General features: G+C 44.2%; 4 protein-coding genes and 1 non-coding gene across 6 annotated transcripts in view; 3 read left to right on the forward strand and 2 right to left on the reverse strand.

Annotated features, from left to right (window-relative positions):
* Window positions 1-4,108, forward strand: part of Prp31 (pre-mRNA processing factor 31) — an 18,420-nt gene extending 14,312 nt beyond the window's left edge. The window contains exons 11-13 of the mRNA XM_075702020.1: window positions 250-378; window positions 1,301-1,396; window positions 3,934-4,108. Of these exons, the coding sequence (XP_075558135.1) occupies window positions 250-378; window positions 1,301-1,396; window positions 3,934-4,038 (330 nt within the window). The 3' untranslated portion in view covers window positions 4,039-4,108. The remainder of the gene's footprint in view (window positions 1-249; window positions 379-1,300; window positions 1,397-3,933) is intronic.
* Window positions 4,109-9,145: 5,037 nt separating this feature from the next.
* On the reverse strand, window positions 9,146-11,835 carry eIF2Bgamma (eukaryotic translation initiation factor 2B subunit gamma). Its single transcript, XM_075702021.1, has 3 exons — window positions 10,584-11,835; window positions 9,822-9,993; window positions 9,146-9,511 (listed from the first exon to the last, which is right to left on the reverse strand). The coding sequence occupies exons 1-3, from the start codon at window positions 11,390-11,392 to the stop codon at window positions 9,173-9,175; spliced, it is 1,320 nt and encodes a 439-aa protein (XP_075558136.1). The 5' UTR covers window positions 11,393-11,835; the 3' UTR covers window positions 9,146-9,172.
* Window positions 11,836-12,098: 263 nt separating this feature from the next.
* TRNAF-GAA (transfer RNA phenylalanine (anticodon GAA)) lies at window positions 12,099-12,171 on the forward strand. The gene has a single exon. It is a non-coding gene; the product is annotated as a tRNA-Phe (tRNA).
* A 7,561-nt stretch (window positions 12,172-19,732) lies between these two features.
* Window positions 19,733-77,359, reverse strand: LOC142590139 (serine/threonine-protein kinase/endoribonuclease IRE1-like). Of its 2 annotated transcripts, none has more exons than XM_075702023.1 (24): window positions 76,975-77,359; window positions 69,347-69,458; window positions 68,830-68,866; window positions 67,870-68,024; window positions 66,047-66,175; window positions 65,100-65,142; window positions 63,154-63,215; window positions 59,672-59,731; window positions 57,302-57,491; window positions 55,781-55,862; window positions 54,100-54,226; window positions 47,569-47,720; window positions 46,864-47,181; window positions 45,662-45,728; window positions 42,904-42,997; window positions 41,136-41,265; window positions 39,902-40,064; window positions 36,797-36,990; window positions 34,265-34,406; window positions 33,626-33,750; window positions 32,945-33,068; window positions 32,542-32,609; window positions 29,569-29,881; window positions 19,733-26,854 (listed from the first exon to the last, which is right to left on the reverse strand). In XM_075702023.1, the coding sequence occupies exons 1-24, from the start codon at window positions 77,143-77,145 to the stop codon at window positions 25,665-25,667; spliced, it is 4,248 nt and encodes a 1,415-aa protein (XP_075558138.1). In that variant the 5' UTR covers window positions 77,146-77,359; the 3' UTR covers window positions 19,733-25,664. The 2 variants fall into 2 exon arrangements, with proteins under 2 accessions (XP_075558138.1, XP_075558137.1); XM_075702022.1 differs by having other exon boundaries at window positions 67,870-68,027.
* A 365-nt stretch (window positions 77,360-77,724) lies between these two features.
* LOC142590140 (testis-expressed protein 2) lies at window positions 77,725-120,592 on the forward strand. The gene is made up of 15 exons (XM_075702024.1): window positions 77,725-78,390; window positions 88,316-88,532; window positions 91,019-91,295; window positions 94,883-95,307; window positions 98,355-98,805; window positions 99,763-100,007; window positions 100,662-100,888; window positions 102,888-103,091; window positions 103,641-103,831; window positions 104,744-104,869; window positions 106,040-106,248; window positions 110,367-110,474; window positions 112,366-112,575; window positions 114,537-114,657; window positions 115,924-120,592. The coding sequence occupies exons 2-15, from the start codon at window positions 88,348-88,350 to the stop codon at window positions 115,993-115,995; spliced, it is 3,051 nt and encodes a 1,016-aa protein (XP_075558139.1). The 5' UTR covers window positions 77,725-78,390; window positions 88,316-88,347; the 3' UTR covers window positions 115,996-120,592.
* The last annotated feature ends 1,434 nt before the right edge of the window (window positions 120,593-122,026 follow it).

A 122,026-nucleotide genomic window follows, 5' to 3' on the forward strand; every position in this document is an offset into this window, starting at 1 on the left:
CTGAGTGAGCATTTTTATTTTCTTTTATTACCTTTTAAACTGAGCAAGAACTAATGCATATCAATTAACAGTGCCGGTAAAGTGGTATTCAGGAAACTTCTGTTGACTCGTGTCACCAGCTTCCTTCAAATGTAAGCTCTATATGAACAGGATTGGTTTTGACTTGGAGGGCATAGTCGTGCTATGTTCCTTGTATGAGCTTTCCTGTGCCTTCTCTTGATTTTTTCCTTTTGTTCGTCTCCCTTGCAGATTGAAGAAGATGCCTACCAGGAAGACCTTGGCTTCAGCTCGGGGCAGATTGGCAAGTCTGGTGCCGGTCGGATCAGGTCAGCTCAGGTGGACGAGAAGACCAAAGTCCGCATCTCCAAAACACTACAGGTGATGATGCAGGCATTCTTGTTATGTGCAGCAGTGGCCTTTATGCCTGTAGTTCTCTGTGTGTTAGCAGAAGGCAGGAGTGCTTCTTGTTAGGCTAGTTGACGAGACATACCTTGCTGTCAGAAGAGGGGGTGCAAATTAACGCATTCACAGACAGTCTGTCTACTTTGTGTGTGTAGTATGTGCTAATTTGCACCTCCTCTTCTAACAGCTGGCAGACGGTTGATGCCAACATTCCTTTACTTTTTCCCCATTTACCCTTTTAGTGCTGTTTGCCCCATGTTGAGAAATGTGTAGTGTGTGTGCATTCTATTGGGGATTCACTAAGGTTACTTGGTAGATTGTGCGGGGGGAAGGGGGGGGGGTGCATTGGGGGCGATAGACAGACTTATGCAAATGCATGTCACTGTAGCAGGTTGTGCATCACGATGTCCGTTTGACATACTTCCAGCCCACCACTAATTTTTATAGGGCATTGTTAGCTGACATAACAATTGTTACCATTACTTTTCTTTCTTCCTTTCTTTTTTCTTCTTCTTCTAATATATATATATATATATATATATATATGAATCAACAACCCCAACCCTTCTGTTGCATTATTCGTGGTCTCCAAATATAAATATAACAAAGTAAATCTAAACTTTTCTAACTTCTTTTGGCAACGTCAGCATGTAGGTTCATAACAGATGTTATACAAGTCTAAATGTATTCATAGTCGGCCACCAGTGGTTGCTTTGTTTTGCATAGCAGTCTGCACATATTTCAAGGCTTGAGCAGCCATAAGCCTGCCTCTTATAAGACTCACAAGCAGTAAAAAAAATCAGAGAAAGTGTAGGCCTCACACGAGCAAGTACGGTATTTGTAGCAGCGGCAGACAACTGATTTGTTCCAACCTTGTTTTCTGCGTTTTGCTTCACAGAAAAACCTTCAGCGGCAACAAGTGTACGGAGGCAGCACAACAGTCCGGAGACACGTGTCCGGTACGGCTTCGAGCGTCGCATTTACACCGCTTCAGGTAAGCACGGTGTGGGTGTCTGTGATGTGACAGCACACCGCTCGTAATCTGCCAGCATATGTCATTTAATTTAAAACATAACAAGTGCAAGAGGCTGTTTGAGTGCAAAATGCGCACAGAAAGAACTCTGGGATTGGCCCCACAAGCCTTGAGCAGTATCCTTGACAGCTGATCCTGTGAATGAGTTTCATATCTGGCGCTCTTTGGCCATCATTGGCCCTTGCGCCACAAAACTACATACATCGTCATTGGTTTCGTGCCACCATCTCTATGAGGCATTAGGCGTATGCACTGCACTCTAGTTTTGCATGCGTGGAGGACGTAGAAGATGCAACAGAGAATAATAAAGGCGCGGTGCTTGCTCCATCGCCTCAACGCATTGCACCGTGAATTGTATTGTTGCATGTTGTTCTTTGTGTCACAGTGAATGTACATCATTGTATTTGCTCTCTAATCTTATGCATTCCTGAACGATCAATTCAAAAGGTACTTCCATTTTCAGGATATTTCGCGTTTCTGCACTGTGTTTCTGCACTGTGTCAAGAATGACGTCGCTCCTAGACATTGATGCATCTTGCGCTATAGTCACTTGAAATTAAACTTATGAAATTCTGGGGTTTCACTTGCCAAAACCATGATCTGATTATGAGGCACAGACACCGGATCAATGTTGACTATCTGGGGCACACCTAATGCATGGTACACAGGCGTTTTTGCATTTCGCCCCGATCGAAATGAGGCCGCTGCAGCCGGGATTTGATCCCACAACCTTGTGCTTAGCAGCACAACCACTAGGTAACCACAACGGGTACGCGAAATTGAAGGCATCTCCAAAAGTGACAATCCAAGAATACAGCACACCTTTTATGGCCACTTGTGCAACAAGGTCGCCTGTTTTGGGACGGATCCGGTATTTAGGACTCCCGACTATATTTAGAACAATTCGGCAGTCCCTGTTGAGTCTGAATTATCGGTCGGCGACTGCATAGCTGCATAGCATCCCTGACTCTGCCAACACAAGTCGTTTAGGAGTAGCGCGAGACGTTTTTGTTTCGTTGTCTTCACTTTCTGCTCAGAATTACGCTAAAGTCCTTGCTAACCGTTGGAGCAAGATGGGCAATTTCAAGGAAGTGACACAGGTTTTATTGTTTTCAAGCATCTTCTACATGGTGGTTCCATTTTCCCAAAGATAGGAGGCTGCCAGCATGTCATCCCAAGCTCAGTTTAATGCACGATTAACAGGCATGCAAATGTCATGGTTGTTCTAGTATTTATGCGGTCCTGCAAGTGATGTAAACAGCATTCTGCTTATTTTACGTAGCTTTCTTAGCCATAGGGAGAACTTTCATTTACTCTCTGTGCCACAGTAGACTTTTCTTTTTTTTTTTTTTTCTTTTAATAATCATGCAACCATGGGTATATTGAAATGGATAATTGGTTAGTAGTGAAAATGCTTAAAAACCGAAAACAATATAACGCAAGAAAGACTATGGAGCCACATTTATAGCAGCTGAACTTTAACAAACGCAGCCTCTGAGGAGTAAACGTCGAATGCTTTGAGCGGGAGATACGTTAATTAAGCTAGCAGATTCTAGGCACCCGAACCAAAAAGCTCGAGCGCTCACCACAAGAGCAGCAAAAAAGCACAATGTGTTTGGGTTAATTACGACAAGAGACTGTGTGTGCGCAGTCTGTTGTAAACCGGCAAGTTTTCAATATTTAGGGCAGCTGTCTTTGTGACATGTGCCATTACGTGGGGCACTGTTTTGTGCCATGCATATCATGCTTTACGCCCGACTGGATCAGGCCACCTTAGCAGGCTATAATTACATATGTTCCAACTCTCCCGAAAATTTTCCATAATCTATACGAATGTTGGATCAAGCATTAAAAATTTTATTAATTCTGTTCTGGAAAAAATATTGCACATCAGCCCCCGAATCTTCCGTTGCTTGTCGTGTGATGGTGAAAAGTATATTAGAAGGGTATTTGCTTCAAGGAAGTTTAATACAGACAGTTTCTCGAACCAGGCGAGATTGTCGACAGGAAAGTCACTGAAAAAGTCTCTGTGATGTAAAGAAAACAATACCTTGCTTACCAGTCTATACTGTTCAAAGTTTGCTGCTGCTAGTGTGCTAAGTCTAAAGCAGTATTGTGGTTAATAAAGTGCGTATGTGTTCCACAAAAGGCACATGCTCATGCAAGAAAAATGCAGAATATTTCCCCCCTTTCCCCTCTATGTCGTGTCTGCATGCTGTTATTTTAAGGTGCACGGGTTGGCGAGTGTATATAATTACAAATTTGTATTTTTGCTTTTTTTTTTCTCATGAAGCCAACAGACAGCAAACCCAAGCTCTCCTTGATTTCATCCCTCTGTTGGCTTCATCCATCTGTCGGCGCATCTTTATTACAGCTGTGTGCTGTAGTACAGATGCAGTGTGCAGATAGATTTGCTGTGACTGTGCGCATTCAGGAGTGTAGCGCACCAGATCAAACGTACCGCACGTGTCGCTCACTGCCAAAAAACGCTATTCCAGGGCCTGGAAATCGTCAACCCCCAGGCGGCTGAATCAAAGGCCGGCGACAGCGGCGCGAAGTACTTCTCCAACACGGCGGGCTTCCTCAAGGTTGCGAAACCGTGAACGACGGCGCTCTACCTGTCCTCCCCATTTGTACATACGAGCAGTGAATAAACTTCAATCATTTGGTGTACATGGAAGGCGTTAGCTCTACTTCATTGCTTTCTGTTGAAACCAGATGATGTAGGTAGTTGTAGCTCAAGAGGCAATGGGTGGAGCCCTGTTGCACATGAAGTGCAGAGAAAACAACGCCATTACCGCTCAGCGGAAACGACATACGACTAAGAGCGCGCAACTCCTCGGCATGAGCTCCGAGATTAGCCGCTGCCTGCGACATGCTGAAAAAATCGTGGAGGCATTGTGTTGAAACTTGCATCATATCCACCGACCACCAGGTGCACACATCATCTGGTTAGGTGCTATTTGAAGACTACAAATGAGAAAATTAGACTATTACCAACCCTACAGCTTCGCAAAGCTTGTTTTAGTAGTATTTATTACTCGTGTATTACCAATATAGCCAGAGTGAAATTTCATTATTGTTAACCCTTTAAAAGGGCCCCTCATCAGGTCTGGCCATTTCGAGCTGAGAAGCGCAGTGCATACAATATGCGCCAACAATTGTCTCTGCTAAGTACAGAACCTCATTTATACATTTTGAAAAAAGGCCCGAGAGAAAACGTACTAACTGGTAAAATGTACGATCTGAAGTAACAAAAAATATTTGACAGACTCCACTGTTGTTGACATCTACGTCATGCGAAGCGCAGCGCGTATCGTTGCAGCACAAGACGCCAACACGTGTCATGCTGGTGGTACTCCGGCAGTGCGAGACGCATTTTGTTGTTTTCCTCTTGTGTGGTGCTTTAAGAGGGCGACGGGAAAACGACATGTGATGCCCACATCGCACCACCGAATGGCGGTGGGTTAGGATAAATTGCCTCCTGAAAACATGCAGTACGCTGCTAATGGCATTACGCAGAAAGCACTATAAAACAGATAGGTGAAAATACTTATCGCAATAGGCGTGGCGGCGAAAGCTGTAAATGTGGCGTGCGACGACCCAGGTGGAGACTTGCTGGTACCAGAATAGGAAACTGTGCACGCTGTCGTTTTCACATGGAATGGGTGGGCGAGTATTGCGGTGAAGCCGTGGCGGGCAGCTCTATACTGTTCTCGATCGTGCATGCCTCGCCCATTTGCTTGTTTACGTGAGGTCTAGCAGCCGTAATACATATACGATCGCAGTTTGGCGACGTACTGAACGTTACTGCCGAAAAATCGTTTTCTGGGAAAGAATGAATCGGTAAAAATTTAGCGCAACTTTATTGGATCATTTTTTTGTGTTCTCAATTACGGAGGTTGGCGCCGGGAAAACGTACGTAATGGGAACGTATAATCAAGGTACTACGGTATTACGTCCCTACGCGCTGCGGAAAGAGCTTCAATTTCAAATGAAATGCTGTTTGTCCTCCTAGTGGGTGCCGTGCTCCCAGCAGAGGAGTCGACGTCAATTGCACAAGTGCGCCCACGTACATGGCATTGCTGTGATGTCACTGACAGTGACATGGCACTTTGAGAATTATTCAAAAAAATGTAAGTTATTTGTTGCTTCAATAGACCAATAAAAGTTTAGAGAAATAATAAAACATACCAACCGAATGTCTGCATGTTCTCGTTTTACTTCGTACCACGCGCGTAGCAAGAGAGATGTACAGTCGAGTGTAAAAGTATAGAGATCACGGCATATGCAAAAAAATATGAATTTCTTATAGCACAGCCGTGCAACGTGAAATGGCATTAGTCAAGCAGACGCACGTGGGCAGTACACTTGATTTCAGCCTTTTGCCTAGACTGAGAAAAGAAACGAAATTTAGCGACAATTCTGGTCCTTAAGATTTTGCACTCAACTATACTTCTGTTTGTCTGCTTGTATTTGTCACTTGTGTGCAGAGAATGAAACTGTCATTTTCTACCGTGTTACAGTGCTGCGATCATGCTCTTTGATCCTCTCGTGTCTGCCTCAGTGCTCGTAACTGTGGCACCAACTTGCACCACTAACGAGGCGTTCTCATGCATGGCGCGAAAAATCGTGTGCTGGGTGAAATGAGAGAAACGCAAGAGCTCGCACACGAAACCATCAGTGGAAGTACGCCACACAGCAAAAACACATGCGAGAGAAAAAGAATGAAGCGTGCTATAATTGTAAAGGAGTCTAATTAGCCACAAACACTCAACACTAATATAGCGTGTTCATGGATGGATGGATGGATGGATGGATGGATGGATGGATGGATGAGGCTTAACCCTTTAAATCGGGTGGTGGCTCATGCCACCTAGTCGTGAGTGGTAATATATGTTGTACTCGGTGGAGGTTGAAATTTCACTCTTACCTTGATTTTAGCCACCAATCAGATAACCTTCGTTTAGTTATTTTTACCCACTTAATGCCTATTTTGCCTCCATTGTCCCTAAACCCCAATGCTTTGAAAAAATCCATCCTGTTGCTTTGCACTGTAGGGTTAACCCCTTTACAAAAAAGTATCAGGTGTTCAACCTTTTCCTCTTCCTCTCCACATGCACCGCATAACGTGTCCATCTCTTGGTACTTTACTCGATACATCTTAGTCCGCAATATTCTCGTCCTGGCTTCAAACAAAAATGAGCTTCCCCTAGAATTAGGCTAGATATTTTCTTTGGCAATTTCCTGCTTGAAGGTTTTGTATTTTCCCAGTGCTGATTTCGTCTGCATCCCTGTTTTCCACAGGCCTCTCTCCGTTTCTTTAACCTTTTTCTTAAACAATGTTTCTTGCTTTGCATCCCTGCTGTTGTCCTTGCTGTTGTCCATATATTTGGTTGACTATTTTGCGGTTCACTTCCTCCATTTTGTGTCGAACATTCCTCGTGTATAAGTAACTGAAAACTTTCCTTGCCCACTGCTTTGCTGCCACTTCTCTCAATCGCTCTCCTCAAACTCTATCTTGCTGCTAGCTTCCCTGCCCTCGAATGATGTCCATACCATGTCACCCTGTACCTTCTGATTTGGTGCATTTTCATGTGCTCCTAAAAGCAAGCCTGCCTACCCCTCATTGCTTTATTTCCAACCTTGCTCGAACCCCTTATCACAGAACGCTCTTATCTCATGCACAGGGCTGCATTGCCGAAAGTCAGTTCTTTATTAAGTTGGTTCTTTATTCTATGGTCAGACTAGGGCGATCACTCCACTATTTTACTACTACCACCATCTGCCAAGTATGCACTAACTCGCACACACACAAGGTATCCCGGATGTTTCCGCGTGCCTTATGCTTTTGCTGCACACATGCAGCTAACAGCTAAGACAACGTCTTCTTTACTGACTTCACACAGGTTTGGTTTGGCATATCTGAGATCTGGCCATCTTGCAACCACTTCCAGAAAAAAACAAAAAAAAGGGTCAGTCAAATGTTGACACTGAAGAAGACAGTCAACGTAATTTAGTGTGAAATACGATACAAATAAGATAAAAAGCAAATGAGTAATGAAAATGAACAAGACACAGAATCGAGATACAGTCAACATTTAATCATCGAATCAGTTGAACCACTATGTGCATCGACTTTGTCTTTAGCATCAACATTTGCTTGACCTTAACTTTATTTTAATGTCAACATTGGCACAGCTTTCTTTGTTGGTTGCACAGAGAAATAAATTGGCTACTCCCTGCAAAACAAAGGAAAGCGTAAGCACGCTTCTTGCAAAGGCTTAATACAGCTTTAAGGTACCTCGTATGTGCAGACACCTTTGAAACCTTGTCAAGGTGCGACTAGACAAACTGCCACATGTATAGGAAGTCAACCTCTTGACGTGTTCCGTAGTGCATCTTTAATGAGGCTAGCAAAAATGACAAGTGAAAACAGCAATAGTATTGCTAGTCTCCGATTCCAACTTGTCATTGCTTCGCGGATGCCCAAGCATGGGGTTGAAGGGACTCTGAAGAGAAACAGTAGACCAGTCTACACTAATAAGATATTCTGTCAAAACTCAATTTTGTGAATTTCGTGGTAGCAGGTTGATTATTAGAAGAAAGAATAAAGGTAAAGGTTTCATTTCTTTTCATTTTACTCTGAAACTTCGAGTTCCATCAGTATAATGTCACAGACTTCAAGGTATTTTTACACCTTTCAGCTGTTGTGGCACAATAAAAGTTTTGAAACTTCCCCTTTTCACTCTTTGGCTCTTTTAGAACACGAAGTAGTCCATATTTACCAATGAAAAATTAACTAGGTCGAGCAAACGTCAAAATATGCATCACAGCAAGCTGGTGCAGGAACGTCAAGGTGGGGTCGCCACCTGCCTTTCGTTTTTGTGGATTTTCGACTTGCCAAGCATCCTCTCATGGCAAGAGTGGCCGTTTTGGTATAGGAAGAAGGTAATTTACTAAGGTCAACTTAGCTCTTCTCTTTAGTATGGCGATCAATCTTCAGGCAAGTATGTAGATTTAGGTGCACGTTAAATAACCCCAGGTGGTCGAAAATTTCCAACACTATGGCACGCCTTATAATCAGATCGTCGTTTTGGCACGTAAAACCCTATAATGCAATTTTGTTTTTCTGAGGGCAACATTGGCATTAAGCAAGCAAACAAGGCACATTGAAGGGAAGCAATTGTACCTACCAGTGCGGCCAGATGTAAACTCTTTCAGCAACTTGGAGCCCATTATGTGCCAACGTGTCAAGACCACTGGCCACATTACCCAACACATTCGCTTCGTGGCTATGGCGTTCTCCTGCTGAGCAGGGAGTCGCTGTTCTGATCCCCGGTTGCACTGGCCATTTTTTTATGGTGCCGAAATGCAAAAGCGCAGACTTACATATGCAAGAAACCCTGGTGGTCAAAATCAATCCGGAGCCCTCCACTATGATGTACGTGCCTCATAACCCAATGTGCAGTTGTGGAATATTGAACACCACGATTTGTTTATTACAACTGATAACATTGCTGCAAGTTTACAATCTGCGCTACCAGAGGACACCTGTTAATGCTCACCCTCTATGCCTTTCATAAAAATACTTTGTGCAACATTATCTGGCCTTGCAATGAGTATTTGCTTTTACTATAATGCTTCTTTGCAGCGCTAAGTTGTGAAGCCTACAGCACTTCTGCAAATAAAGACAGATCAGACTATTCAAATATTTTGTCCATTTTAATGTTACCGCTAAATCTCCACGAAGGTTCCAAGAACTTCGTTGGCATGCTTGGCTTCAGAAGCGACATTCTTCTTGTGGGCCACTATGCAGTTTTTGAGCACTGCGCCGGAGCCAACCTCTTGCGCCCCGCAGACGATGCAACCCTGTATGCTCACGCCATCACCAACTATTACACCATCCAGAAGCACAGAGTCTGACACCTTGGCCTGTGCTCCAATCCGACAGTTCTGTCCGAGAACACAGTGGCGGACGGACGATTTCTCACCAAACTCAACTTTGTCAGCAACAATGTTGTCGAAACGGCCGGAGGCAACATGTGGGAAGATTTCCTTGCTCAGCTGATGAGCCTGCAGTACGAAACAAAAACAGTATAAAGACAGTTTCTTTTTCCTGCCTTTAATCTTTTTTTTTTCCTGCCTTTAATCTAAGGCTTATATTTCATTGCGCTGAGTATAACTTGCCCAAACAGCAAATCAAACGCAAAGAGCTTGAGGGGTGATTTCCAAATAATCTTTGCAATACTCTAGCAAGTGCAGCTGTACCTGAACTACAAATCGAAGTTGGAATGGAACTTGTTGACAAAGTTCTGTTCAAGGAAGAGCTATGAGGCATCTTTTCGTTTCACAGCATGGACGCTAAAAGGACTAACACACTTACCTGTCGATTCGCCTCCATGTATCCAGCAACGGTGTTTGTTCTAACTAAGAATGCTCCTTCAGCGACGTAAGCATAACAATGTATCGGATTCTTCTGGGTGCCCGTGTCACCCAAGTTAAACTCGTCTCCGAGATCCACACCAAGAAGGTCACTTCCGCTGAGTGGAGCATACCTTTTGGAGAGGGGAAAAGAAAACAAAATCAGTTTTTTTTTTTTTTGTAACCTGAACTGAAAATGATTACAAAGATCAGAAATGCAGTGAAATTCAAACTGGGTGTGTCATTCATACACGCACTTGTGCGAGAACAACACGTAAATAAATATTTCCTTGCTAGCTTTTGTTCATGCGAGAGACATCAAGGCAGTGTCAATGGCTCCTTGGCAAATGATCCAGCCAACACGACGTTATGCAGCGCTAATCGTAACCTTCCTTGTATGCAACCGAAAATTGACAGTTTCAAATCCAACAGTCACGTCAACAAGTATTTACAAATTTTCTTGGTTCTTGTCACTACTGCCATGAAACTTCACATGAGCAAATACATCCTGCGTACGAATGAAATAACATGATGTAATGTCAAGTCCACCCATCGCATTAGTCACATACCCAAACTCGACGTGAACGCCCCGGAAACTGCCACTCAGTCGACTCGATCGGACTTCTGCACGCTCTAAAGCACTGGCATACTGGTCATCACGCAAAAAAATATGACTAACAGCAGGATTACAACGAGGTCGACTCGTACGTGGACTGGCCCCCACCTGAAAATGTCAGTTTCCGTTTGCTCCCCGTCCACGACGTCTTCCGACGACGGCTTCGGCGGCGCGTTCTTAAACTGATACCTCGTCAACAGCGGTACCAGCTCCCCTTTGATAGTCGTAATGCCGTCATCCTTGAGCAGGTAGGGGAGAAGCCACTTGTTCAAAAGGTAAACGTGGGCGTCGACCAGGTCCGACCGCACGTCCACGACCGGGTGTTCTTTGAGCACCTTCCGTCGTACGGTGACGGTCTCCTCAAAGTCGGCCTCCGCGTTGAACAGCACCAGTCTCTGGGTGCCGGGTTCGATGCCCACCAAGTCGCGCTCGAGTTTCGGTTTGCCGCGGGTTCCCGGCACCGGCGACTCCCGGAGCGACTGCGACATAGGCGCGAGCAGCGCGGTCATGGTCGCGTTCCGGATGCGGTGCAGGTTGGCGACGTGCGTGAAGTCGAAGTCGGTCACCAAATCGCAGCCGACGACGAACACGTCCTTCTTGATCTTGCCCTTGGCGACGATCTGGCGCAGGCTCTGCAAGGTGCCCAGGTCCTCTTCGCCCGCGGAAGCGGCGACGAACTCGTAGTCGATTCGAAGCCCGACGCGATCCGACAGCGAGTCGTCGATTCGAGCGCGTGCGGAAGACGGCAGGACGACGATGGCCTCGGAGAAACCGGCGTTCTTGAGCGCCCGCAGTGGGTAGTATATCATGGGCAAGTTTGCGACGGGCAGCTGGTATTTGAAGCAGTCCGCGGTCAAGAGCTCGGTGAGCCGAGAACCGCGACCGGCGGCCATAACTACGGCTTGGAAGTCGATCATGTTGTTTCTTCCGGAACGGTTAAGTACCAAGATTGGCGAACGCTCTAAAACCTCGACCTGCGCTGCGAAGAACGCATAACAGGCGCGACTCAAGATTCACAAGACTCACAAGACCGTACGCCCGCTGTCTCGGTGCCACATGCGCCAGATGTAAACAGATGGAGCGCGTTCGTATGCGTTGGACAAGGCGCTGGTTGAACACGTGGACGGTGGACTCATAGAATAAAGAACCAACTGGTGGACTCTCGTTAGGCCTACAGTGTGCACTTGGTGCGCTAGTGGTGTATAGTTTGAACACTACGGTGCAGGTAACATGACCTCGGGCTCTCGACAACGAACGCTTCGAATAATAAACGAACGCAACCTCGCATAATTAATAGAGAAAGTTACATTAGTCACACGGGACACTTTCGATCGCGATCGAGGCCAATTCGGATCGAATTTCCGGATCGCGATTGGGCTCCACTCGCAGTTTGCGCTGAGGAGCCAATCACGATCGCGAAATACGATCCGGATCAGGCTCGATAGCAATCGAAAGTGCCCCGTGTGACACCAGTAAACTAAAGCAACATTTTACATAGCTGTGAGAGTTTTAAATATTTTACTGTTATGCAAACTTCACTCAAATTCTAGAGAAAAAAAGTAAAAAGCCGGTTGCAATGCGCAAATAGAATATAAACAATTTTGAGACACGTGTTCTTCATCAGCCGAAATAGCTCAGTTGGGAGAGCGTTAGACTGAAGATCTAAAGGTCCCTGGTTCGATCCCGGGTTTCGGCAGTGAACCTTTTAATTTTTAGAATTTTACTATGTATCGTTCAACAGGTTATCAACTGTTTCCAATCAACAGTGGGGCTTGTTGAATTTTTTTCCTAGTATTTCCAGTAGTGTGCTCATCAACATTACTACTGTAGTAGTTTGTGCATACTGTGTCCAGCACATTCAGATCAACAGACAGCTACTTCTACCCCACCAAAGTTCCTCCTTTGTGCAAATTTTGCACTCTCATATAGGATATAAGCTTTATAATAGTTAACAAGACTTAATGATCAACAAACTAATTAACTCCACTACTGCAACACTGCCTATGTGTACACACATTAGGCAGTAGTCCAGTAGTGGAGTTAAAGGGACACTAAAGGTTACCAGAAACTCAAGTTAAAGTGGTAGAGCAATGTTCTAGAACGTCTAAGGCGTCAATATAATCGCGAACAGAGCTTTAGTAACCGAGAAATTGAGGTAAATGCATGACACGATTTGAGACCCCCCAGCGACATTCCGGTACTAGCCCGATGACGAAAGGACTCCTCATAATTTGTGTTACTAATACTCAACTACTCGTATTAAAATTATCATTTCATTCGATTATAAGACAGAAAGAAATGCTACTTGTCTACGTCTATTAGATTCTAAGAAAAAATAACATTTTGACGTTACCCTTCAGTAATATGGGTGTTCGAAAGGTTTCGTTTTCGCTCGACTCTGCGCCGCGCACGCTTTGGAGTTTCAGTAGTTTCGTTATCGCGTCGTGCTGTGAGGGTTCTCCTGGCTCGCGAAACTTTCATTTGGAACAATCAGCGAGAATGCCACGTCCATGTGATGTCGTGGGAAGCCCTCGTTGCTTTCCCGCTCCGGAGAGCCGGTGTCGAGGCCGCCGTCGTAGTACGCAACGACGCCGGCAGTGCGAGCCCTCAGCAGCAGGTCGCGCTCGTCGGTGCTCAAATCGCTGAAGTTGAGCCCACCATCGCGAGCCAATCTGTCGGTGTCAGGGTCCATTGCGACGAGCGTCGAAGTAAGCGTCACAGAATGAAGTACCAGCTTATGGGCGTCTTGCGCTGGAGTTTGAGGTATAGTAGCGGCGCCTGGTGGCGGTGCGGGAAACGACATCTGGGTCGTGCCAGCTTGGGTCGTATTGAGCCCTGGCTGTGGCGAAGCACGTTTCTAGGCCGAGTTTTGCGTCGATTCGCACATTTTTATGCCCTGTTGCGAGTGCGAAAAGGCTCGTCGCTTCTCATAGACCACGCCGACCACGCTGCGAGCTCGCCGCAGCCTATAGTTTAACGAAAACGGACTCTCCGTGTGCCGTGGGACGTAATGTGGGACGTAATTCGTTTCTCCTTCCGCTACCCACCATACTCCCGCTTTCGCTCTGCTGTCGGCTCTGTCTTGGCTCCGTTTCTGGCCGCGCGTTCGCGTTTTGCGCAGAAAAGCCGTAGCGCCGTCTGCGGACGCCGTTCTACTCACCGATGGCGCAACGTCACTATGAGACCATGATGTCAGTACTCCTCGATCGGAGGGCGGGCGACTTGAACTGCGCTAGAGGTACGCGGACGCTTCAGAACGCATTTTATCTTAAAATAAGTCTCTCCTTGGCACGAATCAAGCGTTTCGAGGTTTCTGTGATGGTATTTCAACAGTCCACGTTGACTTAATAGTAACCTTTAGTGTCCCTTTAAGTATATTGCACTACCAGCCCTGGGTAATTCCCACAGCACCACATTTTAATCTTGAAAGTATCATCCAGCATTCTTCAGGTACCAGTAAGTTATTCCTCTATCATATCATATCATATCATATTTCTGAATTAATGACTTACCAATATAAATCTCATCCCCCCCTTCGTCGTCGCACCAATGAATGCATTCTCTATTGCCACATACACTACTATATCAGGACCAACTATAGCAACAAACTGACTTGAATTTAATAGAAAACCAGTGCAAGCTGTGGATGACAAAGCTTAAATACTTCCAAATGTAAATTCATGCATGTATCTCACAAACCTATGAACTGCTTCCACTTTTACTCGTTAGAATATACTCAACTACCTTATCACATGTGACAGAGTACGGGTACCTTGGCATTCTTATCGCCAAGATCGCGGTATTCTGCCTGTGGTCCGTAAACGTCCACCTAGTGGACATGCCCATTTCGGCTGCTGCTGAAGAGCTGATTCGCTGGGCTGGGGTACCAGTGTGAGTGAAACCGACACTCAGCGGCAGCCAAAATGGAGTCTACTACAGGTGGACACTTACAGAATACCCCACAACATGTACTAAAGGTTGTATTGGACACATTGAGGTCATTTGGCTTCATCAGAAAGAATTTGCCATTCCTGCCTCCCTCTGTCGGACAAACAGCTGATGGCACCTTTGTTAGAAATAAACCTGAATACACGGCAGCGAATTTTTCATTAACACTCTCAAATCGATGCAAAATCGAGCAGCCCAGTTTATCACTTCTAACTACAATAACCACCATGTAGCATTACTGCCATCTAATGTTCCCTCAGTCTCCCTCCTTTTACAGTGCAGACGCAGAATAGCTCAACTCCGCTTATTCTACATGACATACTATAATTTTCAAAGTTTACATGGTGCCCTTCTTCTCCCGCCGGTAGCAGTTCTCTGCTCCTTTACAATTCCCTTAGCATCCAATATCTCCGTAGTACCATATACCAACACCTTGAACAACTCATTTTTGCCCAACACCATAGTAGAATGAGATACTATACTACCTGAATTAATGATCACTGAATTCAATCCTTCAATATTTAGAGAGTTAGCTTATAAACAGAACATTTAGGGTATCAAGTTCTTTTCGTTCGTGACATCTATTACTTTCTGTACCCATTATTTTTTCAGGTTAACTGATGGCATCGTTATGCCCTTCCTGTTTGTTTACAATCATCCAGCAATTTGTTGAAAATCTTTTATAACTTCTTGTACAATGCCCCTTCTAAATTGTCTTTTTTATTATTATTATATATTCTCATTCTTCATATTAGTGACTTTCTGTACTTTAATTTGTTGATCATGCTTCCCCCTTATGTATTGTGTCCTGGCGGCAGTAACCATTAAGGGTAAAATAAATTATGGTGATGTTAATGATGATTGCTTCAACTGTCAACTAAATTTTCCTTCACAACTGGCACCCATTCTGATAGTCTAAATGATTGCTAGTAATCTGTGCAGTTATACATTACATAATAGCCTTCCCAACTCCGCAATCCTTTTCCCTAATTTCAACTAGAACATTCCACACTTAATTATGCTCAATCATTAATTCATATTCGTCTCATTCACAGTTAAGTTAAATCCCATTAATCATCAGAACTTAGATTTAGGGACCTAATTGCATTACAGAAATTGCTAAATGTTAATATATATATTTTTTTATTGGACCAGCAAGTTTATTACTATATCCCCACAAAAAAACTCATAAACTGTATCTGTTAGTGTGTCTAAAGCTCACCATTGTGATGTATTAGTTTACATTCATGAGTGTTTTGCATAAGCTCTATTCATAAATTACTTGTACATTTCAAAGCAGTGCCTATTCATATAATTTTGTCTGCTTTGGAGTTCTTAATCAATGCTGTTCTCAGTATTGGAGACATTTGTTTAAATTGCAGACAGATGCAAGATAATTGTAATCTTGATGCATGATTATTTCCTTTTATCTTTCAGCTTCATCAATTTTGTATATGGAGTGAAGGCCTAAAGGCACAACTAAAAAAGAGAGAACCTGCTTACAAAGGTAGGCAGGTTTCTCTCTCTCTTTTATTATTTAATGCGATGACCCTTTCTAAAATCAGTCCAGTCAATACTTGGCAAAATGATTCCACCCTTCTAATGCATTCTGAAGCTCATTATTGGTGCATTTCTATTGACAACACTGTCTAAGGTTGCTCAAATGAGGTTGCAATGCTGCAAGACATCCTCTCAAATTTCAACAGCCAATATAGTTACGAAACTTGACATAGCGACAGCTGTGCTACACAGTGTTGCACTCAATGCAAACACTGCGTTTCTCCAAACTTTGTTGCGCTGATGACGTAACTCATTTCAGCGCAGCTGCATGCCCTACAAGGTACGTAACATCTCTTTTCTCAGTCAACTAATACTCAGTCCATATGCTGTTCCAGAACCTAACTGAACCTAAAGGAGTGCTGACCCACATTTTCTGGAATTTTAGAAACTCTTATCACTACCAGCCAACAACTTCTGTACACATGGCAGTGTTGTGTTGCTTTGTGCTTACTGTTGTTCCCCCCCCTATGTAATGCCTCTCCGGGCCTTTAAGGTATTTGAATAAAAAAAAAATTCCATACTACGCACAAACAGATGGCATCTTAGGAAGCATGAGGGTCGGAAAATACTTATAGGACATTTTAATTTGGTACCACATTCAACTCCAAACAGCAGACTGAGCATCGTGGAAATTTTTTGCAACATTACGGCACAGAACAAAATTTGGTGTCGTCGTATGGCAATGAGCCTAGGTGCGACGACGTTGCTCGTGAAAAAGTGAGAGTCCTGCTTCTGTGCACAGGTCTCTTCTGGCTGTGCTTGCACGTGCCAGCCACAGAAGGCACCGCAACGCAGAGAGCCTGTCTATACTGCCATGATGCATCCATCTCCTGCATACCGAAATCTCAACAAGTTTATAGAAGCAGGTACGATTAGAGCAAGTTGTTTAGAGTTCTCCAACACTTGCCAGAATTCCTTCCAGGGTTTAGAGGCCTTAAGCCTTCACCTAACGCAGAGAGAGAGAGATAGAGAGAGAAATAGAAACTGTTCTGTCAGTACGCGTTAAAGTTGCAGGACTAGCCTGAACCCGTTAATGGCCAACACCTGCGACCAAAAACGGCACCAAAATGGTCCTCAACTTTCAGGGCTCTAATCTATAAACTACGCCTTTTATGCAGCCATTCCGAAAGTACGACAGTTACAGGCACTCTCCAGAACCCGTACTGCCGTCTGTTGCATTCGACGGTAGCCACAAAACTGTTCTCCGGGCCCAGTTTGTCAAAAACCCTGCTGGAAGCTCCAAACTATGTTTGTCAAAAGCCAAGAAAAAGGTTATGGTCAGACACAAACTGAACTAGTCTAGGAAGGCCTTTAAAAGAATAAGTAGTTCGCTGTAGTTTGAATCGTATCAAATCGTGCTCGGGGACGCAGTCATACGAACCAGTGAATGTTTGGTTTGGCAACACTGCAATAATCATGGCTCAATAATGTAGAAATTACGACAGTAGAAGAAAACAGTGTTTTTTTTTCCATTCACCAAAATAAACTATCATTTCGTGACTTAATCTTTAACACTTACCTTTGTTTCCTATTACACAGTTTAACCCCCAATGCACTTTTTTTTTTTTTTTGCAGTCCATGTGCTATGCAACAATGACAATCAAAGTCAGTCTAAAATTGATTTGATACACAAACTTAAATATTGTTGCACTGGGACATAATGAGAGAAATAAGCTCAAAACCAATTAGTTGTGCTTGATAATTAATTTCTAAAATTTCCACCTGCACCAATTTCTAAGCATGTCCTCAAGTTGAAAATGTTTTATGGCATGCACAATACTATGGCCATAACAAGCCTAACTTAACAAAGAGATGTTCAGATGATTCCTTATTTAAATTTTCGGAAAATGTGGATCTCAGTACCTTTAGAACATCCCTGATCAGGTTTCTTTTTCCTAAAAATATTTATGATATGCAAGTCATAGAAGATAACAGCATACTATACTTACGAGATCCAATAAATGGACACACACACTTTTTCCAACAAATAGAATTTATGCATGGCCATCTCCCGTAATGTGCATACAACACCAATAATGATTACAACATTTTAAGAGTAAGAGATATACATATAACGAGTTGTATTTACATGAGGCAAAGAAATATATATACATAACATCTCTTTTCAATGACAAACACAGAATAAGTGAACAAGAACTAGACAAAAAAGAATGTTGCGTAGTAGCTCGCACAATAAGGGCCAAAGTAATTTGCTACAGTAATTACAGCTAGGACTACAAAGTGTGCCTTCACGATGGCAAACTTTCAGCAGCAGTTCTAGTCAGATTAGTGGCACCTTCTAACTGTATGCAGTGCTGCACAGAAGTTTAGCAGACGGCAAGAAATATAATAAAAAAGCACTCAAATAATATCATGGAATGGTATCTGGCATAGCGCAGCAAGACATGGACACAAGAAGGAACGACAGACAGACACAAGTGCTAACTACTAACAACGAAATTTTAATTGCGGGACTGGTCGCACTTATGCGCACACACAACTGCGTGCACAGCGCTATCAAACCCTAAGATACATGATGGCGTGAAAGCAATCTTAAAACCAGTACATCACAAAAATGCCAAGAAAACATAAATGATACATTGCAGATGAGGTCAGCTCTCAGGGCGGGCACAAATAATCCATTTCTTTCATGATGGAACTGAAGGTTTGCTTATACATTGGTCAGCGGTACTATTAATCTAACACACTCCCGTTTATTCCTGTCTATAATAGCGGTTACACGTTTTTGCAATGAAACGCCAGAAAACCGTCGCCTGATACAGTCTTCACTATGTTTCTGTGCTCTCTTAAACGTTCACTGATGAATCTTCCGGTTTGATCTATCTAGCGTCTACCACATGACAGCGGTATGCGATAGACCACTCCTACGGCACATATGGTGAACTGGTCTTTGTGCTTTTTATCACGTAGCGACTTTCTTTTCTTCATCGGGTTAGTGGTTTTACACAAAGTACTTAGCTTGTTTGGAGCTGAAAAAAAAAAAACCTGCACGTTTCCTCAGCTTCCCATCTTTTTCAGGCTATGCGACACCTGAGGTATATGCAGATCACGGTTAGGAAACGTGCAGGTTGTTTTTTTCAGCTCCAAACAAGCTGAGTACTCTGTAAACCATGCGGTAGATGCTACATGAGTCAAACCAGGAGATGAATCAATGAATGCTTAAGGGAGCACAGAAACAAAGTGAAGAGTGTATCAGGTGACAGTTTTCTGGAACTTCATGGCAAAATGTGTACATGTCATCCTCTTCTAGAAGACACCGCTATTATAGACAGGAATAAATGTGAATCTGTAAGATTAATAACAGGGACCGAGCACATCCTCTCGGCCACTGATCAATGTATAAGCAAACCTTCAGTGTCATTGTCCATGAAAAAAAAATTGATTATTTGCACATGCCTTGAGAGCTGACTTCATCTGCAGCATATCATTTAGGTTTTCTTGGCATTCTTGTGATGTGCCGGTTTTAAAATTGTCTTCAAGCCACCATGTATCTTAGGGTTTTGTATTGTTGCAAGCGTGGTTTTGTGCGAGTATAAGTACGACCGATCCCAGAATTAAAATTTCGTTTTTGATAGTTAGTGCTTGTGTCCGTCTGTCGTTTCTTCTTGTGTCCCTGTTTTGCTGAGCTATGCCAGGTACCATTCCATGATGACCAACCAATATGCCCATATTGCCACCCTCACCGATCTCAAATCAAAGACCCCGACTCAAGAATAGAAACACATGCGCACGGACCACATGTTTTATATCATGATCATGGACCTTATAGAGGGTCTTTACAGTGCAACAGGTAACCCTCTGTACTTTGCAACTTTAAGGATTCCACAACATCACGGAATTCATAACTTGAAACCAACACTCAATAGCAAGCCCTGACGCAACTAAAGAAATCCCAACTGTAAATATAATGCCTCCTATGCGAACTGAAAGAGATATGAATGCCGTACCGCACGTATTCACACTACACCACAAATTGTGTTCAAAGATCATCACACAACAGCTAATACAGTGAAGTTGTGCACATGATAACAGTGGGATAAAAAAAGATATGCGAACATTATACCACTAGACCCCATTTACAGATCATTTTGCACATTGTCCATTCGTGCCTCAACGATTTTTCATCCAAGTAATATAGACAAAACATCACTGCACATAGTGCATCATGTGTACATGTGTTGCAAATTGACAGAAGTTTCAACGGTGTAACTCCCACAAGAGAAAAACAAATGAATGGTTTTGGTTGTCAGTGAGTCCCTGCCGATTATAAAGCAAGACAATCTGATAGGATTAAAACAATATCAAAAAAATAAAAACACTTCAGGCTCGTTTTTGCCATTCTCTGTCAAGGCATGATGTCGGGTAAAAACACCCATACATTATTACCCCATGGGTTACCTTTAAAAGACAATATTGTAAATAATCTCGGCCATCAGCTGTTCCCAAAGCACTTACTTTCGAGACAGTCAAAAATGATGTAGCACGTTAAACTGCCCACAGAATACAAACAACACGAAGTGTTCAGACTGGAACTGTTTTCCAAACCAAAAACGGTAGCGTCAACCATGACTTTCCAGGACCAGAATGTGTTTATGAACTTTCCCCGAATCTCCAAGATCTCAGTGAGCTTGGGGCACATAAACACAGGCAAAAAGAAATTTGGACATCTCAGTTTTCTTAGTAGATGTGTTGCAACAAATATTACTGGTAATACTCGGCCACCGAAAATCGTTTTCTCGCCATGCAGTTTGTGCAAACGACGCACTGTCCAAAGCAGAAGCGCGGCGGGAGCTAAATGTTAGCAATGACTGTGACAACAGTTAAAAAGTAATATCCTTTTACAAGGCAACATACACACCTTCTTGAAGCTTCTGCAAAGACATCAACCATATCAAGTGGGTAATATGCCTTGGTGGTCTAGTGGGTGCACTTATGTTAGCATAATTAACTGCGCACGAGAGCACAAACCACACAAGGAAAACATAGACGAGATGCGCACCTCTACGTCTCCAACTACTACAAGTTCTAAGAGCTCAACTGGGTTGCAAAAGGTCAACATAACTCAGAGTTACAAGAACTATTATGAGGTAACTACACTGAGTTCTGGTGGAGGACCTACTGTAAGCAGGCGTTGAACTTGGCCAAGCACAAAGCCCACACAAACATGATGCAAAGGAAGGACTTTGTATTAGTCAGAGACACGCAAGTGCAAAAAAAAGATAGCTAGTTTGCTTTTGTCCTGTTCTTGTTTCCTTGTATGTGCGTAGTCAATCGTGCTAACATATTAAATGGCCGGTCGTCAAGCGAACAGATGGGTTGATGTATACAACTCAAGTAAACAACTTGATGCAACATAGTCATACACAAGAAAAAAAACCATACCCGTCTTGGAAGGCAAAACGAGATGTAGGACAGGAAGAAGACCCCATGGAACACCACATTTCAGTGCATATAACTCACGCCAAAAATTAGACAAACATAAGTACAAAGTGCCTTGTGGCGTTGCTTCACGGCAATGCTACGCATGTTGCCATGAAGCCGCACTTGAGTGCAAATTTGCACACTGTATTACCATGCTTCGACAGATATTGCAAGTGAAAGAAACAGTAAACGAAAATACAGAATAAAGGTCGTTTCTAGAGCATTGCTTTGAGCCAACGATTGTGCCCTGTTGCTTTTAAAAGGACGTGAAGGATTTTCGTTATTTTTTTTTTCTTGGGTTGTAATTGGGGGGTGTGGTTATAAGCAGGGACAAGTCATATGCGTGAAAATACAGTGACATGGTATATACAAGCAGTCAACGGCCGGCAAGGCATAAAAATGCGGCCCCAAAAATAAATCTCAACAACTCAATGCATGTAACAAAGCCACATGTTGGTTTAGTTACATGTAATTTGGCCATGTTGCAGTAACTATCACATGGCCAAGTTACAATGGAGCGATCTACAAGAGGAAGTAATGTTAGAGAACCCAGAAATGCGAAGAATGAGTAACTCAAAGTGATCATAAATATTGGATCTATAAAGTCAAATTGAGCGACCACCAAGATGAAATATTGTAAGAGAACCAAAAAACAATGCAGAGAAAAAGCGATTACAAGTGATTGTAAATATCAGATTCCTAAATTCAAACTTCATGAGTTATTTCTGGAAAGGCAGCCTTTCAGCAATGCCTCATATTTCACAAATGAGACCCACCGGCGAGTTAGAATGATGACGCAAAATACAGGGATGTAGAAGGATCCCGCAGTTTAGACTTGCCTATGAGGCCAAATGTTACATTCTAATCGAGTAAGCAACAGCTACAAAAATATGCAACAGCCCGTCCTCTCCTGTTCTGTGCACAAAGTGATAGCCACACGCTTGACGTAGCATCATTAACGAACAATGAAAGGTTAGCTTCCCTCAGCAAGCCCCCGCAGGTAAAACCTCCTAGTCTGTGCCAATTTAAGTGGGTGAATATCGAAAGATCTATTGCATCACTAATCCTTGACAGACATAGACAAGTTATGAAAGCCAGATTGGCCACAAAGTAGGTAGCGAAACATTCTATCACCCAAATGTCATCCATCTATGTTGCCTGCAGTTTCACCTTTCACTGTATCATCAAAGACATCTTTTAAAGAACACAGAATTTAACAGCGAAAAGAAAAATAAGTTTTTCACGGCTATTACCATGGTGGCAAAAGTGGACATCGACTGTACTGGTTCAACAAATACTTGCTTGGCAGTTGTTTTCTCAATTTTGATATTAGTTAATGTGAACAAGTCATATGAAAATTATGCGTATATATAACACGAGTCCATTAGCAAACTATATATACATGCTAGAAGGTATTTACACTTAAATTTGCCCTGGATGTCACCAAATCTCACAGCGATGCCACCAAGCACACAACAGAAGCAGGCAGTCATCTGAAGAAAGTTTTGGAGCAGCAAATATGAATGACTGGGGTAAGTCAGAACACTGATAATTGCCATATCTTGAGCAGAGTGGTAATGGTAAACAGCACTTTCAGGCAACAAACAGAAAGAGAGAAAACAGACAGTTATGCTCTGTTCATTACCTTATGTTAAGAGGAAAAATAATTCCCAACCTATTATACCTACTGATTCAAGAGCACTTTCATCGCAGTATGGCAGTATGAACACAGCAATAATATCGCAACAATAAATTTATACAGCAAACCCAAAAGTATGTTTTCAACTCGGTGTTTCAAACAAAAACCCTGTGTTAAACCCAAATAGTATGGTTTCTAAAGATGCGAATGTTACAGATACAAGAATAGGAAAGTCAGCCTACACCCAGCAGCGGCTTCAAGCTACAAATAGGCCCTATGCAAGTTACTCAGTTCCTGTCGAAGTGAGAAAGCCATTAAAAAGCAACTTAGGTTTGCGTGTATTAGTCTAGCCTCCAAGAAGACCAATGTTACCAACACAATAGCTATTATTGATAGCTATTTGTGTCTGCTTCAAGAACAGCCCCAAAATTTTTTTATCATTAATGGCATAGCATACAAATCGGGGTATAGTCAAAATGCCACGGCTTCAATAACCCCTGCGCTAGAAAAAGAACAGTAAATTAAGCTATGTGTACATCCTGAAACTAGGTGCCCTAAATATTCGCTATATATAGTCAACTTCGCAAAACTATAGTACATGAAAGCCTGCTAGTCGTACAACATTGACATCTGCAGTTTGATATAAGTGCACTCACCTGTAAAATCAAGTTTTCAGTAATTAAGGCAGCATACACAATCTAACTCAACACCCCTTCGTGCATGATCTAAAATTTGAGAGTATTCTCAGCTCGTGTGGCTACTGCGGATAAAGGCATGGCTCTAGCAGTTTAAAGAGTTGCACAGGGGAACCTATTTCTGACTGAAACGTCGCCGTACGCATGAAAGTAGCTCGAACCTACCAAGGAAACCCCTAGAAGTCTTCCCAGAAAGAGATGTTCACAGTTGAGAAAGATTTGTCCTAGTCTGGGGACCGAACCAAGCATCATCATTTTTACGAGGCACGCATTCTGCCAAATGGTTCTCAATTTGATTAATGGAACTGTATCCTCGCACCAACTTGAATTTTATTTATTTGCTCCTAACCTTCTAGAGTGGTGCTCTTGTTCTCTAACTTTTGGGGGTAACTTTCGCGAGATTTTGTGGGACTTGGAAATTGGAGGCATTAGCACTTACGGGCAACAGCGTCCCAGGCACTAGGTCAAGACAGCACGCCTGGAACTGTGCGAGGAATGTTGTCACCCGTAGACACCAACGCATCCACAGCCAAGTGAAGCAAGACCTCGCAGAAGCAGTCGCACCTCTGAGAGTGATCAACAGACAATACGGCTCCTCGCTAGCTCACCTTGTAGAGTGACTGCTTCGAAACGATGTTGGTCTTGGTTTCGAATTTCAAACCAGAAAAAAATTTTGTTTCTTTTCACCTGCAAAGTTTTCTTTCTGGGTAAAACTAACAAGGTTTACTTTGTAGCTACAATTCCGATTTCAGTTGAATGACGGCATTCCTTTTTTATGAAACTTGTTCCACCTAGTGCAATCCCACCGTGCATGATTTGGTATGTTAAGACACTTACAACACATCTTCTGTACAGCCCGAAACCTGTCGCTTTCTTTGTGGTATAGAACACCCACTTACCTGTAAAGAATTTGCGAAAGAGCTAAAAGGCACGAAGAATCACGCTTGAATGCTCTAGTTCTACCTGAGCTTATGTTTACTGGTGTACGATTACCAATACCACCACTTGGCCCCAAAGGAAAAAAAAAAAGCGACAATGAACACAGGTGATTGAATAAATCAAACCTTTGTAATAAGCCTCAGGAAAGTATGGTGGGAGAGGCACTATTAAAAACGCGTTTGTACAATTTATTAGTGTCCGATCACTCTCCCTTGAACAGACAATTCAGCTCAAAGCAAGTGAAACAGAGGTAAAAGGAAATGACTGGAATAGATGCAAGCTTTAAAAGCTAAGGCAATGTGCGTTGATTTCGTGCAACAGGCAGTTTCACAAACACGGCCCAGGCAGTTGCCTGTAAATACTTCGGGCATTCAACAGTGTTGCCTATGTGTGCATTGACAAATTATACAAACACTACACCGAAATACAACCAGCACAACATTCCAGTCTGTATAACGCACGGTGTATTTAACACGCTACTTCAGAAAAGACCTGATACAACGTGCATTGAATGCACTTCAGAACGCTCTTAAGCAAAGTCACTTCATGGTGTCATGCTGGGATGCCATAGGGGGTGCCCCGAGCACCTTCTCGCTTCCCCGTATAGTTATCGCTCTCAGCCTTTAGTAGCAGCCTTCAAACAGTAGGAGGCTAATTGAGCGTTGTACTGCACTTGAGCGCTTTGTTACTGTGCACCAATGGCTCTAGTGTTTTGCTATCCCAAAGCATGGGAGCAAACATAGAGCTACTGTGATGAAGGCTTGCTTGGACACCACTAAAAGATAACCCTATCTTATCTTGCAGGTGCACTTCTCGCCTTCAAAACACACATTTTCAATATCTACTAGATGCATTTCTGAAGGCAACAACTGCGGACGAGGTCAAGGGGCTTCGAGCGTCGACAAAGGGTTCCTAAATGGACGCCAAGCAATCAGTTTAAAAGCACAAACAGATAAACTTTCGTCTTCAGTTCTTCTTTAACGTGACCGTAGCAAGAACATCAGCAACAGCTTCGCCGGCTGAAAAACTACGGCGCCGCAGAGGCGAAACAGTTAGCGCCTGTCGAACCAACTGCTTTGAAGGAGACTGTCTCCGCACAACTTCCTGCCACTCTCCGATGTCCTTCATTACGTCACCGGGTTGTTGCTTATATGGTGCATCAGCAATGTCCTTAGCTTTCGGAGGGGAGGAGTCACCATTCCAAGTTTTGTCACCAACATGAATGATGGGCTTCTTAATCAAGTTGGTAGCGGCTTTGCTGGCAACCATATCATCCCTGGCCACTTCACACGCAGCAGCTTTGTCAACGGGCATTTCCTTAGTGATACCTTCATTGGGACTTTGTTGCGAGTCCTGGCATTTCTTGGAAACAGTTGGACTTGGACTACGCCAGTTTGTATGGCGACTCAGAGAAGATTGTGTCTTATCTGCTTCAACCGTTCTGGGACTGCTGTTGATGTGCTTGGCCAAGGCTCTTCGCAGTTCGGCTGCGCCGGACGTTGCGCTACCTAGGACTGCACCGTCATCGCCACCCCTGCTCTCTTGCTCTTGGCTTTCTGTGGCGGCACTGGGACTGCGGCTACGCCAATTTGTATTGTGACTCGGTGACCTGTGCTTCCGGTTCAACCTGGCTGGCTTCGGACTCGCACTGTTACGTCTCGTCGTACGCCTCAAGAAATCATCAGATTCAATTGTGTCGTCTGCCGCGTGAGACCCGTCAGCGTCTCGACTGAAATCCCAATGTTCCCCGCCCGTGACTGGACTGCGGCTACGCCAGTTGGTGTCGCGGCTCGGGGAATGTCGCTTGGGACTGCCGCTGTTAGAAAGCCTCACAGCTGCGCTTCTTGGCACGGCAAGACTAGCCTGCTCAGCACGGGCACCAACGTTGACGGCAACAGCTTCTGAGGCCTCCACGCGGTCATCCGTGATGGCGGCCTTTGTGCTCTCGAGGTACTCGCCGCTGGGAATGGTTTCGAGCGCCTGGGGTTTGGTGTCGGCAACGTCAGCTCGCCAGGCACTGCTGGGAGACAATCTCCTTGGCGAAGATTTCCGATGTTCCTTGACACCGTCGGCCGACTGCAAGCTGGCCAAGTCTGAAGGCAGGCGAGGATCTGTGGGATCCAGTGGACGGTCAAATGGTGCTGCGGATTCTGCACCTAAGAATGAACAGAAAAATCAGGGACGTAAGGTGCAAAAAGTTGACGACACTGCTCTACCACACTGCGCTATCCTTCGCACAGTGCAATGTCTACACGGTAAAATCGAACAGTTGCTCATGTCTGTTGGCACATTAGCGATTGCCAGTGAGGTGGAACTGGGGCTCGGCCAAAGGGGCCCTTCAAAAAAGTTTTAATGGTGGTGCAGAATGTGTCTGGCATTAAAGGGCATTACACAGTGTTACACTTGTGCACATTAAAAAAACAGAACAAACAGTAAACAAGAATGCAACCTACAGTACATTCCCCTCTGTCATAGATACTTTCCAGAAAAAAAAAAAATTTTTCTTGCATGAGTGGAATGTCACCTCTGCCATATCTACGTAATGTTCCCCTCTTCAACAAGAAGGGGACGATTACATACAGCTTTATCAACTTTTAACTCCAGTTCCCATGGCTTAGCAGAGACAGGTATTGAAGTACAATGCTTTATTTGAAAGGAGCCTAGTTGCAATGGTGTACAGCATAGCATAGTTGCAACTGTAATGTTTTATAGAAAGGAGCCTAGTTGGCACATTTCAGCGCCAGCTGGGCTCCTTTCTCAGGTTAAACAATGAATGGTAGCAGAGTGCAGGTTTACAGAAGTTCTTGATACAGTCAAACCTCGACTTAAAATGGATATAACAAAGTATAAATCCAAAATTTGGTTGGCCGTGCTTTATTTCAATGACCATTCTATTGACTTCACTTCCTTTTCTGTCCTCTCCTTCCTAAAGACTAAGCAGCCCTTGTGACCCTCTCGGTGGCAGTTACCATCCTGCTCTGTCCCTATTTCCCTCTGTGTGTGTTCTCATATAAAAAATAACAATAATAAAGAAACAATCAAACTAAAATTACAAGATCCAAAACAATTAATGCTTGCAGTGAAGCAAATACTCATTCACTGAGAAATAATGAAATTATTTTGTGTTAATGCAACTTCGTTAAACTCAGGTTTTGCTGCAATAAAGGGCTTAGGCTGGTAAGCTTGCTTTCCTGTTGTTGCTGACAGGTTGGGACAACAATGGTGGTGCACAATCTAGGGCTGGCGGCATCGATGATGAAGAGTGGAGCTTGCTGTTGTTGTTTGTCACCCTTCTTCCCTTGGACATATACGGGGTGAGGATGTTGCCCTTTGAACAACTGTTACTGTTTTGCGGGTTCTGCAACCTGCCTTGACTTCAAACACAGGCGAACCCCCCAGAGACGACTCTCACTCGAGTTGTGGTGCATACAGAATATGCCAAACAACATCAATTGTTGAATATGAGTGATTGCGTAACATTTATGTACAGGCTTACAGGTCTTGGTAGCCACACATTTTTTTAAAGGCTATTTTCTTTTTATTTATTTATTTATTTATTTAATTTATTTATCCATTCATTCATCCATTTATTTATTTATTTAGTTATTTATTTATTGCCAAGGAGAGTTGCATAGCACAAGAACATTACGAACATGCTTTGTCAAACGCACTGTCCCAAGATGAAAAGACTAGCGATACAGTTTGCGGCAATTGCTTTCTCTGATATCACCACTGACTTCGTGAGGAGCATCCCTCTAAGCCATCTAGTTCAGTTTTGGTTTCGATGCACTGCTGCTTCTTGCGCATTTCGATTTAGTTCAAAATTTCTGTTTTCTTTAAACATACCAAACTATACCTTCCGTGTGACAGGAGGTGCATAGAAATCCAAGACAACCGCTTTTCCAAACTGATGAAAAAAAATCACTGGAGCGGCTCTTTCTTAAACTCTCTGCCGCCGTAAGTCGGGGCCCTCTCGGTGCACAAAAGCATTGGTCCTGGCAAGATTTCGGGAAGTGCCCGACAAGCCCGCGCATGTGTGCAGCAATATTTTTTTTCCTTCTTTTTCTTTGTTTTCATTACAGCACCGTTCTGGAACTTTTTCAACTATTGAAAATTGCACCTCACAGCATCTGCATACGAGGACAGCGTCTTTTTAACAACACACTCAAAAGAATTTCGCACATGCTTTTCATGGTACGCTGCATCGAGACAATGACGATGCTTTCTCTGCGTGCACTTTACTGAAAGAATGCACGTAACCTTAAAAAAAAGAATCTGAAGACGATTTCAGTGCCAAGTTCACTTTCAGATAACAAGCAAAACAACCCCAAATGAGCGCACTGGAGGAGAAAGCAGCAACGAGGGCCCTGGAGAAAATGTGGGGCCTGATCTGCCTCTGTGGTGCTGGCTGGAGGCTGCTACGCTCTATGAGAACATCAGGAATGAAAAAAAAAAATTCTGATACACATAAATTAACTGCAATGAAACCTACGAACAACAAACATGGATACTACAATATACCGGACGTGATGAAGTAAATTTAAAACGCTTCTCGCAGAGATCAGACTGTAACGAATATATGCTTATAAAGAATATCGGATATGGCCAAGGTGTTTGTCGGATAAGGCCAAGCATGTCGCATGTAACTTCATCATAACAAGGTGAAACTGTAAACGTCTGTTCCCATAACTACTCTACCTGTGCTGCAACCAAAACGCGCAACCAGTTCCTGACCAGAACGACTGCAAAGCATTGGCAGGTGTTCACGACTACAAAGGGTTAAAAAAGACATGTTCCATCAAACGAGCGCTCGAAGCAACAACGCCGCGGTCGATTTCGACAACGCACCAGGTCGTCGCTTCGTTCTCACCAGTTGCAGCCAGGGATTGTCCTTCCTCCCCGTCTTTGTGCTTGGCGGCCTCTGCTTTCCGCCGCCGCCACTGCCAAGGAAAGGAGGGGCCCCCCTGGAGCGGGGGCTGTTGCGCCCGCGACGGCCGGAGCTCGGCCGATCCGTCGTGCGCGTAGTACGGCCGCAGGGTGGCCTCGGTGCGCCACTCCTGCATGGCCAGGTACGTGTGCGGCAGCAGCAGCGGGAACCGCGACGTGAAGTAGCCAACGAATTCCTCCGGGATCGTACCCAGCTCGGACTGCAGTGCCTGCGGCAGCTCCCGGTAATGGTGCTTCTGCAAGAGGCAAAGTCAGGTGTGGTACGATGGTCTAAGATGAAAGATTAGGTACGCTGTCGTCAGGTTCGTTAGTAAAAGTGTTGTCACAAGCTTGTCAGTACCGTTGCTGGATTTCGAAAACATTCGCTGACGCAAAAGCGCAAGTGCAGCCTCGCTGGTTACTTATGGTCGCCTATTAACAGCGCATAAAACTAAGAACACAACATAGAAGATACATACACAGCACCAACTCCCAACTGTTTTTTTTTCCCCATTCGAAAGAGGTGCATTTGAATTTGTGACAGCAGAATGAACACAGTTCACATTATTCCCAGAAATGCCTTTTCCTTATCAAGAAGGAAGACAGAAGGACTGCACATGGAGTGCTCATTGCACATTGCTTCTCCTTTTTGGTATGAACTGTATAATTCGTGCTGTCTCAATGACCACAAATGTGCACCCTGTGACAAACAAACACAGAAAACCAGTTCGAAGTCAGCACTACGTATACCTCTTCTATGTTACATCTTTCATTGTACGCACTCTTATTAGATGATCACTGATGTTAACAGAGGCATTTTAGCTCAGACTCGTGTGTCCTATCCTGTTGCATAAATTACTCAGCTGTAACATTACTCTACGTGCGTGCAATGCTCATGCCAGCAGCGGAAAGCGAAACGTAGCCCTCGCCAGGCCGGCTGACCGAAACCTGGGCGGGGCATGTCCACGAGGTTGATATATTTTGAGCATTCCACGATCTCTGCCACTTATTGTCTTCGGTGCTATCAGCTGCCATACAGATGCAAGAGGTAATGAGCAGCAGTTGAGAACAGCCCACTAGAACATCAAAGAGGTGAACCCAATGCAGCTGATACACAGACAGCAGGGAATGCAGCACACTCAAAAGAACAGCCAATGGGACAACAGACCATCATAGTGCATTGTATCTTAAATGCTTACACACACTATGCAACAGCACATCGGCAAGCATGTGTATAGAATACAACAGGAAGCTTTCTTATGGGTTAGGTAAAGACACAGTATATTATTTAAAACTCGGCATTGCATTGCATAGCTTTCGAAGTTGGCGTGACAACATGGTGGTGCCCTTCCAACTGAACTTGTCGTTCCTACTTGTCCACTCGTACATTCCCAAGGAGTGAATGGCAAAATTGGCTTTCAGTTGGTGTCATCTCAGTTCGAGAGTAGCCTATGTGTTTGCAATGACTTGTCGCTGCTTTAAGATAAGCTATTCGTTTCGATTCAGTTAGGCCTAACGAAACACTACCATTGCAACAAAAGTGCTTATATTTTTGTCTGCTAGATGGCACCACAAAATGCTGCACTCAAATCCTCGGCAAAGACATGCACACATTAGACTAGTATAGCCACTTTGCATGATTCCATGAAGGTCCATGATTCCATAAGGGTCCCGGTGCAGTCTCTGACTACAGGACCCTTGTATGTATATCATTTCTTGTAACCAATTGCTATGAACGAATAATAAACTGATACTGAAACTGGCCGAAATGCCATAGTAAAGTCTAATAACGACTACTACATGCTTTGCACACAAGTTTGTACGCTAGCCTACTTACCCGCCAAGCTCAATGACGTGGCTATGAGCTGCTGGAAAATCTTTATTACGACAAAATTAATTAGGAACTTCACTGCCCAATGACATAAATTTCATACTTGCCGGCTAGACATGCCCCACAAAAAACGTTTCGTATGCTTAGTGATGAAGGTTACAATAATGGACACGCACACAGTGCACCGAAAGGAAACACAGATGACTCCCAGCATCCTGACATCTCTTTTTTTTTTCTCATCAGGCACAATAATCACAGCTATTGGTCCCTTGCCACATTAAAACAAAAACCAAAGCTGATGTCATCAGCCACAGACAGCACAAAACAGGATGCAAGATAGTGCGCGGTTGTGCCTATGACACAAACAGTTGTGAGTGTGCAGCCAGCTGTAGCGGCAGCTGTCATAGTCAATGCCACCAGTGCTGCTGCTACTGCTACTAGTACAATGTAGTGCTACCGTTAACACTGGTGCTACTGCTAACTACTGCAACTGCTAGTACTACTACTACTACCAACTATTCCTACGACTACTAACTCATGCTACCATTGCTACCTACTATTCCTACACCTACTGCTGCTGGTTCTACTATATACTACTAATCATGCTACTACTACAGCCACTACTACTACTACCATTACAACTAATGCCAGAAGCAATTTATGGCATGGCAATATTATTATGAGTAATAAAAATGGTGCTACTACTAACTTGACACTAATGTGATGCGGTAGCACCAGTAAAAGAAAAGTTCTTTGCAAGAGTCAAAATTACCATATTCACTTGGATCAAATCTAACTCATGCCATGATGACCACGAAATCGGATAGCCCCCTTTTCCTAATGCCTTCGAATAACTCAAGTGGGAGGCAAGTTTAGATTCAGGGCACATAAATGATTGGCGTTAATATTTCGGGGAAAGTGGGAAAGGCTCTTCAATCTTTAAAATGGTGGGGTAACAGGGTTCAAGTACAAAGGGTGCTTCAATTTGAGGAAATACAGCAGTCTTGAGATAAGCGTGGTTGATATGGTGTGACAAGAACAGGTACCACTTCTACCCAGAAGAAAAAGAGAAAAAAAATGGCTCACCTTATTTCGCATGGCCCTTAGCAGGTCACGAACAGAATGACCCTTGTAAGTTCGGTACTTGCGCAGATCTGTGCAAACGTGACAAGAACACACAAGAATGAGCAAAGAGATTTTGGGCAAGCTGCAAAAGATGACTGCGCAGTATTTTGTAAGTGGTAATAAGAAATTCTACATTCGCATTCAAAAGTATGCGAACCAGGGGTTCTGAAAAAAAAAAAAAAATTCTTGGCAGCCCAGACTGACAATTGTAAACCAACAATTGGACATCGACAAAAGCACTGTGGCATTTCCATGCCAAGTCTGAACTGCAGCCTTCGGCTTCGCATTACGTGCCAAGACATGGAGCAAATTTGTTGTTTTTGTACGTCAAAAAAAAAGGCGGTGGCAACACCTTGGCTATTACCTTTCTGCAGTTCCTCGGTGATGTGGTCCCGCCAGTCACCGCGCACCACTTCGAAGCCGCCTCGCTCAAGATGCCGCACCACCGCGCTGTCTGGTGGCTCCTTCTCAATTCTGTCGCTCACGTCCTTACGAGAGAAAACGACGAGCGGTCACTCTGTCACTCTAGCTGGCCTTCATTAGCAAAGCACGCTGGAGAACAAGCACCACGAGTCTCGGCTAGAAGCTTTCCCTTCTCGATTCAGCCAAGTGGAGGATAGCACTGCCTCTCGGCTGACGAACACTGTACTTCAATATAGTGCTGTTTGAGGAACGAGCCTTAGCTCCCCTGCATTCAAGTTTCAAGTAGTGATTCCACTTCCTTTAGCCGAAGGAAGTATGTCAAAAGGTCTTTATTGATTTCTTGTGTACATCACAGAGGATGTGACAGGGGTGATTACATTCGGATATTGAATTCGAGCGATAGCGATCACATTCGGAGGTTACAGACTTTTAACGAACCATCAAGCACTGTCAGTCGGGGGATCTCCGACGGTGCCTGACAATACGGGGCCGCAAACTCGCACCACGTGCACAACTGGAAATTAGCTCACACTACAAATGCGAGCTCCTACCGCAAACACATACCGCACGCTGAAGAAACACTACAAGCACAGAAAGAAAAAATGCGTCCCGAAGCAGCTACCTGAAAGAAGTCCAGCTGCCTCTTTGGGCCCCAGAAGACGGGGTGCTTTACCACCGCCGAGACGGAGGGGCGTTCCTGGGGGTCTGTGTGAAGCATCTGCTCTATCAGGGACTGGCCAAGGGGACCTGCAGTGGGCAAAACTTGTGGCGTTTATTTCAAACATGTGGTTATTTAGCGTCAGTGACGACCTACTCTCGAGTAACACTTCGGCTTGGAAGCAAACTTGCTCACATGCATTCGGGCAAACATGTTTAAACAAACAGCAGAAACTCTAAACATATTGAGAAGTAAATCACAGGTGAGATGTTTCACAGATTTGAGTCACTCAATGCACCAAAATGCATCTTTTCCTATGCTTGCACCGCATGCGAACAACAAACAATGACTTTCCCCCCTTGTGGTAAAAAGGGTAAAGAACAAAATGCGTGAGCCGTTACATGCTAATCATGGATAGAAACACAGGAGTAACTGTCCTTATGTGTACACTCGCAATGAATGCTGCCTGTGATGCACTAAATACTGCTTTAATTGTGACATCATTATGCCAAGGTTCAACTGCAATTCCAGAATCATAGCTCAAACCATTTAGCTTTAAATAAGCAATGAGTACAGGTGCCGCAGCAGTCGCCCGTGACGCACCGTGTGTCCCAACATCCGAGAGATTGTGCCGTCCGTGCTTGATGTTGGCCTGCCGTTCTAGGGTATCACCAAACGGGTGCCGGCCTCCGCTCAGCACATAGTAGAAGACGCAGCCCAGTGAAAACACGTCCACAGCTTTTGTCTGTGCAGATAAAGCAAACAGGTTGTGATTAATCCGGATGCCCCGTAATACCTAACTTTGCTAGAACATGTATTGTTTTAACACAGCGCAAGATATAAGCCTGGTTCACTGGCGAGTACACTAGAAAACAAGGCCTGCACACAGTGATCGTTTTGTTATTGCCCCATGTCAGCATTAACTCCACCAAACATGGTGAAAAATGTGAAAATCCTGAACATTGTCAGCTGCCTTTAAGAGACTGAAATCTGGAATGCCACACAAAGTTATGTTTAAAATCAACAATGTCGAACATAATTCCACTTCTATGTCTATGCAGAAAATTGGGATTTGTTCTCAAGCACCGTTACGCAAATAGCGGATTGCTGGGACAGTTGATTGTGCAGGATCAAACAGTACGAGAGAGACTTTATGCAAGAAGGATTTGGCATGAGCGGCGTTTCAAGATTTTTTTTAAGTAAATATTGTGTCCCACCATTTCGGCATTTCGACTTCGTAATTACGGTGCGAAGCCTCAATTACTTGAAAGCGGTGCAAATAATTAACTGCAGCGCCCTTTTACACGACTCGTTCGAAACGTGCATCAAGCGCAGCATAGCTTCGAATGTGAAAGAGAAGACCCATCACAATGCCGAAAGTGGAGGTGGCTGTCCCGCGGTATCACAAGCAATCAAGGGGTGTGCCAGTTTACCCGTCGCAACAGCTGAAGTTCACACAATGACCGTGCTGCCAAAAGCTGCCAAACTGCTCTTTCGAATTGTTCGCTTCTCTTGGAAACACCGGGGGACTCTTTCTCCACTATTGTCCTGTTGAGTGCTGAATCGACTCGGCTTTTGGCAGCATGACCATAGCTTGTATGTGACACATCAGCGGCGTTTGGTACCACAAGACTGCCACAACAGGTATGAATGACACAATGGGTCTTTTTTTTTTTCCACGTCCGCAGCCACTCTGCGCTTGGCACACATTGTGATGAACTAGTAGTCGTACTAAAAGATCATGTAAATAATTATTTGCTGCACACTTGATGAATTGAGGCTCTGTAGCATATTTACTGGGTCAATGGCTATCCAATAAAGGAACAACAACTAGACAAAAAATTTAGAGGCACTTATGCCTTGCCTATAAGACCGGAACGCGACAGCATTCAAAGATCCCCGACTGCTTCTCATGCATCCCAGCAACAGCAGCTTATGTAACCATAATGTTTACTGACAAATGCTGGTGGTGAATGCTATGCACGAAGGTAAGCTTTCTGGTAGAAATGTGTTGGCCAATCCCAAATATAGTGCGCAGCCACGCCAAGAAAATTACATCATTTCCAGGTTTCTCTGATTGCTTGGCACTTCTAATATTTCAGTCTGAGAAGATGTAACATAAAAGGCATGCACTGTCAATGTTTTGTTTCATGAGATTTGTTTGTGAGCTGCCATTCTCAAAATTCCAAGGAATAACATTGTTAAGACAAGGTATGAGCAACTTTGGTGACAGAATGGCGAGGCAATATAACCCGCACACACCAAGATGTCGTATAGCAAGGCGTGGCATATACATATACCTAAATATATATGGCAATTTTTGCTCACGGACAACTCCACCAACACCGACTCCGAATTTTCTGCGACACGGGGCTCTTAACGCTGTCACTTTAGAATGTTCTGTCAGTACTCCTTTAAAAAGGACACTAAGGTAAAACAGAAACACTAAATCAGTTTAGGCTGATAAAATATTCTTTCAGAACTATATTTTTTTGAATTTTCCAGTAAGCGGTTCATAATTAGAGAAGAAAACAAAGGTCAAAGTTACTTCTTTTTAATTTTGCAGCCTAAACCCAGCGCCAATACATCAGTTTGCCATCATGGATTTGAAATAAATTTTTTGTATTTGGGTCATTATGGCTTAGTAAAAGTCCTTCAAACTCGTTAAGTTCAGTCCTTGCATCTTTTCAAAGACAATGTATAGTTTGTCTTTACTGATAAAAATTTAGCTAGGCCTTAGCGGATGCCATCAAAAATTCATGACATCACGGCAAGCTGGTACGAAAACTTCAACACGATGTTGCCACCCATCTTTCATATTTGCACCTTTTCTGGCTTACTAAGCACTTTCATATGGTGAGAGTGGCTATTTTTGGTATTGCAGAAGGATAATTTACTAATGCAACTCAAAATATTTTTTTCTATTTTGGTTCCCTTTAGTACAAACTTCATAAAACTGAAATAGCACTTGACTCTGTGTCTTTACACAGAGAAGTGCTATTTTTTCTTTTAACCCTGGATGTTTATAATATAAACAGTTCTGCTAAATCAAGTTTTAAATGTACAGAGGCTACTGCCAACTGGCTGTCAGCACTAAAAGCGTCAGCAAGTAGTGTTGGTGACGAGGTCACTCACGGCTCGCCCGTGACCCGACAGCATCTCCGGTGCGATCCAGCCATCGGTGCCGGTGACGCCAGACTTTCGCGAGAACGACAGCCGTCCGTGGCTCAGCTTCTTGCAGAGGCCGAAGTCTGAAATCATGGCCTTAGCCTCGCCAGCAGCGTTCCGTCGCGAGATGAGCACATTGTGAGGTTTGACATCTCGGTGAACTGCACAAGCACAGAGCCTTCTTGTAGCCATTCAGGAAAAAACAATGACGACAATGACAATTTCTATTCGCATCATCCTTGAAATGGGACGCCGACAAATAGCCACCTGAGCTGCTTGAGCTAATCAGGTTTCACTACATCTATTGTAGTCTAGCACCTTGCCTATATCTCCTTTATCTTCTCTCCCTTGAAAGCTCTACGTATTGTACAGTTACCCAAACCTGTGACAACCCTGGTTTTATCAATCTTTTCCCTGCATATCTTTTTTTCCACCAATACTCTAAACAACTCCTGCTTATCTCATTCGCTGATTAGATTTATTATGCCTCGCAGCACTGTCTACTGTGTGGTGCATCTATAAGTGAAGCTGATACAGACAAGTCTTCTGGCTTAGGGAAAAAAAAACCAGCTCATTCCCCCTCAATCTTTACACAATGGTGTCATTCTGTATATTTGCTGAAAGATAGAGGAGGGATAAAAGACATAAAACACAGGCGTGCACTCCAACCTGAAAGTAATGAATGCAACGCGCAGCCACTCTTATACAATGCTTGAGTCACATGATTTCGGAGCGTGCAAAGAAGGCAAGACAACCACCATGACTATCAAACCAGAAGATAGAATGCAGATTCGCAGAACCTGCTAGCTCAAACATTTCAAAAGAAAGTTAAGTTCACTTTTGCAGAGCATAACCTGCCGTGGTTGCTCAGTGGCTATGGTGTTGGGCTGCTGAGCACGAGGTCGCGGGATCGAATCCCGGCCACGGCGGCCGCATTTCGATGGGGGCGAAATGCGAAAACACCCGTGTGCTTAGATTTAGGTGCACGTTAAAGAACCCCAGGTGGTCAAAATTTCCGGAGTCCTCCACTACGGCGTGCCTCATAATCAGAAAGTGGTTTTGGCACGTAAAGCCCCAAATATTATTATTATTATTATTTGCAGAGCGATACAGATGGAGAACCGACCTACATACTCGGCATGTGCTGTATATTAAAATGCTTCGGCAAGTTCTCTGGTGAACCGATTCCTGTGCCGCATGAACACAAAGGCTTTTCTTTCTTTCCCCATTTTTGCCGAATTTTCTTGTATATAATGCATGGACACAATGCTCTTCCATTTCACCAAGAAAATACTATAAGTACACGTCATCTGCAGCAATGTCCGGTTTCAGAAGTAATTTGCTCAGAGGAAGAAGCAGCGGTGCCATATCTCAGGAAAACAAAACAGCTGCTGCAGACAGCGAAATGCATACGGTTTCTTTTGCCCTCAGATGAGTAAATGGCTCCACCAATCCTTGCACCAAGGGAATCTTCATTTCTTGCCTGGCATCGCCATAGGTGACACACATCCTTGATTCTCGTGCAGCACACTGCTTACATGAGCACGTGTCCACATTGCATTCATTGGATGTCGGGGACACATTTGCATGTGTCTTTGACTAGTCATGTGTTTCCAACCTCCTCCCCTAAGTGGCTGTGCTCAAACTCTCAAGGTGTAGAAGGCAAGTAAATGCGGGTGTGGTAAAACATTCCGGCCGTCAATTAAAGCTGCAGGCATCTTTCTGAGGAAAGAAGAAATTCAAGGAAGCTAACTAGACACTGTCCAGTTTGCTACCCTAGAGGTGGGGAGGAAGAGTGAAAAACAGAGGGAGAAGACAAGAGTTTGTATTTATGATGTGCACCAGAAAAGCACAATGTGTGCCTACAATCGGGTGCGCAAGTCTGTCGCTTTCCGTGCTGTAGAAGTGCTCGTTTGTCTCTCTGGACTGAGGCCCTTTGGTCTCTGGGGTAGAGAGCTCACGTATGCAAAAGTTTACAGCTGGACTTGGTTGTATGACACTCGGGTATTTCGAATTACCGCTTACATCGAACAGCCCAACCATCCCCTTGAAAATCACATTTAATAGCGCAGAAGCATTTTTTTTTTTTTTTCGTATTGAATTCCCATGGTAGAGACACTCGACATAGCAGACGCAGCACCGCCGCCCATACAAGTGCACCAGCAATAAGCCCATAGCTCATGTTGAGTGACTGACAGACTGCCAAGCCAGCATGTACGACAGGTAGCGAAAGAGTAGCTGTGGGAAAGAGGGAAACTAGGGCAACCATTAAAGAAAGAAAGAAAGGGAAAAAATGCGGAGCATGGCAAGAGCATGGGGAAGGGCATGCGCGCGAGTATGGAGGGTGCCAGCTCTGCCGCCACTGGCAGGAGACTCTCTTTGTTCACATTTATGCGCCGCTCGTTCTCAGTGACCCGGCATTTTTGATTATGTCGTTCCATTCTACAAGCATATGGAGGAAGCAACAGCAACAGCATCAGTCACTATCTCGCAGCATCAAGTTCAGTGGTCCGGGGTGCAATGAAGGCAATCACTTGGGAGCTTGCTGTGGGCGAGTTATGACATTTGCCAAAGCCGAAAATGCCTTCTACAAGTACTTTCTTGATGTCCACATCAAAAACATTCCTGTGGATGGGCTTGAGCTAGCTAAGAAGGCCTTTGCAATATCATTTCAAGAGGAAAGCTTTTGTGGAGGAACTGGTTGGCTCCAGTGAGTCAAAAACTGCTACAGCATCGTCGCCAAAATAGTTTCAGGTGAAAGGCTGCCAGCAGCCATGAAATAGAAAAATGGCTTCCCGAAGAGTGGCATTTGTAAATTTTGCACACAGATTTTCTTTCCTTTTTTTTTCTGCACCTGAAATCATTGTGGTGTGCTTGTCGACGCTGCTGCCTTTGGATACGCCAATCGGCAAGCTCTTGTCTGTTACAGTTTTAGCCAATTACCTAAATACTGACACACCAAATATTCACATAATTTCGTGCATAGAAATGATAATATACCAAACTATTCCGCGATCCCCTCGGAATTCTATATATCCGGTTTAATCTCTACGACGGACTCTAGGCACGCACCAATGTCGAGCGAGTGCAGGTGGTGTAGTCCGGAGGAGGCCTGGTGGAGCAGCGTGATGGGCTCCAGGTGGCCCCAGTCCTCCGAGCCGGGACACTCCACGAAGTCCTGCAGGGTGGCCTCGCACAGCTCCAGGGCAATGTAGCAGAACTGGCGGTCCTCCTCCTGGCACACGCACGCACGCGCGGGCAGGCAAGAAACTGAGATGAATAAGCATGCAGCCTGCACCGAATAAAGACTGCAAGCTCAGCTAACACAGGGTCGCAAAGACGAGCACAAAGGCGGGGACGAAGGTGAGCAACACAACGCAGGCACTGTCAGCACTCGTATCACTTGCCTTCATTTTTGCCTCTGCTGCGCAGCTAGCGTGGCTACAAATCTTTACCAACTTTCCCAGTTTTCTCTCCATTTAGAGCTTGGATAGCTTGACTGGGTAAATGGTGTCGGTGAGAAATCCAGTGCACAGAGACAAAGAACCGAGGAAATAACTTTCCTTTTTTTTCTTTACTTTACATTTCAGACTGCTACAAGGCATAACTAGAAAAATGATCTGCAGCGGCAGCGTCATCGGGTCCTCAGTCACGTTGACCACATGTGCAAACACAACTGCCAACACCAGTGGGGAGCGGTGTGCGGCCCAGGCAGGGCTCACAAACTTAGCATGAGCAGAGAATAAGAATAAGCTGTCTCTGGTCTCTCACTGGCTTCATTAGTCACGTCCATGCGCTGCACAAACAGAAAATCATATGTAAGCCTGCAGCTCTGTGTCATGCAGGTGCTGCAGCAACGTCTGTGGAAATTTGTCCGCCACCCAATGGTTGTGGTTGTACTGTATTTCCGGTTTCAATCCTGCCTTCCAATCCCATCTATCTTCCTATCCTCAATTCTTCCTCTTCGCAGCTTTTTCCCTTCTTTTGGTCCTCACACTTTTTCACACAATTTTCTTGCTAGCCACACTGACAGCTGTCTCAAAAGCTGCTTCGAGACGTTTTGATAACCACAAAGTCGAAACATTCCCTTGCGCAAGTTTTTAAAAAGAACTGGTTTTCAGATACTCTTAGGAGACCTTGCAAAGTGTGCAAATGCGCGTATGAATGCCGAGAACTAATGTTCCTTTCAGAGCCTCACTCTTGCATCAAGGAAGCCTGACATGTCCACGTACACATGGCGCGATACTGAGGGAAGAGCATTTTCACCACCACAACCCGTAAAGCAGAAGAGAGCAGCGGCACACACCATGCAAAAGTAGCGAACCACATTGGGGTGCTCGTCGGACTCGCGCAGCAGGTCCACTTCACGGCTTGCCAGGCTGATGCAGTCCGGCAGTATGCGCTTGACCGCCACGGGGCGCTTCTCGAAAGTGCCCCTGCATTTAATGGATTATTGGTGTCTATAGATGACTATGGAACAGAACCAGATTGCCGCAGGAAATAGATGATAAATGACAACAAAAATAAGCGTGAGACATGACATGACGACGAGTGCAATGCATCACAGTGCTGATAAATGCATAAGTCTATAAAATACCAGCCCCTTTGTATCGTAACAGAAATCCATGCAATTCATGCAAAACATGGACTAAAGTCTGAATTCGAGCTAGTTGGTAAGGCAACATCTTTGAAAGGAAGAGCACAAGAGACGGAACAAGCAAATGGCTAACACACATACAAAGCACCAACTTTCAACTGAGTTTGTTGATACCAGGTGATTGACCCCTTGTTTTAAGCATTTGCAGACAACAGTTGAAACCACTTCACACACTGACAAAGCAATTTATCACTTCTACTATCTCATTTTTCTGCTCACTTGGTGTCAATAAACCCAGTTGGAAGTCAACTCTGTGTGTTTATGTTCGCCACTTGCTTGTCCTATCTTTTGAGCTGTTCCCTTCAAGGATGCAGAGCATGGATTTTATACCTATTCTATTATTTCGTAGTGATAACTGTTTTGGACTCTTTCACCTCTTGATACATCCATCAACATGTACATGGCACAAAACTCTCATAGGTGTAAAACTACTGCTGTAACATGCAGGAATACCTCTGCTAGAACTCATATTCATAGTGGGTCCCTAGTACCGCCACTGCAACGTTACAGGCAGGGTCGTGAGCACTCGTAAGTCTGAGTCTGTACAGCAGGCACAAGTGGCCGAAAGCAAGAATTAAGTGTGAATAAACTATCTTCCCATATCGCAGGAGCTGTTAACAGGTTGAAGGCGACAGGCTGTGCCTTCTATGGGGGTCAAAATGAATGTGCTATCTTTCAGCCACAAACCACTGTGCCAGACTGTGTGATCAGTGAGATGGTTAAACAGAGTCACACGGTGGGTGTAGGCACACAGCGTCCATAATGCATCTATTCGTGTTTTATAGATATGGTGACACGACACCTGCTCTGTTGCTTATTCGTATGGTGGCGACCCCTTTAGGAGCTGCTGTTTTCTGGCCTCACATCAAAGGGGCACTGACATGTTTTTACCTTTTCTTTTTCGGTAAGTGGAGGTCCTAGACTTCTAAGCTCAAGAAAAAATACTGTGAAATTTCACAGTGACCTAACTAACTTAACATAACAGCTTTTCGACAGCCAGTTTCGGTTTCGTCTCTACTGTTTTGTGACGCCGTCATGACTCAGTATGTCGTCACGTGGGAGCAGGACACTGCCGTGTTCTGACATTCACTTCAGTACACTTGGCCGACTCGTAAGCTGCTAGTTGAAGCAAGGTAGCAGCATAGCGGACAAAGCAAAGCATAGCTAACAGATGAAGTAAATGCAATGAATGATCCAAAGAAAGGTCACGTTTCGGCTAAATACGGACTGCACATCATTGCTTTTCTCTGAGCAGCCATCTGCAATGCTATTGATGTTCAGAGGCAACTGCCATTCCTACTTGACATACTCCTGCTATTTTATACGAAGGTTAAAATGAACGTACATTCTTTCTTAGTGGAGCGAGTACTAGAGCAAGACAAGTGCAGTGAAATCACAATGAAGAGAATGAACTCACTTGAACACAAATGTTCCATTGCAGCCACGACCAATCACGTCTCGTGTGTCGAAGCTGATTTTGCCCACGTGACAGACCCCATCTTCTGTAACTTCTGCAGGGAGAAAGGAACAAGCAAGAGTAGGATATGACACCATGGCTGAAGCACTGTGTTACCGGCAGCCCTTCAAGGCTCCTTCAAAACAGCAAAAGCTAATCAGTCAATGGTGAAGATAACAGAAACGATGACAGTGGCACGATAACGATGACAAGATGACAGCAGAAAAGTCAACAGCACGATGAATGACCATGGTGGTACAACAACAATGATGGCACAATAGTGGCAAAAGTGTTCGCACATTGTGAACTTGGGATGGAATGCCACTTGGAATAAACAGTACTCATCTATGGCAATTTCTGCTAAGAAAACATGATGGTCATGCTTATAAAGGTGGTTCTGACCTCAACCTGAGAATGTGAAGTGCTGGAAATATTGCCAGTAAGATCAACAATTTTTACCTCTACCTCAATTGTGAATTTAAGGTTGAGCAAGCTTGAATGCTTTGTGAGGTTGAGATTTGAGATCAAAGATGCAGATCTGCTCCCCTTGAATGAATGAGCTGGCAGTATTCAGCAAGATTATTTTCATGCCTACATTTTGGTACATATACAGTAAACCTTCATTAACACAAACTCTGATATCTTGAAATAACGATTAAGTCGAAGTTCTGTCCAGCCGCGATGTCAACTCCATGTGTTTTTCACCTCTTATTCTAAATATGTTTTTCGCCGGACTCTGGATATCTCAGTCTCAGCTGCTCCAATAATAAAGAAAAGTTGCAACCAAAAAGCTTCCACATTTTTCGCACAGCTGCAATATCATCAAAAAGTGAAAACAGAATTCTGTGGCCACGAGGACTTTCCTTCGCGCCTTGCGGTTGTGCCGGACTGTGCATTGTGCAAGAGAGGCCCTGATGTCACTTCCAGCAAAGTACACCTCCGCACTATGTGCCATGCTAACCAAGGTCACATCACAGTGGGCAACCAGCGCCCTCAGCAACTGTTGCTATTTGCACCACAAACAAGGAAATGATAAGAAACTTCCACCAAACTTTTTGCAATGTATTTTGCATTGCTCTGGAATGTTCTCCAAACAGCTTTCTTTTCTAACCCGGATTTTTTCAGTGCCTTCTGCTTTGCCACGAGCAGGTTGCCTAGGCAACGGAGCTGTATCAGTTTCGGTTGCATCAAACCCAGCAGCGAATGATCGCACTGCACTGAACTCTCTGACAAAGCCAGGCACTGAGCTGCCCACTTATTCCCCTCCCTTCTCTATGTCATTACTCCTGTGAGCTTGCTCACTCAGGAGTGGTTAGCTGGGAGCCTTTCTTTATCACCTTTTCATTTAGGATGCTCTCAGTAGTGTATAAGTGTGGTTACAGCATATTAATCGTGGCCTAGAGCAGTACAATCAGCACTCTGCTTGCAATCGAAGCATGTGAGCAACATGACTGGAACATGCGAGCCCACAGCATAGTTTAATCAAGACTGCAGTTCGTTAAGGGCACTAGCTTCCTACCTAAACGGCATAAACAGTCAGGTCACTGACGATCCCCTGCCAAAGGCATGATAGTTGTGCTCTAACCGCAGTTCCTTTTCAGTTCTCTAAGAAAAATTGTCAGAGATTCACTTCACTGTATAAATTAGCAGCGTCATATTTTCCATGCCTGGGACTGGTTCTGAACACCTGGGATGGCAGACTTTAAGTGTTGCGTTAGGATCAATGGTCAAACTCTTTCAGCGCCAAGCAAGCTGTCTTGTCACAGTGCTAGGAACGCCGTTGTTCATGGATGTCAACGTGTCGAATGCAGAGTCACCCAAAATCTTGTGAAAGCGATAGTATCGCCGAAAGCGATCCACCAACAATGCTGCTCCTGGTATACTGAGCTTTTGTCAAGATGTTAGTGGTTACTGACGTCATTCTGGAAAGGCTCTATTTGGTCTATTATGCCTGACCAGCAGACTTATGTTTCTCTGGTCTCACATTTCTTAAAACTCTACTTATCCTGGAATTTTTTTCCTGTTTTTACAAATTCGAGTAGACTGGGTTTTACTGCAGCTTACCTAAGCCACGGGACACCTTGATATAGCATGTTTCTCTGCCAAAACTATGTACTGAACAAACCTTTTCTTGAATCATTACGCTTAATTCACTGTATCATGGCTTTGATAATTCTTTATCAGAGGCATCAGCATGTTTAATCAGGTTTATGAATATGAAACAGAAATGACCAGGCACATTCAACACTTAATACCAAACTTCAACCTAATGAACTGAGGTTGACCTTGAGAACACTGCTTCAAGGTCAAGGAAGAGGCTAGTGCTGGTGGCTGAAACTAGAGGCGTGGTCTAATGTTGAATGAGGCTGTCACATTTGGCTGGCAGTTGAGGTGAAATCAAGTGCTTGAGATTGTTTGCATACCTTACATGTGATAACAGAGATGTACATTCCAAAAGCAAGAAAAAATAGTCCTAATGGCTATAAGTGTAGTAGTAGTAGTAGTAGTAGTAGTAGTAGTAGTAGTAGTAGTAGTAGTAGTAGTAGTAGTAGTAGTGGTAGTGGTAGTAGTAGTAGTAGTAGTAGTAGTAGTAGTAGTAGTAATAATAATAATAAAATGAAAGCTTACCCAGAACGATGATGATGACGATGATGGTGGTGGTGGTGGTGGTGATGATGATTATGATGCTGATGATGATCATATTAGAATGAAAGCTTACCCAGAATTTGACTGCCACCACTGACCCTCAGGTTCCCGCTCCTTGACGAGCGCTGGTACTCTCTCGCCTGGAAAGGACAATGCGTGAAGGTCAAAGAGGTGGCTATCAAGGGCTGTTATTCTGCCTGACGACTCTTTACCTTAGATTCCGTTCTCTTCTTATCATACCTTGGGCCAAATGGCCTATATCAGTTACGATAAGTTTGTAGTACAGACGTACACATACAGACAGATGAAGGGGCAACACACAAGAGCTATCTCTATCTGTCCGACCTGTATCTGTTGCACATTATATCATATTACTTACATATATATCATACCATATTACTTATATTTTCCATTGTCCTAAGCAAACATTACAGCTCTTTTTGCCAGTATTGCTGAACAAATAATGCAAAAATACTTGCAATATAGTTACAATATGTTTCAAAAGTCTCAGCAACACCATGCAAATCGCCAATCTGTAGCATTAGGGTTTTAAGTTCTGCACTTTAATATTCTGTTATTCTTTTCGATACCACATGTACATGGATGGTATTTTCTGTGTTAGGTTGTTGGTACTCTACAAACCACTTTATGGCTAAGCTATTCTTTTCACTGTACTGTCTGGTGTCGGACACCACACTGCTGACCTGAGTCTATGGACAGTGCTCAAAATTTAAACGTCATGCTAGGACCCCCGGCGGCTGGCGCTTGATTGCAGGAGGACTAAATGCAGTCAGAACTTGGCGCAAAGGCTCTTTGCTTTCATCGTATATAGTACCACAATACATCAGCTCGGTGTTCCTAGCCACCACCAAATGGCACAAAAAAGCACCGGCAGCCACGCACTCCGAGTATGGCATTTCAATCGCTGTGCATTGCACAGGACCGCAATGACGCTCAAGCTACAATGTTGAAGCTTATCACTTGTGGTTCATTTTTGCATTGTGAAGCTAGTAACCAAAATTGTCACTGACACGTTCGCTTCCTTCTCCATTCATCCATTTACTCATTCTTCACTCGTTCACTCACTTCTTTGTTTATTCACTCATTCATTTATCCATTCATACATACACTCAAGCATCCGTTCGCTCTCTCCCTCGCTCACTCACTCACCCATGCTATTCTTCTAACTGTAGCTTCCAAGTGCTTTTCAACACATTATTCTTTTAGCAGCTTCTTTTTTTAGGTACCAAAGCCTGCAGAAGACTTCCTCCTCACCTGTGGGTAAAGGTAGGCCACCGCTGCCGCCATGCTTGCCAGAAGGATCACCAGCGTCATCTGGGACCAGGTAACCTGGCCCAAGGTGGACAGCAACGTGTCTTCCGGAGGCCACGCCGGCGTCTCGGTTGCCGCATCAACCCGCCGGCGCCGCTGACGCGCGGGGCTGTCCCCCCTGGTCCTGGCGCCCTCTTTGCCGCCCCAATCGTCCCCCTTGCGGTTGAAGAAGGGAATGGGCCTCCAGCTTTTGCCATCGTCCCCGATCTCCCAGTTCCCTCCTCCTAGGCTGGGACCGTCAACGTCCTTGGTTGGGATGACCTGCAGTTCAAGCACAGCAATCGCCTTCCGTACCACACCTCGAAAATTACGGAATGCTCCTCCATAACATCATCAATAAACATACATCTACCTGGGTCTACCCATAGAAACATGGTTAAAAGCAATGAAGATGGCCATGACTGCGATAAAAGATTTAAGAGTGAATAAATTTACATTCTGTGAAGGTAAATTCTGCAGGTTGTTTTTTTTAGTCTGATTACGAGAATTGAAAGCGTGCAACTTTTTTCTTTCTTAGAAAAATGGACACAAGTTACATTTGGGTGCACATCATCTTCTCTCTCTGAACTCGTAAAAAACTCGGTGTGTATGTTAGAATCGGGGTAAATATGACAACTATTGTGCGAGACGATCTGTACTCGTGCGTACCCGTTCCTCGATGTGCACTTCATCCGAGGGCAGGTCGTGCTGGTCCCTGGTGTGCCGGCTCGCCAGATCTTCGGACTGCGGTGGACTTCGGTACCCGATCTGAAGCCTCGAGAAGAGCACGGCCACCATGGTGTTTGGGTACTCGTAGTAGCCTGGTGGGGATACACACTTATCATGTCAGCCATGTTGCACTTACATTGTGATTGTCTACTGAACTTATCCACTCGCAATGCAAATAATTTCGTTTTTCTTTTCTCTTAATTTTCTTTTTTCGCATCATACTTTGACAGGAAAGAGATGTGGGTGGAGCAACAAGCATCAAGGAAGCTAATGGTTAAATAAAGTGCAAAAAATGGGTGAAGGCTCCAACCAAGGAATTCATTTCTTGTTAATTTTGTAATGCGCTTTATCACGCCTTAACAATGTTTAGCACGAAAGTACCGCATAACACTATACTGACATACATTTTTATTTTGTGTGCTTGTGAAATATTTTTGTTTTGTCGATTATGGATGACGAGCAACTATAGCAACTGTATCATTAAATGTAGCGTAGTATATATGTAGTACAGTGAAAATGTGTAATGCCAGTAAATAGGGTTGGAACACTGCATGCATTTATTGCTCTCATGCTATTTTTCCTTTTGTACTGAAATGTGCTAGCTGATGTGATTTTGTCACACAAGCCTGCATGCTGGCCTGTGTGCTGCATTGCATTTGGAGCAAAGGCCTTTGTCAAGCTGCTAAGCCTTTTTGCTCCAGTAGTTTCTGTTCCTGTACAGAAATGAACAAAAATAAAGATTAAAAGAAAACTATGTTTCAGCTACCACACACAGGCCTTCAAGACGAAGAAAACATTACACGGTGACGACTTCGTGGACGTTTTTTCATTGCCCTCCTGTGTCCCATAGTTGACTTTCCTGCTGCATGCCTCAGCCTGCCTCCATTGCCTATTTATGGTTGCACCCCTTGACTGCGATGCGGCATAGCAAAAAAAAAAAAAAATTATGGGGTTTAACGTGCCAAAACCACTTTCTGATTATGATGCACGCCGTAGTGGAGGACTCCGGAAATTTCGACCACCTGGGGATCTTTATTGTGCACCTAAATCTAAGTACACGGGTGGTTTCGCATTTCGCCCCCATCGACCCATGCGGCCGCCGTGGCCGGGATTCGATCTCGCGATCTCATGCTCAGCAGCCCAACACCATAGACACTCAGCAACCACGGCGGGTGATGCGGCGTAGTAAGCTGGTGTTTCAATGGCTGTCAGCCAAATGACTGGGTGAACGAAACAAAACTTTAACCAAAGCTTCGGAGGATATATAAATGTTGCATAAGCTTCTGAGCTGACTGCACTTTGTCCAAATGGCATGGGCACCACACCGTACAAAATGCGCACTGGAAAGCACGACTAGAGACTGTTCTAAAAACAATAATAAGAACAATTTTTCATTGTTCGAGTTCAGCTGCAAGAAGAAAAAACCCTGGAAGGGCATGCAAGAGGAGTTATTCAGTGGTCACGCGCTTGAAATATGGAAGATTATGTGTATCAATTGCCTTACAATGCCTCCTTTCCTTCCTTTTTTTTTAACTATGTATATATTTAGTGTTTAATGAAAAGTTGGAAGTTGGCACTCTTTCACTCTGCCTGTGCTTTTTCCTTAGTATTTGCGCGCTGTGAACACCATCAAACTGCATTATTCCCATCTGAATAAGTCCTGCACACTGGTAAAGAGTAGAAAGCAAACATTGGCAGTATTCATATTATTTACAGTTTAACATTGGCATAAGGCATAGCATGCAAACCAGAGTAAACCATTACAGTATGTGAAGCAAAATACATGAGTACAGAAAATGTATCGATGCAAAGAGAAAAAAATACATACAAGAATAAAATCTATGCAACAGAATGTGAATGTTTAGCAGACATGAATGGATTGTGCTAGTAATTATGTGGTTAGGAGTGCGTGAATGGCACATTTAAACTGCACTTCCAAATGGTTTCGTTGAGCTAGGTCAGGCATTTCATGGTTCAAGGTTAAGAATTTAGGTATTTGGTGACCTAGCTTTCTAAAGCGGTAGTTAGTACAGACTGTAAACTTGATGATGATATTGATGGGCATGATAAGATGCGCCATGTTACTTTATGTGTCTCCAAATCCAGCCTGTTACCTCAAAGAAGGGTACGAGTGCCTAGTCAACTTTTTAACGCAAAGCATTCTTTGACAACTTCAGGCTCTTTGACTGCATCTATCTATCTTTATATCTAGCCTCCTACGCAGTGAAGGTGGCATTGCCACTTGAGCAGCTGGGTATAGGCTCGTGTTTGCGATGTCGTTGTGGTCAGTGCATAAATGTCATTCGAGCTTCGTCACCCGTCTCTCGCCTCTGATTCTCGCCTCTGACACCTGCGCTTGAGCCAGGCGGCGTGCATAAGAAGATAAAGGCATCTTGGCTGCGTAACTATAGGTGGTGGTTGCATCCATACGAACAGCGATTCAGAAGAAAGTTTTCCACAAGCACTGATTTCCGATCGCTGGACAGCAATGCACCGCGTTCTCATTCCTCCCCACACTCGCACCAGACTTTCAAGGCCCTTCTCGTAGTTACCAAGCCATTTAATCAAGCATCGAGGCCTGCTTTTTCATTGCTGCACATGGTGTCTGAGTTCGACAATGCTGCGCTGATCTCCAGCATGGCAGCAACATTACACCGACTCGTACTGATGATCCCGGCTTTTGAGGCTAACAAAGAAGCTCTTAGAAGGCCACAGTTTCTTTGAAAAGTGCATGAAATTGCACTTTGTGTTCCTCAGGGGATTACTTAAGCAGTTCGAGGATGGAGTACTACTCGGAATGAGAGCGGAGGAAGAGGAACACGTTCGCAACGATTGAACAGCTAGGCAGGCCCACATTTTTCCTGACCCTCGACACGTCTGAGCTCCATAATGAGCACCTACTCCAACTAATTGAGAGAGCCAAAGAGGAGGCTGAGGTGCAACATTGCAGGGTTGACGCCATAGGGCAGCTACATTCAAAAATGCTTCACATAATATTCGATTCCCACAATACGTAGTACTTGCTTTCTTTTGTGTGCGTGTGCAGTTGTTGAACTGTAAGTAGTTGAAACCAGGGAAAGCGTTCGAGAACATTACCAGATGGGAATAAATTTTTGATCACTCAAACAGCTTTTTCTGTCACGGTTAGTGACTTTGCCAGATTAGTATGGCTACCCTGAACGAACAAAATGTTTATGTATACAAGAATGCGCAAGTGAAAAGTATAGCTGAAATATCACGGGCATAGCCAACATGTTTCTCAATTTGGTGATAAGCCCTACAGAGCATGCAAACTTCACTTGAATATATTCAACATGCTGTGACCAGAGCGAGTGCTCCTGAAAAATCATGCCTTAAAATGTAATCAATTTCTCTGGAAAAAGGAGCTCACTGTCGTTCGCAATTGTGGCATCTTCATCATTTTTATCTGGCGCTGAAAAAGTTATGCATTTAGTGCTTTTCATTTTTATTTTTAGATTCAATTCAATCTTATTTAACTGTAGCCAATTAGGAAGCTTGCAAAGCCAAGTATTTGCCTTTCTTACAATGTTGCGACGCTTCTATCCTGTAAAGAAGGTGTAAATGTCAGCGGTAAGTATTACTGTGTCTAGTATTTGATATATTGACTACATTGTTTTTGCAAAGCAGAAACAAGACGGGCTCTAAAATGGAGTCAAAATTTTCCCAGGTAATGTGATACCCTTAACCACAGTCTACTACACCAGTTCTTGAATGTAACTATCGAATAATTTTAATGGTGCACCTCTTATACCAAGACGATGCAATTTGTTCAACGGTCTACTATGTTTTACGTAATGAAACGTGGATCTAGGAGAATGGCAATGGTTAAAATCTTTTTCTCAATAGCATAATTCTTTTTTTCTTTATTTTCTAGTAGTGTCAATTCCATGGAACGGTGTTCCCAAAGACCATACAGTTGTTTGAGAAGGACGTTTCAAGATAGAGGTATACAGTAGAACCCCGTTGATACATTTCTCGGGGGAGCACGGAAAAAAATAAAGAACGTAACGGCCGAGAAAATGTGACAATGACGAAGGCCCCCAATCACCACAGCAATGTCAGAAACAGCTCTTGATGCGTGTACAGTCCACTATGTTCTGTGACAGTGGTCCCTATCCACTCTTAATATGCTTCACCGCATAATACGGCTTTTATGTGGCGAGGCTGACTTTACAGAGCCTGCAAAAAAACTACAACCTGAATGCAAGTACAAGAGCGTTTTTGCATTCTTATTAGAACGTGGCTGCACGAGCGGGAATCGTATTGTGGCTGAGGCTACGTGGTGAGTCTTCAGGCAAGAAATGGCTGGGCAGACAGGAAGCGCCATCTCATTCATAGTGAGCAAACTAGCTGATGAAAAGGGTCTATACTCGCAGGCACCTTTCCACGGCAAAGAAGGGAAAGCAACAGCTTCTGTAGAGCTTTCGCAAATGTGCAAGCCCTTCATGCGGATGTGTTATTGTGCCAACAAGTCTGGCAGAGCCTGACAGCTTTATTTCCGTCCCAGTCCCTCGGACCACATATTGAATCAGCGCAGCCTCCTACTTGTTACGGTTTCGCATTCTCTAAACTAAGGAAGAGCAAAATGAGAAAATAAATTTCAAATTGAAGTGGTGTTCCCCACGTCTAATTTCAGTACGAAATCCGCAGTAAGTAAAATTGTTGTGCTTTTCATTCAACAGGTTAAACATATGCAAACGACGGTGTGGGACTATCTTCAGGAGCGCTGTCACACACACGCGTCCCTTCACTGCCACCCACAGAAAGAGAGTTGTTTACCCTAGAAGAGGTGGTGCTCCCTAGTGGTGGAGAGAGACATCTTTTTCTTTCCCCGTCTTTCCTATCCTGTCTTCTGCTTCTTACCCCTGGCTTTGTGGTTGTGGTTAACTTCTTTTTACCTCAGTGAGGGCGTACGAGTAGGGCCCTTCGCTTTCGGGTAAAACCCAAAAATGTCCTATTTTTGCACCCAGAACAAAATTGACGAAAATCGGCTTAAACCCGGTATGTCCCCAAGGTCTGCCCTTTTGTAAAGAATAACGATAATTGCAGCTGTTACAAAACTAATGAATGCTGCTAACCTTTCATGAGCAAGTGGCCAAGATAAGTTAAACTTATCTTGACCTAAATGGCTATGGCTTAAATGGCCAGCCAATACACTAGGTTAATGACAACGAGGCGGGGGATTCATTGCGACTATAATCAAGCCAGAATTATTTATTAAGTGGGTATGCACTAAAGAGGTTTTACTGTATATGAATATGGTATACGCCTCATTTTCACTTAACACTCATGCGAAAACTAGCATATAAAACAATTTAACATATTTTGTGCCTGCCACCATGAATGAAAGCTTGTTGCCTTTATAATAGTCGCATTTACATGAACACAACAATGGTGCACTACATGGCATTTACATGCAAATGGCGGCAGTGTACTGAGGAGAGAAATAATGCACCATTGACATTGCTCTGCATGGCGAATGGTAGCTGGGACATTGAGGGGACATTTTCCCAACTACATTACATTCAAAAGAATCGTGCCTGGTTCATCTAATTGGTATTCCATTAATTTTATTGAAAAGGCTTATACTGGGACCCAGTAAAACAGGACGACAGTAGACAAGAACTAAACGCCAAACAGTTTTAGGATGGACACAGAAATGCTCCCAATGGATATGAGAATGTGTGACGACAAGGCCCCGTAATATAAGAAAAAACTAATTGAATTCTGGTTTTTTATGTGCCAAAGTCACGATATGATTATGAGGCACGCAGTAGTGGGGAACTCTGGATTAATTCTGGCCACCTGGACACCTTTAACGTGCCCCCATTGCACAGGACAAGGGCGTTTTTAGATTTCGCCCCCGTTAATATACGGAAAAGCAAGGCACCTCCTGTAAAGCATGCCATATGCACTACTCTTCGTACTTTTTTTCCGTGTGCTAAAAATGAGCAGAAAATAAAGTATAGAAGGGGATCGCCAAACCCGACCCTACTTGTTGTTTTCCTGAATGTGGTTTCTCTTAGACATATTAATAATGCCTGATGACAAAGCTTTGTAGAGATGAGTAGAGATGAGTAGAGATGAGGCCTTTTTGATTAGCAGTTATGAAGCCATGAATCCACTGATGCCATGCAGAACTGCAGTGATGCAACCCTTCTCCTATTTACCTGCACTGCTTGCAACATTTATTCATGCATATGCAATCGCCCACTCATTCTACGGGGCTTCACTGTGAACAAGATCCTTGTGCTGGGGCCCAAAATGTCTTGGCTTTGCGTTTTTCTTTTCATTCTGTCCGTATTTTCTTGTTCGTGCTTGATGCTTTTATGTCTAGCTATGAATCATGCGAGCAGCAGGTTATCGCCAAACAGCTGACTACATAAGGCACTGTTGAAAATTGAAAAGAAGGAAAAAATAAAGATGCGCAGTAGGCTGCAGCTTGCTTACCAGAAACGAAGGACCGCCTTTTTGTGCCACCTTGCGGTGACTCAAAGTCGTCGGGCGTCGCCTCCATTGCGCGACCGCCGCCTGCCGAAGTGGGACCTTCCAGAAGAGGTATCCTCCGGTCCCGTGACTGTTGTAAGGGTTAACAGGACATTAAAAGTAAAATAACTTTTTTTTTTTTTTCAAATGTAATATGATCAACAAATTTCAACCCTGCAAGGCCAACAAAGGGGCAGGCAGCACTAAACTGCACACACCAGAAATAAGTGCCGTATTCATTGGAATATAAGAAGAGCGTTTTTTTCCAGAATCCTCCTACTGCTATATATGCGAATTTTGCCTTTGGGTATGGCAGCGCGCGCGGCAATGATGTGAAGCCACACTGTAAGGCGATATATATATATATATATATATATATATATATATATATATATATATATATATATATATATATATATATATATATATATATATATATATATATATATATATATATATATATATTTATTTATTTATTTATTTATTCAAAAGAACCTTACAGGCCCTATGGAAGGGCATAAAGTAAGGAGGGCACATTGAACAGTAAGAGGTATAAAAAGTACAAATTTCTAATAGGAACAGTGCTATAAAAAGATTACCATGTTACACAATATTGAAGGCACTAGGAATACAAAGCAATATCTGAAGGCACACGAACACTTGTTACTGTTAACAGAGCAAAGGAATTCCGTTTATGAAAATGATATACAACATGGCAAAAATGCACGATAACATACACTAGATTGGTCACTCGTGAACGGTATTAAATGGGAAAAGCATGAGTAACTGAGAGCGGAACGTGTCGGGATTAGATATGGAGGCTATGTTATCAGGGAGGTCATTCCAGAGACGGATGGCACGTGGTAGTGCCGATGAATTAAATGCATTTGTTTTACCGTATATGCGCATGAAACTGAACTGATTATGTAATCTGCGTGAAAAAGAGTGGGGTATTTGTAGTTGCAACCGGGTTCGTTTATTAGTGTAAATATATTTGTGGAATAAGCACAGAATAGCGATGTTACGGCGGATATCTAATGGCGGCAACAGTAGGTCTAGTTTAATTTGTGTAATGCTCGAGTTTATACTGTAGTTACGCGATATGAACCGGGCTGCTCTGTTTTGTATTATATATATACACATATATATATATATATACATATATATATATTTATATATATAATTTTTTTTTTCTTCAGTCCTCCAACTGGCACTTTTACCTTATAATCGTGACCGCCTTATAATCGAATAAATAAGGTAAGCAAAAAATTAACAGGAGTGATGCACACATTCCCTTTGGCTGCACTCGCAAGCGGGAGCAAAGCGAGCCGGCGTATTATGACATTGCGAAGCATTCGCCTCCGGGAATACAAAAACAGAAACTGCTTTGTAGGCGCAACTATTGCAGTAAACTATTTTGGGCACTGTGGCACATAGCAATATGTGCATACTTTCTTCCACAGTTTAAAAGGCACGGGGTTTCATTTACCAAAACAAAAATGACAAGTCAGAAATTATGCGCTAACTTAAGTGATTTGGCGTTGCTCCTAGGCATCCGTCTAAATGCTACCATTCATTCTGCCCCAGTGTGTACCACTAAATAGCCGAGACTAGAAGATGGGTGAAAACAACAACCCGCCCTCACCATCATCACCGGCATGTTCTTGTCCACCAGAGCAGCCAGGGCATAGCTTGCCTTGGCGTGCTCACCAACGTACAGTGCTGGGCTGGGGAAGAGAGAAAAGTAAATAAATAAATACATAAACGGTATGTCTGATCACTTCAACGATGTAACTACATAACAGCCACATGAAGACAAGAGAAGAGACGAATCCAATGGAAACCTGGGAGAAATCAACCCTGCTTTCTTTTTCAGTAGAAATAAGAATGAGAAAGGAAATGAATGTCGAAGATAAAACAACTTGCCGCCGCTGGGAGCTGAAACCATAATCTCCACCTAACACAAATACACGCACAAATACTCAATGCACTCCGTGCCCGCATCCAAATGCTTAAGTGCGCCATGTACACGAATACCCAACAAAGTGCGAAAGTCCTATGCATCTGAACAGAGGAAAACTCCCGCAAATTCGCCCACCAAAAACGCCGCAGCAGTTACTTCAAACAAGATTTCTCGCTCCCACGGACCGTTTTTCACCTCAGGTGAAAGCAAGTTTGATGTGTCACTAGCTATCACAACATCGCGCACCGTAAAAAATAATGAGAAAAGAAAGCACGTGGCGAGCCGAGGACAAACCGGAGCAAGCAGTGCATCAAGCGCCCCCCTTGCCCGACCGTCTTAAGAGCCCCCAAGCACACGCTTGATGACGAAACTGCACACTCACGTGTGCATGAAAAAAAAAAACTTTTACATATTGAATCGAATACCCAATATTTTTCATTTCTAAACAAAGTGAAATGTAAAGTGTATGCAGAGTTTGTTTGGCAACAAAAGGCTCATCTACACCATGTGATAGGTTTGATGCCGCTAACAAATCGAGGTCAGGTCTAGCGAGACGCTGCTAATGAAAAAAAAAAGGAAAAGTGATTGTACCTGGTGCAGCATGATAATGACAGTCATGAAACAAAGGCACAGCCGAGTCACCAGACGAACGTCGTAGAGTGCAGTGCCGGCCAAAGGAGCCGAGCGCAATGCCACAGCAGGGCACGTCGTTTGAATGAAATGCAAACACGGCGAGATTGGCGAAATAATAATATGTTTCGCCAAAAATCAAGACAAGTTCGTAGCTGCCCAAGGCTAGGAATGCTTACTTAATGACTGCACTGTGCAGAGGACATCTGCTCCGTCCCTTCGCTCAGAAAACTGGTTCATCAGCGCCACAACTGCTATTCTCAGGCACCAGAATCATTTGGCATCAGTCTTTCTCCATTTAGACTGCTACAAATGTTGTTCTCTCTTGCACTTAGCAGTATTCAAACAAAACGAACATTCAACAATTTCGAATGGCCAATTCCTGCCTCAAATAGAGCAAAACAGAAAAGACTATTCGATTCATATTCGAAATTCAAAATATTGTCACGTGGTGGTGACGTAACGGTGACGTAATGGTGACGTGACGGTGTCACGTGGTGGTGACGGTAACCACCACGTGACAATATTCGCACAACCGCATCAACATCCCAAGGCGCGGTGGTCACCACTCACTACAGTGTGGTATGCTGCGAAGGTTCGAGCAGGTTCTTGTTCCAGGAGGAGCGCTTGAGCCGCCCCGTGATCTCCTCCAGGGTGCGGTGAGCCACGGGCGTGAACGGCAGACGCCGCAGCGTGCCCTCTTCGCCGACATCGTAGACGGCGACGACGGGGCTTCCCAATTCCCGCTCCCACAGGAAATCACCTGCAACGCACCCCATTCCCAGCCACAACCGGTCAAGGTGTGGTCGGTGGTGGACCCTCGGAGTTCATCAATCGTGCCAGCTTCGAAATACTGCTCAAGTTTTGAATAACAAATTATTGAAAACTTCTGACACTTTGACCCCCACACGAGAACCTTGCTCACAATTAAGGCTCTTATGTCGGAGCCGGAACATCAAGTTTCTGATAACTTCCCCTTCAATCAGTATCTGTTCTGTTTTCTTTATGATTCATCCAAACCAGAGATCTTATCAGACTCGACATCATACAATTTCAAACTCTAAGCGTGCTCCGGGAAATCAGTCGACAGGAGTTGATATCCCTCTTGTACGAATCTTTTCAAGGATTGTTGGGCTCAATCGCAGTTGAGTCGTGTTACCTGGCAACTGTGCCTGTGACTGATGTCAGAACGGCAGTTGAATTCAACTGAAACCAGCAATGCAAGTTGAGGCAAGTCAACTGTCAAAACGGTGGCCTCCAGTGGAACTAGTTGATTCAGTTTTGTATTTTGACAATAGAATGATAAAAAAAAATGAGTGCAAATGGTAATTCCTGCATGTACATAAAAGACCATGTCGACATTATTCATTAGCAAAATAAAATGGTGCAAGCACAAACACACACAAGATTTTTTTTTTTTTCGACCTACATTCGAAGTGCGATCAGGTGTTTGGAGAGATGCGAATCACTAAACTCAATATGCACCACATAATATTTGGAAGAATCTGTTAAGCTGCACAATTTCTGAAACTTTAATTTGTCTTTGGGCTTGACGGCAGTTGAAAGCGGCCGTGTAACACATTTATGAGTGACAGGAGCATCACCGGTGAGCAGCGAAATAAGTTTTCTACTGCTGGGGCCATCCCTCTGAAAAGTGCTCTACTAAATGGCAAGTCTGGCTGAAAAAGAGGTGCTGATTGAAAATGCTGTTAACTTTGTGGTCACTTTCCAGACGCTGTTTTCAATAAAGTGGCCTATTATAGTTAGTTCTGCAGTTCACAGGCGGCGCCATAACCAGGAGACCCCAATTTTCTGACGATCACTCTTTTCTGGAGTTTCACAAATGGTGCGTTTGAGGAGCTCTGATCGCAGTCATGCTGAGCTTTCCAAGAAAGGTGCCATACTGATTAATCGTAGAGTGAAGCTTGTAGGGATTCAGTGTCAATCAAGTGCGCAAGAGAAAATAACTCCAGTGACATTGTGTGGACCGGAGAAAAAAAAAGAGCAGCCAGTATAACACTAATGGAGTCCCAGCTGCGGGCATGTTTTATTATTATTACTTGTGCCTCTTTCTGCACACTAAAATTTTTATCTGTAAGTGGCAATTACCAATTTGTTAATTTCTCACCAGTGTAGGTATGCGTTGAGGATAGCAACATCTCCGGTGCCGAGGCTTCCCCACAAGTTGAAGTAGCAACTTAGCGTGATAAAAACACAGAAACAAGAAAGGTGGACAAGGACAAGCGACTTCAAGGACTACTTCAATTATGGACGACCAACTAGCCCAACAATCAACTCTTCTAGAATTCCCCACAAGGTGTAGCTCAAGGTCTACACTCTCCTTTATTCAAATGCATACGAAATGTAGAAATGCTATTGCTATACAACCGCTGAATCGAGCTGAATGAAACTAGTTGCAGGTAAGAGAGAAAGCTCAGTTCTACTGACTTCGGGGAGCAAAATTTCAATTTAGATTATCAAATCTTTTTTAAACAGAAATTCGTGGGAATCTGTAAGTTAAAGAAAAATTAATGCCAAGCAAAGCACAGTGAAAAAAGAATACGCAATGGAACGAGTTCATTGAATGTGCTCGTTGGCGACTCCGTTTTACAATGAGTGTCACTAAACATTTCTACGTGACAACTTGCGAATGACCTTAACAGCCCAGTGCCCTCGCTTAAAGTGACACTAAGTATGCACATGTGACAACTGTACTAGCTCATCAATGAGCATGTCACTCAAGGTAATGGTGCTATAATGCGATTCCTAGACAGAAGTGGACTAGTAAAAACTAAAAGCAAACGAGGCAGGAATGCCAACCTGGTGCTAACGTCCTGACAAATGTACATTTATTTTGCACTGGTCAGTGCAGACAGATCAATACAACGACAGCGGGGTCACACTCCCAGTCCAGCACTCGGAAAAAAGAAGAAGCGATCTCACCAGTGTCCTTATTAAATGTCAGCACCCGACCACTTTCGCTCGACGTGAAGTGGGCCAAGTCTGTAAAAAAAAACATGGAAAATTAACGAAGTAAGGAAACGTATGTAACAAAAGGACGTGAATTTCTGTGAAGGCAAGCTGACATGTTTGTTAGCATCACTGCAGCAAAATGTAGTAGCGTCTCTGAGCACCGTCACTGTCCCAAGCATAGGCGCGACACTTAACATGGGCAGCGGATTGCCGTATTCTGAATGTCACGATTTTTCAGCCCACAGCAGTTTTTAGCAAGCACTTGCAGCCAAAGGCGATCTGATAATTTTACGTATGTAACGCTACATCTGTCTTCATGCTGCTTTTGAACAACCTGCGCTGGTGGAGCCAATGGACACTGCGCAACTATTATACAGCACTGCAAAGGGGCATGCAATGCTATACAATCACTGCCATGCAAATAACGACACGCAATAGTACAACACACTGTGTGAGGTGCAGAAGTGGAGGAACGAACGCTCTGTTTTTATGTACTTTCGCTACCTCAACAAGCCAGCAACAAGGCACTATTTCAACAAGTCAAGAGTGCCGAGCAGACACCTAATGCCCCCTGAACAGAAGAATGTGAAACAACCACCCGCCGCTGCAGCTGTCAAGGGGACTGCTTTAAAGCGATTGAGACAATCCCAGATTTGGGGCAACACCAGGCTGACAAGCAGCGGTTTTCACTGCTTAATTACAATGTATAATAATGCTTTGTTATGTCATTGATGTGAATAAACTGTTTTGCAATGTTCCACATGAAATTGGGTTGTCCAACGTTTCTTTGCTTGTATTTGGTGATGAAACAGCCTCTGAAAGGAAAAAAAAACTGTCATCCACCTGAACTGTAGCCCGAAGCTAAAGAAAGGAAATCCACACGGGTTTCTCAGAAAGAAAGCCTTGCAGTTTAAGAAAAACTTGTCCTGGTTCGTCTATCCCAGACCAGAACGTACTTTTCTTCAAATGCAAGGCTTTCTTTCTGAGAAACCCATACGGGTTTCCTTTCTTTAGCTTCATGCTACAATTCAGGTGGATGACAGTTTTTCTCTCTAGTGTTCCTCCATCTTGCGGACTTACGTGAAACTGATTTGCCAGAAACAGCCTCTCTTTCGTACAGTGTTTTCGGATTACCTGTAATGTCTCCTGTATTGGCTCTGTCAATAAGACAATTTCATAGGTGAATTAACGGAGCCACGTCAGAACAAAGCCAGATTAGAGGCCGAGCACTCCTACGCCCTAGGGCCGCAGTAAGACAAACAATTTCTACACAGTTTTTTTTCACTGTGTGTATGGAAAGGCTTTTCATGAAAATAACATGTGAAACCTACGTCGAACATCTCACTGGGTCCAATTCCAAAACGCAAACCGACTGGAACCAGGCCTAACCAGTAAAGGCCAACTGCATGTTGGGGCACTAACTAGGTGAGCCTAATAATTATTATTTTTTTTAATGGGAGAGCCTACGCATTTCAGGGATGGATATTCCAAAACTGTCACTGATCTTGGAATCTGTCTCAAACGTTTAAACGTAGCTGCTGCACTGAATGGCTTCAATTTCGCAAAAGCGGCATCAGCCCTAAAGTAATAAATCAAGACCTTAATTAAATATCTTTTTTTACTTAACTCATCTGTGTGCATCAGTCAACTATTGACAATCATAGCCGCAAACTACAGGTTGCTGGAAAATGAACTGCAGAAGCATACGCATTTGGGCTTGTTGTTTGACGACTTGAAACAGTGATACTGCTTCTGCCTACAGCTAAAGCGTGGAAAATGTTTCACTTATCTCTACTGCAGTATTCAAAGGACATTTTATCTTGACAGCTCCTGCTTAAATACTACAGTGCAAGGGAGAAATCATTTTCCTCGGCACCGACTCCACCAATTATGAGGAGGTTTGGTGCAGCCAAAAGAAAAGGTCAAAATCTAGTAACTGTAGGACGCAGAATTTTTTTTTTTTTTTTTAGTTAGGCTGTAATTTCCCTAGCAAAAATTGTCACAAATCGCAAGATTGAAAGAAACTCGGCTACCAAGTTTTCAACTCTTTTAAGTCAGTACTAAATGACATCACCATTCAGTAAACTCCACCTAATAATACAGCTAAAGCGAATGAAATGTATGTATTGTACACCACTCAGAAATGTACCACGAACTTAGTGAAACTTCTGCGAGACCCTCATAAACGCTGCAACAATTTCACATAATGTGTAAATTTATATATGAAATTTGTCAGCTTCGATGCTTAACAGATGCAGTTTAAAAAACTGTCCATTTTTGTTGCAGGGTTAGAAATTTGGAAACTCCGAGCTTCAAGTTCTATTTTTTTTTTTTAACTTACCAATTTTCGGGCATTGCTGTAAGAAACTGCAGGCCCCAAATAAAAATTCTGCTTCCTAGAGTTAGTAGAACTTAACGTTCTCTCTCAAGTGCAACAAACTTCATTAAAATTGGCCCAGAGGTCGACCTCATGAAGGCATTCCCGCATTTTGCATGTATTTGAATAGGGAAATCGGAGTTGTCCTCGTGCTAAACCTTCCTCTAAAAACAGCTGAGTTCAGTTAGCTGTTAGTTAGCAGTTAGCTGAGCACAGTTCCAAAAATAACTGGAATTTCACTCTAAGCCTACATACCACGAATGACACTGCATTTGTGCAGGTGCTGCCAATATTGAGCAGGGAGTTCTTTACATATCATCCTGAAGTTTTCAATGTGTTTTCTTTTTAAATTTTATTGATAGGTACCTTTAATTAAATTTTTTTAACTTCTGTAAATATAATGGAAAAAGTGACTTCATTATTAATTGATGATTTAACTAGCAGCTCAGCCATGACCAGCTGCTTGTTGGCACCTAAGCCGAACACAACAACAGACGTGTCGACATCACCGACAAGAAGGCGCTCAACAATGCGAGTAACACCTAGTGCTTTTCGAGGAGAAAGAATAGGTCAAAGTACATAAACTCCAAGTACAAACACGTTACTCTACAGTACTCAATTCTAGCACAAAGGCTTTATTTTTATGGCAGCAGCCATCTGGAACCCTGACCTATTTGAACTTCCCGTAAAGAAAGCTAAAAACGCCGTAAAGTTTTGTTTGCTTGCGAAACAAAAAGGTGCAAGTGAGCAGGAAGCAAAGATGGCAGGGGAACGCACGTTACAAGAAACGAATAGAAATATTTGCCGCATCTGTAACTTTCACAACCAATTTGTGCCGTTCAAATGCAACAGATGTGCTTTCTCTCTGCTTGTACTTGGCAAATTCAAAAAAGTGAAAAAGCAATAACAAATAACACAAAGAAGACAAGCGATAAAGGGAAATAAAAAGTAAAACAGAGGCAGCTGGCAAATGATGGACGACTGTAACAGCCGCTCCGTTCTAGTGCGCGACAGCGAGAACGATCTCAGCAAACAATCAAACGCGAGCGTCAAGGAATGGTAAAGGTGGGCTCACCGTAATCCTTGGCCAGGTCTGGTGCCGTCTGGGCGGCGTAGTCAAAGAAGGAGGCATTCCATCTGCGTCAAAAAAGCGAAGCAAAGTGAGCATTAAGAGAACGGAGCACACCACGCGTAGGCTGGCTGACTGCCACTGTAGAATCGTTGAATTTATAATTTAAATTACGACGCATATATATTTTTTTTCCTTCATCTTTACAGAACACAGGTGTTATGCATAAGTTTTCTTTCTCTCCCTTTCTCGGCTCATTTTTTAACTACAAAATTAATGGAAGTTCTGCCACGCTTTTATGCTTTCAGAATGACTGTTTGACTGAGCTGTGCACCTCTTCGGTTGTTAAAATTGTACCGATTTCTAGCATATACACTGGTAATTTCATCATTATAGTTATTGTAACTGAAGTGACTACTGCTATTTCAAGTTCTGATCTTTCTTCATACTAATATGTTTCATTATGTATAAGCAATATCTGTAAATAAATGTAATCCTTCCATAATCTCTGATGAGATTGACGGTATTCTTAGATACTAAATAAGTTCATACAAATTTCACGAGAGTACAGTTTTGAAGCATGCCTACAAATAATAGGCATGCAACAAGACTGATGGCTCCCCCCAAACCATGCATAGCTGAAAGCAAAAAGGCTTTCTAGGCAAATAACTGATGGAATTTCGTGAACATGGCATCACTTGTGAACGTGGTCATGAGAAAAGCATGCCACAGTGCATTTACTAACTTTCGCTGTCCCGCATGTTTTTATGCTCGTAGTACATCGAGCGGTACAAATGCAAATGTACAAAAAAAAAAGAGAGAGAAAGAAAACAGAAAGGTACGAAGGTAGGTAAGTACAACCACAGGCTCTAAAGAAATGTAAACGTTCTGCCTGCAGCGCAACCGGACAGCTTCTAGGTGTAGCACGCATACAGGTTTAAAATTTTTCGGTTGGAGAGTGCCACACAAATAAGCATGTTCAGACAGACATGTGGACGGGTGTGTTAAATTTACACCAAGCAACGGTTAGCATAGGCGTGCTTATATGTTTGGTCCCCCAAGTATCGCAAGTATTATGGGACTAGTGGCAAAGCACGCATCAAATCCCTGCCTAAACAATTCTGAAGCAAGTTCAATAATTTTACGTGATTTATGCGTTTGCCATTATCCCAGTCATCAGCCTATTTCACGTCCATCGTGGGATGAAGACCTATCCCAGCCATCTCCAATTACTTCTGCCTTATTTGTTGCCCTGAAAGATCAGCGGTTATCAGCTCCATCTATTACATAATCTGCTTAATACCACTCCTTTCTCTTAATCTCAATTAGAATATTAGCTACCCTTCTCCTGTTTTCTGTTTAACCCATGCTGCCATCTCCCTGTCTCTTAAATTTTCTGTTTTATCCATATAAAAATTATGCAACAGCATGAATATATGTGTAGTAAAATCTCAGCTTGGCCTTCCTCCTCTTCCCTTCTGTCATGAAATTACATGCTTGCATTTCCGTCATAAATTTTTCTATTCCTTGGCACCAAGCAATGTGTTCATCAGACTAACCCATCAAACATTTCGCCATGGCCAACCAAATGCTGAATACCCCGAATGAACCCGTACAAAGACTTTCCAGAAGTACCTTTTCCTACATACATCACAAGACTGGACTTTACCGACCCCATCGCCATGTTAACAGACTGTACCCAGTTTGAAACAGCCATAGGGAGTCATTGTACAATATGTTAACCAAGAACCGCAGCTTTCACTGCCAGCCCCTAATGTGATGTCCCTTCGAGACCCTTGAGAGATAATTACTCAATGCATACTTTACATAATTAAAAAAGATGGAAAGCAAATGAACTTGCTGGATTGCATGTGGCAAAGTTTCGGTAAAGAGAGGATAATGATGCACAACATGCACCCAATTAAGAGAGGGAGTCCACCTGAAAGACTCACCTTTTTTCGCCTGTCTTGCTGTCATACATGGCAATTTGGAACTCTGCGAAAAGAGAAAACAGATCCGGAAATGCTTTGCTAAACCACAAACAGCCATGGAATGCCGCTCAGGAGATAAGGCGCAGAAGAAGTGTGCAGACGTTTCAATTTGCTTGGTCTTAGAAGCACTCCTTTGGCGTGCTGCACACTATCAATGTGCTTAAATCGGGTGTGGTACACAAGGACCTCGACAGAGAGAATATTTCACCCATGCTACGCACTGCAGCACTCACTCAACACCATATCAGCTGCCTTTTACGTCAAGCGTACCACACAATGTTATGGCAGCGCAGTAAACTTCTTTTAAGCTGTACAGTGCAGTCTATTCTCAAAGGGAAAGTGTAACTGGACATAAATGTATTACAGCTGCAATAATTCTTTAACTATCCCAACGAGAACTGATTAACACGATGCATTAGGCTGAAATTCCTGGATAAAAAGAAATAGTATACAGCAAATCTCAGCTGTAATTGATGGCAGGATACTAACAAGGTGTTCTCTGTAACAGGGGATTGGACTGTATGTGTATCTGTAACTGTATCTTGTCCTCGACGTCCATTTGTGATTTAGTAGTTCAATCTAACAGAAATGTGTTCAACCTCTTGGAAACTAAAGAAAAAAACCTACTCGAAGAGCTCACACTATCTGATAATTCTCCTTAATAAAGTTTTCCCTAAAGGGAATCAACAGTCTGCCCTTTGTTATTTCAATCAAGGGCTGATATATCAGTTTTGTCCAACGAAAGGAATGAAGGAATCGCACAAAAGGTAGAACTGGGTCAATACATGCTTCAGAATTACAGACCATGTACGCTGAAAAAAACAAAATAAGAGAGCGGAGGAACATATTTGAAGAGACACAGATTGCAAAAGACAGGCTGAAATGACCAGCACAGGGGCACGTCATACCTGTACGGCCAACGAAGATTGCCTTCTCATAAGACACCGGGCAGACCTTGTCCGAGCCGTGAAACGAAATAGTCTCCAGCTTGTCCCCAGTGAATAGGTCGATGGCGAACCAAACATCCAGCTTCTGGCCTGAACAAGGTGGGCAAGTGTCATGACAGAAGTGTCGCGGTAGAAAGTGTCATGACTGTGGGGCTCCGCACCCAAAATTTTTAAAAACAAATATTATTTACAGAGCGTCCGTGATGGATCTAAGAAAGATTTATTTATTCATTTATTCATTTATTTATTTATTTATTTATTTATTTATTTATTTATTTATTTATTTATTAGTACCTCAAAGGCCCCAGTGAAGGGGTATTACATGAGGGGGTGTGTCCTCTCTGCTGGTGAACAGCAGGCTGATTTTCAATGCTCCCCAGCAACCGGGGTAAAGAAAAGTGTCTAGTCAGGCAAAATCTGATATAAAAGTCTGGGCACGTGTAGCTAAATTTAACTGAAGCGCAACTAAACATGGTCAGGCAGAAACAGCTGGCAAACCATGTACGTGACACCAAGCCACGAAATATAAAAAACAGGAAACAGCTGCGTGATACAGTTCGTGAGCCAGTTGGGGCACTTTTGTTCCGTGCCTTCAGAGAACCAGCCCGGAACAACAGTTTTGGCTATAAACCCAAAGCAACAAATACACCTACAACACAAAAAGCGCATGCAAGGTTCTATAGCAAGAAGCCGCCCAGAGGATAAGGTTAACGTCAAAAAAGTCATTCCAGGTTATAGCAGCAGACTCATGACAGCTGTGTTTATGCATCACATTGCAAGGTTTTTTTCCATGCTTTAAACATGAATCCATAATGTTCATGTATGAAAAGGCTCAGCACTGATTTAGACACTGCAGGAATGGCGGCATGTAATCATGGGGTCTGACATTAGGCCTATGCAAACAACTACAAATGCAAGTCGATGTCTAACCTTAAGAACCCCTAACCAGCAGGAACAAACTTTTTATTCACACTATTTTCTTTTTTCCTTTCTTTTTTGCCGAAGCAGATGTCCTGTTAGCCACAGGTTCAATACCTGCTACAACATGCAACAAAACAAACGATTACCGCTCATCGCAATCAGCACCGACACCAAATTCTAAGAGCTCCAAGTATGGCATGATCTCAAGAGAGTACTGGGCCAACAAAAGCTCACAATTACAACAACCCCTGCAAATCCCGTACACTACACGCATTCGAGTCGGCTGTTTTGTCAGCTAGTCCCGTGAACAATGCCCACTGCGCGGTGTTACCATCAGAATGGCCTGCCAACATAAATTCCTTCACACCCTTTAAAACCGAGACAAGGTTGCGTCTTGAGAGTTCATAAACAGTGCCTGCATATATACTGTCTGCACACAGAGGTCCCAAAAGACTTCCAATTTTGCGCTCGGGTACAGCCCTCTAAATTTAGCGGTTAACGAGGAGAATAGCAAGTTGCAGTAACCAGCAATATAAGTAGGACCCTCTAGATGACACCAACTTCCGTGCACAGTTAAAGCGTAAGTCGATCGATGAATCTTGACCGAAATGAATGACGAGAAAGCTAAATACGGGAGCTTCACTCACAAAGCGTGTTTCTCATAACTTAACACATCATGAATTTGCACGTACAGTCGAATGTGGTACAAAATACTTTTGTTTTCACGGCAAACTTGGGTGCCGAAAACATGCGAGCTGAAGTTTTCTCGAGTCCAAAGCGCACTGCTGCTGCCACAGATGCCAAGACGCTCAAAACCTTATTGTCACGGTGGTTTCAAAGCCCCCACGGTAATTATTTCTCACCAGTGTAGAGGATTCCATCGGTGCTTCGACACGGTGATGCTGACACCAGTTCTGGAATGGTGAAGGGAAGCTTCTTGATGGCGTCCTCACCACTGGTCTCGCCAAAGCCATAAATGTACAGGCTGCCATCTTTTGGATCCGGAAGGAAACTTGTTCTGCTGAAGGCGGAGAAATTACATTAGGATCACATAAAAGCTGTAAGAGCGGTAATGCTATTGTCAACTTGTCTTGTTCCTAACCCTTTCAGGGACAAAAATCTTTTGCTTCAATTACTATACAGTCGTGTAAACAAAGGTCACACATGTGGTACAAAACAGAACTGTAAGTTACTGCACCAAAAAAGATGCACGCCCATTTTCAGTTGAGTCGACCTGACTTTACAACGACGACCAGGTCAGCGTTGCCATCGAGTAGAAGTGGTGTCTGCCAGCGTAGGCAGCAGCAGACGGATGATCACACGTGGGCAGATTTTACCCATTCGTGCCTTGTGAATGTCCTGTCGGTACTTAAACCTGGTGATGTTGCCCAGCTCTAGAAAACCAAAATTTTTCTATAAACTGAAAGTCGTTTGAATTAGGCACCATCATAATGATTTGAAGTGATTTCTTGCCAACTGGAATTCTTAGATTTATTTAAGTTCACCGATATCTCGAATCATCATCATGATCATCATCAGCAGCAGCAGCAGCAGCTTAATTTATGTTCGTTACAATATGAAGCCCTCTTCCAGCGATTTGAAATTACCACTGTCTTGCATCTCCTGACTACGTCCTATTATGTCAGCGAATTTTCTCCTTTCACCACACCAATGAATCCTTCGCCATTTTGGACTGTGTTTGCCTTCCTAAATGTTGAATAATGCAAATGTAAATTGCCGTGATTTGACTTAAGTATATGTGAAAGAGTACAGCACTATCTACTGCTACTGTGCTAGCCGAGTAGATAAAAACTGCTACTTGCCTTTTAGATACATCAGCAGGCACCTTCAGAACTGGCTCTGAAACCACCATAAAAAGAAAACATTAATAATGAAGTATGCCAGAAGATACAGGCCTTATGGTTAATCAGTGTTTACATCTCAGGAACATCTTGGCGAATAACAACGACAACAACAGCAACAATTGCAACAACAACGAGACGGAGGAGAAGGCTGTGCGGAGGACGAATGAGTGCAGGCTTTATTCATTTAGCCAGAGGAGTGCTTGCTTCACTATCCAGAAACTCCTTACCGAGACCAACCAACAACCCTTCTAAACTTGCACATCTTTTCTTTCTCTCTTTTTGCCCTTTTCAATTACCAATTATCACTGATTCTCACTGTTGCTGTTCTTTTCATGTCAACATTCAACAGTCCTGAAAATTTATTGTTCATTATCACTTGGAATATGCCATCCAATTCTTGGCTAATCCACCATAGTAAGGATGAGCCATGTATTTATAAATGTACTGGACAAAAACAGCAACAACAATAACCAACCTTCTTTTCTGGACCAGCGTATGCTACCAGACTTCTTTTCCACGGCATGCAGGGTTCCGTCCAAGGTGGAGACTAGAATCAGAGGCTCAACAACAGCAAGGTGCCTGTCATCCTGCAGACAGTGCAAGAAAGAAAACCGACGATAGTGACGTTTATTTCCCGTGACTTGGGCAGCATTCACAATCTGACGAGGGTATATCAGCATCGACAGTAGCGCTCGTCCTTGTCTATTTCGTGTTTGTGTATGTTCCAACACTTAGTGTCACTATATAGCCTAGTTGAAATGAAAGACAAGCTAAACCAACAGTCAGTCCTTTTTAAGTGAGATCCTCAAGGAGTACTGACACACGTTCCTAGAATGGAAAAAGATAGCCCTCGGCAGATATGAAAGCACTAACACTTTAATTTGATAATAAAGTTGCTCTCGCAACATCCGACCCTGCATCACTGACATTATTATAGCGTAATGACACAGAGCAAAATTTGCTGACTTCACATAGCAATAAGGCTACACGTCATGACAATGACGCCCTTCCCAAGAACCTGCCAGAGAAGGGCCTTCTGCATGCTTGCTTGCGACACCGCGTGTTTCCAGAAGGGTCAGCTATAAACTGCAAGAAACCGTCATGTCTTCCCTTTGCATTCCTAAGAAAGACTGGTTTGCTGAAAGTGTGACATACACTACGGGCACTGTAAGAGTCGTTTAGTTGAACAACTGCCTCAATCACCAGGCTAAACACACCGCTGCTACAACACATCACCGCCATTAGCACATCATGAAAAAATAAACAAGTGTGTCACAGTAAGGTAGAAGTGATCCAGCATATATTGACAGCCTGACACATGCATCTGCTGGTTAGTGAAATGCAAATTGGTTTGCACAAACAAGTTTATGCTAAATTTTGGTGATCTGATGCTTGCCAATATATCTTCTAGAAATTAGTGGGTTTGGACTTTCATTTAGCATGAAATAAATAAAAAGAAGGAAGAACATTTAATGTCAGTACTCCCAGTATTTTTTTTTTTTTTACATTTACATGTAGACTCCCACACCATACTGATAGTCACCAAATATTAATAACACAAACAATGACAATCTCGGGAAGCAGGTAATCCGCAGATGAGTGCCTGTACTAGGCAGGTTGGTGCATCACTGATTCATCAATGGAGAGCGCAACTGACGGGGCGAGAACTTGAAAGACACACATAGCGGTAGAACACTCACGGCAGAACACCATACAAGACTTGGCTGAGTCTAGCTTTGATAGCGTGAATTATTTTGTGCTAACAGGTACCCGGCAGATTGCAAACAACTCGCCTGGCAACCAATCTTTGAGAATAGGTATTCCTCGTCTTTGAGCACAGCCAAAAGATCGCCAGGCTGCAGGCAATGCCTGTTTTTTATCATCCTGCCGGGCATTTCTGTTTCAACGGAAGGCAGGACAGCCTGCCACCAGCCTATGTTGTGCGCAAAAAAAAAGGGTTATGCCCTGCGTTTGTCTGACACATATTCACTTTAGATCATGGCATCATGTCTCCTGCTACTGCACAGAATTTCTTCGCCAGGACTCTGGATGATGGCTGAGTGTGCTCAGCGACTCAGCCACCCCTGCTGACAGGTTACGCGTGTATAATTCTTTGTCTTCTTGTACAGACTGCAGTGAAAATGCTGCAAAGGGTTTAAAAAAACAACAAATTTAACCAAAACATAAAAATTAAATTAAGGTGTTTAACGCCCTAATGCAATGTACGGACTATGAGGAATGGTGTACCTGTGGGCTCTGGATTATTTATGATCACCTCGGATCTTTAACATGTCCCTAAAAAGTATGCGAGCATTTCTCCATTCCACCCCCTTCGGAGTGCAGTCAGGCCATTGGGGCAGGGACTCGAAACCACAACCTTAAGTTCGACAGCAGAATGCCACAACCACTGAGTCACCGCAGCAACAGGTAAATTTAGTCAAAACCAAAACAGGAGCCTCCAAACTATGCCAAAGCCAGTAAGCATGCCAAAGAGCCATTGTTTCAAACTGATCCGATTTTCCACAGCAGAGTAAGAAAAGGGTTAATGAAGCCACCGTGATTTTAAATAGCCTCACTATAGATCCACAGCGAAAAAAACTTTACACGAATGAAGCAAGAATAGAGGCGCGCCATCTTTGTCCACGTAAGTTGAGTTGTTTTTCCACATTGCGTCTACACTAAGTCGCCCAAATGTCAGCTCTCATCACCAATGATCCACTGACGAACAGAAAAGAAAGGTGTCTGCTGTGCTTTACATGGCGCTGTGCTCACTAATGCTAAATTCTCTTGTGGAAGCTTGACAATAACCAGCCGGACGCAACATATTCAGTGCCTCCCGCAATGTAGAAAACAGTGTCGCGTCTCGTCATGCACAGAACAACTGATTTCCCGATGTTCTCCAGCTCCTTACAGCTACGCGCTTCAAAGCATAACTCAAGACAGAACATGGATCTCGTGCGCTGCGCCTGAACTTCGTTCCCTTGCTTGCTCAGAAAAATTCACGTCAAATGGACCCTTCAAAAATGAATACGACTTTTATGAAATTGCTCACTGGACGTCTCGTTTGGCCGGGAAGTCATCATTAGCAGCCTACTGCAGGACCAAAGACCTCCCTTCCCCAGCGACCTCCAATCGAACTGGCCTTGCACTATCTAATTTTGTCCCATGGCCGGAAATTTCCTAATTTCATCACACCACCTAGTTCTCTGCTGCCCCGACTGTAACAGTTTCCTTTTCCTAGGCTCCTATTATGTAAAGCTGATAGACCACCGGTTATCTGCCCTACAAATTGCATGGCCCTGCCCAAGTCAATTTCTTCCTCATAATCTTGACCAGAATATTGGCCACCCACGTTTACTCTCTACTCTGTCTTTCCGCCTCTTAATGTTAAGCACACGACTTTTCGTTTCATCGCAGGTTGCCTGGTCCTTAGTAACTTTCTTGACTCCCCAGCTTCTACCTCATGTATTAGTATCGGTACAATGATATGATTGTACACTTATTTGTTTCAAGAAGTGGGAAATAAACTCGTTTAGTGAGTTGGACACTCTAGCTTCAACATGGAAGCCTTGTTCAGTGAACACAGCTTCTGTGTACCAACTGAAACATAACACCTGTTTGTTCATGACACTTTGATCAATGTTCTCCTTTTCCTTTTCTTAATATGAATATGACTTTTCTCCCAGGGCCATTCTCTTCTAACATTTCCATGTGGGTCAAGGCCCGACTACATTAGAGCATTTACATATCTCGGAGAAATATGTTGTTCTTTTTTGCCCCCCCCCCCCCCGTTTTTCTTGGAAGTGTCACAGAAACTGAACTTTTCACCTCTTTGTGTGTCGACACTTTACATTTCATTCCGTGCCAGACTTTTAAAGCTTGGAAGCATATAGTACAGCAACTTAAAACATAGCAGCTGCAATGCAAATGAAGATCTTTATACATATGAATGCAAAATTTAGCAAAATGTTTGCACTTAACAGGATGACATTGATAATATGAATTGGGTGCCACTCGGACTACTGATGATGCACAAAAAGGAAGAGCGTTGAAGTAGAATTGCCGCCACGTTATCCTGGTCCAAGTCTGGGTAATGTAACAGGCTGGCAAAGGCTGGGATAATGTAGCAGCTCTACTCAAATGCTATTCCTTTTCATACTTCATCAGTGGTCTGAGCAGCATCCTGCCCATGTTTTCACTGGTGTATGCCAGACATGAATGGTGGATGATAATGAGGAAAATATAATTGAGCAAGAGTGAGCTTTACCCAAGATATGGGATACAACCCTGGTGATAAAATATGAACCATATCACCCTTGGTGCTGCAGTTGCTTCAGAAACACCTGCCTCCAGATAATAAATGTGTCATAATCTACAGTGGGGCTATTTAACAAAAACTCACAAATGAACTTTGATTTAGTTTCAGGAACGCATGGAAATTGTGGAATTGAAGCTGGACATCGTCCGAAGCATGTAGACTTAGTAGGCATCATAGCATCAATTTAGAAGTATTCGTTACCAAACATGCAGCACAATGCAACAACATTCCACTTATTGTTTTTCTGCTTACACAGTGCAGGACAAATGAAGCTGTGCAGCGTGTCAGCACATTTTGCCATGAAAACTTAAAACTGGGGCTGGTAGTGGGATTCGTGCTAAGTGGACGTGCCTCAAGCATTGACCAGCACTGCAAGTGAGGCATGCGCCCTTAAGTAATATATATTAAAAATCTAATGAATAAGGCTTAGTTAGTTAAGCTACTTGTGGGAGGTGCTATCACACAGAGGCAGACAGAAACAATGCAGACGTACATCTCGCAGCAGTCTGCCCCACCAGAATTCGCAGAACCCTTACAGCAATGAGCAACCCTGTCACGTTCACCTTTCTGCGCAACAGCATCACCAATGAATAATTATATACTGGCAGTCTTTTTTCTCTTTCTCTTCTCTCAATGAGAAAAGTTGTGTAAATATGCATGTTTCTAAACACATTATGGTTGCATGCGACATTACAAGACTTCACCTCCAACTACAATGCACAAAACCAATGCAAAAAAAAGAACAGGTACTAGTGGTATGATATGCAGACTGGCAAATGAATGTTTCCTTCTTTGAATGTAGAAGGAAGCAAGATAGGATAGGTAGGGATGTCAACCAGAAGCACGTGTGGTTTGCTACCCTGCACAGATATAAGGGGGTTAAGCGATGAAACGAAGTAAGAGGGGGGTGCATCACACCTACACTTGGTCATTATGGCAATTTCATAAAGTGAAGTAACGCCCACCTTGCTTTGTAAGACTGCTACTCATGGGGTAGTGGTCCAAAAAAATGTTTTTATCTCGAAGAAAGGTCTGTGATCTAGCCCATTCAACACAGGTCCGAAGGAAGTCACGCTCTATGTTCTAATGATAACAAAAACACAATACGTGTTCGGTTGCCTCTTCCGAGTCACACATGGGTATGCCGGCCATTCCAATAAGAAACAAGTGGGCTTTCATAAAATCCGGTGAATGGGATCTTTGTACAGACAACAGTGTACTCGACTGAACAGGCTGTAGGCCACCAACACAAAAGGAACAAGGGGATCACCATAAGCCATACTATATAACGATTCATTGCATTTTCCATTCTTTCCACCCTACATTATCACTAGCGTCGGCTACTCATTGCAACAAGCGATAGGATATGAAAAGAATTCTTATGCAATATTGATGTCACACTGTCACTTTCAATCACGATTGGGCACGATCTGGATCAAGTATTGCTACACAGTCACTTTCTATCACGATCTTGCTCGATCTGGATCCGGAAAATCACAATCTGTGCACCGTGATTGGGCCTCTTGATTGCGATCGTAGGCCAGCGACATCGGTGCTGACGACCATGTAGTTCTGAGAGTCGCAGACGACAATAGCCACACCCCCAACGGCAAGCGAAATAATATTTTATTGAAAAAAGAAAGGCGATTTATATTACAATTGCTGCAGCATATTAGACAAATATGATAAGTGCTTTGGACCCCCTAACGACCACTCGCGCACTTGAGCTCACCCGAGCTCGATCCAGATTGTTGGACCGTGTAGCAGCAATCATCGCTGATTGCGATAAAGGAATCCCATCACTATCAAAAGTGACCATGTGAGACCGGCATAATAACCCCCGAGTGGTTACATTCCTAACAGCTACTTTTCGCATTCAATGAGGATAATCAACAGCTGAGTACACAAAAACCCTATTGCTCCTTTTTATATCAAAAGTGTCCGTTATCTAATTTGCACTCAAACTAAGGTGTCGGTACACCTCTTCCGTTTTTTGTTTTTTTTTTCTTTTTCCAATTCTAGCAGATACAAATAACTTCAACAATGCATTATGAGATGCACCCCCACTTAGCAGTGATGCTCCTATTTGCACTTCCAACATTAGGATAATGTGGTAACGAAAATGTGTATGCATCAAGACTACAACTTCCTATTAATGGTGAAGAGTCAATCATTCCATTGTAGTACGTTACTTTCTTGTGACTATGCTCAGAAGGAGAAAAAAGATTACTTAGTAAAGGTTAAAACTGCAATAGAATGTCAAGTTCTTTATTTCTTTATGACTGGAGGTGTGGAAGTGACCATGTCAATGTGTGACATCCAATAATTTGCAGTCTTTCAAATATGCAGGCCCCTTTTCTTCAGAAGAAGTACAGAAAAGTTGACGGAGTGGGTTCTCCTTCATTTCTTGCTACAATGTAATAATTATTTGAAGACGAATTGAACAGCCTTGGTCGATCAGGTAATGACGCAAGCAGTGACATCACAGGGGTATGCTGGTAATTTACGATAAAGATAAAATTAAAGGTAAACTATCTGCTGTTCCAGATGTGCAGTCTATATTTCTTGCTCAACTTAACACATTCTTTTGTTTTTGTTTTTTAAAGGAAGCATGTTGAAACCTAGTGCACGCATGCTTTCGAATCGCAAATCAACATGCATGCGCTGTTGGCAAATGAAAGAAAACGCGACATTTAAGCTCTTAAGTGTGGGGACACACACAATGATGACTTGAACGTCAAGAGTACATCTGCGCGATGACAGGCGCAGCTTCACAATCTTCTTCAACTGCATTTGTCGCCTAGCTGCGCAGGTGATTCGAGGCTTATTAAGTGAAATACAGCTGTCATGCTCCCTAATGTCAAGATAAAGTGCTCGCGAATTTGCACACATGCGCGATCTGCTCACTACTGCTGCTGGTTCTTTACGCGGCAACACGGTATTTTAGAGGAATAGAAAAAGCAAGCTCTGATTAGTGAAAGAGAAACCGTTAGCCGAGACGTTCGTCCAATAATTATACCTATATCTTAGCCGCACTTGTTCCCTGTTGACGCTGCAGTCTCGACAGGGCGACAATATATCGGAGAAGCAAGTCCAGCGACCGCGGGATCGGGCCATCACAGCACTTGTCGGCATTGACCGAGTTTGCTAAGCGGAAGACGATCGAATAACGGACAGTCAAGAGAAACGACACCGCCACCACAGGCGTTAGTGACTATAAAGCAGCTGCGTTTACGATCGCGCCTACAAAGGTTAGGCATTACGCATAAAATATGTCATCAGTTGATTGACACGCGACCGACTCGTCGATCTTTTGCCAGACCGACTTTTAACAACGGAAAGTTAACTCGCAGCTGCGAGTCGCATGCATCGCTGCGCCGCGAACACGTTATCGCACAAGGCAACCAGGGACTGCTTTTCCTGATTAAACGAACACGCCGTCGAAAGCTCAATTTGCGTACGCGTACGCGAGCTGTTTGCAGAGACTGCACTTTCCAAAAAAAAAAAAAAAGCGTTCACGTCCGCGGTCACGCTCCAATAAACGCGAAAACCAAGAACCGCGCTTGCCCAAGCGCATCGCGGGATGTTTAGATTGCGTTCGAAACGTTGCGTAAGCCACAGAACGACACACGTCGCTCTTCAAGGCAACACGGCGGGATCGATACATAGCCGGCTCCCTGCAATCGGCACGTCACATAAAGCGGATCGAACTCCGACACGCCGCCGAGCGCGTACACGTAAACAATCGAAACGGACAGATGACATAGGCTGAACTGCGTCGCTACCTTTGGCGGTGTTTCAGCGCCATCGGCTCCGGACCACGCTTCCGAGTGCCCGTGGTCGGCGACCACGGCGCGGACCGCGGGCAGCACGGCGACGACCAACAGCGGCAACAGCTGTAGCAGGGCAGCAGCGCGTGTGGCAGCAGTAACTGAGCGCATGATTCGCGGTCGCATGTCGGCGATCGCGAGACCATGCTCCCATAGTAAAGTCAGCCGTCCTGTGCCTTGCGACGACGGGGGCAGAATGCTCCCTCGCTTCCTGCTGTTCCTTTTTTTTTCACTCGCGTCGTGAGCGGTCCATCATCACAACACAACACACGGGAAAGCACGCACTTGAACACAGACACACATGCGCGAGCGAAAGTTGACTTGTGGAGCCAGTGTGTTCCGTTTGAGAGTTTCAGAGCATTGAATGCGTTCGATTTTTTCAGGAACAGAGCACCCGGAGTGGCCCGGAGTAATAACATCTCAAACTTTCTGGTGCAGCGTGGTGTAGGTGTGGTGTAACAACGGTGTGTCTAAAAGCATGCTCGCTAATTTCGTCACAGCTTCGTAAATCGCTAAAGACGCTAAAACATTTTGTTGCAGAAACAATCTCTTTACGACCATACTTTAGCTACCCTTCGATATTGCAAGCTACAAAAGTATATCAGCCGGAACAATTTTTTTTTTTATATTTTAATCCCACAGCGCGTACAACGCAACAAGGAAGTTGACTGGTAACTAGCGCCGCTTTTCTTGTTTGACGAATGAATCGTTCTGCTTCGTGAGTAGCGTAAAACCTTGCGGCGCAACGCTTTTGGTTCCGCTTTCGCTGGTGAAAAATCTAGCGTTTTTTGCTTGTTCTTAGTTGCGGCCGCGCTATCTTGGACATGCAAGCGCCGTTCATCGTCCGCACAACACGGCGGCTAATCTCTGGAAGCGATCTCCAGCGATAAAGTGAATCAAGCCGGCCCTTCGTCCTCTTCCCGACGCCGGACGGCGTTGCTCGCTCGAATCGCCCCAGGCGAAAGCACACAGTCATCAGCTGGGAGATGCGGCGATGAGCATCAAGCGTCGTACCTCTATGGTCGTAAGGCGCGTTGACTGGCACAGCTGCCGCTGTGTGTGCGGGTTGCCGTCGTGCTGAGAGGCTACCGCGAGGTTTGTTTTCGCCGTTTTGCGGGCTGTGCGAGCTCTTGTTCCGTCATTCATCGAGGTGACTACGCCGGTCCCTCTATTGCGAACGCGGCCGAACCCGTTCGGTGGTCCGCCGTACAGGCCATGCCAGCGGGAGGGACGCCTGAATCGCACCTGTTGAGCCGCCGCGCAGTGTGTGGTGGACGGATCGCGCTACCGGTCAAGCCGCGGAGGCCAGCGGCATGACGGCGTGCTGACGCTACCTGTCAAGGGGTGCACAGCTCCGTTGAAAGCCTGCTGGTAAGTTGGCGCGCGCCACTTTGCTGCGTGCTTCGTCACCGGCCAGTCGCGTTTCGTGTAGACCCCCGGTTTCTCATTGCTTCGAGCGAGAACGCTCTGTTGTTGAAGGCGGCTTAGTGCGTACTACACGTTTCTTGGCATTTTGCTTCCGAAACCTATGCGAATGCAGAGCTTCCGTGAAATGCTTACACGGCCGCCCGTATGTGATTCTTCGCTCTTGCGATTAGCGCGCTGTAAACATACCGGGTGGTATTTCTGCTGCTGTTCAATTCCCGTACGTCTGTCTCTCGTTGCGGTTGATTGTGTTCGGTCTCCGGCGCACGCACGCGTATACGATAAGCGTTTCTTTTGTTCTTTTACGTCACCGTGCGCTCTTTTGAGTCATTACGCGCGCCGCATCGGCGAATGCGTTTTGGCTGGCTGGCTGCGTGCGACTGGCAGGTCGTTTCACTTGCGATATGAATCATTACGCGTCCGGAACCAAGGAAAACTGGCGGAGCGAGCGTGAGCGCGCAAGTACGCGTGCTGTGGCAGCTAGCCTGTGACCAGGAAAAAGAAATAAACGTTTATATATATATGTACGAACAACATCAGGCCGGTTTTTCTTAGCGTCACTGAAGTGACGCTTCGCAATTGACGGACGTCACTCTACCACTTGTAGACCATCCGCTGTAAAAAGGAGGCTTGGCTATATAGTCTGAATCCGTTCCCTAAATGGCGCACAGCCATTCGTTACGAACCAGTTACAAATCTGAACTGTGGAACAACTGTCACCACGTCGGGACTGCGCACTACTTCATCTAACAGCTGCGACGTACCATGCATATATTTTATACGGGGTATACTATCTTACGTGTGGTCTCAACTGCATTATTAGCTCATTACCATTTGTAACCAGTTAGAACTTTCAGAATAGCCAGCTGTTTGGTCGGTAATAGTCAGTTCACCTAATTGTAACTTTCGCCTTAGCAAATGCTTCCAAGTGCATTGCTGACACACAGTTGTATGGAAGTTCGCCTGCAAGCATATGCGAGCTGTTTGGCACATCCTGCCAAAGTTATGCCTATGTGTCAACATGGATGTAGTGTGTAATGCTTGCATATGCATAAGGTACTGCACTGTGTCAGCGGCTTCAAGGCAGACTAGCTAGCTGTACGTTTATGTATGAAGAAGCCGGACGAGCGTCAAGACTTGTCTTCGGGTGCGAGAAGTCTGCTTACTTCATCCTTTTTGTGCTTAACGTATAGGGAACATTTGAAAGGTACGGTGCCTATAGCCAAGCACTTGACCTCAGCTCCTCGTATCGGTCCTGCACTTTCAATACTTCTGTATGTCAGGAATGCTGACAGTGAATGAGAACTGCAGGCTGTGCGTTACACTGGAAATGAAATTGATTTAAGTCTATTTCACTTAATTCTGTATACTGAAGTCAATTTCACTTCCCATTCTAGGCATGTACAGCCAACTTGTCAAAGTGTACATTCTAGCAGTACTCTAGTGTTGCTCTTTCTTGTCCACATTCATTTTAGGTGTCCCTATTATAAATCTGCAAAATTAAGACCAGGGCAAATAGATCTCAGAAGGATGGAAGTTCTCATTTTAATCCATAACTACTAAACCTTATGCGTGTAGTTTGGTGCCTGGACTAGTAGGGAAGCCACTGAAGAATATAAATGAAGCTGCTCCCATAAACAGCAGCTTATTGATATGCTTGAAAAGGTAGATAATCACTGCATTCGTCAGTGCTGACTTCTCTTGTCAAAATGTTAATGACTGGAAGGTAAGAACTGCGACGGGAAGGTAAGAACTGCACAACAAGCAATGGAAAAGAAAAGAATAGGTGCAACTTTAGGGAGAGAAAGATGCCTGTATGAAGGGGGGAAGAGAAAGTAGATGTTGTTCTTGGTGTATTCATAGGAAGGAGCAAAATCGGACAGGTCATATAATGCATAAAGGAAGAAACATGGGGGTCTATTAGAATAACAGAAGTGTGCCAACGAAAGGGACAAAACAGCTAAGGAGAATACATTAGATGAGGTGACGAGGTTAGGAAATTTGCAAGTGTGAACAAGGGATACAGCAGAATTGATAGGTGTGCCACCCAATATTTTCATAGTTTAGGTTACAAATGAGGATGCACTCATTTGTGGCCTAAACTGTCCTTTATCTCTTTGTGGTGTCTACCTGAATTATTGCTGTTATTTCTCCTCTAGTTTCCATCGTGTGCTTTCTGGGCTGCGATTTTGTAGCGATGCTTTTTCCTATGCTATTCCTTTTTTTGCGTTTTGTCAGCTAGTGGTCAGACTAAGGCTTGGCCGGTGTTATCAAAGGAATATCGGTCGGCCGTGAACGGTGGGTGATAAGAGTGGCACAGAATCAAAGCAGAAGGCATTGCTACATAGTCCTGATCCTGGTCATCAGTAAAAAAAAAAGTTTGCCAATAATGGTGTTCTTCACCATTCCAATATAGCCTACATTAACTAGTTGTCTCGGGGACCATTCACGACGCAGTAGCACAAGGAACAGACAAGGGACACCATGCTGCTGCATCGTGAACCTATAATCTAGCTTGCTCGGGTCAGTTGGCTATCCTCGAGGACCATGTTTGGCAGCTACACCAAAACTGTGTCATTTCGTAGTGCCACTGAAGGCGGGACCATTTTCGGCAAAGCTAACAGAGTGGGGGAACACAGATTGCAGTAGTATCTTTTGGACTTTGTTTGAGAGAGATAATCTTGCTGTCAGTGTTTTATCTCATCGGAATGCAAGGGCAGCTGGGTGTGCCAGCTTTGGCTGAGCTGTGCATGTGTGTGTGTGGCATGTCTTCACCAAAGGCCAGGCCTCTGCACAAAACCATATGCTGATGCATGGCATGTTACACAGTGATGCTTGGTACAGCATTCCAGCGATCCTGTAATTGTGGTGGTGTACTGCTCGCATATGATACAGTACTCAAGTGCAGTATGTAGCTGTGTCAGAGTTTCGACATCCAGGACCTTCATGTAACATGAAAGAAGTAAAATGTAATGTGCAGTACTCCTTTAACCCCCGAAATAATTCCTGAAAAACATTCTGAATTTCACAGATTTTTGTATGTATCATAGTCATAACTTTTTTTCTATGCCTTTTGATTCTGAAAATGTTACTTGATTGGTTCCTGATTAGAATGAATGTAAAAATAAGAAAAGCTTCTCTTTAGCTGACAGCTTTTCCTCAGTGCTGACTGTAACGCGTCTTTGGCAATGGAAGCAGCAGAACATTGGGCGAAACAAATCTTGCTCGTCATTGGCGACATTGGTACTAGATACCTCCCATGTACAGCTTGGGATTAGGGATTAAAGGGTTAACCTTTTCAGCATTCATGACATACCGAACGTTTTCACTCTTGTCCCGTCATGTTCCTTTCGACATTCCTTTTGTCAGATAGCATTTGCCATTACCTGTCCTTTTCTTTTTTTATTTATGCACACCCAAGAATAAAGTTGTGTTCCTTTCATAATATTTAAAAAAGAAACGATGCTGGAAGTGCTTCGTCTCTGAAAAAAAGAAACTACATTGAAAGGGTTAAGAATCGTGTCAAAATGCACTGTAACACTGAAATGGGGAGGGATGGGGGGGCACTCTCCCATAGTTGTCAGGGAACACTTTTTCTGTTTTTCATTTTTGTTCCCTCAACAAAATACCATATTAACTTGCCATTATGTAAGATCTGCACCCACGTACTCCCAACATAGAAATCTTGAAGAAACAAAATTGAAGTTTTACGAAAAGTATTCTATACAATGCGCGCCTCGCACGAGAACCATCTTTGGGAGTGTGCCACGGAGTTAATAAGTTTCTGTGACAGTGACATTGAGAGATAGAGTGATGAAGAATGAAGGCCCAGCTTGATCAGTGGTTCTGAATCCTAAATAATAGCATGTGTAACATGTAGCCAATGCTTGTTAATCTGTACATAATTTGTGATGCCGTCAACAGTTTTAGCTAGTAGTCATAAGCAGACCCACCTAAGAGCCGCACCTTGCTAAAATCCCCCCCCCCCCCTCCGCAAGAAAAAACTGTGCGTCTTGCACGAGTGAATGCAGCAAATTCGCCTGCCTCCCACGTACCTGCATCGATTTCTATAGAGGACAGCAAGCAGAACCCAGAAGATAGTCTGTGTGTTCTTCCAGTTACCGGCCTGTAAAGCTGCAGCCGAGAGGGTTATTAACGCAGCTTCGCACGTTCATCTGTTTCTCTGACAGCTGTGTACACGCTACAAGGATCCTACTAAAGTCGGGATTGCGTTGGCTCCTCCTCTGTTATGTTATTCAAGAGCTGTAGCCTCATGCTTGCCTTAACAGACTGCAATTCAGATAGAGTGCCGGGTGTCGGGGCATTGCGTGCTCTGTGCAGGCTTCCTGTGTAGAAGCCGTGTTTTGTTTTTGTGTGTTCCAATGTATGCATGAACTTGGAATGTGTTCGAGCTCTGCACTTGTCCCAGAACAGCAGGCTTTTGTGTGCACTCGTTCATTGCTACAGTCTTCTACAGTTCAATCCACTGTCAGAGGGAACGCACTAATGTACGGCTCTCACGTTGGCGGCGCTCGAGCTGCAAGTGTGAGCTGAAGCGGTGTCAATGCACGGTACAAGTGCGGGGAGAGGTGCCAGAGCTACCAGCCACATGTCTTCTGCTGCACAGCCCAGCCTTGTACACTTGCTGTAAAGGAAAATTCTTTTGTGCTCATCACTTGCGTGTTCCCTTTAACAGTGAACTGCACCGTACTTAATAATGTGCATAAGCCTTCTTTAGAATCAACTCGGAAGCAATCATGGTGATAAAGTGTTCATCTCGAATATAAAGTAGAATGCATGCAGAACTGTGCGGAGGTGGTTTAAGCATAATCTTGCCGTTGGCTTTCGTGAAAATTGACATTGATTTGACGCAGACTGTCGTGTAGTTGTAGACGACGAAAAGCAGCCGTGAAATGCATTTCAAGAACTGCGAGTTGACATCAAAACCTTGGATGTAACATCAACATGCCAAGCTACAGCACAATGTTACCCCGTCCTCTTTGTGTTTAGGCAAAGGAAAGGTTTTTTTTTTTTTTGATAAAGAAACTTCAGGAGACAGTCAGTCAATTTGTTGCACATAGATGCAGACGCTGCCTTCAGCATCCTATCGGTTGCAAAAAATAAAAAATGGATTTGTGACTTTTGCAACATAGCAGTCGGTAATAGATAGTTTTAGCATGTCCACATGTGTAATTACCGTCCATAGAATGCTGGATTACCATGGGCATAAATGCGAGCCGGCTGGGTTGGTGGTGCCGTGTCGTGGCGCAGAGCTTAACCAGAGACGTGATGAGTCATGATTGCAGTAACCGACCATACTCTGTTTACCTCCTGGTATAAAGCTTCTGCAGCGTTACAATCGACAACATGCGGCCCCTTTTGCATTACATATATTGCTTTGGCGGGAACACCCATGTGACACAAAAACGCTTTACCTGTTGTTGGACAAACCGTCTCAAGACGTTGCTATCGACGTTGTTGCTGCTGTCCATGATTACCATAACCCTGCATTATCGTAAAGAGTGGAAAAGCTGGAACATTCTAATGAGAACGTACTTGAATCTGAGTAGGAATCTAAGGACAAATCTTAGTTGGATATGCTGTATTCTCCCTAGTCGCTAAGCACACTCTGAATTTAGGACAAAGCTTTACCTCATGAGCTCATATCTAATGCGTGGGAATATGGAGAAACCGTTTTTCTCAGGGCCACTGCACAGATGTTGGTGAGGCTTGTCGCATTTGAATGTAAATGGTTAAATTTATCGACTATGGGACACAGATTTTTCTCTGTTTAGGCTATCAGTGTTCTTACAGAAATTGCTGAAAATAAAGAACTCTAAAAAAAATTTACATGTAAACTCAGAAGTAAGGAAAACGATGTCACACTTTTGCAAACTACATGCTGAGATCTAAAAAGACAAATGTTGATCTGTGAAACATTGATCTAAAGTATACAACTAATTTGTAAGAAGGGTTCTTGCAAAACCCTTGTGAACATGTTAACAATTTCACGCTTTATTTCATTTCACTAATTCATTTATCACATTTGCTTTTGGTGCAGCGTTACTCTCGCAAACTTTGTGGTTCACTTTATTTGAAGCAGGCAGATTGTTGGCAATTTCTGTAAAAGACCGAACAGAAGAATGAACAAAAGTTCTTTCTGAAGAAGGGTAAAAAGAAGGACACCGACCACTGAATGAATACAAGAAAAGACGTTTCGGCTCCCCTGACGGGAGCCTTGTTCACAATGAAATTTCATTGTGAACAAGGCTCCCGTCAGGGGAGCCGAAACGTCTTTTCTTGTATTCATTCAGTGGTCGGTGTCCTTCTTTTTACCCTTCTTCATGATGCCTCCCGACCAGACGGGCTTCCGTCAAAACCTCGACTTCAAAAGTTCTTTCTATGTGTTATCTATGTTAATTTGTTCGACCTACTTCAAATTTAGGCACTCTTTTCTATTTCACTGCGAGTATAAAAATAAAAGGATGTGCTTACATTTAGTTAAGTGCAGGACATTCTGTTGCATGTCTGGCAAACCGACTGCGCATTCAGTAGAGGTAGTCTTATCACGTGCTGCATTCAGTGTAACTTTTGGTTGTGCCTTAGATACACTTGCAGCATGCTACTATAGAAGACCAGGCTTATTGATTTTCGGGAAGTTCCTTTTGCGAACCTTTATCGGCGTTTAAGTTCCACACCGGTTGGCGCATTGATTGCATAGGTAGAAAGTGACAACCATTGGCTAGGCGTACAGCACGGGGGTACTTGACACACATTTGCATGTGATCTGTAATTCTTTTCGCAGTTTGGTTTTTTTCTTGTTCTGTTTTTTTTATTTATGCTTTATAATTGGCCGCTTGGCAAGCAAGGCGTGGCAGGTTATAAAAATGTGCACATCAGCAATTTTTGTGTATACACAGCGCACAAAAGTACTACTGCAAATAAAAAAAAGAAAGCAGCCATGAATGCCACAATAAATATGAGCTGTCCACCAGCAGTTTAAACAGAAAGAGAACGTGTACTCATACCTGCCAAATTTTACAAATTTTTTAAATTCTCGTGTTTTAAGTATTCTTGAGCTTGTTCATGATTGTTATATAGGGATGCCAGTAATTTTTAAAGTTCTTTTGTTTGTGACTGCTTTGCACGAAAGGGATTTAAGAAGGATACAAACAACTGCTGCCGAGTTTCTCAGAACCTGGTCTTTTTTTGGAACCACTCAATCATTTTGACATACCTGAAATGCAGCCACTTATTCCCTAGAAACAATGACTGCAACTAGAATTTCAGCCACCATTGCATGAATAAATACTCCGTAAAATTTTTTATAAACAGTTAGCACCTTGAGTATTAATAAAACAAGCTTTCTTTTTACAATGTTTATCAAATTTTAGTGTTTCACAACTTCGACTGTCGTAAATTTCAAAAGTTAAGGTTGGCTGGTCTGATGAAATGTCAAAGTACTATGAACAAAACCAAATAGATAAAACCAAGTTTGCACGCATATAAAAAGGTGCAAACTACTGGATGGATAATAAATAAGTGCCACATCAGTACAGACAAAAAAGAAAAAGGAAGGCAAATAACACCATGGTGATAAATTCAGCACTAGATTTTCCCGTGTCAATGACATATCAGTTGGTTCTCACCAAAGCAGATCATACCTAGTTACCTATCGAAGATGTGCATTCAGAACTGATAGAAATGAATTCACCGACACTTCAGCCATGTCGCATGACTGAACATTTCGTTCGGCAGCAGCACTATCGCTGCTTTCGCTCGGGCGTGCCAAAATGAGAAAATGGAGGGCTTAATTGGCATCTCTTAAAAAGAAACTCGTATACTTAATGAACTACTGGAGAGTAGAATAAAATTAGGCAGTGAATAAGGTACAGAGAAAGGAGCTGAATGCATGGGGAAGAGAACAAACTTCATCGTAAGTGGTTGTACATCTGCATGTGCGAGTGTATGCGTGTACAGGGTTACGCGAGACGCCATGGTAGCCCGCCATCAGGGCATCTTGTATTTACGCGATGACGGTTTATGTTGGGTGCTCGACAGTAACGCCTAGCACATCGGAGACGTCATCAGAGACTGTACCTCGAACATCAGCCCATCGCCTCAGATTTTCCAGTATGCTCCCCGCTTCCAGTGGAACCGCTTACCTGAGAGTTCATCTCAAGGGGCCGCGCATACTTGTTAACGCATCACAGCGGGTGAGGGGTAATGGCAGTCTTCATTTCAGTTCTGCTATCAGAAACAGCTATTTTTGCTAGGTTTAATTTCAGGAGGTTTTCATATGCACCACGCATGCGCACGACAGAGGCATGAACTTGTAGATGCAAAATAATGCATTTCTATGTGACACCAAAAGAACAGATTGTAAACATGCAAAAGATACCCATTTAAGCCTCTCTGTACTTCCCCTTTAGTGTGCATTTGCCGCATTGCCAAGCCTAAATATTCTTGAAAATTTATTCGGATGAGAAATGCGTTGGTCTTGCCATGCTCTGAGCACATATGCACCTGTCCTATTGGTGCCATAATGCCCATAAACCTTGCCTTTTTTTTTTTCTCTCCCATAATGTGAACAAATTAAATAAAAAAACAAGCTAAGCCTAACTAGAGTACAGTTTTGGCTTGTAGGCTTAGATTGTGGCATATACCGGCTTTGGTGAACGGATACATGCCTTGGAAAAGCTACACTGTCAAGTTGCCAGTCTTAAAATGCTGTAACATGTTGAATTAGGCTGGTTGGTTGACATTACTGAACTTGAAGGAAACAGCATGCACATAGGAACAGGACAGATACGAGAGGAGACAAACACAACATTGACTAACAGATTTTTATTGCCTGTCATTGTCAGTATATACTAAAAGTGTAATCAGTGCAAGGCAACAAACTAACAGGGGCATAAGAGGAGACTGTTAACATGGTTTCACTGCAGTGTAGCAGTAGTGAAGCCATGTTGACAAAGTTCTCGCCACTTTTATGGATGGCTGCGGCTTTGAAAATTTCACATTAACATTGTTCAAGCATGGGTTTATTACATATTTTGCAGTGCTCGGCCAGATGGCTGCTAACCAAACCTTTTTGCATGCACACATACTTGCGACTTGTGAAGTCTGTCATTAATACATCAGCCCGTTTTGCTGATGTAGCAACGCTTGCAGGAAAATGGTGTTAGGTAGATCACAGCACTACAGCTTTTGACGAATTGGTGCACGTAATTATTTTTCTTTGCAGCATGGTTTTGCACCTTCTATGTTGACCCTCTTGCAAGGGCTGGAAAGCTTGTTGCATGAATTTAAGATGATTCATACTTTAGCTTCTTGTACCACTTTTTTCCAGTTAAACGAGACCTTGTGAATATAAGGAATGATGGTAGTGCCCAATTTTATGCTGATCCTTTTCTTTCATTTCGCTTTTTGGAGATTTTAAGGATACCAGCAAATTCTCAGCAACACTGGACAGCAATCTTAATGAGAAACCTGCCGGAATCTTGGTTCTGGCTCATGAAATCCCAGAATTTGGTTTAATTTTTTTTAAGGCAGTCTAGATCAGAATGTCGAGACCAGCTACCTGGTGGTTACATTGTATTCTAGCCAATAGGCCACAGAAAAGATGGTGTGTGGGAGTGCATTTTCGCTACAGTGCTTTTTAGGGGGGTCACTATACTCTTGTGACAAATTGACGTGTTAAGAAGACTCGGTTAAATGCATAGTTTGACAGATCAGCGCATTCAAATTGAGTCGTCCAGTGGCAGTTGTGACAGTGTACAAGGGTTTCGTGCAGGGGGGACATTGTGTGGTGGGACGCTTACTGCGGCAGAGCAAACCTGGTGCAACACTGCTCTTGTCTGACGTGCAGTGTTGTGTGCCGGCGCCCAGCAGAGAGCAGCCATGGCGCACCGGTTGAGCCTGTCCAAGCTGACGGGCAAGCAGGCGACATCGCCGCCCATGCCCGTCATGTCCTTCCGCTACAATCCGTGCGACGAGGACATCCAGGAGCTGCAGCCCATTGGCTCTTCTTCCAAGGACACTGGCGGCACCCAGCAGCAGCAGCAGCAGCAGACCCAGTCCAGCAGGTATGTTGCCATGCATTGAACACACTTCTTCTCGGCCCCTATGTTCATTTATGTAGCCGCTAAGTTACTAAAACTTGCAATGCCAAGATTGGGGTGGGACAGTGGTGAAATGGATTTGGCACAAGTGCATGCAAGAAGTTGTCAAAGGGATAAATTCATTTCTTCAGCTCTCTGTCCTTGTCATTCTCGCCTCTCGGGAATTTGCCTTCACTGACACATGCTTTAATCACTTGATTACAAGTTCATGTAGCTATAGTAAACATTTACTTCAATGTAAACTTATCCATAGTAAACTACTATGCTGTACTACTGCTACCAGCTCTATACTATGCTGTTATATTGTATACTAGTAATAATATGTTCTATTACACTACTTCACGATGAATTACCAACTCGCCTAAGTTCACACCCTGTCATCTAGCTCTGTTTGGTTGTCTTGGTGCTTTTTCCACAATATGCACAGATGCTTATGGGCAGATGAGATGCATAAGATATATCTACAGAATATTTAGCAGCTGACGAGGTGGTGGGTAGGCCGAAAAATTCATGAATGGTATAGTCGGGTCCAGCTTCAACATCTTCTTTGTCAGCAGTAGGACAACATTTTCCATAAATCTTTCAGTAAGTGTCAGTTGGAAGCACAGCTTTGCTTGCTTTACGAGTCCTTTTCACTGCTGTTTTGTCCTAAGCACGCTGTTCTGCAAGGTCTTTACAAAGGAATTATCAGCTTGCATAAAACCACACCTAGTTGGTTGCGCCTTAGCAAATGAAAGCAAAACGCAAAAGAAAGACTAGAACATTTTGAAAGTACACAGACGCGCACTAACTCCCACATGATCTGCGCAAATTAATCTGGCCAATGTAAATTGCAATAGTGTCGTACTAATTCTTGCTTATATCATGGCAAGAACACATGCATTGAGGAGATGTCTTACCTACGTCACAATATGTATATTGCGGCACGTTTAAAGACTCATTTCCAGTTTTTCAATCGCAACAGATTGAAATCTCTAGACTCGTTCCTCGGTTGAGGAGTGCACTTGGCAGCTGCCACCCACACCACAGACAGCACCTACTCGTTAATCACCCAGTACTTTCAGGTTAGCAAGTATGTTGGATTGTCACTTACGTTGCAACAGAAAACCAGCAAATTTCAGGTGGAAGGGTCCCTGAGTTTGTTGACAGAAGATACCGTACCATTAAACAAATACAAAAAAAAAGTCCTGCTGAACCAACTGGCTGGTTGGTAATTGAGGCAGTCTTCAGCAACTTCTTTTTTGGTGAAGCTATGGGGCTCCCTGTAGTGTTGCCAAGGGTCTCTGCATGATGCCTCTTTATTGCCACACTAGAGTTCATCCCTGCAAGAATCAGGAAAAGTCTGCTGAGTGAGTGGCTTTAGTAATGCTCCAGAGGTAGTGGGTCTATTGTACTACCTTAGTGGGTCTATTGTACTACCTTGCATATGTCAAAAACTCTTACAATGTGTTGCGTGCATTTAAAGGAGTGATAAATGACAGAGACGTTTGAGCATTCAGCTTCTCAATGCACTGATCAGCATACTCCTTGCCTTTCACTCACCTGGCCACTATGACGAAGAGTTGTTGTAAAAATGTTTTTTTACGATTCCCTTATTCAATGGCAGAGAAGTAAAAGGAACAAAGCAAACGGTTATACATATTTAATGAATGTGGGAATTGATGCTTCCAGAAAATGGGAAGGTCACCGTTGCGCTTCTGCCAAAATTGGTGCTTTGGAGCATTAATATATTCATTCAATTCACTTTCTGATTCAGTCTCTATAGTGGACAGATATTATTACAACATAGTCTTCCAGTTTATTCACCATAAAGCATGGCAGGTACTTGCAGGTCAGAAGAGGGAACGAAACCCACCGTGGTTGCTCAGTGGCTATGGTGTTGGGCTGCTGAGCACGAGGTCGCAGGACCGAATCCCGGCCATGGCGGCTGCATTTCGATGGGGGTGAAATGTGAAAACACCCACATATTTAGATTTAGCTGCACATTAAAGAATCCCAGGTGGCCAAAGTTTCCAGAGTCCTCTACTGTGGCTTACCTCATAATCTGAAAGTGGTTTTGGCGCGTCAAACTCCATAATTCAATTTTTCTTTCTTTAGAAGAGCGAACCAATAAATGACAACGTTGGCCAGCATTCTGCCAACATTGCCAGTCGAAACTGAACGGGAGCAAGCCTACATTCATTAATTGACGCCAAAGTGTGAACTGATGGTGCAGCATCTGCATTGTGCGTTTTCTCACTTCATATTTTCACGTTTCTTTGATAAGTGTACTACTATCTTCATAAATTCAAATGCGAACATTTCCTTAACTGCTTCAATGTGTTGGCTACTGAGAAATTACATGTTGCGCTTCCGTGTAATTATCCGTAACAGGCATTCTGATAGGTTATTTCCTGTTCTCGTCTCAGTTTGTGCTTGTTGTGCATTATCTTCCCTGTGTTTAAAAAAAGCTGCAGCAGCTCCATTCCGGGAACATCGACTCAGGCCGCGGAGCGCTCCGCTGCCAGCACGAGCTCCCGGGACTCCTCCGTGGAAAGGAGGCACTCCACTGGTCCAGTTCCCGAAAGGCGAGCGACAAGCGCGCCGGACCTAGACGTCCTGGACCACCCGCTCGCAAATATCGAGAGGGAACCCTCACCCGAGCCCCCTGAAATCTCGAGTGGGGCTGGCACAGCAGCGCACGTGTCTGAGGTTGCATCGCCAGTGGAACCAGAGCCCGCCAAAGTGGTGAGTTGTAAGGGTCGTTTAGCGAAGTAAGTTGTTTTGACCTAGAAGGACTGAAAGTAGAGCATGTTCGCAGGGATTGGTGTTGCTTAGAGGCAGGCATGCAGGCTTGGACACCAGAAGGAACGAAAGGCTACAGCATGTGTGTGTGTGCGTGCGTGCGTGTGTGTGTGTGTGTGTGTGTGTGTGTGTGTGTGTGTGTGTGTGTGTGTGTGTGTGTGTGTGTGTGTGTGTGTGTGTGTGTGTGTGTGTGTGTGTGTGTGTGTGTGTGTGTGTGTGTGTGTGTGTGTGTGTGTGTGTGTGTGTGTGTGTGAGCACTCACACAGGTGCCAATTAATTCTGTCCACTGAATATGTAGTTTGACCACATTTCTTGCATCTTAATCACAAAACGCGTACAACTGTAGGAGAGATTAGGACTTCACAATTATTCAGGGAGTTTTTATCATGTTTACTAAATGTGGACTCTGTGCAAGAACTCTCTACAGTAAGGTCCGACCTGAGAATGTCAACTGCTTCACGTCTAGCATGCTTTGAATGCACCTGTCCAACCAGTTGAGAAGTGTGCCCAATGTAAAAACATTGTGAAAAACAGTGAAAGACGGTACACGATGGCATCCTGACCCCGAGAGCAAACACCTAGCTGTCCTACTTTCAAACTCTATTTTAATAAAAGGCTTTACACATAATTTTCAAACTTGAAGAACAGGTCAAATCGTAAGTGTTTTGAGATGTGCACGACGCATAGTAGGCATCAATATTTTCATCAGTGCTCTTGCTTTTGATGCAATATCTTGGCTCACACATTTGTGGACACACGTTTTCTGCCTGAAGGGGTTAAGCAACATGTTGGATTATTTGGTTCATAGCTGTCAATGCATTAGTGGCGCAGAAGGTAAGTGGAAGAAAGATATTTTTATCCATCTCTTCTTTCCTACACTTGCCTTTCGTGCCAAAAACGTCGACAGTTAGTTGCTTTGCTGTTCGGGGCGTGCTGACCGCGTCAAGGCGTGCCTGGATTACTGAATGCATCGTTGTTGCTTTCGTCACAGCAAATGGTGCGGATTATCCTTTTGTTTGACTGCCTGCATTAAGGAGTGCAAGTTTTGATTTGCACCACAGTGCTCAGTATTGCAACCCTGAAGTTCTATTTTCTACTGAACCATTTCATTTTTTAAAATTCTGTTAGCCTTTTTAATTGGCTCGGCTCTCGCCGTGCTGCTGTTTCACTTGCATTGGCCACTTCGTGTGAGACATGATCAGAAAGAAAATGAAATTGAACATACAAAATGCATTGCCTCTTTTTTTTTGTGAAAGTGATGCTGAAGAAACTGGTCAGAGGTTTTGTACACTATATGCGCATCCTGGGAAAACGATTGAGGAAGCTGTTGGTAATCAGTCAGTGTTCTGCTTTCTTAAAGGGACACTAAAGGCAAATATTAAGTCAAGCTAAAGTGATAGATTAGTGCTCGAGAATCTCTAAAGCATCAATATTATCACAAACAGAGCCTTAATGATCGAGAAATTGAGGTAAATGCAGGACATGATTAGACTTCCCCGGGACATTCAAGTACTTGCCCGATGATGAAAGCACTCCTCAGTTAAATTTTGTCACTAGTACTCAACCACTCATTGCTACAAACATTCTTGTGTGGTACTATAAGACGATATAAAATGCTTCTTCTCCCATTCTATTTCATTTTTTAAAAAAATAACTAATTGAAATTACCCTTGACAACGACGCAGGCAGTCGAAAGGTTTCGTTTTTGCTCAACTCTGCGCCGCCCACAATTTCGCGTTTCAGTAGTTTCGTTACCGCGTAATGCTGCGCTGGTTTTGCTGGCTCGCGAAACTCAAACTGCAAGTAACTGAGTATTCAACTTCCGTGTGATGTCGTGGGATGCCCCAATGGTCTACGCCACTTGACCAAAAAGCAGCCGCAGCGGCGAATCCGCCGCTCTGTCTTGGCTCGGTAGCGCCATCTGTCAGGTGCCGTTTTACTCACCCACGGCACCGAAAGGTGGTGAAGGCGTATGCAATGTCACCACTTCCCCATTGGTGTGGCAGGAGATTTGAATTTCAAGAAAGGCGTTCAGACCCTTCAGTTGCAATTTTCTTCTAAGCTAAGTCTTTTCTTGGCACGAGAAAAGTGTTGCGAGGTTTCTAGAATGGTATTTAAACAGTACACGTCAACTTAGTATTTGCCTTTACTGTCCCCTTAAGGAGACTCTAAAAAGAAGTAATTTAAGCTGTATTAACGAATTACCGTTTAACAGCGCCAGAAACATCGCTCCTTTTGCACAAAAGTTCTTGGTAAGCCAGAAAAGAGGTGCAATATATTGGTGGCAATGATGCCTCAAAAGTCCTGCACCAGCCTGCCAGGGCATCGAGAAATTTGATGTTGTCTGCTTGGGCATAGTTAATTTAATTGATGTGTAAAGATGGACTACACTTGGGGGGGGGGGGGGATGCTATCTCACGGGAGTACTGACCACCGTGGGTCCAGGCTTAGCAAGCCACAAAGCCGTGTCAGCCGTCACCTCGCATACTCTAATGCACCACTGTGCGCGCACTCAAGCCGCAGAAGGGGGCTACCAAGCACTGTGAACGCATGAGAACACAGTATTGCCCTGAGTTAGTGGAAACCGTTTGTCTCGGGCAGCACCCAATACAGCACAAACCTCAGTTCCTGGCCGGCCTTGAAACGAAAGGGCTACTGCGTCAAGGACAAAAAAAAGACAGGGATGCCATTAGCACATCGCTGTGAAAGAATGGCTCCCCACAACAATCCACTAGGAAAAGTCCCCGCAGCTACACTGCTTGCTCTCGGGATAACCAGTGGAACCACTCGCGAGAACTCGGGCAACATCTGTCGGCTTAGGCCTCCGATAAGTGTAGCTCGGTGCAGTACAACCACGCACAGACACTAGGCACTGCTCTTCAGCTTAGCGTTCAGAAACACCCCAAGACAAGGCATGCATTCGCCATAGGTGCAAAGGCACCGTAGAGGAGCTCAAGTCCGAGACCCTAACAAAGGGGCTGGCAGACAGTAGGAAAACGTGTACTTACCGGGCGCTGTCCGGTGGAGGTCTCCTTCGCACTCGCTGTGCTGGCAGCGGCGACCGTCACGAGTGAAAAGGCTGAGGCGTAAGGACAGCAGAACAGGTGAAAGGCCAGCACAAAGGTGCCAGGGTGCATTTCAATTTCTACGCGTTGTAATCTAGAAAAAGCCAATGATTGAACTTCGAAAGTTTCAAAAACACTTACTGAGCTGCAATGGCCCAAGTTCAAAAAAAAAGATACTTTGATCTCAGTAATGTCGCAATAACGTATCGATGTTGGTGCATGAAATTAAAAATAATTGAGGTTTGACTCATTTTCTTTTGTAGTAACCAACCTATTACCGTGAAATTAGTGCAGATATTTAAAAGAATGCTTTATCAGTCTAAGTATACATAATATTGATGGTTGGGAGCACTCCGTGAATCGTTAGATTGAGCAGTTTCCCTGAGCAGGCCTGCTCTTTATATGGAAAAACAATATCAAAATCGTACCCCTCCCCCATTCATTCATTTGCTCCTTGGTGCCCAGGAGTCATCGCCAGTCAAGGACTCTGTGAAGGACTACCTTTCCAAGTTCAGCAAGAAGGCCTCCCTGTCGCATTCCGTGGCCGAGGCCAACTTGCCAACATCGCCTAGCGGGACTGCCAACACCACTGCCGCTGGCCCCAGTGAAGGCACGGACGGCTGGTTCATGGGCCTCAAGGGGCGCCTCACCAAGCGGCTGGAAGAGAAGCGGCACGGCACGCGGCTGCTACGCCGAGACGATGACTCGAAGTCGGCAGCCGTTACAAGCGACACCGCTGGAACGACGGCCGGCACCACCACCGCCTCCTCTATTGTGCTCCATGACGACGAGACAGCGTCGGCCCGCACCACGGGACACACACTAGACGAGTGCAAGGAGGCGACAGAGAAGGGCGAAGACACGGGCACGACAAAGACGGGCAGTACCAGGTGAAGCACTGCCTGTTCTCTACTTTACGGCTCATTGTCTAGCACTTCTTAGCCTTTTTTTTTTAAAATCAAAATTTCTTTGCCTTTTCTCCGGGGTTTGGCGTTTGGCATTGTTTCCTGACCGGATATATTCGTGAATATATGTAAGCAACAAGGGGCACTGTTTATATGCTGGCGGCTGTCTTGCCAAGTAGACGACTTGGATCACTGTGCATACGCCACTTGGTAATATGCCCATTCTTGGTCAGTCGCACAGAATGAGTGTGCCACTGAGACACAAGGGGTATGCAGCATTAAAGGGGCCTTGAACCACTTATTAGAAATGCATTTGAAGTTAAAATGGACTATTTCAGAAATACTCTGCCACAAGCAGTACTTCAATACGTTCAGCAGAAGCGAAGATATTGGCAATCAAAGGTCGCCTACGACCCCTCCCCCCCTTTCGCGATGCTCCTGCTCCTTCTTCAATACCTTGCATTGTGAAGGCTATGGCAGAGTGGGGCCTACCCACAACACTCCACCTAATGAATGTCACTGTGGCGCACAGTTCAAATATTATTGTGGATCTCTACATAGATGCCACTATTTCTGATTTTGGTGCTTACAACATGCTAAACGTGGTGGTAGTGCTCTCAGCGAGCAGACTCGTCACGGCATCCCGAGGCGGCTGTGGTGCCTACACTACGTAGCGGACTGCAGCTACGTGCAACTGTAGCGTGTATGCGCGGCGTTTGCTTTGTGCACGACAGTGCTCGAGTGTGTGCTCGCACTCATATGGTCAAGTCTTGCCCCGTTAGGTGGTGCGAACCGACTTTGTCTTACGCTGACTCGACTGACGGATAGTAGGCACATCCAACATGCATCTTGAAGCACTGTCAATAGCTCAAATGAAGTGAATTCTGCCAAGACATCTAGCCAGGTTGGCCAGGAGTGATCACGTGCTGGCAAGCGTGTGTAGGGTCTGACTTTTGAGAGGCTAGTAGAGTGTTCAGAATTAGTCAAAATTAGCGAGACCCAATGGCTAGGACATTGATAAGCAGGGTGGTCAAAGTTGAATTTCTACGCGGGCGGCCGTGGTCAAGCGTAAGCAGACGGTAGTCTGCTCCTTCCGGAAGTGTGTAATTATTATTGAAATTTTAAAGCAGATTTTTGCTTACTTCAGCCTATTTATTAAACTGCATCAATAAATGTACAAAGTAAGAGTAGGAAGAAGCAGACTGGTCCAAACACCCTTCTTATGACATGAGCTATTGGCCAGTAGCAGCCACGTATGGGCATCTGCTATATGACGAAATACGGCAGTCCGAAAATAGTGAGAACACTTCCATTGAGAAGCATGTTTCACAAAAAGGTTGCTTCATGCTCTGCCTAAGAGTTCCACATGCTGCACATGACTGCAAAATTTGGCCGAGATGTTCATAGCAGTGTATGCACTCCTTGGACTGTGTTTCTTGCACTCTGCACAAGGGGTGGCTCAAGACCCTTTCAAATGTACTTGGATATGTGTGGTAGTTCTGTGTGCATACACTTGGCAGGCATTGCGCACCGCTATTGCCCCCGTGACACAAACGGCTAACAGCAATAGGCGAAGACAGTGTGCCATATGGACTCGCGTAAGGGGTCACACCCCCAACTTAGCAGCCCAAAATTTAGAAAAAAACATTCCTTCGGAGAAGCAATCGAATTAGGTGTCCCGATGCGCCGCGCACACATCGGTGAATTTTCGCACGCTGCGTACTTCCGCGTACTGCTACTAGATGGCGAGAGCTGAGCGTTGACCTCTGGTGCAATGGTTCGTCCGGGGATCCTGGGCGTGCTGTAGTTGCTGGCTGCACCGGCACCATTTTGACCAAAAGGCTGTCCTGTGTAAAGGCCACAGCTTGTCAAAATCGTGAAAAAAGAAAAAAGTGCGGCCCTTGCATGAGTCTATACGGTACTTGTGTCCCATACGGCTGCTGCAAACTCAAGCAAGCTTTGCGTCATTCCAGCAGTGCGTTAGATCCGGGGGTTTCTTACGAAAAAGAATGTGGTGCAGCATGCTGTATGCTCCGAAAATACCATGAGGACATACGCTGTGCCACTCCCAGCACCGCCAGCAAGGGGCTGGTGTAACTTCACAATCGGGCACACTCTGGGCCGGCTCTGTTTTTTTTTTAACTCAAGCAGCAATGAGACGAAACCAAAGGGCTGTGTTCAGCACTTTGCGCTTCCTGTTCTTCCTTCCATGCCATTTCTGTTTCAGTTTTAGCTTGTGACGTCTTGAGCTTTGGAATCGCAAGTGCACTGATGATTATAGTGGGTCTGAGTTCCAGGTAACTGTAGTTATCCAGTGGCCAAACACGTCTGCAATGCACTTTCGGTGTAGCAGCACCCTGTTCCGGTGCACTCATTTCATGTTCCATGGTAAGCACAGCTTGCTTGTGCCTTGTTTCTGTAGACCCATACCTGTGCAGCTAACCAAAATATGTGGCCCACATTTAAGCGCCGGTCAAATCACGTGCAGACTATTTTGCCTCTGACAGAGCTTACGTTCTGGCATTGTGTTTCGCATAGTTGAACAATGTATAGTAAAACATCGTTATAACGAAGTTGAAGCGGCAGTTAAAATTACTTTGTTGTATACATTAATTTGTTGTATCCATTATCGCATGTACTGTTACATGAATCTCAATGAGGATTTCAAAGGGAATTTCACTTACTTTGCTATATCCATTATTTCGTTATATCCCGTTTCATTATAACGAGGTTTTACTGTATAGCAGAAAGGCATCGTTGTGCAGCTTTTCAATAAATAGCAGAGCAAAATAGCATTTTTTAACTACGAACAACAACAACCAACTTTATCTGCTTACTTGTGGACATTGTGTCACAGCTTTACAAAGGCAAGACAATGCAACCTGCTTCTTTCGATTGTGCTTGCATATTTGTTTGGCAAGAAATGACATCCTCGCAAAACCTAAAACCCGGAAAAAAAAAATTCTGGTAGTCTCTGTTCAAAGGCTCACCGAAGAAGCGATAGCTCACAAAGTACTTTTTACTCCCAACAGGGCCACCGTACAATTTGCAACCACTGGCGGCGACGAGGGCCCCGACCCCGACCTCACGTCGTGGGAGTTTGTCGAGCAGCCTGAGAGGCCCCTTAAGCAGCCCGTCCAGGCCCAGCCGCTCGCGGCCTCTCATGACTTCTCGGCCGCATTTCGCGGCTCGCAGACGCCGAACCTCACCGCGCTCGTGCACGCCATGATGAAGACCAATTCGTTCCTCATAGCAGGCGTCATCGGGCTGTTGGCCATGGTGCTGCCCATGCCGTCGTTCTCGAGCGGCCTCGTCGTCGGCTGCGTCGTGTCCTTCTTCACCTTCGGCTTCCTGTGGTACCTGCTGGTGCCGACGCAGGAGCGGTTCCCCTTCGAGGTGCCCGACTATGCCAGGATGCCGCCGCTGAAGGTGCCGCGGTACCCTATGGGCGACTCGAGTCGCCTGGACGCCAACTCGTACGAGGTGGGTGCCTCCCGTTCGTTGCCATCGTGCTGCAGCTCTCGTTTGTGCTGCAGGTTCGACAGTGGTCGTCACTTATTGCGAAAGACAAAATTGGGATACCACTTTATTGACCGATCACTGTTTTGTGCGAAAAACTATAGCCAGTGTTTTTGCCACCCGTAGTGGTGACGTGCTCGGGCTGGGCAGCCGGTTCATTGCCATTGTGCTGGTCATTAATGTCGTCATTATGCAGGTTTATATATATATATATACTCTAGTTCAAGAAACCTGCCATTTATGAGACAACCAGTGTCCGGAAAGTGATGGGCAGCAAGGTGTAGTGCCGCATGGTTGTTCGATTTCTGTGTAAACCTGTGTATCTGCTTATTGTAATTTTGATGTTTTTATCATCTTTATGACCGCTTTCAAATTAGACAGCAGTATATGCGAAGTTCCTCTATTTCTTAGCGTACCGCGGCCCTACTTTTTGATAGCATGGACTTTGGCTGTGACACACCTTCCAGCTGGATTATTATGGTCCATTCTCATTAATGTTGACTGTATTCGATGCATTATGTGCTGTTAGACCTATAGGAAGTTGGTGCGTTAAGTATTCTGGGCGGGGCCCTAGTGCTCGGACCACATTACAATGACAGACGGGCACGACACTAATAACTTTCTGGTCATTTCAGTGTGAGAACTGCCTGTGCTGCTGAACAACCCAATGATACAAAGCGTATCACAGCCAACTTCAGCGTCTTCAGCACTTTTGCTATTGATTTGTGACATGGGAAGAGAGAGAGAGAAAACATTTATTGGATCATCGAGGTCGTTGCTCTTGAGCTCGAGTGGGTGGTGTCCTCATTCCAGGACTCCACTGGCCATGGCTGCTCGATGTACTTGCTAGACTAGAGCTTCTTGTCCCACCAGGGAACAAACTTGGAGGGTTCATGTGATCTTTCTCGATTCCCCTTGCAGGGTTGGATGTCCCAGCTGCCCTTTGAGAGCGAGTATCACATCGAGACGCACCACATGAACAACACTCAGTCGGTGCACCTGGTGCTGACCGGGAACATGCTGCGGCTGCGCTGGCCGAAGCACCCAGTGCCGCGCCGAGCCATGTGGAACGAGAAGCGCCCAGAGCCCGTGTTTGTCAGTCAGCGGCACTTCAGCCTCACCGATGCCAAGGTCATGCTGCTTCCAGAGAAACTGGCACGGGACAGGTGAGCATTTGATGGTGGCACTGGCCTTTTTTGGCAGTGTCAGTATCAGTTTTTTTCGCAGTAGCGTAGGATTTTCGTAGATCTGGCACACACCGTATTTGCGTAAATGTAGGCCGATGCTTTTCAGGGGAAGTGACGCACAAACTTGGGGGGTCATCTGGATAGAAGGATGCGGCTTGGCCACAACCACCAGACGCTTAACGCTGCCTAGCAGCCACATTGTGGTGGAAACAACGCAACAAACTTTTCAACTGTGCTACTAACCACATAGCTTTCACTGTAACACAGAAAGGTCGACACCACAGGGTGGGGAAGGACATTGCATATTTTTACAGAAAACAAAAAGCAGGAGTGTCCGTAAGGATAGATATTATACAGACGAGGGAGGTTGCAAATGTTCGAAGCGGTGCTTGCAACAAATTCAGACGGCTGCCTACTTTGACATGTTACTTAGCCAGTCATCATAAAATGCGTTTGCTCACACTCTCATGCTTTATTTTCTCTCTTTTTCTGACCTTGCCAGCTTCAGGGCACTACCTAAATTAAAGTAATCGGGACAGATAACCTGTCTAACAAATTTCTTGCTTAGCAAAAACAAAAAGAAAAGGCGTGGACATGCCTTTTTCTTCAACTGTTCTGTCCACACCCGTCCAGATTGTGGAACAAGAAGTACCCGATTTGTCTTCTGATACCGTCCGAGGACCACCACGTGCGCCAGATGCAGATTGACTCCAGCCAGGCCGACACAGCGACCCGCTTCAACTCCGACGACGACGCGAACGACACGGTCAAGGACCTCTACGTGAGGGACCCCAACAGTGACGAGGCCGACACTGCTGCCGCTGCTGCCCCGGCCTCTTCCAAGGACGATCTGACAAGTTGTGAGTTCGTGCTGTATTTATATATATATATATATATATATATATATATATATATATATATATATATATATATATATATATATATATATATATATATATATATATACTTATACTGGCTGCTTTATATTTTGTATAGCGCAGCGCAGATGCAACCAACACCTTCAATGAACAAAACGTGTTTGCTATTACCCGAAGTTGATTGTAGTTGGAATTGCCCTCTGAACTGCTAGAACAGAATTCAGCAGAAAAGGGAAAATTGTCATCCACTTGACTGTAGCGTGAAACTATAATGGAAACCCCCTGCGAATTTCTCTGAGAAATCTCTGCATTATGCGCGTGACGTGGATGCCTGGGATTCAGCAGTTGCCTGTGCCAAAATGTTTTTTTTTTTCCACTTTCATTTCCCTTTTCCTTATTATAATTTGCAAATTTCAATTGAAATCTAGAGCTAATTTTCCCCGCGCTTTCCTTGACTTGTTGTAAATAACAAAAATCAAGCTCCTCGAATCTTTACCTCAACCGTGGCCGTTCTTAAGCAACACCGAATTTAATTCTACAAGGGCCAAAACCAAAAGGCGCTGTTTCTGCAGAGCAGAACAAGCCCGTCTCTCTCTCTCTGGCTGCCTTTAGGCTCATTAATTCCTCCAGTTTCCCGCAGTCGTTCCTTGTTTTTCAAAAATTGCTGTTTCACAATGCCAAAACTACTTTGAGGGCGATGAAATGCCACATCAATAGTGGAGGGCTTATTAACTGTATATGCTGTGGCATCGGTAGTGGAGGGCTCCACTACCGATGCCACAGCAGACTTCTTTTAACAGGAAAATCTCTGGAGCAGCGCCTGTCGTTTTCCACTGGGTGACTTTGAGGCGTAAGGCCTTGTCAGTTCATTTGTCTGTCGCTTGGCAGTTTTGCTGCAAAATGGAAGGGAAAGTACTCTCGCAGTACAGTGTCGATGTTACCCTCGCTGAAAACAGATCTCAAGTACAAACGGGAATCGTGTACTGACATTGTTGTCTGCCTCGTCAACGGTTTCGTGCGCCTTCCAGCATTCGTTCGGTGCCGGCCTCCCTGGTTCACCACTCTTGGAGGGGGACGCACCAGAGATGAATACTGTACTGTTTCATATGTTGTAGCAAGCTGAGCTGTTTTAGCAAAATCGCACTCCTGCAATAGCAGATTGGCAGCTCGTGCTGCAGGACGAGGCTTGGCGCACCGTAAAAGAAGCAAAAGCCAGCGGGCGATGACATCCTGAAGTTTGTGCATCAGTTCGCAGTAACGTCACGGGTTTCTACAGCATTCATGTCTGGTTTGTTGTTTATCATTGGAGATTAAGTACGCGGCATTCTCAATTAAGCAGGAGTACAAACTAAGAATTTTAAGAATGTTTTCTGTTCTGGATTGCAAAAATGTTAGAGAATGCTTTACTTACTTGTATAAAACCTGCAGTCCCTATTATTGAGGTAAAAAATTTCAAGAAAAAAAAATGTTTCACCAAATTTATCTGCCACAATGCAATGCAAGCTCCAGTGGCAATGACAGCAAACACGACCTGGAGCGATGAAGAGTCAAACAGAGGTTGATAAGTGATGCTGAATGTTGAATTAATGCATGTATTGTGTGTAGCCAGAGTTTGCGTTATTCTTTATTTACGTCACTCACGATCTAGTTCGTGGTTTTATCAGGTATATGGCCCGGCCAATGTATGCCCTGCCACTATACGAATTTCAAAAAAATAGAATGGGTTTTGCACAAGTAAACATAAACCTTGAAAATCCGTACCGTCAAGCTGGCCTACCGGCACAGAGATCTCGGAGCAAAAATTCAAGAATGGAAGTTTTTGGCCATTGTTTTTCTTTAGTTACAGTCTACCTCCTCACTGGAAATTGATAAATTTAGGAGCTTTTGTGAAGTACTTTGCCAGTCCATGCTGATTTATTGCTGCCGTTCAGCGTGAACATTCTCTCGAGAGTGAGCTGTGCCCTCCTTGTGCACCTTCTAGCCAAAACTGCTGTGGCTGGCAAGGACTCGAGCCAGGAGAAGGCTCAGGCACAGACGAACGGCTCCGTGTCGAAGGACTCTCAGCAGGCGTGCACGTCAGCCACGCAGGCCAGGCTGGAGCACGAGGTGCTATACTTGTTCGCACGGACGTGCCGGGAGAAGGAAGAGTGGTTCCGGAGGTTCCAGCAGGCCATCGCCTGTGGTGGTGAGCTTCGGTTCAGTTTTCTATTTCAGTTTTAGTGACGCTTTGTGTAGTGAAGTACATCAATGAATGGCGTAGTGTGTGTAGCGAAAAATGTCATGCAGATCCCCCACGCCTCCTGTTAGTCTGTGTAAATGAAGCTTTGGTAAGCAGGCATGGCGAACCAGTGCATCTCGGTAAGAGATGCCCGACGAAATTCAGCTACGAGCGCACCCTGCTACCTTGAGCCTAGGCAGCGAATAAACGCAATGCGGCACCACCGATCGCAGCATCTAAATGTTTGGACGCTATGGAGCTTGCGGCCGTGAGTGTGTTTGCTTAATGGAAACCTACCACGCATTGGATGCATGTTAAACAACCCCAGGTGGTCAAAACCCGGAGTACCCCCCACTGTGGCATGCCTCATAATCACACTGTGGTTTTTGCACGTGAAACCCCAGAATTTCCTTCAATGACATCATCGGTGCAGCTTCAATGCTTCCAACAGTGGACGAAATCTCTGTAGAAACCATAGTGCCACGAGTATCTTTCCCGTTCACGGCCCCTTTGCAGGCAGGAGCTCAAAGGTGAGGCGGATGCAGTTTGACGACTCGTCCGGCCAGCTCGTCACGTACGAGGCCTACATAGAGGAGCTTCAGCTGCGGCATCGCGAGCAGCAGTGGCTTCCATCGTGCCTCGCGATGTCGAAGAGCACGGCCGTGACCTCGCTGCTTCCTTCCCCGCCGAGCACCGGTTTCTCACAGGTACTGTCCCGGGGCAGGAGCGCCATGCACCTTCCGTGCCTGTCATTTATTCAGCGGGGCGTCGTGTTCATCCATCGCTGCGGAGAAACACGAAGATGGCAATGTTTCAAGACTATGTTTTAATTGTAGAATTCAAGTTGGCCGGGGGAGGGTTTTCCGAGATGATCGCCTCTTTGGGGACACCTTCACGCTGGTGAGGTCTCTCGTGATCTAAAGCCAGACACATCGGCATCTACGGGCGACATCATTCCTGGCACAATGCAAGGAACACTGTCGCGCCCATAGGTGCCAGTGTGTCCAGTGCTAGACACACGAAATCTCACACTAGTGAAAGTACCCTTGAAAGTAATCGTCCAAGAATACCACTCCAGTACTGTAATTATAGCCTCCTGCTAAAAACTGCGTGCCGACTTACATGTTTTGAGAAACATACGTGTTCTATTCCTGTCAACTTTCCTGGGCTGAATTTTTTCCACAGTGCAGAAAGGTTTTAACAGGAACGACAGTACCTACCTGTTGCTGGAGATTTTGCGTGCTTATTTCTCAATAGTGGTGCAAGGCACACAGGCTTCTAGCTGAATGTTATGCTTTTAGCACTGGCCAGCTTCCATTCTGAAATCATGACATGCCTCCCTGAAGTAAATGGTCAAAAATTTAAGGGATTGAATGTTTGTTCAGTAGTAATGATATTACCGATGATCTCACAAGTTTGGATGTCCATTACTGCTATTAAACTTGGTAAGCAAAAAAAAAAAAATTATCTCGAACCTCCTATTTTTCAATTGTCAGGGAAGGCCATAGCAGAAAAAGGCAGTACTATTGTGCAACAGCGCTCACAGGCATAACTTTTCGTTGCAAGTTTGACAATGAACCTTTTATTTCCTTCTTTTTCTTTTTTTGTCGCCTACCCAGGGTATCAAGTCCGAGACGCAGTGGCTGAACATGCTGATTGGGCGGCTCTTCTATGACGTCTTCACTCAGAACGAGTGGGCCGACGTCGTCAGGCGTCGCATCCAGAAGAAGCTCAACCGTATCAAGGTGAGTGCGCTTGCGCCAAGATTCAATCACAGAGTCAACCTCTGTGGTCAAATAGTGTGGAGCTTTATGTAAACCGAATATAGGAAAAAGGCGCAAAGCTGTTTTTGGTATTATTTGAAGCAACTTCACGCTCGGACTGAAGTATGCTCGAAATAAATAACTTTGCTTATATTTTTTGCCATAACTTGCACTAGTGCTGAATCATGTCTGAACTTCTTCCAGTTCCTGTCTTATCTTTAAGCTTATCTTGCCAATCGCATCCTGTTATGCTGCCTTGCTTGGTCCTTGGATGACAGCATGTCCTTAATAAAAATAAAAACTTCAGCTTTGTTTTCTAGCATGCTGTAAGTAATGTTCCATAACTTCACTGAGATGAACAAGGTTAGTTTTGAAATATCTGATGTTCAAATTGTTGAGCAGGAAATCCGTTAACTGCAGGTTCAGAACTGCTGAGCTTTGAAATGGCAGGTTTAAAAAGTCAAAATTCGCACATTAACTTGCACAGCTGTTTTCTACTCTCATTTTGCATGATGTTATTCCACCGAGGTAGTTATTTTGTACCTGCCTCATTACCATGTTGCATTGCCCCCTTCAGTCTCGGCATACACATTTGTGCGTGCGACCTATTTTTGCCATTTCTGCGCAGTGGTGGCAAGTAATTGACCACGAACATTAATGTTAGGGCAAATTGAACATTCTGCTTGCCTAAAGTAACTCTATTTTATTTCTTGGTGAAATATATCGCTACAGGCGACTGCTTCGGTGAAAGCACTATAGTGTTTGATGAGACATTTGAGGTAGGGCATTTCAGTAGTAAATGCAAAAGATTTCTTCCCTGCCGTGTAATGCTCACGTCCAATAATTAACTTCTGCATGTAATTCCAGCGGGTGATTCGAGACTTTCTATGAAAAAATGTAGCGTGAATGACTGTACAGTAAAGATGTTCAGTTACTCTGCAATTATGAAGAATTGTTATAAAAGGCCCACAGTTATTCTACCACCTTGATTTGCCCTGCATGGAGTCTGCAGCACCTTGGCAGAAAATTATGTCAATTTCGAACGTTTATTGACGGTCGACCATAATATTCGAGTGCAGGTGTGTTTACACCGATACACACAGCTCACAAGCTTGCGTCTCTTCTGCTTTTGCGAAACTTCTGTGTTGTCAGGTTCCGTTCTTCATGGAGGAGCTGATGGTGACAGATATCCACCTCGGCTCGCAATTGCCATACATACGGCGCACCTCGGAGGCCATGGTGGACAAGCGTGGTGTCTGGGTCGACATGGACGTCACCTACAACGGGGCCTTCTACATGACCCTCAGTACCAAGCTCAACCTAATGCGGCTCAAGCGCTCGCAGACTGAGGAGATGCAGAGGTGCGTGATGCATGTCTCGTTTCGCACATCAGCGTCATCGGGAAAGGTTCGCACATTGATTTTTATTGCGAAAGTGCGGCCCCTTTACTCCACTGCATTCTTGGCAGAAAATGCTGTGGAACCTGCACAAATGGGGAAGTCGTAGTAGTTCTGCTCCACAGATTTCGCGTAGCAGTTTTCCATCTGCAAATGCTTTCTATGGAACAACTACTTTATATGTTAGAACTAGAACTCATGAGCATAAGATTTTGATCAAATTGCACATTTGTGTACTTTTCTGCTTCTGCTATGCAACATATACTTTGTTTTTAGTTGTGAGTGAAAACAATGCACCGTGGCCATTGCTCGCAGAAAAGTGCGACTCCGCTCACTTGGGCGAGAGCACATGGTAACAAGCATAGAGTTTCTCACTGTATTACCTAGAGGGAAATCTGGCGCTGCTGTGCTGTGGTATGCATGGGAATGCCGGTTTATTGTCTTCGGATTGGCAACGTTCTCGGAGAGCCAGGCAAGCACCGGTCTGTCTGTCGCAGCGATTAATTTTCTACTAAAACAGCATGTAAAAAGCTATTTTAGCTTTATTATTCCACAAAGACATGTTTTGTTTAACTATGAGAACTTGTTATTGCATGCACAATTATATGATACGTAAAAAGTATCAGCGGGCCGCTAAAATTAAAGGACAGACAAGATCCGCGCTCACTTTGAAACAGTTGGTCATCTGTTCTTGCTTTTCCTCGCTTGGTTATGCATTGTAGGTGAGTAAACGTCACTGGAGGATGTAATATGCATGAATGGAAACATTTCATGAAGATTTTACTTTAAGAACGCATTATTTGTGTAGTCATATCCACGTTTTAGACGACGCCTCTTACAAACACCAGCCAACACGAGCCTCGCAGACACACGTACCGTCATTCCCATGACAGCACAGCGCCCCTTAGGAAACTCCCATAGACGGTGATGCCAGATTTTCCTTTGGGTGTTATAGTGAGAAACTCTATGGTAACATGGTCAAGTGTGCGCTAGGGGACGGGGGAAGTGTGGAGGGGGGGCATGCGTCTCCTCCGCTCGCCCAGCCACAGCGGTGCGTGGCTGCCAGTGCAGCATTCGCGGCCTGTGCGCCGTCTTGGAGGTAATCTACGGCGAGTGCAAAGGTAGGGCAAGGCGAGATGGCCATAACTGCGTGTTCGCTGTCTTCCCGCTCGTTTAGTGGTGGAGTTCGCGCAAAGTCGAGTTTTGGAGACGCGTTAAACTGAGAGGCAGCCTGTGCTCCTCACGATAGCATTGTCCCACTGTGGGCGACACTATCGGCCACCGCAACGGAGTGGAGGCAAAAGATCTGCAGGCTTTGGTTTGCGCCGCTGATGCGAAGATATTGTCGACATAGCACGAAACCGTTCCTCTGGTCACCGACTATCAAATTCAGCAACACACATTTTTCTTTCCCATTGAAGGTGAATAATTGGAGGCTCAATAATTCAAAAAAATTTTACGGCCCTTTCCATGCAAGAAAAAATACAGTGGTGAGAAACGCCACCAAAGAAGTTTCACTGAAAGAATTTTTCAAGTCGGTCCATTATTAGGAGGAGGTAGAAGAAATCAACTGTCTTGCTACCATGCTTCCAGGAGGCAAGCATCGCGATATATATATATATATATGTATGTGTATGTATATGTATGTGTATGTATATGTATGTATATGTATGTGTATGTATATGTATGTATATTTATGTATGTGTATGTATATGGTGCAACTGACAGTGGTCTGATCGGGACCACCGTCAGTTGCCCTTCGCTCCTCGAAGAGGCCAGACGTGTGTCGAATGAACTCTCGAACAACAAATTGCAATGCGGTGAGCGCAGTTTAAATCAGGGATCTGGAACCTCGAAGAGGTACAAAGTAATGTTAATGCATGTCTTTTTTATTTCTAGCATTTACCGGTAAATAACCACTTAATTTTCGTTTCTTTTCTTCCTTCTTTTTGCGACATTGCGCCTCCCGCATTGGATGATTAGTCGTAACGAGGGGCTAAATATGCACTGTGAAGAAGCACTTGCACTTTTTTTTTTTTTTTTTTTTTGACGCTCTGGCTAAGAGTGGGGTCCCCTCAAAAAGAAGTTGGAAATGTGTTTTTGTGTTTGCCGTTTAGTTGGATATTTCAGCCATTTTTTTAAGTGGCACTTTTAGACACAATTGTCATCATCTCATGTATACACTACACTTGTTTGTTTGAAAAGGCCGGATTTGGTGAGGGGCCTTTTAACTGTATCTGTGTTCATTTATTTATTTATTTACTATTCATTTTTCGTACTCTCTGGGCCTGAAGGCATTACAGAGAGGAATAGAGGTAATTGGAGACAGCATGTTTGAATTTAGATGGCAACAATGGTGCCGGGAAGGTGGTTCCAGCCATTCGCAGATCTTAGTATAAATGAGTCAGGATAAACATTGGTGCGGCTCGATGAGACAGCAACTTTGTTATCGAGGATCGGTGCGGTATGACACATGGGATTGGTGATGGAACAGGTGGTCTTCAAGGGTGGGGTTTAGTGTGATATACCTTGCCGAAAAAACAGTCGCAGTAGTATGCAGCAAGAAGCTAATGCTTAATTAAGCCAAGGTTTTATTTCATTCTTGATACACTGGAGTTATGAGAGTAATTAGAAAAAATGAAGCGGGCTGCTCAGTTCTAAATAGACTGAACCATATCGGTCAGTGTTGCCTGGCTTGGGTCCCAAATTCAGCATGCATGCTTGAGTTTCGGCCTGCCTACTGCTTTATAAAGTTGAAGCTTGACGGCAACGGGATGCTAGACAGAATTGAGTGCTTTCTTCCAAATCTATAAATGTGCAATGTATGGCTAGGGAATTATCAATAGCACAGCACAGGTCATTAGCGAATGACAAAAGTTGAGCTTTGCAGGAAAAATAAAGCTTTCTAAAACCATGTTGGTTTTCTGTGAAAAACAAGTTATATTCCAGAAAAGTGATCAGGTGCGAGTAAATGACATGTTCCATGAGCTTGCATGGTATGCTGGTCCACGACATTGGTCTATAACTTGAGGTGTAGTTTATTCCACCTGATTTATACATGGCAACAACCTTCCCTTCCTTCCTATTGCTCAGCATGATGCAGTACTGCAAGCATTGCGAAAAAGGTTCAGGCAGAAAAATAGACCAGTGTGCAGAAGCGCTTTTTTAGGAACTTGGAGTCAATGACATCCGGTCCAGCAGGAGCAGGTAAGTTGTGTCAAGATTCGGCTGTACAACATCATTGAGTCTTCTTCCACCAAAACATGTGCAATTCCCTGTAGAGCATTGCCTGTTATCAACAATCCTATCGGTTAGGTGTTTCAGTGAACTGATTGCGACATCTGCAGCAGTCTTCTGATGTTTCATGACATTGCCTTTGTGATCAGTATGACCTACCTATTTATGCAACGTGTGCAGGAGTGCCTATATGATTAAGAAAATGACTACAGTCGACTTTCGGTATAACAAACATGGATAAAACGAATTACTGGATGTAATAACATAGCTCTAAAGGGTATTTCTGTCAATGTCAGCATGTAACAAAAACATGCTTATAAGGAATATTGGATATAACAAATGTATTTTCATGACAGATGTGACTTCATTAAAACAAGGTTCAACTGTACCTGAGTCTTTGTCTTTTCAGGCAACTGCCATTGAACTTTCCCAAGTTGTCAAGGAAGCAAGCTTTTGCTGTTACAAAGCAGTACCTCAAGTTTGAAATTGGCTCTTACAAAGTCATGTGGATGCGTCTGTTTAGTTCATTATACATAATGTGCAAAAGCATACCCAAAGCACTAGCCATATAAAACATGTTTTCATGGATTTTGTCGCAAGTCGCCCGGCATTAGCACATTCGTGTCCTACCACGCGAAATGTGCACCACTATGTCGGTTGATGCCATACCAAAAATACGTCCAAGATGTTTTCGATGTGGTTGCTACCTAAGAGCAAACAGTACGTGCTGTGTGAGAGGGGCTTTGCTGTTCGTGTAAACATAACATGACACATTGGCTCTTGCATGTTGGAGAGTTCCGGAACGGAGAAATGGGTTCTCACTGGCAGTTCCTTTCTTGGTGCAGCCTCGCCATAAACCATGATGCCTATGACGATGAGAGCGCCGCTTCCTCATCGGATGATGAGGGGGCCGCTGCTGACAAGGGGGAGTCGAGCGCCATCTCTAGAGACCCGTGAGTGCTCACGAAAAGACCTTTTTCTTCTAAATTAGCAATTATAGAGGCGTGTGTTGCCTGGCCTCTATACTTCACAGCAACAGATGTTGCAAGTACTTCAGGCAATTTTCATAGGCTTTCACAGATGTCATCACCCTCATGTTTCCTTCACAGAAGCCTCAAAGGAAAACTCATATTTGTCCCCACCCCAGATTCAGCTTCAGGGGTTTGACATGTCTGCCCATCATCATTGTCGGCCATCACAATGCTATCATCTTGTCATTGTTGTCCACTGTGGTGATCAATCTGATAGCCATCATAACAATAATAATTGTCAAAAACAGCTTTGTAATAGCCATCATCATGCTGTTGATGGCCATTGTCGTTGATGTGTCCTCAGATACACGCATGACAACTCTTCGAAATATCTCGTAACGTTTAAAATTTGGCCTCATTTCACAACTTGGCTAATGTGTCAAGATTTTAAAAAAAAAATAAATTGTGTTCATGATAACGTTCCAAAGCTGTTGAAAGACGGGGCAGTGCAAATTTTAGAAAGTGCATGTTAAGAGAAATTGTGCTACCTGGACTGCCTTCTTGTGTCAGCAGTGCAGGACGCCACATGTACCAGAGGTGTACTTGCCTCAAGCAGGCTTATTCAGACATTTCCTAAAGAAGGCAAAATTTTCATCAGAGAAAGCACTACAAGTCACTGCGATCTAAAAACATGTTGCTTGTCGGTCTCTGCTGTTCCACGATTGCTGCTGCTTGTGTGTTGTGTTGAAAAAGTAAACAGTCGTCAATAAGGCGTACATGTAGCCCGCAAAATGCATGTGCCGAGGGCGTATTTCATAAAAATGCAACCCCGGATTCGCCCGCAAATAAGTGACTTCGTTCCACAAGTGGCCGAAAAACGTGCACCGCATTCTCAGACGTCGGTTTCGGGGATATACCTTGAACTTCGCACAACTAGAGTGAAAGGAATCGGCACCTGTGAGTGCCTGCATTGTTGGCACAGATCCGAGCAAGCATATTTCCATTTTTGTAAAGGACCTAGACATGCTAGAGCTGCGGCCACCTTTGTCCAACCCTTGTGCGCATGTGGGAGTTGCAAGAGAAAAATCTGGAGATTTTGCTTCTCGAAAATCTGCCTTTTCCTAGGTACTATGCATGATTCCGCGCTTCATTCCGTTTGTCCCTAGCCGATGGCAGTGCATGCTACATGAGAATCGGCACTTTCTTAACTTCGTCCAAATGCAATCACACCGCCGATGCATAATTTGTGATGGTAAAGTATTAGTGTTAGTACAGAGTAAACGATGCAGCTCTTCCAGAGCTTACATGAGTGGCTTTTGGATTCCCAACCATGGGAGTGCTTGCCTGCCAAGTGAAGTGCTATTGGCATATAGCATAAGTCACCTGCAAAATGGCATGCTAACGGGGCGCAAGTCAACATTGCTTAAAAGTCTCTGCACCACTGCAAGGTATGTCAGACGTCATGCTGACCTTCAACCCACTCCTCGTAGCTTCAGCTTCAATGTCAACTCATTCTTGTCCTTTCATTGACCCGTCATGCTGTTCCTCATTTACGTTGAGAGGTCGCAAATTAGAATTTTCGGACAGTTCAAACCAGCCACCATGGTCTGGCCAGGGCACGAACTTTACATATCAAACGATTCATTAATTCACATGACAATCTGTGCCGGCAGCTGCCTTGGCAGCTAAGCAAGAGATTGCACAGCCATCTCATTTTAAAGCAGAAGAGAGACAAACTCTCATCATCTATCGGTCAGCAACGTGGTGCGTGACCCAGCAGCTTGCCCGCCTGGCTTGTCCCCCTTTGCTGCATTTGTGGTTGGGCCGCAGAGTGTGGAGCGAGACTTGTTATTGCCGTGACACATGCGCGCAGGAGCTCCGCGACGGGCACGGGCAAGAAGCTGCTGGAGCTGGTGGACAAGATCGCCCAGTCTCGCTACTTCCAGCAGGCCACCGAGAACCGCTACATCAAGCGCAAGATGGAGGAGGTCTCCAACACACCGCTGGTGCTCACCGTCGAGATTAGCCACCTGGTGGGCACGGTGGCCCTCAACATCCCGCCTCCACCTACAGACCGCGTCTGGTGAGTTTTTTTTCGGTGTGTCCAGAGCTTACAGGCAACGTTTGGTGCTGCTCGCTAGCCCTCAGCGTCATGCTTTGGGGCAGCCACTCGTAGAACTTGAAAGTAAGCCGAACTTTATTCACGTCGTAAAGAAAACACATGCATGGGTGTCTTGCAAAAGGAGGTCTCATAGCGTACAGCTGATGCAGCACCTCCTGTTGAAAACCTAGTGGAGATAAATGCAAATTATGACACCAAAACAGCGCAACAGTATTAGTTGCAACTATATAAATGCAGCAGATGACATGCATCGAAAGAATCTGCACGCAGTGAACATTTGTAACATTAAAAACATCAAAATACAGTACAACCCGTCAACTCGAAGGTGTAAAAACTGGAAAACATTTCGGGATGAGCAGAGTTTCGAGATAAGCAAAATAAAATACAGAAGCCCACTGGCCACACATGACTACATGAGGCCTTTCCAAAATGCTGCCAAGTAATATTCTCATTCACTTTCGCATGCATTGGCAGCAGACATGTTGGCATCTATGCATAACAGCATTACTGGCGCTGCACCAAGACAGTGTGCTTGACACAGAGTCAAGAAGATTGATCCTAATGCAATATTTGAAGCAAATCGTACAAGTATAACCTCTACCAGACATCCAAAAAGCTGGCGCTGCTGTATTCTGTGTCGTAATAAATTGTGGATCAATTCACTAATTCGCTTCGAAAACCAAAACTGAATTGTGGAAGAGCGCAGTTGTCAGGTCAGGCCTATACCCACCTAAATGCTGCGTCGCCCATGAGTGACGCGGCATTTTGGCCTACCAGATGGACGAGCAAGAAGGGAGCATCCTTATCAAGCTGAGATCTCACTCAAAACCCTGTGAGCTGGCATGCTGGCTTCTCTTGGACACGGTGTGTAGTAAGCTGGTCAAGCTGGTCGCACCTGTTCAAAAGTGGCGATCATCTTGCTCAAGGTCACGATTAATATGCCAGTGACCACATTGATGCATCGCTGCCAGCATTCTAAGTGAGATGGGGGAGGGGGAATCAGACTTTGCATACCAGCTCACTGCTACTGTGTGAGACCGCAGCATTGTCGCAGTAAGTAGCCAAACAAGTGTGTGCAGGTGGTTGATGGACAGAAAGGAGAAGATAACTGCCACCTGTTGAAAAACGAGTTCAGGAGAGACTGCCCACACTGCATTGTTGCCTTTTCCTTGGTATTTTCGAAGTTCAAGTTTCGAGGTCTGGAGTTCGAGCGCAAATAATTTCAAGATAACAGGTCGTAAACACGAGCTGACACCACGGCCAGAAAAAAGAAATTCGGCTTAACCAATATTTCGAGATATCGGAGTTCAACCTAAAATGTGGTTTACTGTATAGCAATGCTGATTTAGGTCATACAGACTGTTCAAGGGAAAAGCATCGGAAGAGCTCTTCCTTAAAGGCCCCTGAAGGGAAAAATTTTGTAGTGCTTAATGGCATGGAGTTATGCCAAACCGGGTCAACTCTTTTGTGAACGGTGGGTAAAACTTGATTGAAACCCGATTGATGATGGAGTCACATTAATAGAGTGCAGCTGAGGCAGCAATAGTGCGTGTGATCACTTTCCAGCAAGGCCAGTTTGCCACATTGCCATGTAGCTGACAGTTGGCTGAAGTTTTTGAACTTGTTGCATTGGACCAGTTACAGGTAGCATCCTACACCACCAGATTTTGCCCTAATCTGCACATAATGATGAATAAATCTTCATCCTGAATGAAAACAGAAGTTCGTTGTATTCATTTAAAGACAAATCTTTGCTTTGTTAAAACAAGTTCTTAAATGCATGGTTTCCAGTGTAACTTTCGGAGAAAATCACAATTGGTTATGTACATTAGTTTGTTATAACCCATTTCATTATAGCGAGGCTTCCAAGTGGCATGTGAAAATTCTGAGCCTGTTCTGCATTTGCTGTACCGTGAACATAGGTACGGCTTCCGCACGCTGCCCAAGATGCAGCTGGTGGCACGACCCAAGCTTGGAGCCAAAGAGGTCACCATTGCCCGGGTCACAGAGCGCATAGAGAAGATGCTCTTCCTCGAATTCCAGGTGAGTTGGCCGAGCTTGCATGTGAAGACTGTGACGTGATCTGCCTTGGGCACAAACTGGGTTGTTAATACATCTTAATAGCACAAGCACAGCAATTAGAGTTACTCACGCTTGCACTCTCTTGCAAGAAAATAACTTGCCACACCTTTAACTTGAGTGCCCCTAAAGCAGGTTTCTTTACTGTTGGGTAAAATTGGGACATTAAAAGAGCACCCCTGATTTTTTTAATGTGACTACCAGTTCCAGTTTTCTTTTACAGGATTGATTAAGTTCACTTGCAGTAATAGACAGTTTTAGTTTAGCGTATGCAACTTGTAGCATACGCTAAGCAGCGCACGTTTTTTAGTTTTAGTTGGCCGGCGAGATCATTGGATCTCGGAGGCAATATGCCGTCGTTGCGGCTATTTCCCGACTCTAGCAGCTATAGGTGGCGCTGTCATCTCGAATGTTTCTTTCGTTAGGCTTCGACTCATTCGAAATGAGAAGCGATCTCGAAAACACCACAAGGGTATCCATAATACTGTCGTCGAAGCAGCCTGAGACTAAGTGGAAGCCGTTTACACAATCGTTTGCTACGAACGAAGTGCATTTTACACAAGCAGCGCCAAATTCAATTCAAAGCGGGCAGCTGGGACTGCCGCCATGTTCCACGCTAACTCCGCAAACCACGCAAAGACACTAACACTAAATTTGAATAATAGCGTGCATATGCTATACGGTATGGGTCCTTTAGTGTTCCCGCGCATGCGCAGTGACGACCCGCTATATTATAGCGCATGCAATGGTATAGAGTACGCTATACTAACACTGTCTAATATTTTCTTTCCACTGTCATATTCCTTTTTTTTTTCCATGCGCACAAATATATACAGTGAGGTGAATGTAAAAATCACATGCATTATTATTCTGCAGTGCTCTTTCACATCACTTTTATAAAAGTTATATTTCCAATTAAAACTTGACAGCATTTCTGTTACAAAATGTTTGTCTTCATTGAAATTTCAGTGGTAAAATTTGTATTTTAAAGTTTTATGTTCACCCACCTCAACTGAAGAGGTAACTTTGTGATGTGTGCCAGCCTAGGTTCTCGTGGCACATTTAATGAAAATCAGAAATGTTAGTGTGAGGAACTGTTGGGTACTGTCTTTCAGCATTTATGTTCAAGGACTGTATTTAATCATGCTGCTAATGTTGCTACATTGTAACAGTAAATGGTATATTGACGCTGTCTTTCTTCTTGTCTCTCAAAAAAAAAAAACGCGACAGAGGATTTTCGTCATGCCCAACATGGACGACTTTGTGGTGCCGTTCATGTTCAGCGACGTCACGGAATCGTGAGGTGCATTTTTGCACAGCCCGTCCCCACCAAGAAAAAAAGAGAGAGAAAAGAAACGGAGAGTGAGACTGCTAACAGACGATGGCACTTTTGTCGCCTGCTGCAGCGACGCAACGTCCTTGCACACTTTGGAGAGGACGCCCACCTGCACTCGGAGATTACGAACTGTTTTTGAACCACTTAATGATATTTTATTGCTTGGTGTTTTATGTACATTTTTCTGCCATCGCTTTGCACAGTTTTCATCTTTTTCTTTCTTTCTTTCTTTCTTTTTTTACCGACGGCTTTCTTAGAATTCTGTAAACACAGATCTGCGATCACCATTGTGTTGAGTTTAGTTCCTTTCAACGCACATCTCTACTGTGGCTGCAGGAGAAAAAAAGTTATTGCGTTATCGTTTTTATTATTAGTATCTTTTATTGACATAACCCTTTCTGCACTTCACTGTTGCGGATGCCTCCGCCATACCATTCTTTGTTGTACATGTTTAGGAAAGAAAAAAGCTAAGACGGAACGAGCATTTGCATCTGAACAACTGTGATGGCTGCAAAAGTGGTCTTGTTGTGCTCGAGTTTCGTTCTTTATTGCTTTGCCTGTTATGCAGCTTTTTTTTTTTTGCAGCTCTTATTCCTCAACCAAAATGTTATTCAAACAATGTTCTTGCTGCAGACTCAGATAAAATAAGTAACTCTTTAGAGGGAACTCTGCTTTCAGAGCTCGTGGGGATATAAAAGTTTTCCTGCTAGTTATTGCCATATGCTTCTTTCTTTGATCCTTTCGAAGACAATCGGCAACTTTTGCAATTGAGGACACTCACGTACCCATTAGCTGAATGTTGTGGGTGATGTTGCATTCGTTAGGCTTGATGTCAGTCTTTGTTAGGCTTAACGTCAAGGTCTTTGTTAGGCCTAACGACAAGGTCGTCTTAAGCCTAACATCTAGGGTTTGTTGAGCTTGACATAAGCAAATTGAGGGCACACTTGGGCGGCCGGGCCTTTCCGTACAAAGTCTTTCACGACCTTTTAAAGCTTCATGTTTGCGAGAAGTCTTCTGTGAAGTTTAGATAAGCTTGGCACTTTGTCCCACATGACTGCACCGGAAACGAGACGAGGAGAAACAGTACAAGGTGATGGTCTGAAGTAGTATTACAGGGGAAGAACGAAGTTTGCACAGTGAAAGGTTTTTACCACTAGGTTTTTTAAGCTGCTGGGAGAAGTGAGCGAATGAAGTGCGTCTTCCACAAATGTTTCTGAAAGAAATATGCTGTGTGTGTTGCAGTCACTGTATACGGCGTCGAATGCACACATGGCATTCTACTGCAGGTTTCTCAGGTTTAAGCCACGACAAAGTGAACGTGTTGCCGATGCCTGCGTGTTTGATTTCCCCGAAGATGTTACATCATTTTAATATGTACCTCATCGTTAATTTTCTTTCTCTTGGTGTTGTTTCTGTGATTTGTGTGTCGTGATCTTGGGTGTTGTGCATACTCCAAGCAACTTGCAACGTCAGGCAATTAGCAACTTCTTGCGCTTCTTGTGTGGCGCATTTTCAAGGACCCTTGCAACGGTTGCTTGCGAGGTGTCAGCTCAGTTGCATTTGGTGTGTGTGTCTTTATTGTGTGGTAAAATACTCTTCGCAAACTAAGAGAAAAAAAATCTGAGATTTTCAGGAAGTGTTTGTCTTTTTTGTAATGTTGGCTCTGGTGATCGATGGTGCTTAGATGTGGTCCCTGTATACATAGCCCAAGATTCTGTCTCCGTTCCTTTATGCCCCACTATCCATTATGAGCGAGTTTTCCAGAAGAAAAAAAAATGAGCGCATTCAAATTTGTACTTTTCTATTGCACATCGAAAGCTTTGCCGGTGTTGCGCTTTCGTGTCGCACAAAGGCTTGTTTTAAGGAAAGAAGGAAAAAAAGTGCACAGCTTTTATTAGTGTTGGGTTTGTCGTACCGTACCTCATTTGTTGCAGCACACCTTGGGCCTGTTCATCAGTGTTAACTGCAAATTGTTTCATAATTTTTTTTCAGATTCATAAGCACGGATGTGAGTGTTGAGCTCTCAAGATTTGTAATCCGGTGTTAGGCTGCATTGAGTTAAGGTTAATATCAGTTTGCACTGTGCCAGAAACAAATCAGAAATGTGATGTGTCGTCAGTGCAACTGATGACGCCCGAGCTTAACATATCTTGATGCTGGTGCATTCATTATCAAGAGTATAAAGCAGTACCCTGCTCAGTTAGTCGACTGTTTTGTTGTAGTCTGTTGCACCTTCGTGCACAATTAGAAAGCACACCTTTTTGTTTAAGTCCTGTCAAGACAAATAGGGATATATTGCTTCCTTTTGTGGATCTTGACAGAAGGATTGAGAGGGAGATGTGTATTTATAATTAATATATAGCATGCGTTTTCTCCTTCTTGTTCTAAATGTGGTGTACTTTCTTTCTTTTTTTGTGTGTGTGCGCTTGTGGCTCCAAGCAAGGCTACGTAGGTCTCTACTTTGTTTCTCTGGTGCCCAGATCACACGTGCGGCCTTCGAAAAGGTGTATGGGCCGCAATCTGTGCAGCCGAGATTAATCCTGGGACCTCTTCTCAAAAGCCAGAGAGAGATTGATGCAGAAAAATATGTCTTCATTCTTGAAACAGTTGGAGTGTTGGAGGAGCCCAACCAAATGGCCCAGCTGCAGTTTCGATCTTTGTGGTGTGGCCTTGACAACTTTGACGAGGGCTATGCAGGTCTGTTAACAGCAATATGCAAGCGCATGGCTGGCAGCGTGTCCGGCGTCGTCTGCCAATAACCACGGGCACTGGCGGTGAGGTCGGTAGTGTGTGGCACAAAATCCAGGTGCCCACTTTTGGGTAGTATCCATGGCTTGAGCCAGCAGACCTGCTTGATCGGGCCAGTCAAGCTGGTGCTTGTCAGCAGGCGGTGCTGGTGGTACTGTTGACCACACGCTCGTGTTTCTGGTACTAGATCGGGGCTCTCTGCATCACTGGATGTTGCAGGTGGTTTAAGGGAGTGCACTGTGAAGCGATTTTTTTTTTTTTTTTTTCCCAGATTGAAGTTGCTGAGGTTGTCTGGCGAGAAATGCCATGTTGTTCCGTCCGAAGCTTGTGGGGCTGTTGGCACAAGCGTGTCTTTGTATTGAATGCATTCCTTTTTCGCTGCAGCCATGTTTATTCTTGGTTTCAGCTCGTTAGGCTGGCTTTTGGCCGCTCGGGCAGCAATGGGGAAGAATCCTCTGGCGTGGCCCCCATTAGGCAGGTCTTTGTTCATGGAAACAGTGCCGTCAAGACTCGCTTGGAACTTAGACTTCAGCTTGCCCCTCAATTTGCTTGTCCTTCCAGCCTCAAAGATTTCTGCAATATCCTTTCTATTTGCAATGATAGCTGCCTAGCTGTGTCATTTGGTTTGTCTGATTGCTTTTTTTTTTCTATATTTGCCTAAAGCTTTACATTTCGCACACTTAAAAAGATGGAGCCATACGTACAGTCAACATAGAAAGTTTTCGGACTGTGATATCTCACGATATGTTCAATTTCCGAGCAGTTTGTGGCCATAGCCAGTAAAACCAGAAAAAACACCGTGTGGTCTACACATACTAGCACAATTGAGCCTTGCTATAACAAACAGAACAAATTATCAGATGTAACAATATAAATACTTTTTCTTGCTGATGTCACTGTGTAACAAATATATACTCAGTGACTATTTGATGAAATTTAAGTACCCTAGTATCAGATACAACTTCGTTATAAGAAAATTTGACCGTGTAGGATGAAAATCCAAATACTACGCTGTGTACCCAAGCCATGGAAACGGGTATTAATTTTTTTTTGAGGTCTCACTGCCCATAAACTTCTGATGCGGACTGTAGATAAAGCTAGGAAACTGCTTTTCTGCATGGAAAATATTTTGGCTGTAATGCAAAAAGCAAGTCGAGCTATGCGAATTACAGAATTTCTTTCCAAATCTACTCCTGTGCTACCTTGAAGTTTCCTTTACGGATGTCTTCTAGGTAATGCGGCACAGACCATGTGGTTTATATATAAAGCACAGCGTCGCCTATGGCAGCACTTCAGGACCAAAGATATAACCTTCGTTTACTTAAGTTTTGATTTGGCGCCAAGGAAAAACAACTTCGTGTGTTCACTGTAAAATGTTTTGAGTTTCGAAAGAAACTGAACGTATAAGGTCACCTTTAAGCAGCTCAACCTCTCACACTCCCCTTCCACATGCTGAATCCACGAGTGGCCACTGTCCTCATCTCAATCTATGGCTTTTAGAATTTTATTTTTCTTGGCATTATATTCTTTCCTCCTAGTCTATACGGTGCTTAAAACTGTTTATACTTTGGTGCAATGTAGAACAGAGATCCTGCATTATTTTTAGTGAAGTATGTTTATGTATACCAGTGTGTTTGCAACCCAGCCTGTGGCATGTTCTAGTCTGTCTACTATGGATGTCTATAAGAGCAGGTAAGGGGGGGGGTAAGGGGATTGCATGGCAAACAGCAGAGCGCGCACTGTTTCTTTGCTTGGCACAGTAAGTTGGCACATGCACTTGTCATATCATTTATTAAAACAATTGAAAGTTCTGTACTCAGTTGTCAGTAGTGCTTTCTTCTTCCTTTTTTTTTGCGTTTCGTTCATCCACCTGCCACCACTCGCACTTGTCCATATATGGGCACGAGGCTGTGGCTATGTGTGGCGAGTCGTACCACCTGTGTTCTTGTACGCTGTCTCGCCAATTCCATACATAGCAGTGTAAGCCGCGAGTTGCGTCAGCCAGCCAGGAATGATAACCAAAAGGAGGGCTTTCTGTCCGCCCCTAATCACTCTCTTCACGGTGCCAACTGAATGAAAGCATCGTGAAAGGCTTGGCAGGGCACGGTGGGTGCCCACTGTTCCCTTCTCCGGAGCCACACTCGCACAGCTGGCTCTTGTTGCTGATTGGCCGACACGAGCCCTAGCCTTCACTGCAGGGCATGGAGTTGGCAAGGCAGAGAACAGTATGTTCATCCACTTGGCAAGCTACCTTGACACAGGGAAGTAAACGGCACTGCTGCCTGCCAAGTGAAGTGGTCAGTGCTTCACTCCTCCTCACCCCCCCCTTCCCCGAAGTGATTCCCGAGCAAAGTTTTTGTATGACCAGATTCTCTCGGTGTCTGCAAAGCTGCACCAGAATGAATGCGTGTTTCTTGAGCAGCTCTGATAAGAAGTTACTTGAGAAAGGAGTGGTATCAATGCATTGTGTTCTTTAGTCTAAGGGCAGAGCCATGCTTCGTTTGGTGAAGTTGAAAGAGAGAGAGAGAGAAAGTTTAATAGGTGTACAAAATCTTACTGGGGTGCTCCCTGTTGCGAGGCTTCAGTTGTGGGTGGTGTCCTCAGTTCAGGACTCTACGAGTCCGCCCGGCGTGCTCTCGTGACCAGATCTAGCTGGTCCTGGGAGTCGACGCTGAACAGCAAAACTTCCCATTGTTGTGGGTTCGGGTGTGGTTTTGTTATGGTATGCGCATGTAGCATGGTATAGCATGGCCAGTGCATTGCAGTGTATGGGTGGCATGTAGTGTACAGGATGTGATACATCGTGTGCGGCGTCTGAATGTGTTTGTCTAATTGCCTCCACGACACTGGCTCATCGTGCGTCTAGTGATGCATGGAGCAGTGGGAATTTCCATTTTTGAAGTTGAAGAGCTTTGAACTGAGGCCCATTTCAGAATACAGGGGATAGCGCTTTGTAGGAAGCCATGACTTGGTATGCAGTCGTGGACAAATGAAATGCTAAGAATAGATTGCACAGTGTAGAACACCTTTTCCAGGTAATAAGTAGAGAGACATCTAACACTGCCACTTATCCTGTTGCCAAGCCGAAATTATGGCAACATGACATGAAGTGGCAAACATGCCTTGGAAATTGATGTTTTACTTAGCCCTAACTTGTAAAAAATAAATTATGGGATTTTACACGCCAAAACTGCAATCTGATTATGAGGCATGCAGTAGTGGGGTACCCAATCACCTGGGGTTCTTTAA

Source organism: Dermacentor variabilis, chromosome 8, assembly GCF_050947875.1.
Source record: "Dermacentor variabilis isolate Ectoservices chromosome 8, ASM5094787v1, whole genome shotgun sequence".
NCBI lineage: Eukaryota > Metazoa > Arthropoda > Arachnida > Ixodida > Ixodidae > Dermacentor > Dermacentor variabilis.

Bases quoted from the DNA above. Each gene is read 5' to 3' on its own strand.
- LOC142590140 (XM_075702024.1), top strand. From the start codon at position 88,348: ATGGCGCACCGGTTGAGCCTGTCCAAGCTGACGGGCAAGCAGGCGACA. The intron at 95,308-98,354 runs GTGAAGCACTGC...TACTCCCAACAG, and splicing joins ACAAAGACGGGCAGTACCAG to GGCCACCGTACAATTTGCAA. The intron at 98,806-99,762 runs GTGGGTGCCTCC...TTCCCCTTGCAG, and splicing joins TGGACGCCAACTCGTACGAG to GGTTGGATGTCCCAGCTGCC.
- LOC142590139 (XM_075702022.1), bottom strand. From the start codon at position 77,145: ATGCGACCGCGAATCATGCGCTCAGTTACTGCTGCCACACGCGCTGCT. The intron at 57,492-59,671 runs GTGAGATCGCTT...GGTGCGTTGCAG, and splicing joins GACATTTAATAAGGACACTG to GTGATTTCCTGTGGGAGCGG. The intron at 29,882-32,541 runs GTGAGCCATTTT...TGCCTCTTGCAG, and splicing joins TAAGGGCCATGCGAAATAAG to AAGCACCATTACCGGGAGCT.
- eIF2Bgamma (XM_075702021.1), bottom strand. From the start codon at position 11,392: ATGATCGACTTCCAAGCCGTAGTTATGGCCGCCGGTCGCGGTTCTCGG. The intron at 9,994-10,583 runs GTGGGGGCCAGT...CCTCTCCAAAAG, and splicing joins ACGGAAACTGACATTTTCAG to GTATGCTCCACTCAGCGGAA. The intron at 9,512-9,821 runs GTAAGTGTGTTA...TTCGTACTGCAG, and splicing joins ACATGGAGGCGAATCGACAG to GCTCATCAGCTGAGCAAGGA.